Source organism: Notamacropus eugenii, chromosome 6 (genome assembly GCF_028372415.1).
Source record: "Notamacropus eugenii isolate mMacEug1 chromosome 6, mMacEug1.pri_v2, whole genome shotgun sequence".
In the NCBI taxonomy this organism is placed as follows: Eukaryota; Metazoa; Chordata; class Mammalia; order Diprotodontia; family Macropodidae; genus Notamacropus; species Notamacropus eugenii.
Genome location: NC_092877.1, coordinates 157,968,894 through 158,104,632, shown reverse-complemented (window position 1 = coordinate 158,104,632; position 135,739 = coordinate 157,968,894). Strand labels below are relative to the sequence as shown.

Sequence of the window (135,739 nt, the reverse complement as noted above, 5' to 3'; positions counted from 1 at the left end):
TAAAGGTGATAGATACTAAGCCATTACAAAGATGATTTAAGGCACTTGGTCTGGGTATATTAGCTTAATGGAAATATAGCAGAATTTAAAATGGTGATCTTTGACAATGTTGAAGGAGAAAGTGTAGGTTTACTTCTGAGTTTTTCTTTGAAAATAATACATAGCTTGTACATATCTCTGCATTAAGATACCAGATTTTCCAGCCAAAGGATAATCCTTTAATGTCAGACTTCACTTCTGGCAATAACCCATGTAGCAGCCTAATCATTATTAAGTAGAGATAGAAACTCTGTTTCCTATCCATTTTGTGCTCCATTACAGTAAAGTGCAATTGCATTTGGTATTGATGACTCCCTTGGCTTAAGTAAATGTGGATGCACAACTTGTTTTTTTGCCCAAATTGCTGAGAATGAAATGAAAAAAAATTGCATGCTTGTTCCTCCTACAGTGATCTCTCTGCAAACATTAGAATCACTTCTTCATTGCAGCCTTTACCATTTCACTTCCATTATATTTTTGGAGAAGGAAAACTGAGTGAGTTGATTGTAGCCATGGAAATTTTGTTGAAAGTAGATTTGTCAGTATCAGATTCAAAGAAAGGACAGTAGTTTTTATCCCTTGCCAAAGTTCTCACTGCCCATTAAAATGAGTAAAAGATAAGAAAGGCATATTTCATTTCACTGAGCTAGAAAAAATAATAAAATTTATTTGAAAGAATAGCAAAGGAGTTAATTTTTAAAATGTAAAGAAAGGAAGTCTAGCAGCATCAGATCTTCAAATGCATTATAATGTAATTTTCAAGACTATTGGGTACTGGCTAAGAAATAGAATAGTGGATCAGTGGACTAAATGATTATAGTAGCAAAAATCTAAGCTTTTGAGATAAGAATTGACTATTTGATAAAAATTTCTGGGAAAACTAAGAGGCAGTCTGGCAGAAACTAGTTATAGATCAAAATTTTACACCATTTATCAAGATAAAATTAAAATATATATATATATGTATATATATATATACTAGGGGGAAAAGGGAGATGTCATAAGTAAATTAGAAGAAAATATTGTCTATCATTTATGGAAAAGAGAAGATTTGTAAATAGACAAAAGATACAGAGTGTGTAGGGTATACAATGAGCATTTTTTATTAAAGAGCTTTTGTACAAATAAAACCGAGGCAGACAAAATTAGAAGGAAAACAGAAAATTGTGAAAGAATTTGTATAGACAGTTTCTCAGGTAAAGATCTCATATCTCAAATATATAATAGAGAACTGAATCAAAGTAACAAGAATATGAATTTATCAACTCCCCAACTGATAAATGACCAAAGAATATGAACAGGAAGTTTTTAGAAGAAAAACATCAAAGCTATATATAGTAATAAAAATGCTCTAAATTATTCCTGATTAGAGAAATTCAAATTAAAACAATTTTTAGGTACCATCTAATGCCTATCAGAGTAGCTAAAACAATAAAAGGGGAAAATGACAAATATTGGAGGTGATATGGAAAAATTGGGACACTAATACACTTTGGTGGGATTGCAAACTAATCCAACCTTTTTGGAGAACAATTTGGAATTATGATCAAAGAGTTATAAAATTGTGTCTAAAATTAGGGAGGGGCTGGAGGGGAGGGAAGTGAGCCAAGATGGCAGAGTAAAAGCAGGGACTTGCTAGAGTTTTGCCCTCCAAACTACCCAAATACCTGTAAAAAATACTCTAAAGAAATTCTGGAATTGCAGAACCCACGGAATGATGGAGTGAAGCAAATCTCCAGCCCAAGACAGCTTGGAAGGTTGATGACAAGTGTCTATCACACCAGTCTGGGAGCAACAGAGCACAGTCCAACATCTTCTGTGCCAGCACAGACGAGACCTGAGCAGGCCAAAGGGGGGACTGAATCACTGGCACCTGTGGTGGTTTCTAGAATTCATGATCTCAAAATGCCAAGAACAAATTGGGAGGTCAGTGGAATAAAACCTGTAGGACCTATGTGAAAGAGTAGTGTGGTCCAGCCCCAGGGTGATGAAGGGGCAAAGGAGCCTTCTGCAGCAGGGGCAGAAGCAGCTGCTGTTTCTGGAGCTCTAGACCCACAGATTGTGGGGGTATTGAGTGGACAATACACCCCCACCCCCACACTCTCTGGAAGCAGAGAACTACCTTGACAAAGAGCTCAAAAGTCAGATAAATGGCTGGGGAAATGAGTAAAAACTGGAAAAAGAATCAGACTGTAGAATCTTACATTAGTGACAAGAAAGACCAAAATATACAGACAGAAAAAAACAACAAAGTCAAAGCTCCTACATCCAAAGCCTCTAAGAAAAATATGAATTGGTCTTAGTCCCTGGAAGAGCTCAAAAAGGATTTTGAAAATCAAGTAAGAGAAGCAGAGGAAAATTTGGAAAGAGAAATTAGAGTGATTCAAGAAAACCATGAAAACTGAGCCAACTTCTTGCTACAGGGGACCCAAAAACATACTGAAGAAAAGAAAATGTTTACTCTTTGTCCCAGCAATGCCACTATTTAGTCTGTTTCCCAATGTGATCACGCTGACAAGATAAGAACCTAAAATATTTATAGCAGCTCCCTTTGTGGTGGCAAAGAACCAGAGAGTGAGGCGAGACCATCAGTTGGGGAATGGCTGAATAAGCTGTGGTGTATAATTGTTATGGAATATGACTGTATTGTAGGAAATGATGAATAGCTTGATTTTAGAAAAAACATGGAAAGACGTGTGAAATAAAGCAGAGTGAAAAGAGCAGAAATAAAAGAACATTGTGTACAGTAACAGCAGTATTATTCAAAGAGTAACTATGAATTAAAAAGCTATTCTGAGTATATGAAAATTCAAATAAACTACACAGCATGTATGAAGAAAAATGGTCTTTTCCTCCAGGGAAAGAGCTGCTTTTTGGAAATATGTATTATATGGTTCCACATGTATATGTATATCAAATGTTGACTTTCTCTATTGTGGGCCTGGGAGGGAGGGAAACAGCTGAGAACTCAAAAGTTAATAAAAAATGAATATTAAAAGGAAAGATATAATTCTATTGAAACACGGAAATATGTTGTGTGACAATATTGTATGACACATAATATAGGACAAAAACATTTTAGGTCATAATGTCTAAATGCTTAAATGATAGTCAATTAAAAAGTAACATTTTCTGGACATCAAAGTGCACTGAATCTATAATTCACTTGACAAAGTGAGAATGTACCTGAGGTAGCTAGTTCAAACCCTCATAGATAAGGGTACTAACAACCTATAATGAGATAATTTCTACAAACTTACAAAAACCATCTGTAAATGTGCTCAGAATTGCTAATAATCAAATAAATGTCAATTAAAATACCTCTAAGGTATCAGCTTGCACTTATAAACTGGCAAAGATATAATAAGATAGACAATATAATGTATGGGGGAATGTTGGAAAAGTATCCTAGTGCATAGTTTGGTACTGAGAATATAGTAGGCATTTAATGCTTGTTGGTTGATTGATGCCTTGTCCCAAATCCCCCTAAGAGTGCCTTAGATATACAATATTTGAAGAAGACATTTTCACAGGGTAAAATATTAATATTTTTAATGAAGTATGAACTTCAGTCATTTACTATGATCTTCATTTCTTTTTTTCTCTGCTGCTCTGGATTATTTGTGAAATTACTCAATGATGGATACTTACATGCATAGTGGTGGTGGGAACTTCTTCCAATTTATGTTGGTGGAGATATGAATAGGTACAACCATTTCAAAAAATATTTTAAAATTCTACAAGAAAATAGCATTTTTTCATATTTATCAGTCTCATTATTAAGTTTATTCCAGAAGGAGGCTATTGATATCAAGAAAATACCAACCTGCATGAAAATATTCATAGAAGACCTCTTTGTAATAGAAAAAGTTGGGAATAAGCCATATGGTCAGAAATGGAGAATTGGCTGAACAAATTGTACTATATCAATGCAATGAAACATTATCTAACCATAAGAAATAGCAGATATGAGAAATTCAATAAAATACGGGAAAACTTGTGTAAAAGGATGCAGAGAAGACAAAGTAGGAGTAAAAGAATAAGATAAATACTAGCTAGCTTTATAATTGAAAGCAACTTTATGCAGCAACAAAATTCAGATAAAGAAATTGGGCAGTGTTGGCATGAACTCTTAAGGTATATCATTAGTCTTTTTTTTTTAGCAAGTGGAAAACCACTCAAGTAGAGACTTCTATGCATTATCAGTCACAGACATACTTCTATGTGGTTTTTTCTTACTGGTTTGGGGATTATACATTAGGGGGATTCAGTTGTCAGTGTCAGTCGGTTTTTCATGATGTGCTGAAACAAAATTTATCAATTTTGATTTATCAATTTATCAATTTTGATTAAGTTCATCATCTTTCAAGTTCTAACACTAATTCTTTATCTCCCTGGTGCATTGGGAGAAATGAGCTTGTGCTGCACCCTCAGCAGGATGGGAAGTGACTGTCTAAGGTAATACAGGTAAGATGGTGAGTGGCAGAGTTGTGATCTGAACCCAGGAGTTCTGGCCCCACAGCTAAATGGTACAATAAAAAAAGTGCTGGACCTGGAGTCAGGAAGACTCATGTTCTTGAGTTCAAATCTGGCCTAAGACAGTTACCTGATATGCGACCCTTGGCAAGTCACTTAGCCCCATTTGCCTCAGTTTCCTTATCAATAAAATAAGCTGGAGAAGGGAAATGGCAAACCATTCTAGTATCTTTGCCAAGAAAACCCAACTTGGAGCCACAAAGAGTTGGAGACAACTGAAAATAACTAAACAACAACAATAATGATATGCTGAACTCCAAGAATAACAGATTTATAGTAGGAAGTGGCCTTTAGAAGACAGCCCTCCCACTTATTTTACAGATGAAGAAACTAAGGCCCAGAGAATAGAAGAGTATAGTAAACATTTAATGTTTGCTGATTGATTTATGTTTTGTCTCAGTTCCCCTTTTGAATGTCCTAGATGTATAATATTTGAATAAGACATTGTTACATGCTAATATAGTAAATAATTTCATTTTTATGAAATATGAACTTATACCATTTATTTATTATCATCTTGACCTTCTCTCTTGCTTTGATGCTTTGGATCAGGGGTAGGGAACTTGCAGCCTTGAGGTAATATATGCCCCTCTATGCTCTCAAGTGTGTAGCCCTTTGACTGAATCTAAACTTCACAGGACAAGTCCCTGATTTGTTTGGATTCATTCACAGGGCCACACTTGAGGATCTAGAGGGCCACATCTGGCTTTGAGGCGCAGGTTCCCCACCCTTGCTCTGGATTATTTGTAAAGCTGATCAGTGATGGATATTTACTTCTATAGGAATTTGGGAACTTCTTCCACTTTGCAGATAATACTTTGTCATTTAATGTCTTAGCAAGCTGCCTGAGTGCCAGAGAAGTTAAATGATGGATGAAACAGCTAACAGATTTCAGAGGCAAGCTTGGAATACATAGTCTTTTCACTCTGAGCCTGTGACTATCATTCCACTAAGTCAGGATGCTTAATAGGGCACATAAAGTTTGAAAGAAGGTGCTTTATTGTTGAGGAATTAAATTCTTACAAGAAAAGTGTTTCTTTTCCATTCAGTGGTGCAGTGCTAGGTCTGGAGTCAGGAAGACCCAGTTGAAATCCAACCTCAGACACCAACCAGCTATCTAACTCCAGGCAAGTACTTGACCTCTTTTTTTACTGGAAAACTTTTCATTGTGTGTGGAATGGGATATCTGGACACAGTTTAAGTGACTCCAATTTTCTTGGCAGCTTCTAAACCATCATATTCTGGAACCAGTAGAAAATAATCCCTCTTTCCTTCAGGCCAGAGCAGTGTGTTGACCTTGACCACATACATGTCACACATTTTCTATACTGCCTACTTGATATGATGTCATTGGATTGGCTTTCTGGTATCTGAATAAATGTTTTAGCTCTGTCTTCTATGTGGACAGTCTGTTGTATTTAGTGATTCAGAATTGCACCAGGGTATTCCCTGCCACTGTAAACACTGTGAATATTGCATTAGCTCTACAGCTCATCATTCCTTTCTTTAGTTTATTAATGAGTCTATTTCTCCATTTTAGGTAAGAGAATCAAAAACTCCCCTTCCTACTAGTCTTGGAATGGAGAATGGGGGATTGAGCAATTAATTTCTCTTCCTTAGGGTGCTTTTGAAAACAATGATAATTTATGTCTATAAACCACTTTTTTTTTCAATTTTTAATAATGTATTCTTCAGGGAATTAAGAAAGAGATACTTCCTAGACCTAGAGCAGGCTACCTTGCCTTTTTTTTGTATGTGTCATGGACTCTTTCTTTGGAAGTCTAGTGAAACCCATAAGTCTTTTCTCAGAGTAACATTTTTTAAATGTATTAAATAGATTGTGTAGGATCATAAAGAAACTAATTATATTGAAACATAATAATCTAATCATTAACAACCTTCCAGGTTATGATCCCTGTTCAAGGGTAGCATGAATTACTTAATACTTGAGCAGAAATTTTTGGCTAATTAATGGAATCTCCCATTCCTTTGACTTGTCATAGTTCTGGCCCTCTTATTCATGGGCTATACTCCTTCCCAGGCATCTATAAAGTGAAACAGAAAAAAATTAGCTAGCAGTATTTTTAGGAGGGAAAAGAGGTTTACTATCCAAAGGTTGGGGGGTTGGCAGTTGATTGGGCACTGGGAACTGGAATGAACTTTCTTGACAAAGCTAAGAAAGGATCTTGTTATGGCTATTTTTCCCACCTTGAAATGAAGGAGCAAAGAATATTGATGATAAGCTAAAGTCCATGAAAGGCAGAGATGAGCCAAGGTATTAAGGACACAGGAGTAGTCATTGTGAATAGTGAATTAGTCCTTAGTATACAGTAGCTGCTTTATAAATGCTTGTGGAGCTCCGGCATGGGGCTCCCAGATAAAATTCCAGGTTCTACAGGAAGCCTTTCCCAACCCCTCTTAATTCTTATGCCTTCCCTCTGTTAATTATTTCCAATTTATTCTGTGTATATCTTGTTTGTACATAGTTGTTTTTATATTTCCTCTCTATTAAATTGTGGGCTCCTTAAGAGCAAGAACTATGCTTTTCTTTGTACTCCCAGTGCTTAGTATAGTGTTTGGCACATAGCAGGTGCTTATAAATGTTTATTGACTAACACAGAGAAAGAAGGAATTGTGGGATGGGAACACAGAAACCAGCAAAAGAAGCAGAAAATCACAGAGGAAGATTTGGTTGTTCACTGAAGTCATGAGCCCCTGGACTATCTTCCTTGAACCCACAAAGAAACTGGGTCTACAACTCTACTTCTACCACGATAATTTAGAGGGGCTTGAGTTCTATACTGCTTGGACAGGATGGAGTTAAAAAATAACTCTAAAATTAAGAAATATGACTGGCACTATTTTTGTTATTCTAAAAGTTATTTCTGTGCTGATTAGATGCTGACTATTTCAATGCCATTTTTTGGATTGTTAACACTGTGAGCAATGAAAATCAAGGCCCCAGTTAGCTGCAGAAGTTATTGGTTTGGGAGTAGGTGGAGGCAAACAAGCCTCTATAAGCAAATATAACCAGAGCCCCAAAGTACATTTTTATGGGATTAGTGGAGATTAATTAATCAGTGCTCCACACCCTTGTATATGGTAAGAGGGGAGAGAAGAAAGATCCCATGTTGTCCGTCTCTCCAGGTTCTTCTGAGTTTTGTCTTTGAAAGAGAAGTTGGAAGATGCCAGCCTCTTTACAGGTCACTGAAAGAAGAGAAATGTTCTGGGAAGAAGCTGAAATGAGAGGGACTGGCAGTAGCTATCAAATCCTTATCCACAGCTTGCTGCATCAGATACATTGGGAAATTTTCCCTTGGTGACATCTGCAACTGTCTCTTGTTTTCAATGAGTCAACTTGCTTCCACAGGGAGCATTCACTCGATATACACATAAATATATATATTTGTTTTTTCTGATATATATTCTCATATGCATACTTTCTCAGATTTCCATTTTTCTATTGAATTGCATAGCGTATTTCCTTGCTATTTGTTATGTGTGATAAATGAATCAAGCCTTACATAAAGCTTGAGGTTCTCTTTCCCCATAAATTAATAATTATCAGAAGTTTGGCTTGAACTTTGAAGCTATATCCCCTGGAATAATACAGTTTAAATGACCAGATAGATACTAATCTTGACCATAACCCTCTCTTTCTGAGGAGAGCAGAGTGGCCAACATCTGACCCCAACCTCCTTTTCCTTTGGAAAAGCATAGGAGAAGAGATGCTGGAAATATCTGTTTGCCTGTTTGGGAGCAATACATGACACCCTTTGTTATATAAATTGCTATTAAGATTATCCATATTCTCAGAGGCAGCATGGCATAGTGGATAGAGAACTGTCCTTGGAGTTAGGAAGTTCGTTTTACATATGTTAGCTGTGTGACCCTGGGAAAGTTACTTAATCTCTCAGTGCCCTAGGCATTGCTACCACATGCCAGGCACTGTACTAAGTGCTGAGAATACAAAGAAAGGCAAAAGACAGTCCCTGCTTCAAGGAACTCAAAATCTAATGAAGGAAGCAACATGAAGATAACTACAAACAAGCTATATGAAGAACAAATTGGAAATCATCCACAGGAGGAAGGCATTGGAATTAAGGGGGAATGAGAAAAGTTTCCTGTAGAAGGTGGAATCTAAGTTGGAAGTAGAAGGAAGCCCGTGAAGCCAGGAAGTAGAGATCAAGATGGAGAATATTCTATGCATGGTGGATAGGTGGTGCAAATGTAAGGAATAAGAAGATGGAACATTTTATTTGAGGAACATCCAGGGGGCTAGTGTCACTGGATCAAGGAGAGCATGGCAGGGAGGATGTAGAGAAGACTGAAAAGTTGGAGGGGGGAGGACAGATTATACAGGATTTTAAATAGAAAATAATTTTTTTTTGTTTGGTGCTGGAGATGACAGAGAGCCATTGGAGTTTATTGAATAGAGTGGTGGCATAGTCAAATTTGTGCTTTAGGTAGATTATTTTGATAGGATGAATTGAAATGGGGAGAGACTTGTGGCACACAGAATGAACAGTAGGCTATCGTAACAGTCCATATGTGAGACAATAAGGGCTTATATCAAGATAACAGCAGTGTCAGAAGTGAGAAGAAACAAATTCAATTAGATTATATGAAGGTAAAATTGACAGACCTTGGCAACAGATTGAATATTGGAATGGAAGAGAGGGAAGAGTTAAGGATAACATCTAGATTGTAAGCCTGTGGGACTGTCTGGGAACATAGTGGTGCCCTAAACAGAAATATGGAAGTTTGGAAGAGGGGAGGTTTATGGAGGAAAGATGAGTTCAGTTTTAAACATGCTAAATTCAAGATATCTATAGGGCATTAATTTTGAAATGTCTAATAGACTATTGGTTAAGTGAGAAGGTTAGTGGAGAGGTTAAGACTAGATAAATAGATTTGAGAATCAACTGAATAGATGATAATTGAATCTATGTAAACTAATGAAATTATTAAGTGAAATGGTATAGAATGAGAAGAGGGCCCAGGATAGAGTCGTAGGATAGAGGGAGAGATCTGGATGATGACCCAGAAAGAGAGACTGAGGAGTAGTAAGAGATATGAGAACCAGGAGAAAGTCGTGTCATGAAAACCTAGAGAGAAGAGAATGACAAGGAGAAAATGGTGATTAACTGTGTCAAAGGCTACAGAGAGATCAAGTAGGATAAGGATTGAGAAAAGACTACTAGATTTGGCAATTAAGATATAGTATCTTTGGAGAAAGAAGCTTTGGTTAAATTATGAATTTGAAGCTACAAGGAATGATAAGAAGAATTTGAAAGTCCCTACTATAAGCACCCTTCTTAAGAATTTTAGCCACAAAAGACAGAAGACATATGGCACAATAGTTAGTGAAGATGGAGGGATCAAGTCAACATTTTCTTAAGATGGTTGAGATGTGAGCATGTAATACTTTAAATTGCAGAGAATGTTTCTAGATAGAGTTTCCTTACTGAAATTTCTTACACAAATGAAATCAAAGGTCTGGATATAAACAAAGAAGAACCAGGTCTTCATGATTCCAACCAGTCTCCTCAGGTACAAAGGCTCTTTAGGATTGCACCTGGTTTATTTTGTTGTTCTAGGGACCACATTTAAGGGAGGACATTTATAAACTGGACACAATTAATCATCCTTTCTCTTTGATGCTGTATTTTCTCTACATTTTCATCCCTACCTCTTGGATTACTCCTTAGTCTCCTTTGCTAGATCCCTATCCAAGTCTCTTCCCTTAAATCCAGTGTGCTCTCCTGGATCCTTTTCTCTCCATATATTATTTCACTTGGTGTTCAAATGAGCAACCTGAATGGGGAAGGGCCTTGAATTTATGCCATATGGGGATCATTTGAAGGAACTGAGTCTGTTTAACCTGAAGGAAAGAGAACTTGGGGGATTTATTAGCTATATGCAAGAATTTGAAAGGTTTTGTTTTATCCCAGAGAATAAAACCAGGAAGAGTGGGTGAAAATTGCAAAAAGAAAAATTCAGGCCTGATTAAGAATAATTTTCTTCTTATATCTATGTATATTCTACATTTTATGCATCTCATCCCCAGTTAACAGAAACCAATTTTTTTTTGCTACTATATAAAATGTTGCTACAAATATTTTTGTATTATGTAGATTATTATTTTTAATCTTTGACTTCTTTAGGGTATAGGTCCTAGTAATGGTACTGATGAGTCAAAGGTTATATGTAATGTAGTGATTTTTTTTTTTTGGTTATGGTTCCAAATTTCTTGGGACAATATATAGTAGACATTTCAAAATGAATGTCCTATAGACATTTAAAACTCAAAATGTCCCAAACTGAACTCATTAACTTTGTTCTCAAATCCTTCCCCCTTCCAAACATCCATAACATTATTGAGGGTACCACTGTCTTCTCATTCCTTCAAGTCTTGCAACCTAGCTATCATCTTTGACATCCAACTCCTTTTCATCCCCATTTCCAATTTCCTAAGGCCTGTCAATTTTGCCTTTAAAATAATAGTAAAATACAACAGTGCATTGTCATGTTTGTTCTATTATAGCCCCTCCAATAATTGCCATTTTCCTTTTTTTCTTTTTTGGTTTACCTTTGGCAATCTTACAGATGTGAGGTGGAATCTCAGAATTTTCTTTATTTGCATTTCCTCTTATTATTAGTGATTTGAAACATTCTTTCATATAGCTATTGATAGCTTACCTTTCTTCTTTTGGGAACTGCCTGATCAAGTTTTTTGACCAATTACTTATTGTGTCCAATTTACTTTCCTTAGGTGCTGGAGAACCAGGATCAGATCACCTTTGTTAAGCTATAAGAACAGATCATACTTGATTCCCCAACCCCACACCCCACATTCCATTTCTAGTGAAACTGACTTCTTAGTACCTGCTGAAAGTATGTATATTCTACCAGACTTATTTCTCAGAAAAGAGAGGGAATGCCATTTAGATTTTAGATTTCTTAATCTAGTTGAGCAAATCTACATAAAATATTAGCCATTGCCCAACAGTACATTCAAATATCTTTGTCCTAGCATAAGCTTAAAAACAATAGACACACTGCTTTTCTTGGATATAATCAATCATGGTGACTAGTTTACAATACTTACCATAGAATACTTTGACCTTTTATTGTTAGTTTCATTTCAAAGTAAAATTTGTATAAGGGGAATTTATATAAGAGGACCAAAAGGAATGTGACATTTTCCATTTTAGCAATGATCAGTTTCAGTTTAACCATGTGTGGTAGCTGTTAATGAAAACACATTTGAGGCTTTTAATTTGCCTTGGAGTTCTGTAGTAAATGTTTCCCAGAATTGGCCAAATGGAAAACCATAAGACCTTTCCTCTTCCCTTTTCTTGTTTCCTTTCTTCCCTTCCAGATCTGCCTTTTCAGATTCATAACAAAGATTTTGGAGCTGGGTGAAATTGAAATGCCTCCTTCATAAAGTCATCTTTGATTTCCACAGATGGAATTGATTATTTCTGTGAATTCCCTGAAGATTTTGTGACTCTCTTATGCACTTACCATATTCTGTTTCGTATTATAGTTATTAACACTTATGTAAATGACAGATATTTCACTTCTTCTAACATACCATAAACTACTTGAGGAAACGGACAACATTTGTCAGATTTACTTACTACCTATGCTATGATCCGTCTTTGATGACCACACTTATATAGCCATAATTCAGAAAGTAGTTGTGACAGATACTGAGCAACCACATATTTGCTTAAGTCCTATCTTAACATGACCCTACCTAGATAATAGCCTGAATGATGTTATAGTTCTTGCCAATATCATCCATCAACCTCATATGAGTCTTTTCAAGGGTAACTGTAAGACTAATATAAGTTATTAGAAAACACTTAAAAAGCACCAGTCTTCTAGGAACCCTGCAACTCCTTGGTAGTAAACTGAAGATTTAAACTGAATTAAACTAAACTTAAACCCTGCATCTCCTTGGTAGTAAACTGAAGATATCATGTTTTCCCCATATAATTAAAGAATAGAGGATTGTTTTATAATTTTAGAAAATTATCAATTCAGTGTTCTAACATTGCCCCCAAATCACGTGTACTCCTCAGTTATTTCTCATAACTTTTTAAATATCCTTACAGAGCAGATACCAAGCTTTGTTTTTAAAATTTCTCTTGAAACAGTTCAGAAGATCATTTACAGGGGTGGAGTCAACATGGCAAAGTAGAAAGATGCATATACTCTAGCACTTTCCCTACAGCCCACGAAATACCTATAAAAATGATTCTCAGCAAATTCTAGAGCTGCAGAAGCCACAGGACAACAAAGTGAAAGAGATTTCCAGCCAAAGATAACCCGGAAGACCAACAGGAAATGTCTATCCCATGGGATGCTGAGCAGAGCAGAGCCTGCCCTGGCCATGTGGCACAGGGAGGAACAGGACCAGAACAGGCCTCTGGGGCAGAATATCCAACAGGGAAGGTCCTAGATACCTCAATGCACAAGCTACAAAGAAAGCTTCAAAGGTCAGTGTGGGAGGGCATTCTCAGCTGGGTGAGAGGAGAGCAGGGTCCCCCAGCACTGACCCCAAGTGGTGGAAGAGGTGGTGGCAGCAGCAGCAGCAGTGGGCAACTGACAACTACAGTGGCTCCAGAAGCAGCATGGGTCCATTTTTCTAGCGGCTCAGCTTAAAGCCTCTGGGGGAATTGAACATGGGATCTGAACCTCAGCCTTGAGCATGGTCCTGGAAGGAGGAGAAGCACGAGGACCCTCCTCTTGACCAAGAATTCAGAAGTCAAGTAACTGGCTGGGAAAATACCCCAAAAAGGAAAAAAAATAAGACCATAGAAAGTTACTTTCTTGGTGAACAGGTATCTCCTTCCATCCTTTCAGATGAGGAAGAACAATACATACTGTCAGAGGAAGCTAAGGCTTCTGCCTCCAGTACCTCCAAAATGAATATGAAATAGGCTTAGGCCATAGAAGAGCTTGAAAACCAAGTCAGCGGCTTGCTAAAGGAGAATAGGCTAACTCAATTGGAAAAAGAGGTTTAAAAAGCCAATGAGGAGAAGAAGGCTTTAAAAAACAGAATTAACCAAATGGGAAAAGGGGTTCAAAAGCTCACTGAACAAAATAGTTCTTTAAAAATGAGAGTGGAGTTCAGGGAAGCTAATGACTATATAATAAACCAAGAAGTTACAAAACAAAACCAAAAAATTGAAAAAATAGAAGATAATTTGAAACATCTCTTTGTAAAAACAACTGACCTGGAAACTAGATCCACGAGAGACAATTTAAAAATTATGGGACTACCTGAAAGCCACGATAAAAAAAGAGCCTAGACATTATCTTTCATGAAATTATCAAGGAAAACTGCCCTGATATTCTAGAACCAGAGGGAAAAATAAATATTGAAAGAATCCACCAATCACCTCCTGAAAGAGACCTGAAGAGAGAAACTCCTAGGAATATTGTGACCAAATTTCAGAGTTCCCAGGTCAAGGAGAAAATATTGCCAGCAGCTAGAAAGAAACAATTCGAGTATTGTGGAAATGCAATCAGGGTAACACAAGATCTAGCAACTTCTACATTAAGGGATCATAGGGCTTTGAATATGATATTCCAGAAGTCAAGAGAACTAGGATTAAAATTAAGAATCACCTACCCAGCAAAACTGAGTATAATACTTTAGGGGAAAAATTGTCATTCAGATATAGAGGACTTTCAAGCATTCTTGATAAAAAGACCAGAACTGAATAGAAAAGTTGATTTTTCTATTCTAACACAAGAATCTAGAAAAGCATGAAAAGGTAAACAGGAAAGAGAAATCATAAAGGACTTTCTAAAGCTGAACTGTTTACATTCCTACAGGGAAAGATAATATTTGTAACTCTTGAGAATTTTCTCAGTATTTGGGTAGCTGGAGGGATTACACTCACACACACACATCACACACACACACACACACACACACACACACACATAGATAGACAGAGAATGCAGTTTTAGTTGAATCAGAAGAGATGATATCCATAAAAAAAAGAAAATGAAATTAAGGGGTGAGAGAGGAAAATATTGGGAGGAGAAAGGGAGAAATGGAATGGGGTAGACTATCACTCATAAAAGAAATAGAAAAATCTTTTTCAATGGAGGAGCAAAGGGAGGAGATGAGAGGGTAAAATTGATGCTTACTCTCTTCACATATGGTTTAAGGAGAGAATAATATGCTCACTAAATTTGGTATGAAATGGTATCTTACACCACAGGAAAGTAGGGGAGAAAGGGACAAGTGGGGTGAGGGGAATGATAGAAGGGAGGGCAAATGGGAGAAGGGAGTAACTAGAAGTAAACACTTTTGAGAAGTGACAAAGTCAAATGAGAGAATAGAAAAAAGGGGGAGACAGGGTAGGATGGAGGGCAATATAATTAGTGTTACACAACATGACTATTATGGAAGTCTTTTGCACAACAACACATATATAGTCTGTATTGAACTGTTTGCCTTCTCAGTGGGGATGGGTGGGGAGGGAGGGAGGGAGAGAAGTGGGAATTCAAAGTATTAGAAATGAATGTTGAGAATGTTATTGCATATAACTGGGAAATAAGAAATATGAGTAATGAGGCATAGAAATTTATCTTGCCCTACAAGAAAAGAAAGAAGATGGGGACGAGAGAAGGGTGGAGTGTGATAGAAGGGAGGGCACACTGCGGGAAGGGGTAATCAGAATGCAAGGTGTTATGGGGTGGGGAGAAGGAAGAGATGGGGAGAAATACTGGAACTCAAAATTTTGTGCAAATGAATATCAAAATCTAAAAATACCCTTCCCTGGCCATTAACTCCCAATATGCCCATCTCCTTCTATTGAATGTAAGCTCACTAAGTTCAGGGACTATTTTTGTTTTTATTTATTTTTTTCCCCAGTGTGTGGCACACAGTAAGGGGTTAATAAGTGGTTTTCAGTCAGCAAACAGTGTGTGCTCTGTACCAGGTGCTGTGTAAGTGCTAAGGATACAAAAGAAAGCAAAAAACAGTCCCTCCCTTCAAGTAGCTCACAAGGTAGTAAATGAAATAAGAAAACAAATATGTACAGGAAAAAATTTAAAAAAATTAATTAAAAGAGGAACACATTAGATTGAAGAAGAATTTGGAAAGGTATAAGATAGAAGATGGGATTTTAGTTGGAACTTGAAGTAAGTCAGGAAAATCAGTAGGAGGAGAAGAGGAATGGGAACATTCTAGGCATGGGAGATGGATAGCTAGAGAAAATGGCTAGAAACAAGAGATAAAGTGCCTTGTTTGAGGAACAGCAAGGAGACTAGTGGCACTTAATTGAAGGGTATGTGCCTAAGAGTAAGGTATGAGAAGATGAGAAAGATAGAGGTGAGCTAGGTTATGGAGTGCTTTGAATGCCAAATTAAAGCTTTTGTATTTGGTTCTGAAGGTGATAGGAAGCCATTGGAATTTATTGATGTGGTGGTGGGAGTGATAGCTGGACCTGTGCTTTATTAAAAATCATGTTAGTGATGAATGAAGAATGGATTGCAGTGGGGAGAGACTTAAGACAGATTGACCCAATGATAGACTATTATAGTATTCCACAGATGAGTTGATGAGGGTCTGCACCAGGGTGGTAATAATATCTGAAGAGAGGTGGGAGAGTATTTGAGAGATGCTGAAAAGGCAAAATCAACAGGTTTTGGCAACAGATTGGATATGGGGAGGTGAGAGATAGTGTGGAGTCAAGGATGACACCTAGCTTGTGAGCCTGAGGAATTAGGTGAAGTGTGGTGCCCTGAATAATAATTGAGAGGTTAGAAGGAGGAGGAAGAGTTTAGGGGAAAGATAAGACCTCATAAACTATAAGACCACTACCTGTCTAGTGAATAAATGTTCACTGAAAATAAATTCAACCCTCTGTTTATTAGTGTGCTTTCATTAGGATGAATTAATTTTGGACATGATGAATTAAGGTGTCTACTGGAAATCCAATTTGAGATGCCTGAAAAGCAGTTGGAGATGTAAGAATTGAGGTCAGGGCAGGATAAGCAGATTTGAGGATCATCAATATAGAGATGGTAATTAAACCCAGGGAAGCTGATGAGATCACCAAGTGAAAGGGTGTAAAGGGAGAAGAGAAGAAAGCCTAGGACAGAACCCAATGAGAAATTCATGGTTACACAGCATGACTTAGATGAGGATTGAGAAGGAATGAGCTGATATGTAACACCACTTGGAGTGGTATTCTGAAAATCTAGAGAGACAAGAGAATCAAGGAAAAGATAAGCAATATTGAAGGCCACAGAGAAGTTGAGGAGAATGAGGACTGAGAAAAAAAACCATTGAATTTGGCAATCAAGAGCTCACTGGTAACTTTGGAGAGAGTAGTTTTGGTGGAAAGATTAGGTCAGAAACTAGATTATAAGGGGTTAAGAACTGAGTAAGAGGAGACAAAATGGAGGCACCTATTGCAGACCAGCTTTTTCAAGGAGTTTGACCACAAAGGACAGAAGAGATATAATGCTATAGTTAACAGGGATAGAAGGATGTGTGAGGATTCTTTTTGTGGTGAGAACAGACAAAAACATGGTTATAGGCAGTAGTGAAGGAGCCCATTGACAGGGAGAGATGGAAAATAAGTGTGAGGATGACAGAGGTAGACATTTGTTGGTGAAGATGGGATGAAATGAGATCATGTTTGCTGCAGGAAAGGTACACTTTGACAAGGACCAGACCTTACTGACTCAATACCTTATTCACTATACCAGGTTGCCTACTAACTAATGCCAAGAGAAGAAAATAGAATTACCTAAGTTACATAGCAGGAGCCAGTGGACTGAGGTAGAGAAGTTTCTGGGTATTTCTTCTGTTGTCACTTAGTCAGTATATGGCCTGGGGACTGGGGACTGGGTATTGACTGAGGTTCCTGGAATTTTAGTCCTTGGCAAATGATAACCTTTGACACTGGCTTTTTTCCCCACCTAACAAAGTGAAGGATAGTGATCCCCTAAAAACTCTTCACTTCTCCTCTGTAGTGAAAGAAATAGGTTTTTGTAATCTAAATGACTGGCCTTAGATGTGTACAGCTTAATAATAATTAAGCTTTTAGAGCTATTTCTTTGTTCCATCTTTTGCCTTGTCCAATGTTTGGAAGATGAGCTCTTCTTAATCTTTCTAGATACTTGAAGAGGCAAAGCTCCATTTCCTTGGAAACTCCAAGTCTACCTCCTTAATTCCAAGTCAGTACTCTGCCTCCTCTTCTTTCTCTCCCACTTCCATTTCTTCAGTGTGCATTTAGATGTTCCATGTTAGGTGGTTTTTTTTAAAGTAGCTCCATAAAAATAATTCCCATTTATAATTACCAAATATTGCTTGACTGATACTACTTAATAAAGTTTTCCTCCCTTAGTTTGCATTTCACACCAAATGTAATACCAGTAGCTTTAGCTAAATAGAAGTTACAATTTATAGCATATGAATGTAATGCAATATTATTGTGAAGTAGGAAATAACAAACATGAAGCATTCAGAGAAGCAGGGGAAGGCTTGTTTGAAGCAATGTAGAATAAATTAAGTAGAACTCAAAACAATACAAGGTCTCCTGAATCAAACTGCTTTAAGGGTCAACTTGCATATAAAATGACTTACAGTGATGTTAATGAAAACTTTGATTAATTAGATGATCAATTTTGATTGCTGAAGACAGATGATGTAACATATTTTCTTCTTCTAGGTAGAGATGTGGGGGACTACTGATACAGAATGTTCCCAGAAGTACTCACTATGTTAATAGGTTTTGCCTCCTTTTTTTTTTCTTTTGTGTTATAAGGGAGGATTCTATAGACATCAATAAGAGCTTTATTTACATCTACATCTCTCTTTATATATGAATACATATATCTTTTGTGTGTTATACCTACTTTCACATTCACATATTACCTTTAGTAAGGGTTCTCTGATAAAGGAACAAGGCTCTCTCTATGTGTGAATTTCTTTTTATATATCAGTTCTTAGTAACCAAGAGAAAAAATATAAATGTGATCCAATGTGGAATCTATTTTTAAAAAAAAGGAGGTGCATTAACCAGTCTTAGTAACAAGAAAAACACACTAATACCACCATTTTATTTTTTTTAAAGAAATATCTAATTGATCCTTTTTCATATTTCAATTCCAATTATCTCTCCTTCCCCATAGGCTAATTAATCTGAGACATTATAAATTCAAGATTGAACTGCTTGGTCTGAGCTTTTGGGACAGAATTTCCACCAATAGCAGAAGCAGGAAGAAATGGTTATCTTCTTTGATAGGGTACTGCCTTGTGTAAGTTCTCTGGTATAAGAGAGTACTTCCTGGAAGGACAGAGGTTTCTCTTTTGGCTCTTGCTTTCTAGTACTGGGTTCATAGTGCCCAAGACTCCACTGAAGGTATGACTGTCAAAAGAGAGAGTCCTTATCTAGGACCAGGTTTCTGTCTAAAGAAAGGGCCTGTCAGAAATGTGGGGGGAAAAACCCCTTAATGACTTAGAATGCTATGAATAATATGTCATAACAATGTGAGCCAGTTAAGTACTCAATGTTTATTGACAAATAATAGGAAAGAGTGGGAGAGGGGGAAGGGAAGTAGGGGAGGAGAACTAATATACAAGTCAGACATTTACAAGATAGTCGAATAAAACTCACCTAAAGGCAGCACTGCATTGGGCTGGGAGAGTGGGTCATAGAGACATGAGTCCATTCAGGTGGGAAGGTTTAATCTTGTAGGAGCAGCATGCTCCTGGAGAGGGAAGATCTATTCCAACATAGGGGCAGCTAGATGGTGCAGTAGCTAGAGTGCTGGCCCTGTAGTCAGAAGTTCCTGAGTGCAAATGCTTACTAGGTGTGTGATCCTGGAGAAATTACTTAACCTCAATTTGCCTCAGTTTCCTCACCCATAAAATGGGGACCCCAGAGAAAAAATGCCAAACCATTAGAGTATCTTTCCCAATAAGACCCCATAAAATGGGGTCATGAAGAGTTTGACACGACTGAATGACAAAAACAACGACAAACTTCTGAGAGTAGGATGCTTAAACCCTGATCTTCATGGCTGTCTGAAACTGTCTGATTTGAAGGTCAAATTTCAGGGCACAGAGGGGATTTTGAGGTTCATGGATGAAGGGGGGAAAGACAAACTGGTAGTTGGCAAGCTATTATTTTGGGGCACACTGCTGTAATAACCTTAAAAATATTACTGTCAATATGTTTCCATGATCTAATGTTACAACAGTTGTTTCTATGCATAGATTCTATGAACTACAGCTTCCCTTAAGGGGAGACTGTCATGGTGATCTTAAGACCACTACTCTTATCTTACAACAGCCACAATTTCTTTCCCTTTTTTTTGAATTCAAGCCAGTCTAGATAACAGTGTATGCTGATGCACTTTCTCCCTTGTGTTTAAGAAGATTGTGGAGAAAATAGGGAATAATGACAAGAAATCCAGACAATAACACTTTGGAGAAGTGGGACCATTTTGTTCCTGATGCGTTAGATGGAACCTCCTTTGTGAATGATTATTTACATGATGAATGAAGCAGTTTATGCTATAGATTCTAAGGGTATAACACAAACACTAAAGGAAAATTGACTGAATTTTCTTTCTTTTGATTTGTGATTTTGAGACATCTTTTCAGAAAGATAAATGTACTTTATGAAATATTTCAATAAACATTTTGTCCTTAGACAGAGAAATCATACACACACACATACACACACACATATATGTATATATGTATGGTGTATATATGTATAGTGCACACGCACACACACACACACACATGTATATATGTATATGTTTACTCATAGAAAGAAGCCAGGTGGATGGTGTGAGTGGGATGGAAAATCATAAATATCACCTTGTTATATTAAAAATGACAACAAAGTCAAAATAACTTTGTTGGACAGAGTATTTTGCCAAAGCTTATATATTTTCTTTGGTCACATTAAGAAATGTGTGTCCCTTATTAAAGTTGATGGCTGATTATATTACCTGATATGTATTAAAAGTAATTTTGAATTTTGACCTTGATATTCTTCCAGATACATGAAGATTATGTATGAAGATACATGACAGGAATCAGGGCACCTAAATTGCATTAATGCATACATGAGGATAAATAAACAGAATTTTGCCTTGTTTCATCTGTATCTTCAGTGTTGACCATATGATATGATCTTTAGTAAATGTTTAATTGAAGAAATTCACTGACTTTTGGCTTATTGATTATATTTCTGGAAAAAAAATATCTATTATTATTTGAGCTTTTAGATGTGAATAGCCAAGGTTGATGTCTACCTTTTTTAAAGATATTCTCTTTGGACTATTGTAGACTTTCTTTATGAATGTTAAAGGTACATTTAGAGATTCAAACTTCAAAGACTGGAAGTTGCCAAATAATTAGCAATACATATTGGTAGAGGGAGTTTTCTCAGCCTGAGTTTCCAATACCAATAAAATCATCTGGAGAAAACAACCAAACAAAACCTTACAGAAAAGAAAATGGGGGCTATGAAATAAACAATAGTTTTTCTTTATAGTCAGATATGTGATTTAGGCTATAATGGATGATTAATAAGGGGGAAGAACTAAATTACCTCTAAGGTCTTTCTAGTTCAAAATCTATAATGCAAAAATATTCAAAAATATACATATTCAGCAACATTTTCCTGATAGGAATTTAGTGTATGTTCTTTGTAGTGCACTGTATTGGGTTTCCTGTCTGAAATCTATGGGGACAAAAAGTATAAGAAATTTGTTGTTGTTTTTCAGTCTTGTCCAACTCTTCATGAAACCATTTGGAGGATTACTGGCAAAGATACTGTAATGGTTTGCCATTTTCTTCTCCAGTTCATTTTATAGATGAGGAAACTAAGGAAACAGGGTTAAGTGACTTGCCCAGGGTCACACCATTAGTAAGTGTCAGAAGCCAGATTCAAATTTAATAAAATGAGTCTTCCTGCTTCTAGGTTCAGGTGCTCTATCCAGTTGCACTAAGTAGCTGCCCGGGATGCTTTGTGCCAGCTGTTAGTTTCTCTTTGGCATATTTATAATGAAAGTAGAAAGGATTTGACTGAATATTAAAACCTGAAAAAACAAATTTGATCTCAGAAAGATGAGTCTTCCTGATAACAGGGCCAGCATACTCTATCCACTGCATCACCTAGGCATCATAAGAAAACTTAATAAATCAGGTTCTCCTAGCTTTGGAATATCATGAAATCACCTAGAGCTCATATTCAAGGTAAGTTCATTTTTTTATCCTTAAGTGATTTAATGACCTATTAAAACCAAATCTCAGATATAATATGGTTTTTAAAAATTATAGGTCAAAGGGGTGGAGCCAAGATGGTGGAGTTGAAGGACAGACCTCCTCTGGCTCTCACCACATAGCCCATAAAATGCCTGTAAAAATGACTCTAAATGAATTCTAGAGCAGCAGGAGCCACAAAATGACAAAGTGAAACAGATTTCTAGCCTGGAAAGCTGACAGGAAAGGTCTATCACACCAGGCTCTGAGCGGAGCGCAGCCCAACCTGGGTCACACTGCATGGCATGGACAGGACTGAAGAAGGCTTCAGGGCATGGAATCATGGGTAGCAGCTGTGGTTCCCAGATGTCTCAACCCACAAATGCCAAAGACAGCTTCCAAGGTCAGTAAGAAAGCTCTTTCACCTTGGTGAGAGGTGAGCGTGATCTGGCTGCAGTTCCAACCCCTGCCCCAGGACAGCAGCAGCCACTGTGACTGCAGCAGCAATATCCACTTTTGGAGCCCTTGGCCTAAAGACCCTGGGGGAATTGAGCAGCTGACCTGATTCTCAGCCTTGAGTGGTGGTCCTGGGTAAAGTACTGTGGAAACACAATCAGGATAACATAGGATTTAGCAGCTTCTACACTAAGGGATAGAAAGGCTTAGAATATGATATTCCAGAGGTCAAAGGAGATAGGATTAAAACCAAGAATCACCTACCCAGCAAAACTGAGTATAATACTTCAGGGCAAAAAATATGAAATTTCAATGAAATAGAGGACTTCCAAGCATTCTTGTTGAAAATACCAGATCTGAATACAAAATTTGACTTTCAAATACAAGAATCAAGAGAAACATGAAAAGGTAAACAGGAAAGATAAGCCTTAAGGAATGCATTAAAGTTGTACTGTTTATATTCCTACATGGAAAGACATTATTTCTAACTCATGAGACCTTTTTCAGTATTAGGGTAGTCAGAGGGAATATATATGTAAGTGTGTATATGTATGTATGTATGTGCATATTATATGTGTGTAGGTATGTATATGTTCATGGGTGTATGTGTGTATGTATGTATATATGTGTGTATGTACATAGAGGGCACAGGGTGAGCTGAATGTGAAGGGAGCATACCTAAAAAAAAATAAAATTTACTGTTGAATGGAACGTACTGGGAGGAGGATAAAGGGAGAGGTGGAATGTAGTGAAACATCTCACATGAAAGAGGGAAGAAGGAGCTTTTAAAACGGAGGGGAAAAGGGGGGAGATTAAAGGAAATGAATGAGCCTTGCTTTCATGGGATTTGGCTTAAGGAGAATAAAACACACTCAATTTTATATGGAAATCTATTTTATCCTGCAGGAAGGCAGAGGGGAAGGGGATAGGAGAGGGAAGGTAATACAAGGGACAGCAAATTGGGGAAGAGGATAATCAGAAGCAAGCACTACTGTGGGAGGACAGGTCAGGTGAGACAATGGAATACATAAAGGGCAGAATAGGACAGGGGGAAATGTGGTTAGTCTTTTACAACATAAATATTATGGAAATGCTTTGTATTGTTATACATATATGACCTATATTGAATTGCTTGTTTTCTCAGTGGGGGTGGGTGGGGAGGGAGGGAGAGAATGTGGAACTCAAAGCCTTGGTAATGAATGTTAAAAATTGTTTTAGCATGCAACTGGAAATTAAGATATATGGATAATGGAATACAGAAATTTGTTTTGCCCTACAGGAAAATAGAAGGGAAGGGGGATGTAAGAAGGGAAGGTGGTGGAAGGGAGGACAGTAGGGAGGAAGAGGTGAATGGGGTGAGGGTGGGGAGAGATAGGGAGAAAATTTTGGATTCAAATTCTTGTTGAAGTTAATGTTGAGAACTGAAAAATAAATAAATTATATATTAAAAATAAAAATTAAAAAATAATGATAGGGCAAAAAGTCCCAAGTCTTTGTGACCCAAAGATTTTGGAGAAGCAGAATTATTGAAGTATATATCATGGTTGCTAAAATCCATCATTTTTTTTCTTCTTTTTAAAAATAAATTTTACTGAAATCATTTGTTTTTATATCACTTATATTTCCCAGTGCTTCTCCTTTCTTCCATATCCTATTTTTTCAATAATCTAACATTGGTTTCCCTCCCTCCCTTTCTCTTCCCACTGCCTGAAAGAGAAAAAAGAATCTCTGTATCACATAAGGAAAGTCAAGCAAAACAAATTCTCATAATGATCACATCTAAAAATACATTTTCTATTCTATATGTTAATGTACCATCTATCACTTATAACCAAAAATAAAATAGAGGGGGCAAAGTACTTCAGCAAAACCTTCACATTAAAAATGTCTGACATTATCTCTTCTGTTCTACTCTTGTAGTCTCCTATCTCTGTTAGCAAAAGAAGAAAGTATCATCTTACATCTCTTTTTCAAGGTTAAAATTGGTCATTATCATCTCATAACATTTAGTTTAAATTGCTACACTTTCAGTTACATTGTTGTAGTCATTGTGTATATTGTTCTACTGGTACTGCTGCTTCATCTTGCATCCATTCACCTGTCTTCCCATGCTTTTCTACGTTCATCATTTCTTATAGCTCATTAAAATTCTATTATGTTCATATACTACATCTTATTTACCCATTCCCATAAGCTTTGGGGATCCATGTACTTTGTTTGCAATTCTTGGCTACTACAAATATCTTGGTTTATATGAGAATTTTCTTTCCATCATTGATTCCTAGCAGTGTTATCTCTGGGGCAAATGGCGGGGATATTTTCGTGGTTGCCCTCCCTCATAATGTTAGCAACACTGTCTTTTTCTGTTGGTTTAAGGAACAATAACACTTCTTCCTTTGGAGATTGCTGACATTCTTACTACCACTAACCACTGAATTATTTAAGTCTATGAAGGTCTTTGCACTTTTAGAAGCCAGCCATTCAGTGGCAGCTTCATACTCTCTCTCTCTCTCTCTCTCTCTCTCTCTCTCTCTCTCTCTCTCTCTCTCTCTCTCCCTCTTTCTCTCCCTCTCTCTCTCCCTCTCTCTCTCCCTCTCTCTCTCCCTCTCTCTCTCCCTCTCTCTCTCCCTCTCTCTCTCTCCCAGGATAAAGTCAAAGATGCTAGATTATTGTTCAGTCAGTTTTCAGTCTCATCTGACTCTTTGTGACCCCATTTGGCATTTACTTGGCAAAGATACTGGGGTGATTGACTATTTCCTTCTCCAGCTCGTTTTACAGATGATTTGCCCAGGGTCACATAACTAATAAAGTGTCTGAGGACAGATTTAAATTCAGAATGATGAGACTTCCGGCCTCCAGGCCCAGGTGCTCTATCCAATTGCACCAAGTAGCTGCACAATATGCTAGGTGCCAGCTGATAATTTCTCCTTGGCATATCAATGATGAAAATGAAAGGATTTGACTAAATGGTAAAACCGAAAGAGGCAAGTTTCACTATAGAAGGAATTATTAATCAGGGGCCTGTGGCCTTTAGAAAAATATAGTTTGATAACTGTATTTAGGGGACAATAGCATTTGTATTAACTATATGTAGTCCTATGCATTTAATCACATATACTTTCAAACATTATTCTGATAAAAGGTCCATAGGCTTCATTAGGATTATGAAGGATATATAACCAAAACAAAAAATATTAAGAACCCCAGCATAGATGATGGAAATAAACCGTCTAGAAATAAAAACAAACAAAATTTGACAAAAGTAATTGGAAATGTAAGAAAGTTAGGAACTTGACTTCTTTGTTTCGCAATACTTTAGAAGAAATGTGCAAATTTAGTGATTTTGGAAAAGAAAAACAAAGAAGGAAAAAAGATCCACAAAATTAAAAAAAGATGGTGGTAGACAAACTTGCACTGTCCTCTAGTGGCCAAACTTGGGAATTTTGATAAAGCTCTATATAGCTACATATGCATAATAGACACATTCTTATATAATATAATAAAATAACAATAACTGAAAGGAGTCAGAACAAGTTGGACAGATCTGTCATCAAGTTCTATCCTATGTATGTACTGACTATGTAACCCTGGGCAAATCACTTAACTTTTCAATGCCCAGGGGGCAATTAAAACTTAGAATGACAGTGGGTTTCTTGTTCTACATTGGTGGAGGGAAGGCATCACTCTGAGTTCATAATACCTATAAAATCAGAGGTCTGGATTTAAAAAAATTGTTAAGTATTTTATATGGGATCATAGATCTACAGCTAAAAGGGACTCCAGTGCAACTCCATCATTTTATTTATTTCACAGGAGTTCAAATCCAGACATTTACTAGGTATGTGACTCTGAGAAAGTAACACAACCTCTGTTTGCCTCAGTTTCCTCATCTGTTAAATGGGGGTGATAGCACCTACTTCTCAGGGTTGTTGTGAAGATCAAATGAGATAATATTTGAAAAGTGCTTAGTATAGTGTCTGACACATAGTAGGTACTATGTAAATATTAGTTATTATTATCATAGTTGAGGAAAATAAGGTTTAGGGGATAAATTATTTGAGATGGTGTTCAAACCTGAGTCTTCTCAAATCTGGAAGCCTCACATTCTAGCCACTCTGCTGTTCAGTCCCTTCTACCACCTATTGGTGACCCCTATTCTTTGTAGATCCATCTTATTACTCTAATGGCTCAAGCATTAAGGTTGTAGTTAAATTGGTTATAAAATGCAATAGAATTAAGAAACCACAGCTACATGCATCATGAAATGAAACATTATGAACACTTCCCTGTTATGATTGTTGGAATTGTGTGGAGTGAAACAGGATGAGAAGTCAAGGATGCCACCAAATATGCCAGTCTGAATGATTGGAAGGAAAATGGAGTCCTTGATAATAAAGTTCACAAAAAGGATGAATTTTGGAGGTTAAGATAATAAATTTGTTCTGGACACATTGAGTTAAAGATGTTTCTGAGATATCTGGCTCTACAAGTCAAATAAGCAATTATTAATGCACGACTGTATTTCTGGAAAGATTCTAGGACTTAATATATAGATCTGGTAGTCATCTTCTTAGAGATGGTGGTTGAATCCATGGAAACTGATGAGGTCACCAAATGAAAGACTGTAGACAGAAAGGAAAAGAGGGCCCAGGACATAAGCTTGGGTTACATGTAAAAAACGAATGCCAAAGTGTGGCATAGTCATTTAAAAATGGTTTCAGAAGTACTAAATCTTACAATGGACAGGGGTTAGCTTTTTCTATATTGGAAAAATGATGAGAATCAAAGAAGGCTGGTGGTGGCTTGGGGTAAACAATATGATGACAGTAGATGACAAAAGCAAGGCAAAAGTTTGCAAATTTTATTTTGCTTCTCACTTCTCTTGCAAGGAGAAAAACATCTGCACTGCAAAAGCACAGAATAGAAGTTGAAAGTCAAGTTAAGTAGTAAGTCTCTTATTATGAAGGGAGCATCTAGCTTCCCTTGATGAAGTCAAGTCAATAGGTACTGAGGAGCTACATCCCAGGGTAATGAGAGAACTGGCAGTTTTAGGTTATGAGGCATGGTACAGGTGCTGTAGAATTGAAAGAAGGAAAATGTTTATCTAATTTTCAAGAGAGAGAAGAGAATCTCTAAAGCATAGGCAAGTGAGATTGACTTCAATTCCTGGATGAATTCTAGAATGTGAGTGGCTGGTTAGTGAACACTTAGAAAATGGTGATCACCGAGAGCTAGCATGACTTTCTCAAGAACAACTCATACAACTTAATCTCAATTCTTTTTTTGACCCAGGTATTAGACTATTGTAATGATCAAGGCAATGCTATGGATTTTCCTTATCTAAATTTTCAAGAAGTCTCTTATACTCTTTCCGTGGATAAGATGGACAGATGTGGCTAGACAATAGGACACATCAGTGGATTCTGAACAGGATAAGTGTCTGGACCTAAAAAGGAGTTATTGATGATATGGCAAGAAATTGGAAGAAGGTATGTAATGGACATCCCAGGAATCTTTGTGTGGCTTTGGACTGTTTTAACATTTTTATCAGTGACTTGGATGAGAGGATAGATGGCATCCTTATCAAATATGCAGATGACAACAAGTTAAGGATAGTTGACTGGCAGAGACAACATCTAGAAAGAATTAGAAATGCTTCAACATTGGGCAAATCTAATAAGACAAAATTTAATAGAAAACAAGGAGTGTTATATTTGGATTCTGAAAATCAGCTTCACAAGTAAGATAGAAACGATGTGGTTAAACAACAGTTCATTTGATGAATACTGGAGGTTTTATTGAATTGCCATGCCATTACGAGTCAATAGTATGTTATGACAGCCCAGAAGATTTATGTGAAATTGCATTATGAGAAATGAATTGTGTAAGATTAGGAAAGTGACAGTTCCCATTGAGCTCTGTGCAGGTGACACCTCACACAAAACATTGTATTCCATTATGGCTGTCATAGTTTTGGAAGAACATTGATAAACTAAAGAGTGTACAGAGAAGGGCAGACAGGATGATGAAAGTTTCCCCAAAAACAAGTGAAATAAAGATTAGGTATGTTTAACCAGAAAAAGAGGAATGTTAGGGAGAAGATGGGAAATGTGAAGGATTTGCAGGGCTGTCTTATGAAAGCCATCCCCAGAAGGCAGAACAGTGGGTGGAAGTAGATTTAATCATTCATCACAGTTTTTAAAATGTGTAATGGAATCACCTTGAGAGGTTCCTCCTCACTCGAGGTCTTCAACAAAGGCTGTGTAATTATGTTGAATACTTACTCAGACATTCCTGAAGTCTCTGAACTTCCTTCCTACGTTGAGATTCTGATCGTGTAAAATAGAACATGGGCCTCAAGTTACATTTTTTCTTTTTTTTAATTTTCTTTTTTTAAATTTATTTTAAGTTTTCAACATTCATTTCCACAAAATTTTGAGTTCCACATTTTCTCCCCATTTCTCCCCTCCCCCTACCCCACAACACCTTGCATTCTTATTACCCCTTCCATCAGTGTGCCCTCCATTCTAATACCCCTCCCTTCCCTTATCCCCATCTTCTCTCTTGTCCTGTAGGGCAAGATAAATTTCTATACCTCATTACCTGTATTTCTTATTTCCCAGCTGCATAAAAAAACAATTCTCAACATTTCTTCCTAAAACTTTGAGTTCCAACTTCTCTTCCTTCTTCCCTCTCCACCCATCCCCACTGAGAAGGCAAGCAATTCAATATAGGCTATATATGTGTAGTTTTGCAAATGACTTCCATAATAGTCAAATAGTGTAAGACTAACTATATTTCCCTCCATCCTATCCTGCCCCCCATTTCTTCTATTCTCTTTTTTGACTTTGTCCCTCCCCAAGAGTGTTTACTTCTAATTGTTCCCTCTTCCCATTTGCCCTTTCTTCCATCATCCCCCTACTCTGCTTATCCGCTTTTCCCCTACTTTCCTGTATTGTAAGATAGATTTTCATACCAAATTGAGTGTGCATGTTATTTCTTCCTTGAGCCAAATGTGATGAGAGTAAGCTTCACTTTTCCCTCTCACTTCCCTCTTTTTCCCCTCCATTGGAAAAGCTTTGTCTTGTCTCTTCTATGAGAGATAGCTTGCCCCATTCCATTTCTCTCTTTCTCCTCCCAATATATTCCTCTCTCACCCCTTAATTTTATTTTTTTAGATATTATCCCTTCTTATTCAAATCATCCTGTGTTCTTGTCTCTCTATCTCTGTCTGTCTGTCTGTCTGTCTCTCTCTCTCTCTCTCTGTGTATAATCCCTCCAACTAACCAGATACTGAGAAAAGTTTTAAGAGTTACAAATATTATCTTTCCACATAGGAATAGAAACACTTCAACTTTAGTAAGTCCCTTGTGATTTCTCTTTCCTGTTTACCTTTTTATACTTCTCTTGATTCTTGTCTTTGAAAGTCAGATTATTTTTTCAGGTCTGGTCTTTTCATCAACAATGCTTGAAAGTCTTCTATTTCATTAAATGACCATTTTTTTTCTCCTGAGGTATTATACTCAGTTTTGCTAGGTAGGTTATTCTTGGTTTTAATCCTAACTCCTTTGAGTGATGGAATACCATATTTCAAGCCCTTTGATCCCTTAATGTAGAAGCTGCTAGATCTTGTGTTATTCTGATTGTATTTCCACAATACTAGAATTGTTTTTTTAAAATTTATTTATTTAACTTTTAACATTCATTTTAACAAAATTTTGGGTTCCAAATTTTCTCCCCTTTTGTCTCCTCCCCCACCCCAAAACACCAAGCATTCTAATAGCTCCTATGACCAATCAGCTCTCTCTTCTATCATCCCTCTCTGCCCTTGTCTCCATCTTCTCTTTTGTCCTGTAGGGCCAGATAACTTTCTATACCCCTTTACCTGTATTTCTTATTTCCTAGTGGCAAGAATATTACTCGACAGTTGTTCCTAACACTTTGAGTTCCAACTTCTTTACCTCCCTCCCTCCCCACCCCTTCCCTTTGGAGGGCAAGCAATTCAATACAGGCCAAATCTGTGTAGTTTTGCAAATGACTTCCATAATAGTTGTGTTGTATAAGACTAACTATATTTCCCTCCATCCTCTCCTGTCCCTCATTACTTCTATTCTCTTTTGATCCTGTCCCTCCCCATGAGTGTTGACCTCAAATTGCTCCCTCCTCCCCATGTCCTCCCTTCCATCATCCCTCCCACCCTGCTTATCCCGTTATCCCCCACTTTCCTGTATTGTAAGATAGGTTTTCATACCAAAATGAGTGTGCATTTTATTCCTTCCTTTAGTGGAATGTGATGAGAGTAAGCTTCATGTTTTTCTCTCACCTGCTCTCTTTATCCCTCCACTAATAAGTCTTTTGCTTGCCTCTTTTATGAGAGATAATTTGCCCCATTCCATTTCTCCCTTTCTCCTCCCAATATATTTCTCTCTCACTGCTTGATTTCATTTTTTTAAGATATGATCCCATCCTCTTCAATTCACTCTGTGCACTCTGTCTCCATGTGTGTGTGTGTGTGTGTGCATGTGTGTGTGTGTAATCCCACCCAGTACCCAGATACTGAAAAGTTTCAAGAGTTACAAATATTGTCTTTCCATGTAGGAATGTAAACAGTTCAACTTTAGTAAGTCCCTTATGACTTCTCTTTGCAGTTCACCTTTTCATACTTCTCTTCATTCTTGTGTTTGCAAGTCAAATTTTCTTTTCAGCTCTAGTGTTTTCATCAAGAATGCTTGAAAATCTTCTATTTCATTGAAAGACCAATTTTTCCCCTGAAGTATTATACTCAGTTTTGCTGGGTAGGTGATTCTTGGTTTTAGTCCTAGTTCCTTTGACTTCTGGAATATCCTATTCCATGCCCTTTGATCCCTTAATGTAGAAGCTACTAGATCTTGTGTTATCCTGATTGTATTTCCACAATACTTGAATTGTTTCTTTCTAGCTGCTTGCAATATTTTCTCCTTGACTTGGGAACTCTGGAATTTGGCCACAATGTTCCTAGGAGTTTCTCTTTTTGGATCTCTTTCAGGCAGTGTTCTGTGGATTCCTTGAATATTTATTTTGCCCTCTGGTTCTAGAATCTCAGGGCAGTTTTCCTTGATAATTTCATGAAAGGTGATGTCTAGGCTCTTCTTTTGATCATGGCTTTCAGGTAGGCCTATAATTTTTAAATTGTCTCTCCTGATTCTATTTTCCAGGTCAGTTGTTTTTCCAATGAGATATTTCACATTATCTTCCATTTTTTCATTCTTTTGGTTTTGTTTTGTGATTTCTTGGTTTCTCATAAAGTCATTAGCCTCCATCTGTTCCATTCTAATTTTGAAAGAACTATTTTCTTCAGTGGGCTTTTGAATCTCCTTTTCCATTTGGCTAATTCTGCTTTTGAAAGCATTCTTCTCCTCATTGGCTTTTTGAACCTCTTTTGCCAATTGAGTTAGCCTATTTTTCAAGGTGTAATTTTCTTCAGCATTTTTTTGGGTCTCCTTTAGCAGGGTGCTGACCTGCTGTTCATGCTTTGACTGCATGTTTCTCATTTCTCTTCCCAGCTTTTCCTCCACCTCTCTAACTTGATTTTCAAAATCCTTTTTGAGCTCTTCCATGGCCTGAGCCCATTGAGTGGGCTGGGATATAGAAGCCTTGACTTCTGTGTCTTTGCCTGATGGTAAGCATTGCTCTTCCTCATCAGAAAGGAAGGGAGGAAATGCCTGTTCACCAAGATAATACCCTTCTATGGTCTTATTTCTTTTCCCTTTTCTGGGCATTTTCCCAGCCAGTGACTTGACTTCTGAATATTCTCTTCACACCCACTTTGCCTCTGGATCCTCCCAGCCAGCAGTTGGGGTCTGAGATTCAAATGCTGCTCCCAAGCCTCAGGGCTTTGGGCGGGGCCAGGGCTGCTATTCAGTGTGAGATTAAGTTCAGGTGCTCAGGTAGGGGCAGGGCCGCCTCACGGGCTCAGTTCCCTCAGGGGGTTTATGTGGAGACCTTCAACAGTGGATCCAGGCTCCTGCCTGCTTTGGGAGCCCTGGTGTGCTCCCATTTCCGCTTCTGCCTCCCGAGGGGGCCTGAGTTATGGGGGCACCCCACTCCCCTCTTGACCTGCCAAAGAGACCCTCTCACCGACCCCCATCACCTGTGGGTGGAGGGACCCACGTGGCCACTGGAGATCCCGTCCCCGAAGCCCGCTCGAATCTCCTCATCTCGGTGCCATGCCTGCGGCAGGGCTGTACTTGGCTCCCAGTCTGCGGTGCAAAGGACCTTTTGTGAGAGGTTTGCAGGTCCCTCTGGAACAGAAATCTCCTTTGCTCCAATGTTCTGTGGCCTCTGATCTTGCAGAATTCGCAGTGAGTTGCTATTTACAGATGTTCTATGGGTTGTGGGTTCGGAGCTATGTGTATGTGCGTCTTTCTACTCCGCTATCTTGGCTCCGCCCCCTAGAATTGTTTTTTTCCTAGCTCTTTGCAATATTTTCTGCTTGACCTGGGAACTCTGGTATTTGGCTATAATATTCCTAGGAGTTTCTCTTTTTGGATCTCTTTTAGGAGGTGATCAGTAGATTATATTTATTTTGCCCTCTGGTTCTAGAATATCAGGGCAGTTTTCCTTGATAATTTCATGAAAGATGATGTCTAGGCTCTTTTTTTGATCATGAATTTCAGGTAGTCCCATAATTTTTAAATTGTCTCTCCTGGATCTATTTTCCAGGTCAGTTTGTTTTTCCAATGAGATATTTCACATTATCTTCCATTTTTTCATTATTTTGATTTTGTTTTGTAATTTCTCGGTTTCTCGTAAAGTCATTAGCTTCCATCTGTTTCCATTGTAATTTTGAAAGAACTATTTTCTCAGTGAGTGTTTGAACTTTCTTTTCCATTTGGCTAATTCTGCTTTTTAAGACATTCTTCTCCTCATTAGCTTTTTGAACCTCTTTTGCCAATTGAGTTAGCCTATTTTTAAAGGTATTATTTTCTTCAGCATTTTTTTGGGTCTCCTTAAGCAAACTGTTGACTCAATTTTCATGATTTTCTTGCATTGCTTTCCTTTTTCTTCCCAATTTTTCCTCCACCTCTCTTGATTTTCAAAATCCTTTCTGAGCTCTTCCATGACCTGGGACCATTGCATATTTTTTTTGAAGGTTTTGATGCAGAAGCCTTGACTTTTATGTCTTTCCCTGATCGTAAGCATTGTTCTTCCTCCTCTGAAAGGATGGGAGAGAATACCTGTTCACCAAGAAAGTAACCTTCTAGTCTTATTTTTTCTCCCTTTTTTGGGCATTTTCCCAACCAGTTCCTTGACTTTTGGGTCCTTTGTCAAGAGTAGCATATACTCGGGGGACCTATAAGTTCTCAGTTCTTCCAAGGTGGCACAATCATTTGAGAGCAATTACTCCTCAGGGGCCTCCAGCCTCTCCACACCCCAGGATCATGGTCTGGGCTGATGTTCAGATCAGCTGTTCAGTTCCCCCAGGGTTTTTAAGCTGAGTGCTTCGACAATGGAACAATGGATGCTGGCTGTTGTGGGCTGTTGCCCACTGCAGCCACTGCCACTGCAGCCAGATGCTGCTGCCACCGCCTACCACTGACACTTGGGGTCAGGGCTAGGGGAGGACCCTACTGCATTCTTGCTCTGGTTGACAAAGCCCTCTCACTGACTTTTGGCTCTTGTGGTTCAGGGATCTGTGAACCACAGCTTTTGCCAGAGATTCTGTCCCTGAAGCCTGCTCTGGTCCTGCTCCTTCTGGCACTGCACAGTCCGGGCTGGGTTGGGCTCCACTCCCTATCTGGTGTAACAGACCTTTTCCATCAGCCTTCCAGGTCACTCTGGGCTGGGAATCTCCTCCACTCTGTTGTTCTGTGACTTCTGCTGTTCTGGAATTTGTTGAGTCTTTCTTTATAGGTATTTAATGGGCTGTGGGGGAAGAGTTAGAGTATGTGCATCTTTCTACTCCACCATCTTCCATTTTTTTTAACAAACAAGTATTTATTTTCTCTCCCCACTTCCTCCATCAAAAAAAGAAGAGAAAAGCAAAATCCTTGCCACAAATACACATAATCAAAAAAATCCATCCATTTAAAAGTAAGCATAAGAATAGGGGCTCCTGGAACTCTCAGATCATGTAATTCATAGCATCAAAATCATGATGATGTTGATGATATTTACTGTTTTCTTGGTACTGATGATATGGGAAGGCAATATGTTGCAATTCTAGATCATAATCTCTGCTTCATTTTCCTCGTCTGTAAAGTGAAGATGATAATAGTACCTACCTCCCTGTGTTGCACTGAGGATAAAATGAAATAATGACTGAAAATTGAAAATATGTCATGTGTGTATTTGATAAGAATTCCATCTATCCTCTTATCCAAATCACTGATAAAAATGTTAAAACAGTCCAAAAGTCACAGAGATATAATATCAGAGATAAACTCTGAACCCAAGTCCTCAAACTTCAGAGTTAGTGTTCTTTCCAGTGTGCTATGATGTCTGCAAGGTCACTTCAGCTCCTAGGGCAAACTCTCAATTATATATTCCCTCCCAATGATCCCAGAAAGAGAAGGGAATACAATCTAGCAAAGGGAACTTATCAGATCCTTGACATGAATCTGAATCGCATCCTTGACTTCCCTGAATCAGGTGTAAGAAACTGAGTCAAGCAAGGATTGTACAAGGTGCTAAGGAATATACAAAGAGTAGCTATAGCAAGGGAAGAAAGATATTTTCCCAGAATTTCACTGAGTCTTGGTGAAGACTTACCAGTTGGGAAAAAGTGATGAAATCATCGTAGAAACATGGATTAATTTAACTAAGTGGATGATGGATGCTTAACCATAAAGCCAGAAAATAATTTTAAAATATATATTTCTACCAGACATGTCACTTTGACCTGAAACGAGGACAAAGTGTTTTGGTCACATGTCTCAGCCAATGCTAAAAATGAGGAATATAGATTAGTCTTTCTCTGCTTTAAAGTATATACTTGACATGCATTGCATCTTCTTCATATTCTTTGAGCCTGCAGTTTAATGATTTTCTTTCAGTCAATTGTCTTCCTCAAATTGAAGACTTTTTTTTGGTTGTGGTTGCTCAGGGACTTTCCACTAGGGACTTCATCACAATGAAACAGAATTTTGGTACAGGTGTATAAGAGAGAATTTGAGCTATTTCAAAAAGCCTGCCTTTAAGTAATAAGGCAGCCTGAGGATACGGAGAAACATTCCACTATTACTCTGACCACAAACTTCAGGAAAATAGATGAAATATGCTTTCTTTAGTTCAAAAGCTGTAATTTTAGTGTTTCCTATCCTTCATGACCTAATTTGAACACCTCAGATTACCTCCCATGACGATTACCAAAGAGGATAGAAAAACACTGTTTAATTATTCATAGAATTGCCCATTAAAGATAAAGTGTAAAACCTCTCCCCAACTTTATTTTAGTGAAGATGAAGAAATAATATTGTTTGAGTTATATAACCTCTCTGGAACTCAGTTTCTTGATCTGTAAATAAGTAGCTTAGACTAGAAGAGATGATCTTTGTTGTAGATCCCTGATGCATCTTCTATCTTCTTACCCACAACAAGGTGCATATATTTTTAAAATTTAATTTAACATTTTTCAATTAAAAAGTATTTATTTTTCTTACTACCACCTTTCCCCAACTGAAAAAATAAAAAGGAAAAGAAAACACTTTAGCAAATGTACCCAGTCAAGTTATACAAATCTCTTCATTGGTCATGTCCAAAAAAAGTCTGAAGCTGTTGTGTATATCTCTTTAAAAAATCTTGTCCTTCTCTCTCTCTCTCTCTCTCTCTCTCTCTCTCTCTCTCTCTCTCTCTCTCTCTCTCTCTCTCTCTCTCCCTCTCTCTCTCTCTCTCCTCTTTTCTTTAGAAAATCATTTATTCCTAGGATGCATTCTATACTACTCACTGAAATGTATTTTACCAAAAAGAAGAAAAGTTTCCCCATGTGACCTGATTGACGTTTTCTTGCCCATACAGCTTCCTGGTCATGGAAGGGCATAAAAATCTCAGCCATGTGGAGCCTCTTGGACTTGATGGTTTTCTGAAGACCGCTTGAGTGACAACTGTCCTTCAGTATATCTTTCCCTGTTGATCAGATGAATTTCCATACAAAGGGAGAAAGTGGAAGGGACTTGTTCAGAGGAACTAAGTACCCATGAATTCTTATTGAGTATTCTTGTTTTCTAAGGGCTAATGAAACCTCCTTTTGTTTGCCTGTTAGATAGTGTATGAATGTGCCATTTCATTCCAAAATTGAACATGAATTAACAGAGTCCTGGCAGGTTTGCCTCTAATAAAAAGGGTCATATGTTTCCATCATGATGCTTAAGGAGTCCAGGACAAAAAAAAAAAAAGGGCTGTATCATTAGTGTGAATGCTCTGACAAAGTTCTATGCTGCTGGCTGATGACAGGGAGGTGATCCTGAATCCCTGAAAGGAACACCAACAGAGCCAACCCATCTGGAAAGGCTTTGAGCACAGCCTGGTGACAGATATTGCTTGAAGACCAGTCTAAGTAAAGTGAGGCTCATCACAAGAAAATTGTCTTCCAAGTGATTTTTTAAAAAATCTTCTTTTTCTTTTGCTATGCTAACATATGAAAACTGCCTACTAAATGATGAAAGGACTATGATGAATGAATGGAAAAAATATTAAGTGCTCACTGTTGAGGCTGGGGTGCTGTAACCCAAAATATCAACATGCTGAGTCCTGCTTGAATGAGTTCAACTCAAGCCTTCTTAAAACCAAAGGAAAACAAAGTTTATTAAAGAGTCACCATATTGGGTTGACTCTTAAGGAGCCTAAGCATTTGTAAGGCTTATATTCACAAGCAGGCCAGATAGAATCTCAGCTAGACAGAGTCTGAGCTGGATTGAATCTGAGCCCCTTCATGGAGGCAAGGTGGAACTTAAATACAGAAATGAATGTATGAGGGGTGGTCTGGTAGTCTAGAGTGGTGGGAGGAAGGGTTTAGGGAGGGTCTTGAGGAGAAGTCCAAAGAAGACCTCAATCTGACTGGGGTAACTGGTCAAGGGTTGGAAACAGCTGGAAGCAATCAGGAGATATCAGACAATGGAGGTTTGGGTGGGAAGCAGGTGGGCAATCCAGAGGTAATAGGCAATGGAAGGCCAGGCTAGGCCAAGGGTGACAGATTTGAATATGAAAGATTTGGTAAGACCTGGCTACAAATGTGAGTATGAAAGGCCAGTTTAAGTGGTAAGATTCAGGGGAAAACTGTCTGCAAATTTGGGTATTAAAGGCCAGGTGGGGAGATTCAAGGGGAGTTCAGGGAGGTTCACAGAGTCTGAACCTCATCACTTGCTATGTACAAATCACTGAGTTAGGTGTCAAGGAGCTCACATTCATCCACTGATGAAATCATGTATTCATTCATTCATTTATCAAATTTCATTAAATGTTTATTTTGTGAAAAGCAAGGTACTGGACATTGGGGATGACTGACTTTGCTCTCAGGAGGAAAATATATATACAAATAACTGTAAAATAGAGACAGTATGATGTAGTAGATATAATGCCAGTTTTGGAGCCAGGAAGATTTGGACTTGTGTGGACTCTAAAACATACTGACTGGGGGACCCTTATTTGGTAAAGGGTAAACCTTAGTAAAGGTAATAGGAAAGGTACAAAATGTAGCTAATACATGGAAAGAAGAATATTTTCCAACAATTTTACTGAAGTCTTGTGGGACCTACCAATTGGAAAAATGAAAGGGTCATTTCAGAAACATGGAGCAAGTTAATGTCAAGCAGATGATGGATGCTTAACTACAAAGCTGAAACATAATTTGAAAATATGTATTTTTGTCTATAAGATATGTCACCGACATAAAAGCAAAGTATTTTGGATGCATGCCACCTGACTTCTCAGATAGGCAAATCTCTGTGGCAGAGAAGTTGCTAACTTGCATTGATAGAAGGCATTTACTATGCCAAAGAAATAGCTGGTCTATCAGCTTTCCCTTATAAAGGTGTGTGAGATTGCTACAAAGAATAGATCTAGGCAAAGTAAGGAAAAAAATTGAAGATTGGCTTCCCCTAAGTAATGATGATGGTGCATGCTCAAGGAAGAATTCATAGAGGAAGAAAGGTTAGGCCTACAAGAGAAGAACTTGAGCAGAAAGTATTTCAGGGAGTAGTGTAGAATATGCCCTACAAATGGATGAATGGATGGTCATCTAAGGAAAAGAAACAGAGATAGAGGAGGACAGGATTTTTAAAAGATATGCATAATACCTTCACACACACATACACACACACATATACACACATGACAAAGGAATTTGCATGCCTGACCAGGTATATTTGCTGCAAAGGTTTACTTTATCTTTTTCTCTTTTTTAATTGGAGTGAGATAAAAGGTAGGAGGAAGAAAACCAAATATTTGTTAATTTTTTTACTTTTTAAAAAATATTTTATTATTTTCCAATTACATGTTAAAATAATCTTTTAAGATTTTGAGTTCCAAATTCTATCCTTTTATCTCTCCTCTTCTTCCATCCTAAGATGGTAAGCAATTTGATATAGGTTATATATGTGCAATCATGTAAAACATTTCTACATCAATCATTTTGTATAAGACTCAAACACAATGAAAGAAATAGAGAATGAGAGAGAGAGAGAGAGACAGACAGACAGACAGACAGACAGAAAGATAAATAAAAATAGCATTCTTCAGTGAGTATTCAGACAATATCATTTCTTTCTTTGCAGGAGGAAAACATGTTTCATCATGAATCCTTTGGGATTGTCTTAGATCATTGAATTGCTGAGAATATCTGTCATTCACAAATCTTCATCAAACAATATTGCTGTTATTGTGTACAACGTTCTCCTGGTTCTGCTCACTTCACTTTGCATCAATTCATGTAAACCTTTCCAGGTTTTTTTTTGTTTTTGAAATCATCCTGATTGTCATTTTTTTATAGAACAATAACATTCTATCACAGCATATACCACAGCTTGTTCAGCCATTTCCCAACTGGTGGACATTCTCTCAATTTCCAGTTCTTAGCTACCATAAAAAAAACATGCTACAAACAAATATTTGTTAATTGAAAACATTAAATTACATTTTAAAAATATACACATGGACACATATGCATATAGATATGTAACATAAAGACAGGAAATGGATTTGTTTATTGGTATAGCAAACTCTTCTTGTAGGAAGAAACTCTTTCAGTGTAGGTTGGCATCTTCTTTGCAACTTATAGCTGCCTCAGAAACTGGACATGGACAGTTTTTGTCAGAAGCGGGACCTGAGACCAGGCTTGCCTGTTTTTAGGCTAATTCTTTATCTGCTATACCAGACTGCCTCACAAGTCATACATATATGCACAGAGTAACAAAGGCAAACAAAAATCCTTCCCTCCACCAATCAACCTACTCTTTGATCAGTGTTTCCCAATCATAGACTCAATGGGTTAAATATAGACATATAGATTTATTTTGCCTGATATCTCTTTTCTTAAACCTAACCTAAAATGGATGAAAAAGTGAAATCTATTTCTGTGTACTGCTGCTTATAACTAGCTACTCAGAAGTGGAATTGACATCTATTTTTTAACAGGAGTTTTCAGACGGTTGGCAAGTGGAGTAGAATATAAAATTAGATGAGTTTAACAAAATGGTTACTTCTCAATGGGAAAAAAAGGATTTAAAGAGAGGTGTGTGCAGGATAACAGGATAACCCTGAACTTTAACTCTCTCTTGTTCTCCCTACCCACCCCTTATTCCTCCAACTCTAAGCAGTGTGGCTGATAGCAAAGAACTTTACCTTCTGAAACTAGGCCAAAACATCCTTTATGGAATGCTGATGTTATAGACTTGTGAGATGCCTATAGAACCAAAAGGAGACAGTCTTTATGAGCTGTGGTTCACTCTAGATCTGGGACTTCATTGAGGATTGAGAACCACCACTGTCATTATAGTGGCTCTGCAATGTATGATCTAAAGGAAGTTGCTTGGGGGCACCAAGGAGTTAAGTACTCACAGGTTCACACAGACAATGGATGTCAGAGATAGACCTTGAAACTAGGTATCTCTTTGATTCTGAGACTGAATCTCTAGTCTCTATCCTGCCCTACCTGGCCTCTGCAACCACTACCTAAGGCCAGAGCTATGGGAAGGCCCTTTTCCCTTCCTGGCCAGCTGAAAAAAACCCTGTCACTGACCTTTGGTGCCTGTGAGTTGAGGGATCTGTGAACTTGCTGCTCCTGCAACTGGAGATTCTGCCCCCAAAGGCTGTTCGCAGCTGGGCTGGGTTCCCATGGGCCTTTCAGGTCACCCTGGGCTGGAAATCTCCTCCACCCTGTTGTTCTCCACTTCTGCTGCTCCAAAATTTATTGAGAGTCCCTCTCTACAGGTATTTTATGGACTGTGTGGGGAGAGCCAGCATATGTGTGTCTTACTACTCTGCCATCTTGGCTCTGTCTCACCCCCCCTTACAGCATTTTCTCTCACCAGGTGACAACAGTGGAGTCAAACTAAGAGTGGAGTTATGTCAAGGGAGGGACCCAAGGAGAATGGCCAAGCCACTTTTGGCTATGGAGTCAATCAAAGAAGATTGCCATTCACTGAAAGGTTAATAGAATGAAACCAGTTTCTGAATGTCTATACATAATATGTCTCTCTATGGTACTGTTAAAAGAAATCTTCCTTCAGATTTCACCTTGATTAATAAGGTAACTCAAGAAGAGAAAACTAAAAGGATTTTATTCAGCAGTGAAGCAGTAAGCATTGGGTGAGCCAGCTGTGATTCAAACCACCCTGCTTTTTATAGACCTGAGTAAATAATTCTCAGATAAGAGAGAGCCAATCCTGATTCATTCACATTTCAGTGAGGAGATGGGGTTAATGTTATCTCAGCTCTTCCTTAATTATTTTGATTAGTACACTTTCAATGAGGATATATGGTAAGTTAGCATGCACATTTGCCATCTCAAGCAGGCTACCTGCCAGGTATGCATTATAAAAGAGATGAGATTGGAGATACCATTAGTGGACTACTCTCTTCTGCAGACTGGCTCCAGGTAGCTAGACTCAAACAAGGATAAAACATGGAGTCACTTTGGAATGACTCTGCATTACTGACTGATTTTATCCATTCCACATCATCAAGAATCTCTTAGAAATGGTCTTCCAGCCTCTTGCACTGGAGAAGAAGCATCAATAGTACTCTGTGCATCATTACAATTGTATTCATAACTATGTGCATGGTAAATCTTACACAACACAGACATTTTTGAAGTGAAGGGATAAGGAAAAAATTATAGGTGATCCTAGGGTTAATAAGAAGCATAGAGTCTATTGAGTAAGACACTGACATATTCAGACTTATGTGGTATATAACATTAAAAAAATCTTAGGCGACAGAGGTATTCACACTGGTGCACAAAACTCCCAAGTGCTACCTGAATCAGATGAAAAGTCATTAGGAAATGTTTAACAAAATAAAAATACAATACAACATAGATGATGTTAATTTGTGCTCTTCTGTCAACATGCTACTACCTTCAGATTTCTGTTTCTATTTGAGTTTGACATCACGGCATTGGTTGATACCTAAAACTGCCTGAGTTCTTCCTTGCAAAGTAGACCTAGAGCTGAGCAATCATTACTGTCTTACAAACTCAATAAAAATAGTATTATATTTAATGCCATCTGACTCCTATTCTTTTGGAGAAAGAGGGGAATCTACTAGAGAAGAGGGGCAGAGGAAGGGGGAACTGGGATCAAGGGTGCAGTTCAAGGGGTTGATCTTGGGAAGGAGAGCTGCTGTCCCTTTATTTAAAACCAGAATGAAGAGGAGATGATGGCAGAAGATATTGGGGTGATATGCTCTAAGGAAGAAGAAAGGACAGGAAGGTGTTCTTAATGCAAAAGCTCTTAATGTTTTCAGTGTAATATGAGGTAAATTTGGTGGCTAAGAGAAGGGTGGGGTAAGGGGATATACACAGTAGGAAGGTTGAGAAGATATGAAAAGGTTTGGAACCAACATTCAGGTGAATGGCATGGAGAACTGGTTATTGGAAGTATAGAAAGATTTCCTTGTTGACTTGATGGCCAGGTTGAGATTAGATAACATACATTTGTATTGGGACCGATCAGAACAATCTCATGGATTTCTCTAGCTCTGTTTAATAGTATATGCATAGGAGTGAAGGATGTAGATGGTGGGAAAAAATTTGGATAAAGCCAAAACACTGACTTGGGTGGATCCATTGCAAGTCCAGGGTGTGACAACCCAAAACAAGAATGCTATGGGCTTATCTAGGACCTGGGAGAATAGAAAATACCTATCTCCAGCCTTACTAAAGAGTTACTGTGTCATGCACATTAGATACAGTACCTTTTCCTCACCCAGGACTGGATTTAAACAGCATAATGATTTTCCTGAGCAGCATAATAAATGTTTTCCTTTACATGTTAGGGTCACAGACAGGGTAGATTTGGGGTTCAGGACCAGATAATCTGTTACTAATTTCAGTGATCTTTCTTTGCGCTATATCACACTGCTATATATAATAAGAAAATACTGATTTTAAATAAATCTCTGGTACAACCCAACAATCTTAATGCCCTCATGGAGTTCTGATAATGGGATTTAAGAAGGACAGCATGGTTTAATGGAAAGATCACTGGATTCCAGTTCTGAAGACCCAGCTTTGTATTCTGATGTACATTTGTGAGATGTGTAACTTCTCAGAACTTCAATTTCCTCATCTGAAAAATAAGAGCATTGGACTAGAGGACCTCTAAAACCTATCTCTAAAGCTATGCTTCTCTGATTAATTTCTGAATCAACAGGAGTAATGCATTAAAAGTCCAAGGTAGCTCTACATAGAAATGCAGAGCAAGGAATATAAGTTGAATCAAGAGAAAGTAAAATTGACTTTTTAAAAATTTGAACATTATTCATGCCTTGCTGAAGAATTTAATAGATCCTGTTAAAGTTCTAGATAGTTTTCTTTCTTTTACTTTGCCAACATTAAGAGCATGTAAATTCTGTGTTTTAGGACTCACTCATCTATTGAAGATCTATTTTTTAACAATTGCTTCATACTCAAAAAAAGTCTGATCAAAAGACCTTTGAAGCACAGAGATGTTTCAAAGACCAGTTTTTAAATGTTCCTATGGTAAGAATTAATATTTAACGAATTAAACTGGTTTCCTTGTAATGATAGCTCACATGTATGTATCACTCCAGAGTTTGCAAAGCACTCATTATGCACACATATGGCCCACTGAAAAACTGAGGCTCAATGAGGATAACATAGGTAAAAAGTGGTAGATACAGAATGGGCAAATGAATCTTATTACTATAAGTCCCCATGTTCTTTCTACTCTGTGGTATTGTTACCCATATGTGCATGTCTCATCATTAAAGAAATCTAAACTTAAATATATGACTAAACTGTTTAATAAACTTACTATTGATGAATTTACCTATGCTGTAGCCTAAAAGTAAAATTTGGTGAAAAAATATGTATGTGCATTGCAAATTTGTGAATTGTTTCTATGTCCTGTGGAATTCCAATCTGAATCATATTTTATTTGATGTTAATTTGGATTTCATTGAATCCTCTTCATTTCAAATGAGCAATAATTGAGTCACAGAGGAAAACAAAAAGATTATGGGAATTCTATGAAACCTTCCAACAAATAAGTATGTAATCAAAAATAAGAGTATTTTTAGAGATGTATTGCGTGTCAGGGTGTTGGCTCTGAGACAGATTAAATTAAGAAGAAACCTTTGAATCAAAACCAGGGTGAAATTGATTTGTTAATACTCATTCATCAAAGAAATAGAAAATGGGGATTCAAGGGGAGGTAGGACAAAGAGGAGCATATTAAATTTGAAATTCTAGTTATCAAACTAATGACATGTTGATTCTCCTCTGACAGAGAGGACTGAACCTGGAACCAGGTGTAGTCAGTTTGTGAGACTCATTTTTCCTTACCTAATTTCTCTGACTGTAGTCAGAGGAACTGGGGTTAAAATCAGTCTCTGACACCTATCACCTGTGTGATAGGTTTCTCATTTCTATAGTTAGAGTTGAACTGGATAACCTCTGAGGTCCCTTCCAAGTCTCAAGCTAAACTTGGGTGATCTTGGGGGATCTTATCTCCAATCCACAGTCACACCTTCTTTTCTAGTGTGGTTTTTCATTTTTTTTTTTATCTATGGATCATCCATAGAAAATCTCTATAATTTATTAGGTTTATCTTCATAATAATTTTTGGATATATTTTAGATTGAACAGACTATATGCCAAAACACATTCCTATTTTCCAACTTTAGATTTAAGTTTATTTATTTACTTTTAGTTTTCAACATTCATTTCCACAAAGTTTTGAGTTCCAAATTTTCTCCCCATCTCTCCCCTCCACAACTCCATAATGCCTTGCGTTCTGATTGCCCCTTCTCTCAATATGCCCTCCTTCTATCACACCCCTCCGTTCCCTCATCCCCATCTTCTCTCTTTTCTTGTAGGGTAAAATAGATTTCTATACCCCATTACCTGTATTTCTTATTTCCCAGTTGTATGCAAAAACGTTCTCAGCATCCATTCCTAATACTTTAAAATCCAACTTCTCTCCTTCCCTCCCTCCCTACCCATCCCCACTGAGAAGGCAAGCAGTTCAATATAGGCTATATGTGTGTAGTTTTGCAAAAGACTTCCATAGTAGTCATGTTGTGTAAGACTAACTATATTTCCCTCCATCCTATCCTGCTCCCCATTTATTCTATTCTCTCTTTTGACCTTGTCTCTCCCCATAAATGTTTACTTCTAATTACTCCCTTCTCCCATTTGCCTTCCCTTCTATCATCCCCCTCACCTTACTTGTTCCCTTCTCCCCTACTTTCTTGTAGTGTAATATAGATTTTCATACCAAATTGAGCGAGCATGTTATTCCCTCCTTTAGCCAAATGTGAAGAGATTAAGCTTCACTTTTTCCCTCTCACCACTTCCCTTTTCTCCTCCAATGTATAAGTTTATTCTTGCCTTTTTTATGAGTGATAATTTGCCACATTCCATTTCTCCCTTTCTCTTCCCAAAATATTCCTCTCTCACCCCTTAATTTTAATTTTTTTAGATATCATCCCTTCTTATTCAACTTACCCTGTGCTCTCTGTCTATATGTGCATATGTGTGCATATGTGTGTGTGTGTGTGTGTGTGTGTGTGTGTGTGTGTGTAATCCCTCCAACTACCCAAATGCTGAAAAACATCTCAAGAGTTACAAATATTATCTTTCCATGTAGGAATGTAAACAGTTCAACTTTAGAAAGTCCTTTGTGATTTCTCCTTCCTGTTTACCTTTTCATACTTCTCTTGATTCTTGTATTTAAAAGTCAGATTATCTTTTCAGGTCTGGTCTTTTCATCAAGAATGCTTGAAAGTCCTCTATGTCATTGAATGATCATTTTTTCCCCTGAAGTATTATACTCAGTGTTCCTGGGTAGGTGATTCTTGGTTTTAATCCTAGTTCCTTTGACTTCTGGGATATCATATTCCAAGCCCTTTGATCCTTTAATGTAGAAGCTGCCAGATCCTGTGTTATCCTGATTATATTTCCTTATTTTGATCCCGTGACTAGTTTCAATTCTACACTATCTTCTACCCTCAAATAGCTTTTAGACTGTCCTATCATCAGTCATGTGAAAAACCAATCCTTAATTACTCTCATCATCCACCTCCTCTACTCCTATGCATATGCTGTTGAACAGAACTGGAGAAATCCATGAAACTGTTTTGATTCGTCCCAATACAAGTTTAGATTATCTAACCTCAACTGGACCATCAAGTCAATAAGAAAATCCTTCTATACTTCCAGTAACTGATTCTCTATCCTATTCACCTATATGTCTATTCCAAACCTTTTCATATCTTCTCAGGCCTTCTACTGTATGTATATCCTTACTCCTACCCTCCTTCCCTACCCCAAATTCTTCTCATATTTCACTGAAAATACTAAGAACATTCACTGAGAGCTTCCTGTCCTTTCCTGTTCCTTAGAGCACATCACCCCAACATTTCCCCCCATTATTTCCTCTTCATTTTGGTTTTAAAGAAGCAGCACTTTTCCTTCCTAAGGCCAATCCATGTACATTCAAGCTTGATCCCACTCCTTTCCTGCCCCTTCTTGTCCAGTAGATTTCTTCCACAATCATTCCCACCCTCTTTCTCCAAGAGAATAGGAAATGAATCAGATGTTGCCAAATATAATACTTTTATTGAGTTTGTAAGACAGTAATGATTGCTCAGCTCTTGGTATACTCTGCAAGGAAGAACTTCAGCCAACTTTTGGCATCATCCAATACAATGATGTCAAACTCAAACAGAAACAGATCTCTGAAGGTAGCATACTGATGGAAGAAAACAAATTAAAATTATTTATGTTGCATTTTTATTTTGTTAAACATTTTCCAATGTCTCTTCATCTGGTTCACCTAGCCCTTGGGAGTTTTGTGGGCCAATGTTGACACCTCTGATACATAAGACTTTCTTAATGTTACATATAACATAAGTATGAATGCATCAATGTCCTACTCAGTAAACTCCAGGGGCTGCCTATTTACTCTAGGATCAAATACCATTTCATCCCAATCTCTACCTTTTAAAAATATTTTGTTTCAGATTTATAATATGCATAATTATGAATTCAGTTGTAATGATGAAATGACCTATGTACAAAGCACCTCTGATACTACTTTTCCAATGCAAGAGACTGGAAAATAGTTTCTAGGAGATTCTCAATGATGTGTAATGGAAGTACCATAGAGAGACTTCTATTGTATATAGTCATGTTTTATATATTGAAATGTTTGTATTGGTTATTTATAAGAAACTATCTTAAAAATGTAGGTTAAAAGGTTAGAATGGGATAAATATATTAAAAAATGTCAGAGAGGAATGCAATATCTATGGAGTGGTCATTTCTTTCTTTGGAGAATCAAGGAAGTCTTCCTAGATGAAGTAGCATCTGAGCTGGGTCCTGAAGCAAGAAGCATCAGGTGGTAACGAGGAGATCTGCTGTGTTCCCAGCTACTGGTCTCTTCCTCTGTAGCTACCTTTCATCTGCTCTCTGCGTGTATTGTATATATGTAGCTGTTTATGTATTGTTTTCCCCTTAGAATGTGAGCTCCTTGATGGTAGGGACTATGTTTTTACCTTTTTGTCTAACCCTTTGCACAGTACCTGGCAAATGGTAATTGCTTAACAAATACTCGTTAACTAACTGTAATGTTAATGAGATTTATGTTTATGAAATATCTCCCCTGCCCATTAATGGGCCTCAGATTAGGGGAGTCTTGTTTTGCAGGAAGGCCCACACTTTTTGTTAATTGCTAATGAGGCACTGAATCAGGAGAGTCCTGATGTCCTCTGGCTATAAAAAAGTGTATATACTCTGAGGAAAGGTTTTGCATTGGGGGCTTGGAAGAAGGTTCACCTGCCAGATGAGATTCTGGGTAACTGTGCTTCCCTCCCCCTTTGAAAACCCAGATGTTGGAGCTTGTCTCTCTGGTAACTATGTATATATGTATGTAGTGCTCAGACAGTTGGATCTGTCTGTTGATCTGTGATGTATGTATTGCTTATGATCAGATAGTTAGAAGCCCTGTCTGTTGGTCTTTTTTTCCTCTGCTTGCATTTTCTCTGTTGCAATGTAATTAAAGAAGTTTGTTGATCCCTCAAAAGTTGTTTTCCTTTTAGAAATGCAGATATAAGGACCTGTGCAGCAGGCCCTTCTGTGTATGCCAGGGTGCTTGCTGCTATACTAACTAAACCAATATGAAGCTAATCATTTTCTACTTTAAAATAAATAATGCATATTGCTAGAATGGAGGTTTTTAATCCAAGTTCTATGGACCTCAAAGGAAAGGGCATCCAGAGAGATTTAAAGGAATCCACAAAATTGGATGGGAAAAATTTATATCTTTATTTTCACTAACTCATAACTGAAATGTAAAATTTCCTTCAATAATGAATTAAAAAATCAAACATGCACATTATTCCAAGAAGGAGTGCGTAGGCTTTACCAAAATACAACAAGGGTTTATGATGCAATAGAATTATTTGTACCACTGATCATAGATCTATAATATATTTATATATTTATATTTATGTAGTATATATGTTATATATATGATTCATATTTATATAAAATATAAATATATATATTATATTTAGAACTGAAAGAATCTTAGAGGTCAAATAATCCAGTCTTTAGACATAAGGAAACAGAGACCGTTTTTATTCATGGTGTTTTCTCCTATGGAAGAACTTCATGTTCATGAAACCTTTCTGATGTAGTGATGCAGGTTGGTATCGGTCTTTCAGAGCTACACAAAGAATGATGCAGGCTTTGAGCAGAGCCAGAACCACCAGTGACAGCCACTGATCAGGATTTTTGGTTTTCCCTATTCTCTTCCTAAGGAAAACATCTCCTCCCTGCATCTTGGTTTGGTTAGCTAATTTTGAGTTATTATATTCCTACATTTGCTTTCTATTTATCTTGTCTGCTTCCCATAAATACTAAAAGTCTTTGTTTCAGACATTAGTTCACTCATTCATTACTCCCGGTTACAACTCCTTGTGGTGATCTGGTTCATTTTTTATTGTAAAGGCTTGATTTAGGTGTAATTTATAATTGGTCTTAGAATGTGTCCTGAATGCAGTTATACCAGATCTAGGAGCTCAGCATGAAGGGTTCGTGCCCTTTCTCCTGGCAAAAGTGGGCTGAACATCTCCTGTAAAGTATATTCATCCTATAAGAAAATCTGACATAGAAAAGGAAAAGGAAGTCAGTTGAGTAATCCAGGACTGCTGCCGTAATTATGGACCACAAGATGCAGAGTCTCATCTCATTTTGAAGAAATTGGCAAAGTGAATAGACTTCTAACAGCTAATATCATCATCATCATCATCATCATCATCATCATCTTCAATTAAGTACTTACTATGTGCCAGGGACTGTGATAAATGCTGGGTGTTCAAGTAAAGGTAAAATATGGTCCCTTCTCTAAAAGAGATAGGGGAGACAACATGTAAACTACCACATACATACAAGATTATACATACAAAATAACACATATGCATGTATATGTGTATCCACACACATACTTCTAAAAGGGAGGCTCCAGATGTTGGGGAAGGACCCTCTTAGGTCTTTAGCTCCTGCAGAAAAGATTTAAGTTGAGACCTGAAAGAAACCAGGATGCAGAGGTGAGAAAGTAGAGCATTCTAGGCATAGGGGACATATAGGGAAAGCACTTGAAGTTGCAAGATAGGGTATCATGTGAGAAGAATATTAATGTTGCTAGATCACAGATTGCATGAAGAAAGTAAAGAATTAAAAGATTGGAAAGGCTGAAAGAAATCTCATTATTAAAGACTTTAACCACCAAATAGAGGATTATGTAGCTTATGTTGGAAATAGTAGTCACTAGAGTTTACTGAGTAAGGGGACCTGACATGGACAGACCTGTACTTTAGGAAGAACACTTTGGCAGTTGAGTGAAGGCTAAAGTGAAGTGGGGAGGAATAGAGATAGGAAAACCAATCAGTAGGTTATTAAAATAGTTCAGACATGAAATGATGAGAGAGAACCTACATCAGGGTGGTGGTATGTATGAGTGAAGGGGAAGTGATATACAGAAGAAATGTTGTGAAAATAAAAATAACAACACATGGTGAAAGATGGAAAAATGTTTTTTTTCCATTTGGAGGAAAATCATATTTGATGTGATCAGGAGTCATTTTGTAGAATGGAATTTCATTTTATTTTTCAAAAGTATTTGCGTATTTTAGAAACATTAAAATATTTCTTTTGGCTATTTATTATGTCAACATTTTGATTATTATACTATTTCTAAAAATCATGCTTTCAAATTTTTTTTGATCAATCATCTACTTTGATTAATTAAATTCATTTTTTGAACAAAAATACTTCCTTTACTCATTTTTGCATTTCACAAAGAATTATATTAGAAAACCTTTTAAATCAAAACACTTGTCCACCTCCTCTAAACTATTAAATATATGAAGCACAAATATAGAACTTTATAGAGAAAGTGACATTGACTTCATATAGGATGGTGCTATTCATGAGTTTGTCAGGTGATATTTTCATTCTCTACCAGAGGAGAATTACAGAGGAGAGGAAGAAAAAAAAAAAGAAGTGAAATACATAGTTCTCATTCATATTCCCCCACCAGGTAATGAAGCTTCACACACACACAAATAAGGGATCATCTGCCATTTGAAGTATGAATGCCTCTCCCTTCCATTGGCATAGACTATTTCTAAAATGATATTCAAACCTTGATCTAGAAATGTAGAAAAGAATAATTTTAAATAATTAAAATCCATCTTAAAGTTATTTGTCCCATCATTCCTAAACTGCTCAAATTTTGTTGAAAGTTCAGTAATAACTCTTTGAAATCCCACAATATTTTAAAATAATTTCTGCTGCTAATTATGTAACAAAAAAGATTAAATTGGATTAATAGTCTAGTAGAAATTACTCTTTTTAAAAAAATAGAGTAATATAGCTATATAGGGCCACAAGTAGAGTTGCAATTATGTTGGCTTGATTGGGACATTGTGGTATGGAGTTGTTTGGTGACCACTGACATAGCTTGTGGTCCTTCTGCAGTGTAGAAACAACAGAGGGGGAGGAGCCAAGATAATGGAGTAGAAAGATTCACACACGCTAGCTCTGAACCCACAGCCCATAAAATATCTGTAAAAAAGAACTCCCAACAAATTCTGGAGCAGCAGAAGCCACAGAACAACGAAGCTGATGACATTTCTGTTCCAGAGAGACCTGAAAACCTGATGCAAAAGGTCCATCACGCCCTGGACCCAGAGCCGAGCCCAGCCCTGCCTTGGCCATGTGGCACTGAGAGGAGCAGATCCGAGCAGGCTTCAGGGACAGAATCTCCAGCAACTGCGTGTGTCCCTCCACCCACGGGCACCGGGGGTGAGTGAGAGAGTCTTTTTGGCTCACTGGGAGGGGAGCAGGGTGTCTCTATAACTCAGACCGCCTTGGGAGGCAGCAGCAGAGGCGGCAGCATGCAAGGGCTCTCCAAGCAGACCAGGGCTCCCCAAGGAGGCAGGAACTGGGATCCATTGCTGAAGGTCTCCGCATAAACCCCCTGAAGGAACTGAGCCCAGTGAGGCGGCCTTGTGCCCACCTGAACACCTGAACTTAATCTCACACTGAATAACAGCCCTGCCCCTGCCCAAAGCCCTGAGGCAGGGAAGCAGCATTTGAATCTCAGACCCCAAGCAATGGCTGGGCAGATCTGGAGGCAAAGTGGGCGTGAAGAGAATACTGAGAAGTCAAGTCACTGGCTGGGAAAATGCCCAAAGGGAAAAAAAAATAAGACTATAGAAGGTTTCTTTCTTGGTGAACAGATATCTCCTCCCATCCTTTCAAATGAGGAAGAACAATGCTTACCATCAGGGAAAGACATAAAAGTCAAGGCTTCTGTATCCCAAACATCCAAAATAAATATTCAATGGGCTCAGGCCATGGAAGAGCTCAAAAAAGCTTTTGAAAAATCAAGTTAGAGAGGTGGAGGAAAACCTGGGAAGAGAAATGAGAGAGATGCAAGAAAAGCATGAAAAGCAGGTCAACACCTTGCTAAAGGAGACCCAAAAAAATGCTGAAGGAAATAACACTTTGAAAAATAGGCTAACTCAATTGACAAAAGAGGTTCAAAAAGCTAATGAGGAGAAGAATGCTTTCAAAAGCAGAATTAGCCAAATGGAAAAGAGGTCCAAAAGCTCACTGAAGAAAATAGTTCTTTAAAAATTGGAATGGAACAGATGGAGGTTAATGACTTTAAGAGAAACCAAGAAATCACAAAACAAAACCAAAAGAATGAAAAAATGGAAGATAATGTGAAATATCTCATTGGATAAACAACTGACCTGGAAAATAGATCCAGGAGAGACAATTTAAAAATGATGGGACTACCTGAAAGCCATGATCAAAAAAAGAGCCTAGACATCATCTTTCATGAAATTATCAAGGAAAACTGCCCTGAGATTCTAGAACCAGAGGGCAAAATAAGTATTCAAGGAATCCACCAATCACCTCCTGAAAGAGATCCAAAAAGAGAAACTCCTAGGAACATTGTGGCCAAATTCCAGAGTTCCCTGGTCAAGGAGAAAATATTGCAAGCAGCTAGAAAGAAACAATTCAAGTATTGTGGAAATACAATCAGGATAACATAAGATCTAGCAGCTTCTACATTAATGGCGTGGAATAGGGTATTCCAGAAGTCAAAGGAACTAGGACTAAAACCAAGAATCACTTACCCAGAAAAACTGAGTATAATACTTCAGGGGAAAAATTGGTCTTTCAATGAAACTGGGGACTTTCAAGCATTCTTGATGAAAAGACCAGAGCTGAGAAGAAAATTTGACTTTCAAACACAAGAATGAAGAGAAGCATGAAAAGGTAAACAGCAAACAGAAGTCATAAGGGACTTACTAACGTTGAACTGTTTACATTCCTACATGGAAAGACAATATTTGTAACTCTTGAAACTTTTCAGTATCTGGGTAGTGGGTGGGATTACACACACACACACACACACACACACACACACAGAGTGCACAGAGTGAATTGAATAGGATGGGATCATATTTTTAAAAAAATGAAATTAAGGAGTAAGAGAGAAATATATTGGGAAGAGAAAGGGAGAAATGGAATGGGGCAAATTATCTCTCATAAAAGAGGCAAGCAAAAGACTTTTTAGTGGAGGGAAAAAGAGGGGAGGTGAGAGAAAAACATGAAGTTTACTCTCATCACATTCCACTAAAGGAAGGAATAAAATGCACACTCATTTTGGCATGAAAACCTATCTTACAACACAGGAAAGTGGGGGAGAAGGGGATAAGCAGGGTGGGGGGGATGATGGAAGGGAGGACATGGGGAGGAGGGAGCAATTTGAAGTCAACACTCTTGGTGAGGGACAGGATCCAAAGAGAGAATAGAAGCAATGGGGGGCAGGATAGGATGGAAAGGAAATATAGTCTTACACAACACGACTATTATGGAAGTCATTTGCAAAACTACACAGATTTGGCCTATATTGAATGGCTTGCCTTCCAAAGGGAATGGGTGGAGAGGGAAGGATGAAGAGAAGTTGGAACTCAAAGTTTTAGGAACAACTGTTGAGTACTGCTCTTGCTACTAGGCAATAAGAAATACAGGAAAAGGGGTATAGAAAGTTATTTGGCCCTACAGGACAAAAGAGAAGATGGGGACAAGGGCAGAGAGGGATGATAGAAGAGAGGGCAGATTGGTGATAGGGGCAATTAGAATGCTCTGCGTTTTGGGGTTGGGGGGAGGGGACAAATGTGGAGAAAATTTGGAACCCAAAATTTTGTTAAAATGAATGTTAAAAGTTAAATAAATAAATTAAAAAGAAAAAAAAAGAAATAACAGAGCTTAGTACCTCATTAACTACAGCAATTAGTGTAAATAGGAAGTTACCAGGTATGTCAGTCCAAGGATATGCTGAGGTCAACTTGGACTGTCTTATGAGAGTTGACTGTTAAATTTTTAATGTGAACAAATTTATACCTCAGAGACAGGCAAACACTACAAACCAGAGCTTGGTTTGTTGATTTTCTCATTGTTTAGACTTAAGAAAGTGATGCAGAAAATGTTAATAATGCATATGAACCCAAAAAAGTGAGTTGATTTTAAACACTTATTACTGATGTCATCCTGGGGTGAACTCCTTTCCCATTCTGTATGTGCAAATGAATGTACTTTTTGTACCACTTGCCCCATATGTTAAAATTTCCTAGTTATGTTTGGGTCAGGAGCAAGAGAACTTTTATACAGGTATGTTATAAGAGTTAAACTATACTGCTTAATGCCTGAATAAGAATCTGTTTTTAAGGCACAAAATACTGGTTTTGCAATTGCACAGTTAATTTGATCATTGTAGACAGGCAGCAGCTTAGCTTTCGAACCATTTTGAAAAGGCTTTGATCTATTTGCATCAGCAGCACATTCTCCATTCTTTGTCTGAGTGAGAAGGAGAAGGATGGTGATAGTACAACAGTCGAGGATAAGCAATATCAAAGATAAACAATGTGACTGTTTACAGAGTCTACAACAATGGGCCATTTATTGTATACCTGTCAAATAAGACAGCTCTGAATAATATCTAAATAAGAAGAGTTCACCTTGAAAAAGCTGACAGATAAAAGACATTTGACAAAAGATATTTTGGTCATTTTAATGGCATTCTAAGTTAAAACGCAGCCTTCACAGAAGATCATTAACATATTTAATGTAAACTGGCAAGTCTACAAAAGAATTCATTATCATGGTTCTAATTTACAGTAAGAAGAAGAGAATTTAAATTATTTGAATATAGATGTAAAATATTCCTATACAAACATAGCTTTCTTTTTACTATTTCACACTTGAATATGTGTTAAGACAATATGTACTCATCATATTTTTCTGCAGTAGAAAAATCAGTAAATTAAAATAGAAATCTTATGAAATCTGATTATTACATAAAGTGAACATTTTAAAAAACCTACTAGAATTTATATATTTCAATGACTATCTTTCCTTTAATCTGTATCATGCTGAGTGGCTGAATGATTTCAACGGTGCTTGAAATTTTTCAGACTACCTCTTTTAGAATTTTCTTAAGAGCCTACGGTATGTTCTTTTAAATATCTCCAGTGATGACAAATTCTCATCTTTTGAGGTTCTTGAATACTAGAAACATTCACTTGGAATTTTGTCTGGTGAATGAGGTAGATGATTAGGTTGGACAATATTCACTTTGATTAAAAATGAGTTGTGAGTATAATCTAATGGGACTGCTTTCTTGTATGAGTACATCAACTGGCTTTGAAGGCAATTTCAAAACAAGAGTTTCAAAAATGTTTTATGCAGTTGCAGCTTCATAAAAATAAATGTACAGACTGAAGTGGAATACTTTGAAGGACAATGCTCACTCAGAAGTATAAGTTTTGGTATTTCTGTTTTTATTGTTATATAACAGAGTTCAAACATTTAAAAATAATAAAATACATTCAGTTACTAACACTAATATTTTTTTCTAGAAAGCATCTGAACATCTTTGCAATCTATTTCCAAAACTGAATCCCAGAGTAACCTTTGACAAATTATTTAGTCTCTCTAATCTATTATTACCTCATTAAAAAAAAGAAAATAATGCACTCAGAAGTACTAAGCTGGGATAGTTCAAAATATAAACTCATTGACTATGGACACAGTTGGGGTTACACAGTATATAGAATCACATCATGATTCCTCACTGGAGAATTACCATAGAGATAATAATATTATCCCCTTCCCACAAAATGGAGATAAAGATAAAGAACTTGGATTTGGGCTATCATCTCTGGGAAAAATAAATGACTAAAAATCCTGAAAATAATCCAGAAAAGACGAACATCTTTTGGACACTCATTAAAGCCCTACAGATGTTCTTTCCATTTGGTGGACCAGATGACCTTTTCTTTGTTCATAAATATTTCACACAGACTGAGTTGCTTCCTTTCCATGTTCTTGAAACAAGTGAAAAAGCAGTCTTGCAATTACAGGCACAGAGAGCAGTTTATTTCTTCTTGCGTTATAAAAATTAACTTCTGTTTCTTCTTTAAAAATACCAGGTCTCTCTAGCAGTACCGCCAAATCAAGGGAGTTTTGATTAACTACTGCTGCCATCTGCTGGTGATTACTTTAAACTTTAGAAAAAGCAGTAGCTAAGGCTCCAGCCAATATGATGCAAAATGCAAGTATTATTAATAGATAATTTTTAATACCCTGTGTAGCAAAGAGATGAGAAGAAACATGTTGATACAAAGCCAACTCAAAAGAAAGATTTCCCTTTATACAACTCAACATTAAAAATCTGGGTCAAAGATTTTGATTCTCAAGCCATACCATCTGTTATGTGAATAAATTCTAAGTTACCCCTCTACTAGACTATAAAGTCCATGAACAAAGGGATTCTGACTTATCAAAGCCAGCGTTTGCCTTAGAAGTCAGCACAGAACTGTGTACACAGTAGCAACTTAGTGAGGTAATGTGATATAATATCAAGGGCACTGGTTTGGGAACCAAAGGCACTGAGTTCAAATCCTACCTCTGGCACTTATTACCATTATTATAATTACCAATTACCACTTATTGCCATAATTATAATTATATAAATTACACTCTCTGGGTCTTGGTTTCCTCATCTGTAATATGAAAGACTTGAACTACTTGGCCTTTGAGGTTCCTTTTAAATCTATAATCTTGTGAAATGCTTATTGAAACAATAGCTGGATTTAATCAACAATCCCTTATATGCAAAGACTGGGATTTTGGGAAGATACAAAATAATAAAGGAGATGGAACTTTTTCCTCTTGGAGCTTATTATACATTGGAGATAGGTGGGGAAAATGATGCCTAGAAAAATATGTAATACTATTCAATAAATATACTATACTATACTATATAAATATATTATAAAAATTCAAGAAAAAACATATATGGCATACAAAGTACTACACAAGTTTGGATTAAGAAAAGATCCTTCCTGATCAAAAGGGTCAGGGAAGGTTTCCTAGAAGAAAAGATAAATGAGCCAAGCCTTTAAGGATAGATAGGATTTCAAAAGGGAATGATGGGATGGATAGAGGAGATTATAGTACAAGGAATGATATGTACAAACCTAAAGATAAAACAAAGTGCAAGATAGATGGAAAACACTATGAGTTGATACAGTTTGTTTGGAGTGTAGAGAATGTAGTAGGAACTCTCATGACATAAATCTGGAAAGGGAGATCACTGCCACATCATAGAAATTTCCGAATGCAGGCAGAATGTTATAGTGGATTGACAAGCCACCACTGAGTCAGGAAGACCTGAGTTCAACTTCATCTCAGATACTTAGCAGCTGTGTGATCCTAGGTAAGACCTCAAATTGTGTGTGCCTCAGTTTCTTCTTCAGTGACTCTTAAAGTCCTTTCCAGCTCCAAAGCTATGATCTTCTGAACGCCAAGCTAATGTCTGAACATTATTTGATGGATAATGGGGAGCTGATAAAGAATTTTTTTTTTTTTATCAAAAAAGTAAAATATTGAACTCCATATAAGAAAAATAGATTTAGGAAGTAGGTACTAGGAGCAGAGCAGCTCACCTCAATCTACTTCCAAGAGATCCTAATGTCCCACAAATAGCTTTTTGGTAGCAAACTTCTACAGGCTATTCCAGTATTTTGCTGTTGACCACCTGTGCCACTGAGGGTGTTCGCTTTCTGAGCACTTGGTACTTCTCCCTACATAGACAAGGTAACATGGGGTTGGGGACATTGCCACCACCACTACTTTAGGACCTAAAAGTCACTTTCTCCTAAACAACTTAACTAAAACATTCTCTCCAAAAAAACAAATAGACCAATTTATATCTGGTTTAAAAGTTGTGAAATGTAAGATTAAAAGCAAACTTCTCAGAGAAAAAGCAGACATAACAAGCAGCAAAACCGTACTGAATAAATGAATTCATTTTCTGAGAACAAATGCCTACCATCAAATACACACGAAAACCTCGTCTGCTTTCTACTTCATGTGGTTTGATCATACATGGAAGCCTCTTTATCTTTTTCAATAGAGTGAAGAATTATCCAAATCTCCCACTTTTTGCTTTGGAGAACACTATTATTTATAGCTTGGAGCCTTAGGAACACTGAGACCGATAATTTCCGTGAAGCCCATAGCCATGACAAAGGCTAAGGTTTATGAGTAGTTTTTGTTTGCGTCTGGATCTGTGATTTTATAAGTATGGGAAGCTCCTGATGTGGATACTCTTCCCACTGAGGATGACCAATAACAAGTCTGTAACTTCTAACTTTTGAGAGTTGCCTGGGAGGCACGGAGAGGACATATGAAATTTTTTCTTGGCGGTACAAGTAGTCTGTGTCAGAGACAGGATTTGAACCCTGGACTTTCTGATGCCAAGGCAATGTTTTCTTCACTAAGTTACATCAGCTCTCACTAAATATGTTGCATTGACAATAACAAATCCCCTTGAAGCCCTGTTAGAAGTGGTGGTTTCACTCTTGTGTCTATGTAACTGTGCTTAACCTGATTGGCATGCAAGGTATTTGAAATATTTCTGACAGTCACCTCTCGAGAAGCTGGATTAGAATAGAGAGCTACGTGGGAACCATTAGCAGCTTTTTTTTTTTTTTAAATCAAATCAGAGACTTTTAAGGTTTTATGGGGGCCCTGAGAGATCTCTTTAGCATGTTCCTCAGCTTTCATGGAGACCTATTCTTTAATTTTCTATGAATAAGGATAGGGACCGGACTTGTGATTTCATTGGCATAGGGAACTCCCTGGTGAGGGAAGTCCCTTTCCTAATGCAAGTTAGTACATTCTCTGCAACTTAAACTCTTTAAGAGTTGACTAGAGCAGAACAGAAGTGTCAAAGGGGCAGCCTCGATTTGGAACCAGATTAAAATGCAATTGGGAAATATTTACCAAAATAAATAAAAATAGATAATATTACTATGTAATTTTCTAGGTCAATATGTAGCCCCAGGGATCTTTTTCTTATTTATTGGCTCCCTTTCTATTTGAGTTGGACATCACTGACCTGGTGCTTTGAAAAGTTTGCTGATTTGCCTAGTGTGTGTCATAGGGTAGGATTTGAACTTAAGTCTTCCAGACTTTGAGGCCAGCTATCTATGCACTGTATAATAATGTCTCCCAGTGACTCCATGAAAAGCTATCTTTGAAAAAAGAATTATAGGTAATCGATTTTGCTGTTTCCCAGTGCTCACTCAGAAATTCCAGCTGGAGTATGTATATATATATATATCAGAGTGGGTATCCTATTCTTGCTTTGGCATCACCCCACAAATGATTTCAATTTTTTAAGAACCTTAGGAGCTGAATTTCTGCACACTGAAGACCCATCATTAAGTCTATCTTTCAAGCAGTACCTGTTCTTAAGTGATATATTTGGGCCCAGGTGCAGATATTTTAATTTTCTTTCTTTTGCTACTCTAATAGTTACCAAATTAATTTTAAGTTGTCTATTTTGCATCCCTTACTCTTTGACTATACCTTTGTGGGCGTAGTTCTTAATATCTCACTTACCCATCCCTTCCTAAGGCTTTTAACACTTTCTCAAAGGCTATTAGATACCATACATACACTTTAATAGGAATCATTGTTTGCTGTGAGGTAGACAGATCCCTCTCCAAGAGCTTTGCAGCTGATTTGGGGCATGGAGTTACTTTGTAAGGTAAGTAATGCCAACTAAGAAAGAAGAACCATGTTCAAGAAAGTAGCCCAGGTCTGAAATCCTATTAATGTATTTCTGTGTACTTAAAAGAATTTGAATTGTCCTCCAAATAGCTTTCTTAATAATAGCTTCTTTTGTTTGCTTAAACCCAAGAATCTTGCCCATATTAGCAAAGCATGACTCATTAGCTCTACTCCTTCTCATTTAGCAGGAATGAAATGATTTCTTAAAAAGCCTTGAAGTGATTTTCATGTTGAGGGTCAGCCAGTTATACAAATTTACTTTACAGCTCCCAGGACAAAGAGATAACATCCATGCTTATTAAAACCAGGCACGACTTTCTATTACAGCATATTAAGGAGAAAAATATGATGGCTATTCCTTTTTGGTACAGTGTTTTTGTATTTATATAAACCTACTCTGAAATAGTGCACAAGGTTTTTGGAAAGGTTTTCCTTTTCCTTTTGATTAGAGATTGGGGTACATGGAGTTCCAAAATGGGCTCTATTTTCATTTCCAACATTGCTGACATGCTGTGGGCAAGGGGATATGCTGACCTAAGAAGGACCTGTGATTTTGGCAGTGAGGGAAGCTCCTTCTACCAACAAAATGGCAACCTGTCCATAAATTATGGTCTTAGAGAGAGCTGCCTGAGGCAAAGCAAGGCTGTGACTTCACCTGTGGTTACACAACCAGTGGCAGAGGTAGGATATGAAGACACCTTTCTGGCTCATTTCACCCATTCTGCCACATTGTTTTGTGGATAAAACAAAAAAAAAAATTGTGTTTGTACTATTCTATTATTTAGTAGAGGAATTCTACCCCTTTCCTCCTCCTATCCAGGGCTTCCAGGGATTAGTCACCTATTACTACGACTTTAGTTTACCTACAATATTACAAAATTTAACCCACAATATTGAGAAGGTTGCTCATGGGAGGCATAACCAATAAGGTACGTTACTTTACACTCAGTCATCAGCTTGCCTCATGGAATTTTCTTCTCTCGGGAGGCCAAAACACTCCTTTCCTGATCCTACCATAATATACAACACCCTTCTAAAGAATGTTTTCTTCCTTTTTTTAATATGTGGCATGTAGCCACTAAAAACACTTCAAAAGAATGGAAGCTCAAAAGTGATTTTTTTCACTTGAAAAACAGAAGATTTACAACCCCATTTACGGAGGGGTAGATTTTGAGCATATAATTTGGAATGTCATCTGCCCTGACCATTCACTGCTATATGTAAGCCTTTAGAAAGCAATATTAAATCATGCTCTAGCAATAATAAAATAGCTCACATTTATGTATGACTTACTATGTGTCGTGCACTTGCTAGGCACTTTACAATTCTTGTCTCATTTGATCCTTACAACATAGGGAGGTAGTTGCTGTTATTATCCCCATCTTACAAATGATGAAAATGAGGTTAAGTGACTTGCCTAAAGTCACACAGCTAGTAAGTCTCCAAGGTTAAATTTGAACTAGGGTCTTCCTGACTCTAGCCCTGGTGCTCCATCCATGATACTACCTAACTGCCCCATAATAGCGCCTCCCTTTCCTAGGGGTTAGTTTTTTCCTACTTACCTTTATTTCTTTAAATACAAAGATACCCCACATTGCAGCTATAAGTCCTGGGCCCTGAAAGAATGATAAATAAATATTGACATTATGTAATTTCCTTTTACAGTTTTCAATTTATTTATTTTTAGTTTTCTAAATTCACTTCCACAAGTTTTAAATTTTTTCCCCTCCCCCCTTGTATGTAATCTGATATAGACTCTACAACACATTCCTATTAAATGTATTTCCAAGTTAGTTATTTTGTGCAGAAGAAGTATAATGAATGGGAGAAACCATGAGAAAGAAAACAAAATAAAATAGCAACAAAAGTCTGCTACATTCCATATTCCAATTTCATAGTTCTTTCTCTGGTTGTGGATGGCATTTTCCATTATGAGTCATTTGGAACTGTTTTAGGTCCTTGCATTGCTGAGAGGTCTGTCAAAGGTAGTCATTGCACAATGTGACTGTTTCTGTGAATGACGTTCTTCAGTCTCTGCTCACTTCACTCAGCATCAGTCCATAGAAGTCTTTTCAGGATTTTCTGTAGTCCACCTGTTTGTCATTTCTTATAGCACAACATATTGCATTACATTCATATACCACAGGTTGTTGAGCCATTCCCCAGTTGATAGGCAATTTCCAGTTCTTTACCACCACAAAGAGATGCTATAAATAATTTTGTACATGTGGGTCCTTTTCCCATTTTTATGATCTCTTTGGGATAGAGCCCTAGAAGTGGTATTTCTGGGTCAAAGGGCATGCACATTTTTATAGCCCTTTGCACATAGTTCCAAACTGCTCTTCAGAATGGTTGGATCAGCTCACCTTTAGGTCATTTCATAAGGCTGGACTGATAGATACAGTGCCAATTGAAGTGATGAATTAAATAGTTGGCTAATTCAAATGAAAAAGAATTTCCCCTTCCAGAATTCAGATAATTGAAGGAAGTATCCATCCTTTTGTTTAAGTTATTACTGAGACAAGCGACCCATTTCTGCATTTTATTTTATACCATTTGCAGGTATGATTTTAGGGTGCTTGAACAGCTGCTGAAATTGATCTATGGCATTGCTTCAATTCAATTCAATAAATATTTTTTGGGCAGCTAGATGGCACAATGGATAGTGTGTTAGAGCTGATATCAGGAAAACTCATCTTCTTGGGTTTAAATCTGTCTTCTAGACATTGTGTGACCCTGAGCACTTACCACTGTTTGCCTCAGTCCACCATCTGCAAAATGAGCTAGAGAAGTAAACGACAAACCACTCCAGTATTTTGGTCAACAATAACAAAAATGTGCCAGGTGCTGTGCTAGGTGATGACAAGTGAGTGAGTTCAGCTAACTTAGAGATAGGTCCCAATATGCTAGGAGAGAAAACTAGAGGAGCAGAAAAAATGAAAATAGCAAGGAGAAAATGCAGTAAGACTACAGGACAAAACATGAAATGAGACAGAAAAGGGATGAGCCTGTGATATGAAAAATACCAGATAAAGGTAAAGGGAGGGACCGCACTTGTGATTTTTCTGGCTAATAAAGCATTCCCTGCTGAGGAAACTGCCATCTACCTTTGCAAGATCAGGTTGGCATCTTCTCTGCAGGTTACTGTACTAGAGAGTCAAGTGATATGGCCATATAAGACCATCAAGGTCTTCAAGAGGAAGCGTGATCTCATACCACTTGGAGCATCTTTGTACAAAGCTCTTGCCTGTTTGATCAGAAGCACTTCTGGGTTTGCCTTAATTCCATGCATTGGAGAAGTAGAAACTGTAGACCAAAGCCAAACAAAGATTGCCCCATAGAGTAGCTGGGGTGGGGGTATGATAAGCCAATGAATGTGAGTATCAGAGAAACTGCTCCTTGTATTGAAAAAAAAAATCAAGGTTCCCTTTGAGCTGAATGCTTAGTAAACCATGATGGCAGAAGGACAGGGGTCTTACTCAAATAGTACCTAGCTAGCTCTGTACTAAGTATGAGAAAACTGGAAGATTAGAAAGAATGTGAGCCTTGATGAGCTTTAAATGCCCAACAGAGGAGTTGATACTTGATTCTAGAGCACTGGAGTTTGCTGAGTAGAAGAATGGTGATATGTCATATCACTTATACCTTATATTCTTATCATATATCCCTTATATACTTAAGGTATACTTTGGCCTATACTTAAAGTATAGATGGAGGGTAGATTGGAGAAGAGGAGAAATTTGGGATAGGGAGACCTATTCAGTCAAAGGTGATGAGGACCTGAACTAGGGTGCTCAGTGTGCTTGGAGAGGAGGGGATATATACTCTAGGGTTGCTGTAGGGATAGAGATCACAAGATCTGACAAATGATTGCATATGAATGAGACTGAAGGGTTGCGGCTGTAAACCTGGGTAACTGGAAGGACAGTGGTGCCCTTGACAAGAATGAAAGTTTGGAAAAGGGGTAGCTTGGGGAAGGGAAGATAATGAATTCTGTTCTGGACATATTGAGTTCCAGTTACCTGTAGGAGGTGGCACCTTAGCTGCCCTTTGAAGGGAACTATGAATTCTAAGAGGCAGAAGTGAGAAAACCATTCCACGCATGGGGGATTACCTTATGCAATGGCACAGAGATGGGGCAGGGGCATGGGTTAGAACATTGTGCATTGAGAAACAGCAAGTGGGCTAGTTTGTCCAAAATGTAGAATATATGAAGGGGAAGAAATGTGAAAAAAGTCTTGAGAGGTAGGCTGGAACTAGACTCTGAAATGCTTTACATGCTAAACAAAGGAATTTGTATTTTATCCTAGAGGCAATAAAATCCCACTCTAGTTTATCGAGCTGGGAGTGCTATGGTCCAGGCTACACTTTAAGAAGATTATGTTGTTAGCTGTGTGGAGGATGGATTTGGAGATGAGAAAGACAGGAAACAGGGATTCTGTACCATAATTTAGGAGGAAGGTGATGAGGGCTTGAATTATAGTTTTACCACTTGTGAGAGAAGATAACATTATGGATCTGAGAGATGTTTTAGAGGGAGAATCAGGAAGACTTGTCCTTGAAGAGATACAGAATAAACAGACCTACTCAAATGAAATTAGATATATTCAGAGGAAGGCAAAGGCACTTTGTAAGCCTGATTAGGGTGATATTTACTAGAACTGTAAACCTGAATGACATCACCACAATTTATCTAAATATCCATTTGCAGCAAAAAATAAGACTGAATTATAAAATAAAAATTCAGGCAGAAAATGTATTTACTTACTGCAGTGATTATTGGAAAACTGATCACAGCACTTAGAGAGTGATTAGCTAGGAACCAGCAGCAACTAGCTATTGCCCAAAGTACTCCAGAAAAAAACCCTGAAATGTAATAAGACAACAGAAATTATTATACTCTACCCCTGCCCCCATATCTATTGCTTTATTTGCTGTCAGTACCATTGGATTGGTTTTTGAGCCAGAATTATAGTTCTTTGGGAATGCAAATGATCCTGTTTCCCTACCCCTTCACTAGCTGCCTGAGGGTATAATGTTCAGTTACTCTATATGGACATCAGTTAGAAGTGCTGGATTTAAGAGGAAGGAAAATTATTGGGCCATACCATGAGTATTATCAAGAAAGAAGGGATCTATTCAATTTCATAAGAAGCATGTTAAAGCCAAAGAAGGGTGGGACCATATTATTTATTTATTTGATCTGATTTATTTGATCTGCAGTTGGAACACCACCATTCCACTGATGGAGATCGCCAATTCATTGGAGACTTTGGGAAGTTGGGTTAAACTCAAAGGGGGAGGGGGCGCTAATCTGTATGTACTCAGGATCCCTGTAGGCTTCATATTAACTTGATTTTAAAAATATAATGCCATCTATGTTGTATAATATGTTTATATATATTTTTAAACATTTCCCAATTACATTTGAATGTGACTCACACTCAGGAATGTGTGGGCTTGCCACTTTTGACTTTGAAAAATCAGAGTCTTAGGGAATTGGCAGGGGGCACTGAAAGGTCTTATACCCATGTATGTCAGAGGCAAGACTAAAACTCAACTTTATCATAACATCAGTTGGTCTGCTATCCTATGGTGCTATGCTGCTTTTCAATCATGTTGTTCACATGCTAAAAACCTAATACTTACACTTCCTGGGTAAAAGGACTGAGGGATCCATGTTAACTGGGCAATATCCAAAAAGGTAAAGAGCTTTTGGTAAAATGAATAAAATACTCCCTTGGCATTTTTATCTCTATTTCTGTCCCCTATTCTTCTTATTGCTTCTTAAAATGAAGCAAGCATTGTGCAGAGAATATTGTGAGGATCTGGGTTCTAATCTTGACTCTGATACTTCTTGCCTGTGGGACTTTAAGTAAGCCACAACTTCTCTGGACCTCACTTTCTTCCTCTATAGCAGTCAGGGATTGGACTAAATCTGAAATAAATAATGCTGTTTTTCTAATAATATGACTCATAAAATCAACACTGTCATTATTCCATACTTTTATTCTCCTCTAATGCCTTTTGACATGTTCTAGATTTTATATTTTTAAAGGAAATTATGAAACAAAATTATGAAAGTAGCTTTCCTGCTATTCAACATATTCTTGATTTTTTTAAATGGACATTATTAAATAAATAAAAATGTAGAATTTTAGAACTAGAAAGGAACTCATAAAATAATATAGATATGTTTAACCTAGACTTTAGCAACAGGTTTGATAAAGTTACTCATGCTGTTCTTATTGACAAGATGGAGAATTGAGAAATTCAAGTTGGAAACCGTGTTAATCTATACAATGAGACTTGATTTTTAGCTAAGATCTGTTATGAATTATTAAACTGAAATTAAGCAAGTTTTTATTAGTAAGTTGTTAGAGATTAATTTCCCCACTCTTCTGAGTCTAAGTTCCCCTTTTCTGTATGAGACAAAGTTTTCTTTTTTGTATGTAAGATAATTTCTCATTTAGACTCATGAAAATTTAGAAAACACTCCACGATGCTCTCATAATCTATCAATGAGTTGCTTCATTAATCATAGACACCTGAGCCAATGAGAAAGTGAGCTTTAATTTAGTTACACAGAATTGTGAATTCCTATAGCCCTAATGTTACAAATTGACCTACTTCCCTATTCTTAATATATTTCTTCATTTTTGTAAATTCTATCAATATGAATCAATTATATCAATTAATACATGAATATATTGATCTAATGAATATACATTTTGATTGCTTCTATATTGAATATAAAAATGCACTCTGTAAACCCTTTGGCTACCAAGGAGCCTTGGATCACCCCCTTTTTTTGGTAATTGCTAACATAGCTAATAAATTGATCATGCTCAGAAATCTGTGCCTCAGTTTTTCTTTATCATAGATTTTTATCTTGATAGAGCAATGGGCTAGACATCTCTTTCCAAGTACAGTTAGATGGATTTGGAGCTGAGGGAATAATTGCACCTGGATATTAATTTGGAAGATGGCCTCTGGGGAAGCATCCTCCTTGAGGCATGGCCCTATGGTGTTTAATATTTTAAATCACTGACTTGGATAAAAATGCAGATGATTGTGCTTATTATTAAACTTACAGATAAAACAAAACTGAAAGGGATAGCTAAAAGAGTTGGGCTGAATAAAGATAGAATATTAGTATAAGTAGACAGTCATAACCAAGACAACGCGAGAAGAATGAGGAAGAGACTATAGAAAGAAAGCTTGAAGCAACTAGATAGCTATTTCAATCAGAGAAGATTTAGGAGAAACTTGTGTCTTCTTGAAGTCTCCTAACATGGAAAAGTGATTATATTATGCTGCCTGTGTCCCATAGTGCAGAATTAGTAGCAATGGATGGCTTGATACAGTGAAAAACTTCCTAAAATTAGGACTATCCAAAAGTAGAATGAGATTTCAATGGAAATAACATTAAAAGGGCTGGAAGTTTGCTTTGGGGATATATTGTAGTGGGGATTCTTATTCAGGTGTAGGGTAGTCTCTGAGGTTCCTTCTAGCTTAGAGTTTTGGAACTTCTATTTTTAATCAATTCTCTAAATACTCAAGGATGTGGTAAAGAAAAGTCCTTATCCCTATGAACCTCACTTATAAAAAAAAAAGGTAGTAATTCAGCTTTAATAATCATAAGAGTCTGGTAAAGAAGTATTCTGCCCCCAGTGCCATTACGGACTAGAATTGCCTGATAAACTTTATAAACAGAATTGTATTTTATATCATTGACTGTTAACTTTCAATGTTCCTGAGCATATTGTGTCAAATTTTACATAGTCAAAACATGAAAACAAGCTTATTTTCAAAGGAAAGCAGAATCTCAAGGGATGTTTTTGTTTGAAGCAAAAGGCATATAAACTAAAATTATTAGATAAAGCTTATACATACATACATATATATACATATATGCACAGAATTAAAACTTTGGGATTAAATATTCATACCTGGTAATATTGCTTGAGGATAAACTTTGGGATTATTTTTCATGATCATGCAGTATGCTAGGAAGTAGACAGTGCTTGTAACAAAGATACCACTGAAGTGTGCAAATACATAGTCCAAGTCTGAAAAATACAAATATTACATTTAAATAACTATTATATATTAACTGAATGTAAAACATGCTAAAAGTTCTGATAATATAGACCCAGGAGGAGATGGAGAGAGAGCCTGTGAAAGAGAGAAAGGAGTTAATTGTCTTATACTGGACTTTAACACCTTTTTTTTTTAAATACTAGAATATAGGCATGAATTTTTTCTCATTAATTATGCAATTGAACAAGTATAGACAATTATGAAGTTTTTTTTAATTTATACATTTAATTTTGAACACAAGTAACTTCACAACAAATAATATATCACAGAACTGTACAAAAAAATCACAAAAACAAATTATTAAGCAAAACTGCTGCAAATAGTGGCAACTGATAGTTTATGGAACTTTCCATTTTTGTAGCTTACAAGTTTTAATAGAAGGAAAGATGAGCGTTTGGTCATTATCTTTCAGTTTTGTGGCCCTTTAGTGTCACCGTCATTTACAATATTGTAGTAATTGTGTGTGCATTATTCTTTTGGTTGTATTTTTACTCCAAATATTTCTCTTACTTTCTTATAGTGCCAATGACATCCCATTACATTCACATATCACAGTTTGTTCATCTGCACTTTAATAACTAGATATATAATTTATTCATAGTTTTTTTGCTGTTAGACATACAGCTGCTATGAATATTTTATCTTTTTTTTCTTTTATTGAATTCTTTGAGGATATACACAAGTAAAATTATGATAAAGACCAAGAAGAAAAAGAAAAGATTTCATAATTTCATGATTAGTCCTTAGTCATGATTAGTCAGATTAATCATTCCATTTGATGTCTATGGTACCTGATGACAAATGACCACCAAATAACCCCTGGATACTTGTCAAAGGAATGTTTTAGATATTGGATTAGAAAATCAGTCTTCATTGCATGTTTTATTGTGTCCAAACGATAATATATGAGGACTGGTCAGATATGGTCAACTTTATAAGTTTGACCAAAGTACTGAAGAGAAAAAGGATATAACCCTGACTTTAGAGTGGAATCCAGGATATTGTCTGGAAGGTCATATAAATGGTTCAGCAAAGAAATCTTGCCCTTAGTAAAAGAAAACAAACATAAGATTTGAGGTTAACAAAGTACTTCACATAAATAATGCTTTTGATGCTTACCATAACCCTAAGAGGTAAGTTAAAATTTTATTATCACCACTACTTTGCAGATGCATTTATTCAGGCTCAGAGATGAGAAATGTCAAACTAGTGTCAGAGGCAGGATGGTAAAATGGACACTCCAATACCCTACCTTGCATTGTAGTTAAGAAAATGAAATTAAGTAAACCTGATTTTCATTATCTTACATGAGAATGAAGAGAGAAAACACATTTTGGGGGAAGAATTCAAGATGGTGGAATAAGAAGTAGCATAGGCTCAGCAGCCCCCTTATTATCTCGGAGAAAGATGCCTAATACTATAATAAGAAAAGCAACAAGAATAGGGAAAAATAAAGTAAATTACTGACTCTTATAGGAAAAATAACATACCACACAGACTTTACTAGGGTACTTCTCCTGGTACCCTAAAGTTTTTCTGGTACAGCCTAGAATGACTTGGAGCCAGTGCTTTTTGTCCGTCTGGCTGGGGTCCTGTTATATATCAGTTTTGGAATTAATCCCTTAGCAAGTGAACTGCCAGAGTAGGGGACAGAGAATTGACTGGACCTAAATTCCAAGGCACAGGAAAGGCATTTTAGGATGGAAGAGTCCAGGTGGTGAAGAATCTTGGGTTCAGAGGTCTCTTGGCATTTCCATATATCAGTGTCCTGACGAGAATGACCTCCCACCTCTTAGTAGGTAAGGGCCTGTGAACCTGAACCATCTCCAAGACAGAAAGAGAGGAAAACATATGCAGATAAAGTCAGAAGAGAGGAATTGATGAAAAGTAGAGAACCGGTCCTGAGTATCTTTGTAGCAATAATCCACTTGGTCAATCCGGCCTCCTTTAAGAGCCACACATCTTACCCAGTACCAGCGGAGAAAGGAAAAAAAAAAAAAAAACAGGCATAAGGGGGATGGGGTTGGATTCAACAGAGTAGGCCTATTTCAAAACTTATTATGAACATGAAAAAGATTAACCTGATAGAAAAACCACCAAAATGATAAAAACTGTCAAAGGAGCAAACAAATGAGGAAAAATCCTAATACAATAAACAATTACTTTGCAGCAAAGAAAATTGAGTCAGCAGTCTTTCATAAAGGTGTAAATACTAAAATGAATTATACATAACATCCAGAAATCATAGGGATTTTTAATCTAACATCCATGAACTTAAAAAAATAACTGTATTTCAACATAATTATAATCTTTTGTAATCTTATGACTTTACTAGATTGCTAAAGAAGTCCATGACATAAAAAAGTTAAAATCCCTTGCAATAAAGCAATTCTAAAAATCCCTAGAATAGTTTTGAAGAATTAAAGATAGGGACTGGATCTATGGTTTCATAAGTATGTACACCTTCCAGATGAGGAAACATCCTCTGTAGATTAGTTCCTTCTCTGCCTGGAGAAAGCTGCCTGGAAGCACCAAGAGGTTAAGTAACATGCCCAGGATCACACAACCAGGATGTGTAAGATTTGCCTGGTTTTTTGACATTGAAGCCAGCTTTGTCCACACTGAGCCATATTGCCTCAAAAAGAATTGAGAATGAATTAAAGAACTGAGGATAGAAACTATAGATCTCAAGGGAATATTGAATATCTTACCAGAAAGGAGAGAATTTAGAACAAGTAACAGAAATACTCTCCACAACAGTAGACTTTCTGAAAAATATTGCCAAACCGAAATCCAGAAATGTAGAGGCACAAGAAAAATCACTGAACAAAATGAAAAGACAGTAAGATTACATATAAGAGCTACACAGAACAAGAGTGCTGAAGGTTGAAGGAAAGTCTAAGAACCATAAGTCCTTCCCCCTGCAAAAAAGAAACACACAACAAAAAACTGAATGCTATATTTCAGTAAGTCATTCAAGAAAATTATTCAGATGAGGAAATTGAGACTAAAAAGGTTAAGTGACTAGCTCTGGTCATATTGTTTTTACCATTCTTAGCTTTTGAACACGATGAATGGCATGACAGGGTGATGTCATGACTTGGGAGTGAATTGGATTAAAGTGAAGCAGAGTTGCACAAAGTCATCAGACTCATTTTCTCTTCCAGAGTTATCGAATTCCAGTAGCAAAACAAAAGTAAGGATGACTAGTGATGATGCCATATGCAGTAGGTGACCTTGGAGTCTTTGATATTTGACCAAGTTCAAAGCACTTCACAGTGCCTGCTTAAGTTACCTTCATGTCCACAATGTTCTCATCTGGTCATTCCACCGGGGAAAGTCTTTGCATGCTTGGGGTAGACACTCCCTTAACTCACCAATGGCCTCTTAGTTACTTACAACATGGTTTAGCCTATCCACCAGATGGTTTTTACCAGGATATGGCTGCTGTGCATGTCACAGATGCTTGGAGACACAGGTGAGAGTTGGGTGAAAGAGGGACAACAGAGGTAGATGAACAGACCTACGAAAGGTTTGACAAGCCCTCTCACCAGAGCCCTCCCATCCCATATATCCCTCTGGTTGTGTAGATGGTAAGTAGTACAGACAGAATCAGAATCTAAGCCTCTCATGACTCCAAGTATTCAACTGAGTCATGGAGTCCTTTATTGCCTTCAAAGTAGTGACACCTGAGAGAGAGAGAGAGAGAGACTGAGCATCAACACCTGTGTTGTTTTATTTCCCTTTATGATTAGCTATTTTAGTTTATTATCATTGAGTGCAAAGCCCCAGTTAGTTCGTTCAAAAGGTAAAATAAAAGAATCCAGGTAATCTTACCATATTGACTAGATCCTGCATATATGCTGTCATTCCTTTTGCCATGGTCCTTGATATAAATTATTGGCACAAAACTGCATCCATAGAGTATTCCAGATACAACTGCCAGAACACAGCCTCTTGAAAAAAATTACTATTATGCAATGGCGTTTTTGAAATACACATATATTGAATAATAAGTTGGGTATGCTGCAGTATACAAGTCACAAGCAAATCAATACAAATTATATTCTCTATAGTAAATTCTATGACTGTCAATAGAGCAAAATCTTGCTTTGCCAAAGGTGCACCAAGATATTTAAAGATATAATTGTTATTCTTCTCCTATCATGAAGACCAGTCAGAGAAATGAAAGATTTTCAGAAAATTACAAAATTTCTTTGACGTTGAAGTATTCAAATATAGTTTTATTACCAAATTTTACAGTCAGACTCTTTGCTCTAAGTAATTCATAGAGGAGCTGGAGAAAATGCCTGTCCATTTAACTTGGAGCATTATGACTAGCAAGCAGTACCCATACAACTGACCAAAGAGGGATTGTCATGAAAGAATGACGTCTTAAGTGGTAGGAATAACTGGTGGAATAAAACTGCCTTTCTCCCTGTTTCATTGTATGGCTTTCTCTATCAGACCATCAATAAACCTCATCTATTCTGTGCTTACTGTGATTTTTCAGCCTCTTCTTTCCCATTTCATGATTTTGGCCCAACTATCTGAATTTATTGACATGATAAATTTTTTTTTGAGCCATGGAAACTCATTTAAATTTTTCTTATAAACTATGGTTAAGGCCTTACTATGTTCCACCAAGGTCTCTTAAAAAAGAGTAATTAATTGTCATTAATCATTGGAGTTAATAGGTCTTATTTTATAGGAACTGGGATACTTTGGACTACAAATCATACTTCATTGAGCTAGTCATTCACTGAGCTAAATCCTATGGTTAGTGTATAGATTAAAAATTGACCAAAGTTTGACTTGAAAGTGTCAAGATTAAAGGGTAATAGTTGTTGGAGTAGACAAAGCACTGAAACTGGAGTCAGGAAGGCCTGAGTTCAAATTTGGCCTCAGACACTTTTTAGCTGTGTGTTCCTGACAAATCACTTAATCTACATGCTTCAGTTTCCTCAGGTGAAAAACCAAGACAATAACAGCATTTACATTAGAGGATTGTTGTGAGGGGAAAAGTAATATACATATATATATATATATATATATATATATATATATACATATATGTATATATATACATATACACACACACACATATGTATATATATGTAAAGTGCTTTGCAAACCCTACAGTTTGGGGTTTCTTTTGTATTTCAAGACAACTTTATTAGGAGAACAGGGGTCATCTTCTTCTACTCTTCCCCCAAACCTTCCTAAGCACAGCATTAGAGCTATAAAAGCTTTAATGTAGAAAGCAACTAGGTGGTGCAGGGTATAGAGTGCAGGCCTTAGAATCTGGAAGGTCTGAATTAAAATCCTCAGACACTTAAGAGTTATATGTCCCTGGGCAAATCACATATTTTCTCAGTCTCATTTTACTCAATTGTAAAGTGAGAATAATATACTTTCCAAATTTCTTGTGAGGATCTCATGAGAAAATTTTTATAAAATGCTTAGCATAGTGTCTGGTATATAGTAGGCAATATGTGAATGCCATTATAGCTACTATTATTAATTATCATTATCTAGAGTATCCAGCTCCTCTTGACTTCAAATCATTTTGCTGCAGCATGTGGGCCCAAAACTTTAGATCCCAATCTGGCTTTGTCACCAACAAACTGTGCAACTTTGGACAATTCACTTAACTTTTGGGGTCCTGTTTCTTCATCTACAATATGAATGGGGTTGGACCGGATGAATGTTAAGGCCAATCCCACTGCTTAGATCTTATGATTTTTTTGAAGCTTTGGAGAGTTAGAAGATTTGATAGCATTTCAAGATCTCCAGGGACCATTTGGTTGAATCCACTGATTCCAGAACATAAAGAAAGATCATTTCAACCCTATTATTTTCTGGATGTAGAACTAAGGCTGAGAGAGGTTAGGTAACCTTGTTCAAAGTGAAACAGGGAATCAATGACAACAAAATTTGAAGCCTGGATCTTGGCTATCAAATTCAACACACTCCATTCACTCTGTTGCTCCATCTTAGATGCTCCTAAGTTAACTCTGAAGCATCATGTTCAAAGTATGACATAGTAATATGGTGAAGAAAGAAAATAATTCCTTACATTATTGTGTTTTGCAATTGAGAAAGCTTCTCAGTCCATAAATAATCCAGACCATTAGTAGGAGTACAACTGATGGCCTATCAAAAAAGAAAAGCAAAACAAAAAAATCAAAGAAAGAATTTTTGAAAGCCATCTGTTGAAATTCATGTTTGATAAGTCCTGGGGATGGGGGTACACAAGGGGCTAGTGGGAGGGGATGCAGAGGAAGCATGATATAGTGGAAATGAACCTCGGATCTGGAGTCAGAGGATGTGAGCTCACATCTGTTACCGCTTGTGTGACATTAGGCAAGTCAATTGATCTCTCTGTTCTCAGTTTCTTCATCTGAAAATGAGAATGTTAGGCTAGATTACCTTTGAGATTCCTTATTCTAACTCAGAAAACTTGAAACCTTAAAAATACTGCTTTACTTTTTAAAAAATCTTTCACACACATATGAAAATTCTAGTTCCATGACATATTCCAGTTGTGTGAATATAAGATCAAATATTAGAACTGAAAGGAACCTCAGGAGCAATTGAATCCAGTCCTTCATTTGACCTCAAAGCAACTAAAACTCAGGGTGGTTAAATAGCTTAGCTGCTATCCCTCCTCTTCCAGCTCAGTTTCTGACCCTCTCCAGACTTCTCCAACATGTTCCTCCAATCTTTTAAGCTCACATTTAAGCACTGTTTCCCCTCACCGTAATGTAAGTTCCATGAAGGCAGGGAATGTCTTTTTATTTTTTTGTAATTGTATTTAATGTTCCCATTGAGGCACAATATCTGGTACAAAGTAGGCATTTAATAAATGTTTGTTGATTGACTTGATTGCATGAATTATTCCTGATTTGTGGTCTTATTTCATTTTCTCATTGATCACATTATATCTGTGATGTGCTGTTGGTTTGAGAATGACTAACAGGCTTGGCAAATTCTTAGCTTAAATTTCTTTTAGTATAACAGTTTTAATTTGACTGTCAACTGTCAGCATCAATTAAACTTAGTTCTTTTATTTGTTCAATTCTAATAAGCACTACTTTTAGAAAACTAGGATCAAGGGGAAATTAACTACTCATGGAGAGGCATATGAATTCAGCATAAGCTAATTAAAAACAGATAAATCAGGGATAACTTAACATATTTGTTTGTTATGAATGAGTTTATATTTCTACTATTAACTCCAATTATCCATCTCTTTAAGACAAAGTCTCTTTAACTTTACTAGTTGGATAAATGGTAGGAAACTAATTTGAAAATCACTGTATAAGACATCCTCCTTGAAAAAAGAGCTACAAAACCTCACTGAAGAAAATAATTCCTTAAAAATTAAAACTTGGTAAGTGGAAGCTAATGACTCCAAGAAACAGCAAGAAACAATAAAACAAAGTCAAAAATGAAAAAAAGAAGAAAATGTGAAATATCTCATTGGATAAACAACTGATCTGGAAAATAGATCCAGGATAATTTAAAAATTATTAGTACTTGAAAGCCATGATCAAAAAAGAGCCTACTTGTTTCAAGAAATCATCAAGGAAAACGGCTCTAATTTCCTAGACCCAGAGGGTAAACTAGAAATGAAAAGAATTCACTGATCACTTCCTGAAAGAGATCCCAAAATGAAAACTCACAGAAATAGTATGGCCAAATTTTAGTGCTATCATGTCAAAGAGAAAATACTGCAAACAGAAAGAAAGAAACAATTCAAATATTATAGAGTTTTAGTCAGGACCACATAAAATTTCACATCTTCCACATTAAAGAAGTGGAAGGCTTGGACTATGATATTCAGAAGGCAATGGAGCTAGCACTACAACCAAGAATAGTCTTGTAAGCAAAACTGGTTATTTTCCTTTAAGGGAAAAATTGATATTAAATGAAGTAGAGAACTTGGAAGCATTCCTGATGAAAAGACCAGAGCTGAAAAGGAAATTTGACTTTTCAATACAAAACTTAAGAGAAATATAGAAAGGTAAATAAGAGAAATTATGAGACTAATAAAATTAAGCTGTTTATATTTCTATTTGGAAAGATGATATCTGTAACTTTTAAGAACTTGATCATTATTAGAGAAATTAGAAGTATGCATAGGCAGAAGACACAGGCATAATTTGACTATGATGGCACAAACCAACTAAACTAAACTAAACTAAACTAAACTAAACTAAACAAAACTAAACAAAACTAAACTAAACCAAAGAGTGAGAAAAAAGATATGTACTGAAATATCCCTTTGGAATGCATCCAGGTGTTGTTTGATGGTCATAAAATCAAAAGTAAGAAAACCATTGAACTAATTAACAATACTAGGGGATGGTTTTATTAAAAAATAAAATAAAGCATTAATTTGATTTTAAAAAGAATCAAATTATCAGTGTCAAAAATGAAAAAGGTGAATGAACCAGCAAAAAATTTGAAATTAAAGCAAAAATGAGGACATATTTTACCCAATTGTATGCCAATAAAATCTGATAATCTCAGTTAAATGGATGAATATTTACAAAAAAAATATAAATTGTCCAAATTAACAGAAGATGAATTAAAATACTTAAATAATGCTACTTACTTTAGAAAAAGAAATTGAAAAAGCTGTCAATGAGTTCTCCAAGGAAAAAAAATCTTTAGGACAAAATGGATTCACAAATGAATTTAAATGAACATTTAAAGAACAATCAATGTTAATATTATATAAAATATTTGAGCAAAATATAGGCAAAGATGGAATTTTACCAAATTCTTTTTATGATACAACTATAATTTTGACACCTAAACCAGGAAGAACAAAAACAGAGAAACAAAACTATAACCAATTTCCCTAAGAATATTAGCACCATAATTTTAAGTAGCATGATTGCAAGGAGATTACAGCAATGTATCACAAAGATCATACAATATTATTTGGTGGAACTTGTACCAGGAATGCAATGTTGATTCAATTTTAGGGGAGGAAAACAGTGCAATTGATGATATTAGTAATAAAAACAACAAAAAATCATATGATTATCATACCAAATGCAGAAGAAGCTTTTGACAGAACACAACACTCATTACTATTAAAACACTAAAAAATGGGAATAAATGAAACTTCAAATGATAAGTAGTATCTATCTAAAGTGAAGAGTAATGTAATGGGGATAAGCTAGAAGCCTTCCTAATAAGATCAGGGGTAAATCAAGGATGCCTATGATCACCTTTATTATTCAATATTGTACTAGCAATGATGGCTCTAGCAATAAGAGAAGAAAAAGACATTGAAGGAATTAGAATAGGCAATGACACACAAAAAAACCTATCACTCTGTAATTGACACAATGATATATTGGAGAATCCTAATCACCTAAAAAACAACTACTTTAAATAATTAATGACTTCAGCAAAATTGCAGTATATAAAATAAATTAATATAAATCATCAATATTTCTATATATTACTAACAAAGTCCAGTAGGAAGAAATAGAGGAATTCCATTTAAAATAATGCAAATAATATAAAATACTGAGGAGGCCTTACCTACCACGACAGATCCATGAATTACATAAACACAGTAATAGAACACTCCACACAAATAAAAACAGATCTGAATAATTGGAGGAATATTAAATTCTCATGAGGTGACTGAGGCAATATAAATAAAAATGATAATCCTACATAAATTAATTTACTTATTCAGAAAAATGTCATTCAAACTGTTTTATGGAGGTAGAAAAAGCAAAAACAAAGTTCATCTGGGAGAACAAAAGATCAAAAATGTCAAAAAAATCAGTGGAAAAACAAAATGAAGGAAGCTGATCTAGAACTACCAGATCTCAAACTATATTACAAAATAGTAGTCATCACAACAATCTGATACTGGCTAAGAAATAGAGTGATGGATCAGTGGAACAGGTTAGGTATACAATAAACATTAGTAAATGACCATAGTAATTACGTGTTCAGTCATTTTCAATTGTATCTGAATCTTCATCTGAGGTTTGCTTTGCAAAGATTCTGGAGTGTTTGTCATTTCCTTCTCCAGCTTCACTACTTCTTTCCTTTCTCTTTATTGCAGAAAATTTCAGATTCACCTAATTTCTGAGACTTTAGACCTCGATGCTAGAAGCTTCCAGTATAGAAAACTCTTTGGCAATCGCAAGTACCATATCAATGTTAGCTTTGCTGTTATAATCACCATCATTATATGTGTAAGGAGATCAAGTCTGGTAGAAAGAGAAAAATTTCTGTGAACCAAGATGGTGAAATAAGCAGTAAAGTGCCTTAACTCTCCCATATTTACCTCCAAACAACTGTAAACTAGTGCCCCCAAACAAATCCCAGAATAGCAAAACCAGCAAAAAGATGGTTCTTTTAGCCCAAGAAATTTGAAAGATCTGCAAGAAAGGTTGGTACTACTCAGGTAAAAGAGAAATGCACTCCAGGACAGGAAATATCCTAGCAAACCACCAGCAAGCTCCACCTCAGGAATTCAGAGGGATATTCTGAGTCCCACTATGGTGGAACAGGAAAATGCCAACACCAGCATCCTCCAAGTGCCTTAGCATAGCAAGGACAACTGGCAGACTCCAGTTCTGAGAACCACCACATGCTTCAGTGTAGTCCTGGGCAAACAGGCGTTCTCCAGTGGCCAGACCTCCATGAGCTTCAGTATAGCCTTAGGTAAACAGGTATCCTCTACCATGATGAGAAAGTAGGACAGACCTTTACGTGTCAGTGTAGCCCCAGGTAAACAAGCATCCTCCAGCAACCAGACCTCCATGAGTTTCAGCACAAGCAAAGCAAAAAGGCAACTTCCAGTGGCCAGACCTCCATGTGCTTCAATGTAGCCACAGGAAAACATAGAAACACCCCATTGGGCCTTAGCACACAGGAAATACCACCTCTAGGACCCCAGCTCAGCACCATATAAGATGTCAGAATCCTATCGCCTCAAGCAGCACCAACCAACCCCTCATACCCTGCAATACTCCAGCACAGCACCAAACATGAGGGTCCCCTGGGGGCCTCAGGGCAACATTAGTGAAACACCAAGTAAACAGTCAGGGTCTGCAACCCCTGGCAAAAGAAGCCTGAGATAGTGCCCCTTTCACCTCAGGAGCAGAGATCAAATTTAAAAGAAAGGAAAAATGCCAATATAAAAAGATGAGGAAACAAGAACAAGAACAACAAAGAACTGAAACATAGAAAGTTATTATAGTAACAGGGAAGACCAAAACACAAATTCAGAAGAGGGCAACAATGTCAAAACACATATTGGCAACCACAAAGAACAATGCGAAGAGATCTCAAGCCCAGAAAGAACTTATGGAAAAACAAGAAAAGGAGCTTAAAAATCATTTGTGAGGTAGAAGAAAAAATGGGAAAAGAAATGAATTATGAAAAAAGAGTCAACAGCTTGGAAAACAGCATAAAAAGTACAACTGAACAGAAAAAAAGATACAAAAATTCATTGAAGAAAATAATTCCTTAAAGACTACAATTTGCCAAATGGAAAAGAAAGTACAGAAAAATGACTGAGGAGAAGGACAGACATGCTCTAACTCTTCCCCCATAGTCCATAAAATACCTTTAAAATGACTGTAAACAAATTCTAGGGCAGAAGAAGCCACAAAACAACAGAGTGAAAGAGATTTTCCAGCCGAAGACAGCCTGGAAGGTCAACAGGAAAGTTATATTGCATTAGGCTCAGAGCTGAATGTAGCCCAGCCTAGGCCATGCAGGAAGGACAGGACAGGAGCAGGCTTCAGGGCACAGAATCATGGGTAGCAACTGTGGTTCCCATATTTCTCAGCCCACAAATGCCAAAGACAGCTTCAAAGGTCAGTAAGAAAATTCTTTCACCTTGGTGAGAGGGGAGGTCAGTTGGGCCCCAGTTCTGGTTCAGGGCTGCAGCAGCCACTGCAGCATCATCATCCACATTTCAAGTTCTCAGCCTAAAGACCATGGGGTAATCAAGCAATTGATTTGATTCTCAGTTCTGAGTGGCAGTCCTGGGATGAGGAAGAACACTGGCATGGTGGAGCTGGTGGTGACTGTGGAGAAGGAATCCTACTCGCAGATCATGGGCAGAAAAAAGTACTTGTGGTTGCTCACAGACCAGAGTGCAAGCCAGGAGAGGAGTAAACTCTCCCTTGATTGTGCCACCTTGAAGAAACTGAGAACTTACAGGTCCCTAGAGTACACCCTCCACTTGACAAAGGACTCAAAAGTCAAGTAACTGACTGAGAAAATGCCCCAAAAGGGGGAAAATAAGAGTATAGAAGGTTACTTTCTTGGTGAAAAGGTATTTTCTTCCATCCTTTCAGATGAGGAAGAACAAAGCATACCATCAGAGGAAGACATCAAAGTCAAGGCTTCTCCATCCAAAATGTCCAAAAACTATGCAATGGTCTCAGGCCATGGAAGAGCTCAAAAAGGATTTTGAAAACTAAGTAAGAGAGATGGAGAAAAATTGGGAAGAGAAATGAGAGTGATGCAAGAAAATCATAAAAAATGAGTCAACAGCTTGCCAAAGGAGACCCAAAAAATGCTCAAGAAAATAACACCTTTAAAAATAGACAAACTCGGGGTGGAGCCAAGATGGTGGAATAGAAAGACCCACATACGCCAGCTCCGAACCCACAGCCCATAAAATACCTGTAAAAAAGATTCTGGAGCAACAAGTTCTGGAGCAGCAGAAGCCACAGAACAACAGAGCTGATGAGATTTCTGTTCCAGAGAGACCTGATGCGAAAGGTCCGTTGCGCCCTGGACTGGGAGCTGAGCCCAGCCCTGCCATGGCCGCATGGCACCATGAGGAGCCAATCAGAGCAGGCTTCAGGGACAGAATCTCCAGCAGCCAAGCAGGTCCCTCCACCCACCGGCCCCAAAGGTTAGTGAGACAGTCTTCTTGGCTAGCCGAGAGGGGAGTGGGGTGCCCCCATAACTCAGGCCCCCTTGGGAGGCAGCAGTGGAGGCGGGAGCAGACAGGGGCTCCCCAAGAAGGCAAGAGCTGGGATCCATTGTTGAAGGTCTCCGCATAAACCCCTGAGGGAACTGAGCCCATGAGGCAGCCCTGCCCCCACCTGAGCACCTGAACTTAATCTCACAATGAATAGCAGCCCTGCCCCCGCCCCAAGCCCTGAGGCTGGGAAGCAGTATTTGAATCTCAGACCCCAAGCGCTGGCTGGGAGGACCTGGAGGTGAGGTGGGGGTGGAAAGAAAACTCAGAAGTCAAGTCACTGCCTGGGAAAATGCCCAGAAAAGGGAAAAAAAAATAAGACTATAGAAGGTTACTTTCTTGGTGAACAGGTATTTTCTCCTTCCTTTCTGATGAAGAAGAACAATGCTTACCATCAGGGAAAGACACAGAAGTCAAGGCTTCTGTATCCCAGCCCACCCAATGGGCTCAGGCCATGGAAGAGCTCAAAAAGGATTTTGAAAATCAAGTTAGAGAGGTGGAGGAAAAACTGGGAAGAGAAATGAGAGACATGCAAGTAAAGCATGAAAAGCAGGTAAACACCCTGCTAAAGGAGATCCAAAAAAATGCTGAAGAAAATAACACCTTGAAAAATAGGCTAACTCAATTGGCAAAAGAGGTTCAAAAAGCCAATGAGGAGAAGAATGCTTTCAAAAGCAGAATTAGCCAAATGGAAAAGGAGATTCAAAAGCCCACTGAAGAAAATAGTTCTTTCAAAAATAGAATGGAACTGATGAAGGCCAATGACTTTATGAGAAACCAAGAAATCACAAAACAAAACCAAAAGAATGAAAAAATGGAAGATAATGTGAAATATCTCATGGGAAAAACAACTGACCTGGAAAATAGATCCAAAAATTTAAAAATTATGGGCCTACCTGAAAGCCATGATCAAAAAAAGAGCCTAGATATCATCTTTCATGAAATTATCAAGGAAAACTGCCCTGAGATTCTAGAACCAGAGGGCAAAATAAATATTCAAGGAATCCACAAATCACCACCTGAAAGGGATCCAAAAAGAGAAACTCCTAGGAACATTGTGGTCAAATTCCAGAGTTCCCAGGTCAAGGAGAAAATATTGCAAGCAGCTAGAAAGAAACAATTCAAGTATTGTGGAAATACAATCAGGATAACACAAGATCTAGCAGCTTCTACATTAAGGGCATGGAATATGATATTCCAGAAGTCAAAGGAACTAGGACTAAAACCAAGAATCACCTACCCAGAAAAACTGAGTATAATACTTCAGGGGAAAAATTGGTCTTTCAATGAAATTGAGGACTTTCAAGCATTCTTGATGAAAAGACAAGAGGAATGAAGAGAAGCATGAAAAGGTAAACAGCAAAGAGAAGTCTCAAGGGACTTGCTGAAGTTGAACTGTTTACATTCCTACATGGAAAGACAATATTTGTAACTCTTGAAACTATTCAGTATCTGGGTACTGGGTGGGATTACACACACACACATGCACATGCACATGCACACACACACATAGAGACAGAGTGCACAGAGTGAATTGAAGAGGATGGGATCATATCTTAAAAAAATGAAATTAAGCAGTGAGAGAGAAATATATTGGGAAGAGAAAGGGAGAAATGGAATGGGGCAAATTATCTCTCATAAAAGAGGCAAGCAAAAGACTTTTTAGTGGAGGGAAAAAGAGGGGAGGTGAGAGAAAAACATGAAGTGTACTCTCATCACATTCCACTAAAGGAAGGAATAAAATGCACACTCATTTTGGTATGAAAACCTATCTTACAATACAGGAAAGTGGAGGATAAGGAGATAAGCAGGGTGAGGGGGAGGATGGAAAGGAGGGCATGGGGAGGAGGGACCAATTTGAAGTCAACACTCACGGGGAGGGACAGGATCCAAAGAGAGAATAGAAGTAATGGGGGACAGGATAGGATAGAGGGAAATATAGTTAGTCTTATACAACACGACTATTATGGAAGTCATTTGCAAAACTACACAGATTTGGCCTATATTGAATTGCTTGCCTTCCAAAGGGAAGGGGTAGGGAGGGAGGGAGGAAGAGAAGTTGGAACTCAAAGTTTTAGGAACAACTGTCAAGTACTGTTCTTGCCACTAGGAAATAAGAAATACAGGTAAAGGGGTATAGAAAGTTATTTGGCCTTATAGGACAAAAGAGAAGATGGAGACGAGGGCAGAGAGGGATGATAGAGGAGAAAGCAGATTGGTGATAAGGGTAATTAGAATGCTTGGTGTTTTGGGGTGGGGGGAAGGGACAAAAGGGGAGAAAATGTGGAACCCAAAATTTTGTGAAAATGAATGTTAAAAGTTAAATAAATAAATTAAAAAAAATAGACTAACTCGAATGGCAAAAGAAGTCCAAAAAGCCATTGACGAGAAGAATGTTTTAAAAAGCAGAATTGGTCAAATGGAAAAGGAGGTTCAAAAGCTCACTGAATAAAATAGCAGATGGAAGGTAATGACTCTATGAGAAACCAAGAAATTATAAAGCAAAATCAAAAGAATGAAGAAATAGAAGACAATGTGAAATATCACGTTGGAAAAACAATTGACCAGGAAAATATATCTAGGAGAGATAATTTAAAAATTATTGATCTATCTGAAAACCATGATAAAAAAAGAGCCTAAACATCATCTTCCAAGAAATTATCAAGGAAAACTGTCCTGATATCCCAGAAGAAGAGGGTAAAATAGAAAATGGAAAGAATTCACCAATCAACTCCTAAAAGAGACCCCAAAGGGAAAACTCCTAGGAACCAAGTTCCAGAGTTCCCAGGTCAAGGAGAAAATATTATAGGCCTCCAGAAAGAAACAATTCAAGTATTGTGGAAATACAATCAGGATAACACAAGATTTAGCAGCTTCTACATTAAGGGATCAAAGGGCTTAGAATATGATATTCCAGAGGTCAAAGGAGATAGGATTAAAACCAAGAATCACCTACCCAGAAAAACTGAGTATAACACTTCAGGGGAAAAAAAATGGAATTTCAATGAAATAGAGGAATTCCAAGCAGTCTTGTTGACAAGACCAGAGCTGAATAGAAAATTTGACTTTCAAATACAAGAATCAAGAGAAACATGAAAAGGTAAATAGGAAGGAGCAACCTTAAGGAACTCATTAAAGTTGAACTGTTTACATTCCTACAGGAAAAGATGTTATTTGTAACTCATGATACCTTTTTCAGTATTACGGTAGTTAGAGGGAATATACATATACACACACATACACACGTATGCATATATATGTATATATGTGTGTATATTCATATATATGTATGTGTGTTATATATGTGCATGTATATATGTAGTTGTGTATATATAGGTGGATGTGTGTATGTATGTATATATACACATGTGCATATATACATATAAGTATATACACATATATACATAGAGAGAGGGCACAGGTTTAGTTGAATATCAAGGGAGAATACTTAAAGTTAAAGTTTACTGTTGAGTGGAATGTATTAGGAGTAAGAGAAAGGGAGAGATAGAATGTAGCAAATCATCTCACAAAAAAGAGGCCAGGAAGAGCTTTTACAATGGAGGGGAAGAGGGGGGAGGCGAAAGGGAGTAAGTGAATCTTACTCTCATGGGATTTGGCTTCAGGAAGGAATAACACACTCCTAATTAGGTATGGAAATCTTTTTTGCCTTGTGGGAAGGCAGGGGGAAGGGGATAGGAGAGGCAAGGTAATAGAAGGAATAGCAAATTGTGGAATGGGATAATCAAAAGTAAACACTTCTGTGGGTTGAGGGAGAGAATGGAATAAATGGAGGGCAGGACAGAGGGAAATGTGGTTAGTCTTTTGCAATATAACTGTTATGAAAGTGTTTTTCATGACTGCACTTGTATGACCTGTATTGAATTGCTTACTTTCTGAATGAGGTTGGGTAGGGAGGGAGGAAGGGACAGAATATGGAACCCATAACTTTAAAAATGAATGTTTAAAATTGCTTTTACATGCAACTGGGGAAAAAAAAAAGATGTATAGGAAATGGGGTATAGAAATCTATTTTGCCCTACAGATAAATAGAGGGTAGAGGGATTGGAGAAGTGGGGTGGTGATAGAAGGGAGGATAGACTGGAGGAAGGGGTGGATAGGGTGGGCACTGTCCTGTGGTGGGGAGAAAATTTGGAATTCAAATTCCTGTGAAAGTAAATGTTGAAAACTGAAAAATAGACAAACTATATATATTAAAAAAATAAATGAAGTATCCTTTGACAATAACATATGCCAAACTCACGCGTTCAGTTAGTAATGGTGTGGCATCCAAGGAACTTGTTGAACACGGTATTTCACTTTTTACAAACAAAAATATGACAGCACTGTAAGGAAAACAAACATTTACATAGCATCTATTATACTATTACTATAATATTAACATATTATAATAGCATGGGTATATTTCATAGTCACTATGTCATTATATAGTCATTAAATATTGGAGAAAACATAATTAACTCCCAGATATTTCAAATAGTACTTATATGCCGATAAATATCAAATGTGCTCCTGGTCCCATCTTTTCTTTTGAACTCTAGTCTACTGTGGTGCCTCCTTGTTACTACCAACTCATCATGAACCAAACCAAACTGGTCATCTTTTACCTAATATGAGCTTTTCTTCCCAATTTAGTTAGTAACTTCCCAACAATAGTAAATAGTTCTATTATTCTCACTTCACATATGCTTTGACTTATCTGTCATATCTAGTCAATTCTATTGACATGTCTTTCATATCTGTTCCTTTCTCTCTAGTCTCCTTTGTACATGGGAGATTTGTTTTTCATTACCTTATGATGGATCATTTTAACAGCCATGAAAAGATATTAATACCTTGACCCCTACTAATTTCTAGTATAATGGGAAATATTAAGAAACACTATTTCTCTAGCCTAAAATCCTTTCTAGGTTTTTTTGCCTTAGGATGTGTATAAAAAATTGAGAATGAAAGCTAAGGACTCAGGAAGATGGATTCATGGCCATAACCAAATTTAGATCAAAAAAAGCATATAATCTAGTTGAGATTATTGTCTTTCCCATCCCCTAAACTGATTGGCTTCAAAGAAGTGTCCTCTTTCCTATTGAGACAAGATAAAGTTATGAATCACTTTGATTGCTTTAGGAAAATAGTTATTTTGTCAATCATTGTAGAAATATTGACTCCTAAAACTGTTTTGGAACATGTTTTAATTGTATCTTTGTTTAAGATCCTGTAAATGGTACCTCAGAATGTCTTGGTATGGAGAGATATATGAGGACACATAGATCAAGGGGAAATTTTATTACTTTCTCTAAACTAGTCAATTAATGAATCTCTATTAATTGTCTGCCTCCTATATTCCAGGCACTACTCTGATCCCTGGGGATACAAAGGAAAAAACCAGGATCTGTGCTCACAAACAGCTCAAACTCTTATATGGGAGAAAACATGCAAACAACTCTGTACAAAAAAGATGAATATAGAAAGAAATGAAGATAATTAATGGAGGGAAGGATCTAGTGTTGAGGGGATTTTGGAAAGGTATCTTGTAGAAGGTGAGATTTTAACTGGAACTTGAAGGAAGTCAGTGATACAGATGGAGACAATTCTTGGCAACACACAATGACAAATTATAGTCAGGAGATGAAGTATTCTAATTTTTTTCAGGGGAGAGCTAGATGGTACAGTAGATAGAAAACAATCCAGTCTTAGATTCTGATTATCTGTGTGAGCCTGGGGAAGTCACTTGTTTTTTTTTCTATAATTCAAGGATAGCAAGACCACCTCCATAGGTTGTTGTGAAGATAAAATCACATCTTTGTAAATTTGCTGACCTCAAAGCACTATATAAAAGCTAGCTTTTACCATTTTTGATTTCCAGTAATATCAAGGAGGCTATTGTCCCTGGACACTATGTAGAGGGGAATAAAGCATAAAAAGACTGGAAAAGTCAGAAGATGTCAGGTTAGGAAGACAGGATTTCATACTGGGCCCTGCAGTTAATAGGGAGTTTACTGACATGGCTAGACTTGTACTTTAACAAGGTTAACTTGATGGTTGAGTTAATACAAAATAGAAATGCTTGGATTTAGCATAGTACTAAATTCATGAAAGTTATATTTGGCAGGCTTGTGCTTAAGCTGAGAAGGATAGAATGAATATTTTTATTTTGAGAAGACACCTAGAAGAATTCATGACCCTACTCTCCTGACCCCTGTTTGTATATTATGGATATCTTGTCCTGAAATATTCAATGGTTTCTTTTTTCTACTGACCAAGGCTAATTCCTGAATAATTTATGAGATTGCTATAATCTGGCCAGAGCAACCCTATCATACTTTATTTCCTGCTATTCCCCAATATGCACACACATCTAATCAGAGTTTTCCTCAAAGTCCTGCATCCCCTTATGTTTGTTCTTTTTACCTACAACACATTTGTTCACCTTTTCTGTATTCCTCCCCCAACCTTTTCAGATTTTCTGAACTTGCTCAGTCCTTATAAGGTTTAGCTTAGTCCTACACATTCCCTGAATTTTGACGGCTATTCAAAGCAGGTAGGTGATGGCAGTAGATAGAGTACTACATGTTTGGAGTCAGGAACACAGGAGTTTAAATTATACTTCCATCACTAATGATCTGCGTGACCCTAGGCAAGTCATTAAACCTTTCTTGGCCTATGTTTCTTCAGCTATGAAATGGGAATAATAATAGCACCCAACTCTCAAGGTTATTGTAAGTCTCAGATGAGATAATACATGTAAAGTGCCAACCTTCAAACATTCAATAAATGAAAGCTATTACTGTTACTTCCACTTAGTTGGAATTCTTTTAAATGACTACAATGCTTCCAAAGTCTTTAAAATATAGGTCAGTACTTCAACCCAGCAGTGTTAAACTCAAACATGAACAGATCTCTGTGGGATAAATAATGACATTATCTATGTCTTATTGTATTCTTATTTATTTTGTTAAATATTTTCCAATTACATTTTAATCTGGGACACATGCCATGAGATTGACACCTCTGCTAGTTTTCCTCATCTCTGTCTCTTGGCTTCCTTCAAACCCCAGATAAAATTCATTTTCTATGAGAAGGCCTTCCTGATTCCTCTTAATATCTACTCCTCCCCTATGCTGATTATTTCCAAGTTCTCTTGTATACACATATCTTATTCATATGTAGTTGTTTCATGTTATCTTCCTCATTAGAATGTGAGATCCTTGATAGCATGTACTATCTTTTGCCTTTCTTTGTATCCTAGGACTCAACACAGTGCCTGACACATAGGAGACAATTAGTAAATGCTTATTGATTCATCTGTAAAATGGTGATACTAATGCTTGTGATACCTATATCACAGAGGTTATAAGAATTAGATGAAATAATACAGGCAAAGCACTTTGCAAACCCTAAAGCTCTAGGCAAATGTCAGTTACTGTTATCTCAGGGTTGGAAAGGCCATCTTGTCATGCATAAGTTATTTATACATTAGACTCAACCCCTTCCACTACATTCCTGACAACTGACCTTCTAGTCTCTAAGTGAATGAGAATTCACTCGACATAGCTCATTCCCCTTTTGGGTGGTTTCAATTGTACAAAGGCTTTCCTATACTGTAACTTTCTTCCATTGTTCTTTTCTAGCCCCTATATTCAGCTACATGGTACAAGATAATTCCCTTTGAAATCATGAAAACCTGGAACCTTAACATTGGAAGGGGTCTCAGAAGTCATACAGTTTCCTAAGGCAAAATAAATGGACTTGGTTTAGAGGGAACCTTCTAGGATGGGAATGCACTTCTGGGAGGTAATACCAGAATATTTTGTATTGCGCACAGAACTTCACTAAGGACAAGTGAGAGGTTTTTGCATTTAATTGCTGATATTATCCTCTACAAAGTTAATAGTACTTAGTCTGAAAATTTACTTGTTCTTCTGAAATAGTAAGCTCCAGTTCAGGTGTGGGTAGGATCATAAAGGGTTATGAATTAATCAAAAATTAATCTTGTGTAGATTTGCAAAATACATTATGCAAAGGGATTAGCTTGAGCCAGTAATGATTTTTTTTCCTCCTCCCAACTGACAAGCAGCAAATTTTAGTTCAAGGAATCAGCAAACTTTGGGGATAATAATCTGTTAAATTGGCATCCAGCTCTTTTCCACCATCTGTGAACTCAGCCGTTTCCAGTATATACAGTATTAGCAAAGGTGGGGAGCTATCAGCAATTGAAGCTGAGATGACAGTAGCTGAACCTAGTTCTCAAAGTCAGGACTTTAAAAACAGTGGTGATGTGGTCATGTCATTGAATAAAAAGCAAATTCAGAAGTGCAATTTATGTCATGAAAGCCAAAGGATTCTAAGCTTCAGGAATGGTAACTGAAGACAACCCAGTCAGCACCATTCAGGTAAACAGGGCTAGCCTGGTTCAAATTTCACAGATTAATTGCTTCTGGTTCTCATTCTTTCCTGGTGTAAGCGCTGTGTGGACTCAAAAGGAAAAAGAAGCATGACATGGACCAATCATAGTTCTGAGGAACACCCCCACAAACCACAATGATAACACAAAGACCCCCCAAGTTAAACACCTTTGAGGGACTCTCCACCTTCTTCCCCAAGCTCTATTTAGTCACACTAAACCCAGTGTTCTTAATCAAGAGTATGTGATTTAAAGATAAAAAATTAACTTCATTTCAAAGTAATTGGCTTTTTTGTCATCTTATTTTATGTATTTAAAAATGCTATTCTGAGAAAGGGTTCATAGGTTTCTCCAGACTGCTATTATACAAATGCATAACCACTATAAGTGATTTTTTTGGTGAATGCAGGAGGTAGAGATAATAAATATATGTTAATTGAAAAAATAAATTGAAAAATTTAAAAGTATTTAAAATTTATCCTGGACTGAAGAGACCAAGGATGGGAAATCTGCAGCCTCAAGGCCATATGCGGCCTCTTAGATTCTCAAGTGTGGCCCTTTGACTGAATCCAAAATTCACAGAACAAATCTCCTTAATAAAAGGATTTGCTCTGTAAAAATTGAACTCAATTAAAAGCCTGCACCCAAGGACCTAGAAGACCACATGTGGTCTTGAGGTCACAGGTTCCCCACCCTTGTGGATCTAGAAAAAAAAACACTTATCAGTCTTGCTTTAACTATTAATTCCTAAATATTGTCTGGCTCCTCTCTTTATAAAGCATCTACAGTAAAGACTCCTTCCTTGAAATTATTAAGGCAGTGACCAGATAAAGATGGGTCTAGGGTTCTTAAATGACCTGCCCGAAGTGATTAGAATTACCAAGGGAAATCCCTAAAGGAAGTATCTTCTTTCCTCTTTTCCTGAAGGGGCTTGAACAGTAGGTTGAGGTCTTTATATTCCTTTTGGTCAGCCAGCAACCTTGGCAGGAGAAGGCCATAAAGAGCCTACCTGGGATGGCTACTACAGAAAGATTCATATGACTATGATTCTTTATTCACGAAAATGAGTTTGGGGAATGGTCACTGTAGCACTGTGGAATCTAGGACTTCTAGAATTTAATGCTGGCATAATAAATAATACAGTCAGCCTTCACCTTTATAGATAAATAAATCCCTGAAGATCATACTGAATAGTGAGCCAAGAAAACTCACCTCCAGAGAGAGAACTGATGAACTCCAAATGCATATTGAAGAATATTTTCCTTAACTTTATTTTTTCTTGCTTATTTTTTCACATGGTTAATGTAGAAATATGTTTTGTATGACTTCATATGTATAATGAAAATCATATTTCTTGTCTTTTCAATGAATGAGGAACTGGAGGTAGAAAATCCAGAACTGAAAATTTAAATAGGTCATAGCTTCTGAGAGAAATTTGTAGTCATATCAAAGGAATTTAAATCCAACCTCTTCTCCTTTGACTGTGGAACTCTGGGACCAATGTATTGTCTAGTTATACTGTCTATCCCAGATAAATATACCTAGGCAAGGTTTATATAGACTGTCCATGTAATTGTAAGCCAAAATCTGGGCAATAGACCAGATATCTCCTTGGTTATTTCTCTCATGTGAATGGTCAGGCTAAACTTTTTAAATGTTTTTGGGCTTGCTGCCATTATCATAAAGTCATTGGTAAATAAGGAACAATTAAAGAACATCACCATTCAAGAGGAATCCCTCTTTAACTGGAATTTTGTATTAGATCTCCTCTATGATGGTGGTGAACACCTCTGACAAGCATACATGCTTCTCTTAATATTGCTGATAAGATGGTCATCAAAGTTATATCCTTTCTTATGTCTTTCAAAAACCCTATATAAATTTGATATGGAAGTAGGAGACACTATCTTGGAAGACAGCCTTTAAGATAGAATTTTGCTCTACTAATTCAAGTGCTTTCTCATAGTCAACAACAACAAGAAAGACCAGTGGGTCTTGCATTTCCAAAATCTTCCAGTCATTTGAGTGATGTAGTACCAATGAAATATTCACAGAGCCCATGGTAGCCACAAATATCATGGTGTCATTTTGTATCACGAAATACCACAGACTCTCCACATGGAAGACAGAACCAAAACATTTATTCACACAGCATAAAGCCAAATCCATCATAGCAACAAAAATCTATACACAGTAACACTGCAGAGAACAAGCCTTCCCCAAGCCTTCCCCTTGCTAGGCTTCCCACAGCTCCATTAAACAAATCACAAACAAGCCCTTTCACTCACACTCCAGCTGCCTGCATCCTTCTTAGCTCTGAGTGTTCTCAAGACTAACTTCCTCTCAGCTCTGCTCCAGCTCTGCCTCTTCCTGTTCCACCCATTCAGCAAACTTCTCCCACTACAGGCTCCATGTAACTCAGACTCATGTGACTCAGGCTTCCATGTATCCCAGGCAGGCCACATGGGCCTATTAATGAATATGAAAGATCTCCCCATTTAAATTACCATTACAAGTGGCAGTAAAGATATGGTCTACTGTGCTATGATATTTACAAAGAGCTTGCCCACTGTTCTATAATATCATTTACAAAAAGCCTACCAATAAGCTCAAAGGGAATGCCATCAATAATGTGAAATTATAAAGAACAAATTTGGCCTGTAGAAGTAATATAAGGAACATTCATTTTCCCCACTCCTTCCTAGAGGTTCATAGATGTGGAACATTATATTTAATATCCAACTTTTCAATGTGTTGATCAATTTTATTGATTTTGAAAAAAATCTTCTCATTCTTTATTTCCCTAAAAATGTCTTTGTTATAAAGAATGGAGGAGGGGTACAGGAGAAATCTAGGTAATGTTAAAAAAATCGATAAAAATCTATTTAAAAAGAATGTCCTATACATTATTCTCAAAAAAGTTTTATGCAAATGGTAAAGTAGGCATATGGGTCAGTAGTTGCTATTTTCTAGGCCACCTTGCTAATGTCTTTTCCCATTTAAATATACTCCTCTTATCATTAAAACACTATTTTCCTTTTTTTTGGTTATCCTAGAATTCCTATTCATCTATACTCTCTTAAAGTAAAAAAAAAAAAGCCCTGCCTTAGAAATCTGCCCTCAGTATATTTGGAAACATTTCAATTACAAACATTATTGAATATAGTAGATGGGAAAGAGGAAGAATAGGTTACATAGATGACCTAATTTATCTTTTAAAAATGTGACTAAGTAGGACATAGGAAAAATCTGTGATGTCAAGGTAATAGAAAAAAAAACATAGAAAAACAACTTATTAGAAGACTGATCAAATGAGTTCAACTGTTTCTACTCTGAACTTCCTTAAGTAACACACTAATTAATATTCCTCAAACTGTGTAACAATAATTTCACATTAACATAAACTTGGTTCATTCAGTTTGAGGCACAAAATTAAACTCCATAAATTGCTATGGAGACAGAGCTTTAGAAGGGTCTAGAATAAAGATTTTTAACATTTTTTTGTGTGTTGCTTGAACCTCTTTGGCAGTCTAGTGAAGCCTATGAAATGTTTTTAAATACATAAAATAAAATATATAAGATTACAGAGAAAACCAATTGCATTGAAATAGTTATTCAAAAATGTTTTTAAAGCACCTGTTCCCAGACTTCAGACTAAATACCTGACATAGGGGTTCTATGTTTTGGATACCTACACTTCAATGTAGAATGTTGAGAGATGTAATAGGGGAGTCTGGGGGCAACAAAATGAAATAATTGATTTTATGGCCCACTTCTTCTCATTCTCACACTAAGACTTCCAGTTAAGTTTCGCCAGTCCCCTGGTTTTACTCAGATGAACTACCCAGATAATAACGGGGAATCAATCAATGAGTATTTGTCCAGCTGCATGCTCTGCGCCAGATACTGAGAATATAATTGTAGAAGTTTTAAAGTGATTGCTTTTGCTAAAGTCCCAGGCCCTGGTTTTCTGCTGGTGTCCATCCCCAATTCCTCCCTTTAACTCATTCCAAAAATCCACTCTGTTGTCAACTCTGCTCTCCTGTATGTCTTCATCTCTTCGCATAATGGCTACCCTAATACAGATCCTCAGATGCTCATCATTTCATGCCTATACTAATGCCCATGCTTTCTGGTTTCCCTCCTTGCCTCAAGTCTTTACCTTTGATTCTGCCACCAATATGATTTTCCTAAAACAAAGATCTGATGTCATTATCCCACCTCTCTCCCTACTCAATAAATTCCCATAGCTAATATGGCGAGGATCAAACATAAAATACTTTGTGTGGTTTTGAAGACGTTTCATAACCTGGTTTCTTCCTACTTCTCCAGTCTTCTTATACTTGACTCTTCTCCACAGACTTTGCAATCCATCCCTGCTGGCCCACTTACTCACAAATAACACTTCATATTCCAACACGATTTTTTTACTGCCCATCTCCAACATTGCAATGGTTTTTTCCTACTGGTTTCCCAGACTTCCTTAGTAAACTCAAGTCCCACCTGTTGTAGGAGGCTATTCTCAATTCTCCTAGCTGCTGGTACCTTTCTGTCTGAGGTTACTCGTTGTCCATCTTGTATAAATCTTGACATAATTATTTGCATGTTGTTTTCACCATTAGAATGTAAGCTCCTTAAAGACAGGCACCATGGTGTTTTTCCCCCTTTGTATCCTTTTTGCTTAGTACAATGTTTAGCACATGGTAAGTGTTTAAGAAATGTTTGCTGCCTGTCTTGTACTATAATAGCTAGTTTGTAACTATGAACAAAGGGTTGTCTTGTAGAATCTAGAATCAGTTACCAATTGTAGGCATGAGTAGCACTGAGGATTCCAGGTTGTCTCTACCTACCACAGGGGCTGCAGGAGGACAGGAATAAGGACTCTTGTGCTTCTGGACCATCTCAATCCCTGTATGTGCCTCCTCTTGTTTCTTTGTTCATTTGCTACCATCAGAATCTTAATGTAAAGTACACCTGAGATATAGTTGGGTGAGTAAGAAACACCAGAAATCTCTGTACAAATCTTGTAAGAAGTGGGCTTCTTTTTTCTTTTAAAAAAAGGAGAAATTATGAGAGAACAACGCCTGAGAAAAATAAAAATATTCTGGGCACAAGTTCAAAGTATAAAAATATCAGGTGGGTGTGGATTTAAATTTTCATTAAATCAAGGGTGAGGCTGGCTTTATGGGTAGTGCAGATGACAGAAAGCTGAGTGTTTGAAAGATAGAAATGCTATTTAAATTATACAAAATTTCAAGAATTGTTTTAAGACTAAGGTTGCCAGAATCCATCCCCATAGAATTAATTTATAGTCATTTAAATTTGTATTCATTTATATTAATATATGCATATTCTACATACAGACATACATATATTCCCTTAGGTATTTGCATTTGGAACAATATCAGAGAAAGGTTTAAGGGGTCCTCATGCTCCAGTTTCAGATCTAAGGCATGCATGCTCAGAAGAGTACATAGGTAGACTTGGCGAGGATTATAGCTTGGTGTGTGAAGGACTAGGTAAATGGATAAGAAGTTCTAGGATTGGATAGGAGGAAAGGACTAGGATTAAGAGACAATGGGTAGTAGAAGAGAATGTGATAGGCACTGAATAGATTGCTCCATATCATTATTTGTAATAGTTCTTAAATCTTTCAAAGTTACTTGTCTTTACAATTTTGTTGTTATTGTATAAATTGTTCTCCTGGTTCTGCTTTCTTCATTCTATGTTAGTTTATATGACTCCTCATGTTTTACTGAGACTCTGTCTTTCTTGATTTATTATTGTACAGTAGTATTCCATTAGGAATTTGTATGCCATAGTTAATTCAGTCAGGTGATATGATTATGTCCATTTTGAAGAAGATGAATGAAAAGTTGAGGAGGTTAAGTGACTTTCCTGGGGTCACACATCTTGGAAATGCCTGAGGCAAGGTTTGAAATCAGGCTTTCTTGACTCCATATAAGAACTTGAACCTCTGCCCCTACCTATCTGCTTTGAAAACATTTGATGACCAAAAAGTAAAGGGAACAGAAATGATTGAGTACCTTATCACTGAAAGTCCAACTCCAATGTAATTTAGCAGGGGTCTTGATACGTCTTCAGGATCCATTCCAAACCATCCAAACCTGGAAAATCCAAAAGAAAGTAAACTAGCTGAATTAGGTCTTATTGAAAAGGTGAAAAGTTTTGAACATTTGTCTCTTTTTTTCTGTAAAGGATTTTGTTTCAAATGGAATCCTATGTGCTGCAAATGCTACAATGTAGAAAAAAGACTGGGATGGTGTTTTAAATGGAGTTTCAAAAATAAGCTAATATCAATTTCAGAAACAATTATAGATTTGAGTGATGTACACTATTAAAATCTGTTAAACTAAACCACATAAGTGATAATGTAATCATTCTGGTTATACAAGAGTATGACTGAAAATGCCTAATGTGAAAATAAAAACCACAAACTGAAGATTTTAATGCTTTTGAAAATAAGGTCAAGACTTTAAGACCATAGGGCCATGTAACACAAAATATTTCATATTCTTTAGTTAATATTTTCTCACTCATCATGCAGTACCACTTTTGAAATACATAATCTTTCCTTACCTGAACTCTAGCCATACTAAACTGTGGACGTCAATTTTAGTCTTTCATGATGTATTCATTTGTAGCCATGAGTTACAAAGGTAACCTACTAGGATACAGCCTATTGGAAATGTAGTTTCTGCTACCATCTTGACTTATAAGATCATCATATCTGTGCATAATTGGTATTTTTGTCACCATCTAGCATTAAATATCCCTGCACTTGATAAGCAAACACTTAAGTAAATAATTAAGTACTCTGTATATGAACCAGAGTTTATCTTAATGAATCATTGAAACATATGTAACAACTGTTTTCAATCAAGGTTAAGAGCTAAGTGATTAGGTTTGCTGATGAATTTTTTTCTTGCTAATTTGTGGAGTGAATGAAAAGAATCTAGTCACAGGTATTTAAATTTACATTTGTATAGCTCATTCTTCACTGTTTGAAAAGTAGGAAGCTGAAACTCAACTTTCAAGTTCTTGACTCCATACCTAAAAAAGAGATACCCTGACTGAAGTTTTTATTTGTCCTTCGTAATCATAAAATGTTAAAATAATGTTCATTTTTACTAAGTAAAAGTCTTATTACCTGTGTGTAGCCATAATCCCTGTTATATATAGGTTTTCTTTCTTAGTATCAACAATTTTCTAGATAGCCACTACATACAAAGAATTCATGATTTGACCAACAATAAAAATGAACCCGCAAACCAGTAAGGCACTTTATGCCAGGTTCTTACCATGAATTCCACAAATCAAGTCCCATAAAGATTTTGATTACTTTTTTGTTCAATTTCTTTTGGGGGAGGAAGCGAGGGGGTAGATAAATTTTGCCATGATCTTATTTTCATACATTTAAATAATTATTTATTAATGTAGAAGTGAAAAGTAAATTGCAAAGGAAGCTTTGCTAGCTAGATGATTAAGTACAGTACTTTAGATAATATCCTTCAAAAAGGATATTATATGACTATCCCTAAGTTTCAGAGTCAAAGCTACCTAGTATTGTGGTTACTTATTGACAACTTGGCTAAAGTTCTTAAAAATTCATTACTGCAAAAGCTATACCTAACAATCTTCCATAATGGTTTAAAAGAAAAGTACCACTTAAGTTGTATGACAGAAACAGATATGCAGATACACTGATATGCTAACACAACTGCAGTTTATCAAAATACATGTAAGATAAATTCTTATGTATTCAAGACTTAATTAATTAATTAATGTTTTGGCCAAGACATATTTATAAACGCAAGTTCACAGTGAAAAATAGTTGCAGGACTAATAATACTAGATAGCTATGATATGGTAGGTTCAAGTTAACCCCACCTGTCCAAAAATAACAAAAAAATTTAAATAAAGCCCCTAAAAATACTTAGCTAGTACAAACCTGTTGTGTTTGCCTAAATTTCAGTACTTACTATAATCATTGTTTTAATATTTAAAACCATATCTAAAGGATAAGGCATAGACATCTACTAATTGGCATATTTATTTCTCATTTAGTGAAAATGTCCTTATTTTATTTAAGTTGCAAAACAAATTTCAACTCTGCTTGCTATGCAAAAGGAAGGACTGAAATTATCTACTTTGCAATGAATTTTACAATTCTCCACACCCTCCCCTCACACACAACATTCTATATGAAATAAAGCTACTAACTGAACTACAGTTATTAAATACTGAAAAAGTTAGCAATTTATTACAATTTATTTTATTTAACAATCTAGGAAGTTCACAGCCACCAGCAATTCCAATGCAACTTTAGGTGCGATTGGGAATTCAGGAATCTCTGTAAAGCTCTTAGTATAGCAAACCTTGTAGGTAAAATACATGCATGCTTTTGATAGCACATGTGATGGAATTTCTCTAAAATTGGTCTCACTGGTTTCATTTTCAGCAAACTGAGCTGGGCCACTTGACATAGTTTTTAATGTTCCTGATTTTAAAGCATGCTACCTTTTTACAATCAATTCATGACCATTGGCAGAGATCAATTTCACATACATAGCATTTAGGCCCTCATACTCATGGTATATTTTCTCTACTCCATTATCTCCTTCTAAAATTATATTTTGTTTCTATAGGAATTTTAACAGAATACCTTCTTGTCAGTTCAGCAGCATCCGCAGCTTGGTCCCAACTCACCACCTCACCACTACAACCCCTGCTCCCTGCTTGTGGGCCCCAGTCAGCCACTACCCAACTTTTGTCTCTTACAACCAGAAAGATTCTATAATCAATTTGGTTGGTGGAGATGTCACAAAAAGAACTTAGTCATGAACCTCAGACAAAGGAATCAGTGGTGTGGTTAGATTCAAGAGGAAATCTCTCACAAATCTTGGACAGTGTTTGAAGTGGAATAAGGAATTTTGAAATGGATCTTGTGATAGTACAATTAAAAATCTCTTTCCTGTGAAACCACCTTGATTTTCTCACTTCACTTTGGCTTAGGTCCAAATCACAATAAACACTCCTTACTGCCAATAGTGATATTAGACTGTAAGATCCTTGTGAATAGAAAATATTTTGTTCGTTGTATTTATATCCCCCAATGTCTAGAAGTAGGGGCCACCTCACATTTCTGACTGATTGAGGATAGAAATTAAAAATGAATAATAGCCTGGTCTTCTAATTTATATGAATTTTGAATTGATCAAGGTGCGTCTATAGATAATAGACATCTGTTTACTAGACTTACGCTCATTTTACCTGTTTGAGAGGATTCTTTAAAGCTTACATTTTATTGGTATAGCCTTTGAGAACTCAGAGTCATTTCCATGACACTATTGGAAAATAGAGGAAGATTTCAGTGTAGAATTTATACCTGACCTCCTTACCCCAAGTGAGCCTCTGGTTTGATGAAGGAATTCTTCAGTAAAACATTAGAGGGAGATTTCAAAGGGGAAGTGGATCCCACCTCCTGCCTCAACTAAGACTTTGATCTCATGAAGCAATACTGACAGATCCTTTTCAATGGGTTGACCAAATTTTAAATAAATTGCCATATTAGTGAACTTTTTTCAAAAATTATAATGAAAATTTAATTTAAAAATGTTTTTCTCTTGAAGTTTATTAAATTACTCTTTGCATCTCATATTTGACATTTGTTCTGGTACCATGTAGAGTCATTAACCTGGTTATATATAGGTCTCACACACATACACACACATACACACACACACACACACATATATATATATATACATGTGTATATATGGATGTATTAAAAAGTTTTCTATATAAGTAGATATAAATATATACATGGGCACTCACATATACATATACATATATGTACATAGGATTGTAGGGATGTGTGTATATGTATATGAATGTATACACACATATGCACATATATACATATTCCTACATACATAAATACATGCATATTATACCTTCCTCTGCCAAAGTCCTATTGTCACACCTCACTGTGGTACAGAAGTGTCCCTGGGTGCTTTGAGAAAAAACCAGTGAAGTACATTCTCTGACAAGCTTGCAACATGTGATGTTTTTGAGGATAGATGTAGTAATGGATGATGTGCCTACAGTCACTGGATAGCACCTACAGTGATAAAATCACAGAATTGTAGAAATAGTGGTGTTTGAAGGAGTATGCATTTGTTTTATTTAATGAGACCTGTAATTTCATTAGTATGTGGAAATCCTGATAATAAAAATCCCTTGAATCATACAGAACTGAAATTTGTCTAAAATTTTAAAAATTTTTTGGTGGGGGAAGACTGATTGATTGGTTGATTTTCCCAAAGTATGGAAATGTTAAATTCAAAACTAACAGTATAGGTTGGCTAGATGCTGTGAAGATGTTTAGTTCTCCATCTCCTACCTTCTCTCATTCTGTTCCTTCTCCCTCTGGAAGCACCAATTCATGGATTGGGGGAGGGAGGGGATGACCAGTAATGGGGTAGAAAGACCCAGTTAGGGGACAGGCTGCAACTGAAACTCTTAAAAGGCTTGCCTTGGTGCACTGAGAACACCAAGCTGGAGCTGGAGCAGACCTTGGAGGTGACCTAGTCTAATCTCTGTTTATAGTTGGTGAAACTAAGGCCTGGGGAAATGGAATGATTTGTCTAAGAACTGAGACATGAACCCAGGCCATGTGACTTCAGAATTAGTACTCTTTCCACTTGCTCAGGGTTATGAGTATAGTATTATTTCAAAGTAATTGGTTTCCTTTGTAATCCAGTGTATTTTATGTATGCATTTAAAAATGTTATTCAGAGTAAAGGTTAGTCTAGGCTTCACTAAACTGTGAAAGGAGACCAGGACAAAAAATTATTATCTTTTGGTTTTGTATTACCTCCTCTTTTGAATATATTAAAACTTACATATAAGTTTTCAGGAATGCAAAGCATTCCACAGACATTTTTTTTTTGATTCTTCTTCTACTCAGTGGGCTTAATACCTATAACAAAAAAATTTTAAAGAGGAGGGAGAGAAATGATTAAGCACAACTAACCAACATGTCAATTGGGCCCACTGAGCCAGTTGAGTCATTTGACCCTCACCTGCAAATCGTCTCTCACCTTCACAAAGAAGGGAGGGAGGTGCGCTTTCAAAGAATGTCCCATAAACTTTTATATTCCTAGTGCCTAATATGGCAACTTGCACAGAGGAGGAGGTGTATGAGAGTTGGTTGCTGATGACAATTCTGTCTGAATTGAGTTACCTTGAGCTTGCCCAGCCTGTTAGGGAGTTAAATGATCCCCAGATTAAAAGTCCAAGGCCTAAACCAATTGTTTTGACAATCGGGACCACAGTGATGTTACCTGCAAGACAAAAATCACAGGGCAAAAGTCTTTCCTCTCATAAAAAGTACAGAAAATACATTTAGAAGTAAAACTAAAATTTAAGCTCAACAGCAACAGAATACCTACATTACACCTAGTATTTTGGTACATTTCCACCCTATTTATTAGTAACAGTATATTTTTCTTATATACATTTTTAAAGTTGTAAAGTCAAAAAGCAAAACTGCCAATGCAAGATATTTTGTAGGAAAGTGTTGGGTAAAACTATCCACTAAGTTGCAGAAATAATTTTCAACCTTGGGTGCCTTTGTTCAGGCATATGCTATTTTTGGAAAGCACTGCTGATGCTGAAAATGGTTGTGATTCTATGCTGGCTATGCTGTTACATCGAAGTAAAGTGGACTGTAGGACCATATCTGCATCAGAAAAATGTCTCTAACCCTGGACATATCCCTCAACCTTCCAGAAGGTCATGTAATTCTCTGAGAAGATAAGTTATAAAAGGGTCATAATCTGAGGTTTCTGTAGATAGGAGTTTCCACAGATAATTACTATTAATGTCTAGCAGACTGACATGGATTTATATCTGGAAGGGACCTTAGAGGTCTTAGAGGCCATCCACTTCAACCCCTTCATAGAACAGATGAGGAAACTGAGGCCCTTTACCTTGAGGTAAGCTATTAGACAAAAGACTAACCCATGGGAAAATCTATATCAAAAATCATACTCAGGTGGATAAAGTTCTTCTTTTTGTCCCTCTTTTTTCCTATATTTCTCCCTATCAAAGCCTGTTCTGAGAAAGAATGTGATGAATTTCCATTACTAGATAGAAGGGTTAAAGACCTAGGTTTTAATCCTGACGTAGGGCATGACATTTAATCTTTTTACTTTTAGTTTTCTCATTTGTAAAATGAGGGGATTGATTTGTAGGAACCCTTAGAGTAAGGGATCTTAATCTGCGGTCCATGAACTTTTAAAAAAATGACATTTAAAGTATTTCAATATAATTCGTTTCCTTGGTAATCTTATATATTTTATTTTGTTCATTTAAAAACATTTACAGGGGAGCCTAGGCTTTACTAGACTGCCACAATAAGGATCCATGATTCAAACAAGGTCAATAACTCATTCCTTAGAGTGTCAACATGCTCTTCCTCATAAAGAATTCCATTCCATTCCATTCAATTCCATTCCATTCCACTCCATTCCATTCCTTTCAATTCTGCAAGTGTTTATTGTTGACTATATGTCAGGCACATAAAGGCAAAAATGAAGCTGTCCCTAGCCTCAGGAAACATACGTTCTTTTGGGAGCAGAGAGCAACATTTATACAGAAACATGTACAAACATTCCATTTGTGGATAACATTAGGCAGAGAAGGAGAAAGAGGCCTCACAACTCAGACCAAGAAAAGCCTCCTGTTGAAGGCAGAATCTGAGATGTATTTTCAAGAGTTGTCACTACCAGTTTTATTTCTCTCTTGATGAAGAGCAAAGATACTGTTTATCCAGGTCAAATAAATGAAGCCATAATTGGGGAATTCCATGCGTCAGCAAACTGATTAGGGAAGCTATTTAGCTGGGATAGATGAGGGAACTTGCCACAAATTATACCATGTGTACAGTTGGATAGAGCAGAAGACTTTGGCTTAAATTTTGATTCTGACACTGTCACCCTTCAGCCGAACAAGTTGCCTAATTTTTGGAGTCTATCTCTTCATCTGTAAAGTGGAAAACAACAATGACCATACAGCTTCCAGGTATTGTCAGGAAAGGCCTCTGGAAACCTTAAAGTGTTAGGTAAACATGTGGCTATGACTGTTCTCCCTAGTCCTAACTGGGGCTGATCCTGTGAGTGGCAAGGCTAGACATTTCTACTGCTTATTCTCTTTAGACTTAAAAAATTCAGGTGCTCACAGAAAAGGGCAAGGGAACAAGCATTAATTAAACTACCTACAATGTGTGAGGCACTGTGCTAAACATTTTACAAGTATTTTTCATTTGATCCTGTGAGTATGGTTAGTGAGGTAGGGATGGGATGCTTTTAATTCTGTCACCTGCTGATGCCTGCTCTGAGAGGAAGCTTTCTCACAATGGGGAGACTAGCTTTACAAAGTGTATCTCAGGTGTAAGACTGAAGGACTGAGTGAGAGAGGTGACATTTTGAATAGTAATTTTCTTCTCCTATTTCCAGACAATTCTTCAGATCTGGAATGTTCTTTCACTTGTTTTTGCCTTTTGGAATCTCTTGCTCCTTCCTAGGCTTAATTCACTTTCCATCTGGGGAAACTGAACAGTGCACTGGATGGATAGAGCACCTGGACTGCAGACAGAAGATGTTAAAGTTCAAATTTGGCCTCAGGCACCTAATAGCTGTGTGACCCTAGGTGGGTCACTTTAACCTCTGGTTGCCTCAGCTTCCTCATCTGCAAAGTGGGGATGATAATAGCACCGACCTCCTAGGGTTGTTGTGAAAATCAAATTAAATATTATTTGTAAAGTGCCTGACACATAGTAAACACTATAGAAATGCTAGCTATCACTATTACTGTCTCCTATTTCAGGCTCTTCCTGATTGTTGGAGCTATCACAACTCTGCCTATTTGTATTATTCCAACGATAGAATGAAAGTTTTTTTGTGGGCAGGAATGATGATAACAATGATGATAGCTCACACTTATACACAGCTTTAAAGTTTGCAAACCACTTTACAAATATTATCTTATTCTTGTGACAACTCTGGGTGATAGGTGGTATTATTACCCTCATTTTTCAGATGAGGAAACTGAGGAAGACAGAGGGAATGACTTGCCCAAGGTCACAGAGCTAGTATCTGCATTCAAATTTGAACTCAGGTCCACCTGGCTCCAGGTCCAGCACTTTGTCCATGGTGCCACCAAGTTGCTGCTAGTCTTTATAGATGCAGCACCTAGAGTAGTATCTAGGAGGTAACAAAAATAAATGCTAATTGAATCGAATTGGAGAACATTTTGGTGGAATTCATCTTTGAAGCATTGGCCAGGGGGCTTTGCTTCAGTTCAGGGACTGAAAATTATAATCATGGGCAGAATGCTACAAAACATCTTTCCATTTTGAGTAATGGTGCTCCTAGATGCATATTCATCAGAAAGAGATTGCTAAAATGTCGTTGAACTACTGAACTAATGATTCCTTACTATGGAGAAAAAAACTCCTGGCAAATGTGATTGTTATAGAAGTAGGTTTTTAAATAAACTGCTTTGGAACTGCCGTCCCCAATTGTTAACTGTGCAAATGCTTTATTATCAATGTAATGATGCGCTCCTTGTAAAAAGGAACAATGAGAGTACTTGAAAATACATCATAAATGCATTTGTAAGCAAATGAATCTGATGGTTTGGGGAAATTTGATGTTCTGTTTTTAAAATAGCATAAAGTTTTGTGGATCGTGAATTTTTTATGGATTTATACTATAAAACATCTTCAACCAAAAGCCTAGAATTGACTATGAGAGGATGGAATTCCTGCCTTGAATGTAGAGTGGAAAGTAATCTGAGAGGTCATCTTTATTTGGCAGATGAAGCAAACGTGGCCCAGAGAGAGTGACTTGCCTAAAGATACACAGGTAGTAAATAAATAGCAGGGCCAAGATTTTAATCCAAGTCCTTTGGTTCTAAATCATTGCCTCCTTGATAGTGTAGTAAATAAGGCATTGGTCCTGGTGTCAGGAAGACCTTGAGTTCAAATTTCATCAATGACATTAGCTCTGTGACCCAGGGCAAATCACTTTTCTGGACCTGATTTTCCTTGTCTACAAATGTGGGGTCTGTATTCAATGGTTACTTCTAGTTCTAATTATATGATCCTACTTTGATGGGTCTATGATCTCACTGATGTGAGTACTTCTGCCTTCACTAGGAAGGATTGTACCTATTCACAGCTTTTTCCAACTCTTTTCCAAATCCTAAGTGAATAATTGTGGCAGTACTCAACATATTGGGGGCCTCCTTAACATTATGTGGGTACCAATGGAGTTTATTTACTACCTATCCCTTTATCTTGTTATGACCAATGTCCTTCCTATTTGAGGGATATAACTCTTAGTTAACATCCTTTATTCTATGTCATTCTGTTATATGTCCTAACCTATTGATACCTTCATGTGCCTCTCTACTTCCTTTTGCTATATATAAGTATATGACAGAAAAATCAGGAATGTGTATTGTGATGTTCACTACTAATTACTGAGTAATTTTTAATTTCACCTAATGAGGATTCACAGTCAGGAAAAGATTTAAGGCAATGTGTTAAGCACAATCATTGCTGGAACACAAAGGAAACTAAAGAGATCCTAAAGAAAAGGTAGAGGCACAGTGTTATAAAGGGGAAAGGGCAGAATAACTGGAGTCAGAGGACTTGGTTCAAATCCTGATTTGTCACATTATGCCTGTTATACCATAAGTGAGTCTTTTAACTTCTGGGTCCTCATTTTCCTCCTGATGGGATTGGAGTTGGCTTCTAAGATCTCTTCCAATTCTAAATCTCTGAGCCTACATTTATAAAGGTCATATAAATATAACATTAAAATGTAAACATGCATAGTTTTTAAGTAATAAAAGATCTTCTATACATTACCTGTGGCCCAAACACAACCCCCAAGCATTGCAAGAGGCCAGAACTTGGGACAATGGAGTAATAGATTGACCACTAAGGAAACTATCCATATGGCAGCACAGAGAATCCACTGAAGAAACATTCCTGACAACAGAGCAATAATTTATCAATGGTTTATACCTCAATTTACTAGGTTTATGCTTAGTGATATTTATGGGGACACTTGTTCCACTATTATATTCTCTTTCTTCACTGATTATGCAAAGCAAGCTGGATTTCTTCCCACCAATAACTAGAAGTTAGTGAGTGATTTCACACTTTTATCTTGGTACTATGTTGGCTAACCTAACGTACTGAAGAAAACTGACATAGAACTAATGTCATACAACAGCTTTCTAAAGCCCATGATTTTTGTGATTCTTACTAATTGCCCTAGTAATGAAATAAATAAAAAACTCTATGTGCATAATAAAATAAAAAAGGAGGCATACAAAGTTAAATTATTTTAAATTCCTCTGGGCTGTGACATTACAAAAAGTTGAGAGTTAGCTTTCTGTAAATGAAAACACACTTTCTAAGTTCTAAGCAACATTTCAGTGATGTAGAGGTAGGTAGGTGAATGCATCTCTGACGGTTTTCCTTTAGGTCTTTGGATTTCAACCATTATTGACTAGAAATATAAAAGTCAAACTTAAAAAGGGGTCAAGAAAATCTATAATCAAAAGGTTCACTCAAAAGAGAGAAGCTAGAATTGTAAACAAGTAAATTCTAATGCAAGTATTTGCCCAGCCGAGAAGAAAGAAGAAAAGGAATGATGTGGAAATTGACTGGAAAACCACCTCAATGATAGTGGATGATGGTAGGCTGTTGTATGAATTGTCCATAATTATTAGGAATCTGTTCATACCATAGAAGTAAGTATCAATCTGTTAATGTGCTAGAAAAAGGTAATAAAGTTGACGATGAAAGAGACAGAACCATGGAACAATAAAGAGAGATAGCAGTTTGCCCCTAATCTAGCAGAAAGAATGGTCAGTAGGAGGCATCGAGAATTAAGGATGCTAGTCTTACTGAAATATGAAGAGAAATAGAAAACTGTATCAGATTATCGCCTGTGGAAGGAACAGAAATAGCTCAGTCCCAAACTATGTGCTTATTGGGTACAAATTGAATTCTCTGTTATATTAGGTGAAAAGGTTGGAAGAATAGTTATTTCCTTGCCATCTTATCAGGGAAAATGAAGTCATTTTCCCTGGTAGCATCAAAGAAATATTCCAGGCTTGGAAACAAAGAACAGAAGGGGTACCATAAGACTTGAAAAGTCATATGCTTTGATCTTCAAAAATGTTAAGAGAATGAAATCTATCAACTCCAAACCTGTGACTTAGACTTGAATTTCTGGAAACATTTTAAAAAATGTTATCAATATTTTTTAAACCAGACTTGTAATTTCATCAGTGTAGGGAGCAAGTCTTGGTGATGAATTTTTACTTCTGAATGCAAGTAGGCACCTAATCTGAAACTTACAGTTTTAATGAGTGCCCTTCATCACTGAGAGAACAAACGTCTTGCCCAGGATCACACAGTCAGTGTGTGTCAGAGTAAAAGCTTGATGCCAAGTCTAATTCTAAAGCCAGTTCCTTTCCCCTGTGACTATAGCCTCTGGAGTATATTATTAAATAGATGGTTAGTAAATCTCTAGAAAAACTACCAGAATCATTTAAATAAGAAGAGGTGATATCAGACTAACCTCATTTAAAAAAATAGCAATGTTAGATTGACACATCAGAAAAATGCAGCAAAATATACATAGATTTTAGAAAAGGCTTTGATAGGAATATCTTATGCTCATCTTTTGGAGAAGATGGAGAAAGGCAAGCTGAATAGTTATCAGTGATTCTATATCAAATTGAAAATGTTTTAGCAAACTGTCACTAGCTTTCTAGAGACAGTTAGAACACAGCAGCTACAGGACTGGGCCTGGAGTCATGAAGATCTGAATTCAAATTCAACTCAGACACTTAGTAGCTGTGTGACCCTAGGAAAGTCATAACTTTAATTTCCTCAACTATAAAATGGGTATAATAATAGCAACTACTTAGCAATGTTGTTTTGAGGATCAAATGAAAGAATGTTTGTAAAAAAGCACTTAGCACCATGCCTGGCACAGAGGAGGTGCTATATAAATGCGCATTCTCTTCCCTCTCTGGTAGAGTATGCCAAGGGTCTGAGCTTGCTTCAGTGTTATTTAACATATTTAACAATGACGTGTCTAAAGTCAAACATAACATCCTTATCCAATCTGCAGAAGATACAGTCAAAACCAATCGCTGATACACTGTATGATAAGAGCCATACAGAGCTTGACCAGTCAAAACACTGGATTGGCTTTTATGAAATGAAACTTAATAGGGATATGTGTTACATCTTATATTTGATATCAAGAAGGTTTAATGCTTATAAGAAAGACAGGATTAGATAGTAGTTTGTCTGAAAAAAGAATGGGGGTGGTTTAACAGGGACTTGTCAGCTCAATATGAGTCAATAGAGAGATGTGGTGGCTAAAAAAAGCTAAGTCAATATTAGCTTGCATTAAAAGGGGCAGAGTTTCAGGAATGAGGATGCAGCAATTGTGTGACACTCACCCGGGCAGATTGTATGTGGAACATTGTGCTCAAGTCTGTGTACCATATCTTAGGAAGCACATTGCTAAGTTGCAGAATGTCCAGAGGAGATTGACCAGGATGGAGAAGTCCCTTGAGCCCACTTCATAGGAGGGAGGATGGAAGGAAGTAGGGGTTGTTAGACTAGAGAAGATTCAAGGGAAACATGATGGAAATCTTTAAGTATTTGAAAGGATGTCATATAAAAGAATTAGCAGATTTCTTCTGCTTGATCCCTGAGGGCAGAACTAGAAACCATGAAGGGGAAGTTGCAGAGGCAAATTCACACTTGATGTCAGGAAAAGATTTCTTAATAATTATAGCTGTCTAAAAATGGAATGAGCTGTCTTGAAAGGTAGCAGGTTTCCTGTGATTGAGTATCTTTGAGCAAAGGCTAGCTAACTTTATTTGTTGGAAATGTTTTAGTGGGGATTCTTTTTTGGGGATGGGTTAGGAAAACAACTACTGAGGTTGCTTCCCCTGTGAAATTCTGTAAAAAAAGACTTGGAGGAAAAAAGAGAGAATCTACAATTCTCTTGAATTTGAAGGGTGGGAAAAAGCAATACTAAACGGTATTAACACAATGTCCTATGGTTTAGACATTGTTTAAGCTTTAGTAGCTTTAGTAGCCACCCTATATGTTGTTCTCATATGACCCAAATAACACCTCTGTGAGGTAGCTATTAAAAGTACTATTATTCCTCCTCATACTTTTTTTTTATACAAATGGAATAACTGAGGCCCAGAGAGATAAATTCACTTGTCCATCACACAGCTTCTAAGTGTCACAGAGGGAATCTGAACCCAGGTCTTTCCTGAATTCAAATCAGTCCATCATTTGTTCCACTACACAATGCTATTTCTCTAAAAATGAGACAGAGGAGGAGGAAGAAGGATTTTTGCTGTACACTGGGAGCTACGTATTAATATCTGGTTCTCTCCATCCTCCCTTCCCATCCATGGTTGATCTTGATGTCTTGAGAAATAAGCAGCCTTTATATTCACAAAATGAAAAGGAAGAACCACAGAGGCTACCAGAAATGAGATCATGTATTACTAGTCAGAGAGAGGAGACATATTTGCCTTGGGAGTCCTGCTTAGTGATGCTTAGTCAGCCATATGTTGACCTTGCATGGCTAACACCAGAAGTTAGGATGTCCTCATACCACAGTCATCTGGCACATCATAAATTGTCTTCTGAGACTTGTACAAACTTTCTGAACAATACCCTCCTCTGATGACTCAAGTGGGAATAAATTATATCAATACTGGGATCTAGAAAGATTCTCCAGAGGTAATAAAGCCCTAGATAGGAAACTTAAGGATTTGGGGACACAGATGGCATTTTTACTGTTACTTTAGGTTGGTGGTAGGGAATTAAAAGAAGAAAGCATAATATTGAAAGTAAAATATTCACTAAGAAGATGGGCTCAGTGAATGATATTTGGTTTAAGATCCATGGCTCAAGATAGAGATACTGAAGATTCTTGGCCAGTATAGGAGTATATTTAATGAGAACTAGGGAAGAATGTATGTGCCTAGTGATTTTGTGACCTGATCAAGGGCACTTTAAACCTAAGCAGAAGGGAGCAGGAGAACACCACCTAGCTATAACTGTGAAATCAGATACTGTTAAAAACAGCAGGCATGATAGGAAGAATAAGAGAGGTATTGAGGAATCAAAGACACTTGATCATGGGGCTAAAGAGATACATGAATACACAATCTACAAACAGCTTTCCATCCCATTCTGTTAAATCCTGCATTAAAAAAATAACTTCAAAAGTCCAGGTATTTTTAAAGAGGGTTAGTAGGAAATGGATGCTGTGAAGTTCAAAGTGAGACAACTTTTTTGGCTAAAGGAATGATTTCAAAGGTGATTCAGAAGCATAACATAAGAAGGTGAATTCCAGCTCAGGAATTTTGCAAGAGACAATAGCTGAAAGAGGCAGACATGATACTGTGGTCTAAGATGTGTATACCCAGAGGTGTTGAGAACAGGTTAAAAAAAGAACTAACAGTCTTAACCTATACGGTCTCATTGGTAATTCCAGTAGCATTTCTCTGTTAATTATTTCCTATTTATCCTATATATAGCTTACTTTTTATATGTTTATTTACATGTTGTTTCTGCCATTAGATTGTAAGCTTCTTGAGGGTAGGGACTATTTTTTACCTCTTTTTGTTTCCCTTGTGCTCAGCAAAGTGCCTGGCACTTAGGAAATGCTTAGTAAATTTTTATTGATTGATAATTGATAGTAGTTGTTTTCCTAACCCATTCCCCAAAAAGAATACCCACCACAACATTTCCAACAAATAAATTTTATTAATTGATCATTGATTGGTCTTGAGATTTATCTAAAATTGGATTCCATTGGGATACAGCAGTGAAAGGTTATACTTTGTTTGAAGTAAGGGTTGAATATGAGGGAAATGAAATAGCAAGGTACATCAAATACATACATACATATATATATATATTTGTGTGTATATATCTGTGTGGAAATCTACCTAAAGTAAAGTAGAAAGGATTTGAGTGAGCAACATAGAAGGAAAATCCAAAAGATTTCATGGTCAGAATATTCTGGCACCAATACATAGTAGCTGTGAGATCATGAGGAAGTTACTTAAATTCTCTGAGATTATTTCCTTATCCTATAAAACCTCAAAGTAGGTGACCCACAATATAGGTGATTATGAGGATAATAATAATCCAAGCTGATATTCATATAGTGCTTTAGTCATACAAAATAATTTGAATATTTTATCTCATTTGATCCTCAGAAATCTGTGAACTTAGTCATTACAAGAATTATTATCTCCCATTTTAACAATATAAGCTTCCTTACATAATGCTTTATATTTCATCTTCAATGCTTCTGTGAATCTCTGCTCTTAAACACAGGAGTACTTCCTTCAGCTAGAGGATGAACTGGATAGAGTGCTGGGCTTGGAATCAGGAAGAGTATTCCTGGGTTCAAATCTGACCTCAGACACTTACTAGCCATGTGACCCTGGGCAAGTCACTTAACTCTGTTTGCCTCAGTTTCCTTATCTGTAAAAGGAAAGGTAAACCACTCCAATATCTTTGTCAAGAAAACCCTAGCTGGGGTCAGAGAGAGAGACATGACTGAAATCACAATAACAGTACTGTTTTCAATTTGTAGAGACCATAACTCGTCTGTGCCTTTCTTATCCGATGTAATTCTCATCTGTGCTTTCAATATCCTCCACAGGATATACCTAATATGCTGGGAACATTTGTCAGGGTCTTTTAACATTCTACGAGTACCAGAGCATCACCTGAGAAATTAGTTTGCCATCTCTTGTTCTCCATGTGTAACTAGATGACTTACTTTTCCAATCATACAATGTCCTTAATGATAACTGATAGTTCTTGGAGCATAAATCATTGCCGGCAATATGTAGCATTCAACTTATGTCTTTTTCTATATGGCACCCTTTAAATCTTCCAATTGTCTTGCTACTAATTTCATCTTTCAGAATCTGAGAAAAAATTGACTGCCAAAGCAGACAGGATGATATTCCTGGAGCTGAGATAAGGAAGAAAGTGTCAAGGATAGTGGGATTTGTACCCTAGATTTTAGGGAAGTAGAGCTCAAAGGGTTCAGAAAAAATAAAGGAAGAATCCTATGATCTGATAGCTTTTTTTTAAAAAAGGAAGTTGGCCTTGGTTTTGGGGACTCACAAGAATGAAATGTTTAAATTATAGTTGTAGTTGATTCCTGTAAGGGCAGCGCTGAAGCACTAATCAGTCAGATCTGATTGTTACATTTTCGATGTGAGAATTTATACTTTGGACATGGGCAAACACTACAAATCAGGGCTTGATTCACTATTTTGTTGAATTCTAGAGTTGAGAAAGTTATGTAGAAAATATGAATGATGCAGATTAAAAAGAAATCCAATAATTTATATTCACCTATTCCTTAGCCAGTTGTTAAATATTTACAAGGCCAACACTGATTCTAGTGAAGAAGAAAAAAGGGATGTATAAAAAGAGACCAATGTGATTACAAAGAGAGCCCAAAGAGGATGAGCTTACATTTTTAAGGACATATGTGATATAGTAGGCAAGAACCAAGAGAATATTATATACAGTAACAGCAACATTGTTTTCAGAATAACTTTGAGTGAATAAAATGTTGTGACTCTTATAACTACCTAAATTAACCATAAAGAACACATGAAGAAAGATGCTACTTACATCCAGAGAAAGAACTAACGAATAGAAGAAGCATGTGCAGAAGAATTTTACATATATCTCTGTGTGTGTGTGTGTGTGTGTGTGTGTGTGTGGGAAGAAAAAAGGAAAAACGAGAAATTTACATGATATTTGTTGTATAGCAAAGAATAGCAAGTCGTGCATAGTAGATTCGCAGTTTCATGTGCAATCATCTTTTTATTGCACTATGTTATGGAAATGCTTGTTTTATTCCATAAATTAAAAATAAAAGAATAACAGAATGAATACAAAAGAACAATATGATTTTATAAGAAAGAAAGAAAGCAATCAAGAAAGCTAAGGCCAGATTTGAACTGATTATTATGATACATACTGAGAAAATAATAAAAACTTTTTTTTAAAGCTGTGAATCATGAAAAAACCAAGAAGGAGCCAATCTGCTGCCTGTATTGAGTAGAAAGATGATGATTGAATATGAAGAGGAGTTCGGGCTACTGAACTCAAATTCTCCACTTTTTTTTCAAATAATGAGCAAGAGCTTCAAACTGAAAATGACAGAATAAGTAAGGAGACAGTAAGAGAGCATCTAACTATCCTCCATGAGTTCAAGTCATCATCAGCTCTCCCAGTGGAATTAACTCCTGGCATACTGAATTGCTTAACTGTAGGTGAACTTTGAAAATTAGTTGTGAATACTCAGGAGTGATTCAGGGGCCCCAGAAACAGAAAAAAAATGTTAACTCAATTTTTTTTAAAGAGCAAAAAAGGCAGCTAAATAAATTTCTGGAAAAATACTAGAAACTATTGTTGAAGGGATAGTTTAAAAAGACAAAAGAGACTAACAGAGATAACATATGGAGACATCAAAAATAAAGCATGCCTAGGTAACCGCAACTTTTTTTTTGAAAGGGTTACTAGACTGTTTAACTGAAGATCCCATAGGCCTAGTCTATCTGCATTTTGGTAAGGCATCAGGCAGTCTCATATCATTGTCAATACATTAGATAATAATGTTGTTAGGAACTGTTTGGAATATTGAACCTCCAATGTCCACTAATTAACTGTTGGCCTTGATAGAAGGTCCTAGTGATATTGGGTGAAACTCTGTCCTTGACTTTGTTCTGTTCAATCTTTTTTTTTTTTTAATCTGTTACCTGGATGAAGACATGAAGATGTAAGGGAGATGAAGATATGAACGTAAAGCTGTTATGCTGATTAAATTTGTATATAACAGAACAGTGGAAAGGATACCTTATGTTGTTGGGTACCAAAAAATCAAAATACAAAAAGATCTTAACAGTCTGATGAGATGAGGGGAATCTAGTCAAACGAAACAGTAAGAATACATCTAAGATTTTGGTATTTGGATTTTGAAAAATTAACTGAAAAAGTCTAGAATTGGGGATAGGGGATATTGTAGCTAGAAACCAGCTAAGGCGAACAAGACCAAGAGGTTTTAGTGGTTTGAAAGCTCAAAATGAGTTCACAGTATGGTAAGCAGCTAATAAAACTAATATGATTTTAGGTGCATTGGTAGAAATATCTAGAATGAGGGCTGTGATAATTTTTTTTTTGCCCTGGTAAGCCCACATCTGGAATTTTACGTTTAATTCTAGGTGCTAGAGTTTAGGAAGGATACTGAGAATCCAAAGCAAGGAGATCAGAATTGCAAGAAAACATTAAAAACGTGCCACATGAAGATTACTTGAAAGAACAAAATAGAAAGTTTTAGATCTGTCATTTTACAAATATGTCTTCTATTAAGAATAATCAGAATGCACCTGGTCAAGGGTGTGTGTGTGTGTGTGTGTGTGTGTGTGTGTGTGTGTGTGTGTGTGTGTGTGAATTACCATCGCCAGTATCAAATTTTTTAACTGGAACAAAGTTGGATCCGAATAAGACAACAGCTACAGCCGAAGAGATGAAGCCAGTAGTTACATCTGTTCCATTGTTGTGTTCCATGGTGGGGCTGCTGCCTGGAAGCCAGCTGAAGATATTGAGACTTGATGTAGTTTCAGCCTGGTATTATTTCTCTTCTGAAACAAGGGAAAATGAAGAAATGAAAGTTTTGAGAATAAGTGTCAGATGATCTTGAACGTGACTGAAGGAAATTTAGTGCTTTATATTTTCCAGTCATGTATCCAGACTCTAGAAGTAAATGGGAGAGGTTCAGAAGCCAAGTCAGAATTAAATCCAGTGGTTCTCCCTGATATCTGAGATTGGGTTTGCTTCTATGGGATTTTGGAATATTGTCCAATGATGGAAACTTAGGAAACAACAATTCATGTGAGTATCCAAACAGATTATATTATTATTATGCTTTATAATTTCTATAATTTCTTAATTTTCCTAAAGATTAAGGAAGGAAACAAATATATATTATGTGCTAAGCACTATGTTGAGTGCTCTATTATTTATTTAAATTACTTATTTAATTATTGTTATTATATCATTTGATCCTAGCAATCACCCTGGGAGGTAGTTGGTGGCATTATACTCACTTTTGCAGATGAGAAAATTGAGTCAGATAGCAGTTAAGTAACTTGCTTGGGGTCATACATCTAGTTTGAACTCAAGTTTTAGCTATTCTTGTTTCATTTTATAGATATGGAAGTTTAAAGTCAGAGAGATTACCCAATTTCTTTAACTCATACTCATATAACATGAACTTACAGTTCTTCACCATCTATGTTGTCTTTCCCTGGTCACTAACTCTCTTATATGTTTTTTCTTTTTAGTCTGGATCTGTGATTTTATTATTGTGGGCATTTTCTGTTTTTTCTCCACTGATACAATTTAGAAACTCATTTTCACTTTATAGTCTTAGAATATTGCTGGAATGGGGGGAAGAGGGAGAGGGAGAAGGAGAATGATTTACACAAATCCTAAATCCTGCAAGCCCCTCAAACTCAACCTGTTTGAAACTGAAATCAAAATCTTCTTCCCTAAACTTGTCACCACCTGGTAGCAGTGTGACTGGAGACAAGCAGACAGATGCAAGAAATGTTATGGATTTACAGTAGATAGGACTTGGTAACAACTTGGATAAAGGAAGAGACAAGGGAGTGGGTAGATCCAAGCACAATTCCATGGTTATGAACCTAGTCAGGCAGTTCATAAGATGGGGGTACTCTCAATAGACATAGTGATGTTTAGAGGAAGGATAGATTTAGAAAAGGAGAATGGGAGCTCTGTTTTGAACATTTTAAGGTTGAGTTGTTTGGGAGGACCAAGTCTTGAGATATTTAGAAGTAAGTTTTCGATGCTGGACTGGAATTCAGGAAAACAATTAGGGTCAGCATAAATTGATTTAGAAGTTATCTGCTTAGAGCAGATGAGATTATTAAAGGAGAGAGTATAGAGAAAGGGCCCAGGACAAAGTCATAGGGGAAATTCTGCTTATAGAAGATATTTGAAGATCCAGCAGATAATACTAGAAAGGTGTCTATTTTTTCTTTTCTCTTTATTTTTTTCTACTTTTTATTTATTTTCTTATTTATTATTTTCTTTTCTATTAAAGGGGCCATCCCCCTCATTACTTTTTTAAAGAGGCCTATTTGCTGAATGGGCATTACCTCACTTTAAGTGAGTACCTGAAAAGGGCTTAGCCTAAAAGGCCAAGGTCTCCCATTGCATTCTTGGCCATCTCCAGTCATCCTTATGATTATCTGGTTCCCTGGATCCAGAACGCTCAGGAGGAAAAAGTGAGGCTGGTGACCTTGCATAACCCTCCCTCACTCAAAACAAAGTCAAATGCAAGCCACATCACCATTTCTCTGATGTCATGGTACTCTTCAAAAAGAAAGAATGAACACAACTGGAAAGGAACAGCAAAGATAAATAGGTGGAGAATGAGGAAACATCAGTATCATGGAAGTGCTAGGTAGAGGAATATCCAAAAAAAGAAAATGGTTACGAGTAAACCTATAGCAAAAGTTCAAAGTTCAAAGAAGGCTCAGAAAAATGTTATCCAAATGAGTTCTTGGTAACTTTCAAAAGAGAGAAGTTTTAGTAAAGTGGGAATTCAAAAGTTGCATAGCAAGTAACTGAAATGAAGGGAGTAGTGATGAAGAAATCATTCTTAATGACAAGTCATTCTAGGAGTTTAATAGTGAAAGGGAGATGGGAGTTAGGGCAATGGCTTAAGAAAATGGGAGCTTCAGGTGAAAGTTTTTAAGGATGGAGACCTGAGTATGTTTGAGGGCTCTAGAGGTAGAGATTGTAAATAAGAGTAGTTGTTTAGGGGAACATGATTAAGAAACAAGAGGAATAAAATAATTATTACTGGTTAATGGTGAGGCCCAGATGAGATAAGAAATCGTGAATGGGAACATGTTTTGTCTTAATAAAAAAGAACCCCTCCCCAAACAAAAAAAACACCAGATCAGACATAATAGATCTATACGTTCAAGAAATTGAATATTTAAACACTCCACAGATTTTGCCTTTAGATCTGGGAAAAGTTTTGGCCTTAAAAATCACTTCTATATCTATATCTATATATCATTGCTTGTGTTTCTTTCAGATTTTCCCAGACTCAGTGGGGGAGATTCCTGGCAGAAACTTGTGGCAAGAGTTTGGAAGTTATAGGAATATCTGGAAATCAGAGCTTTGACACGATCTTGGGACTTGTCATGATACATGACAAGCTATTTCTACTTTTCTGCTTTTAAGGCACACATTTTGCCTCTTTTCTTATTCTATTACATTTTTTAAAAAACAAAAGCCCAATAAGAAATGAAGAGAATATGTCATGGATGATAGAGAGATGGTTTTGGAGTCAGGAAGACTTGGTTTTAAGTCCTGCTCTGGCACACATTTGCTGTGTGACCCTGGAAGAGCCAATTAACCTCTCTTATCTATCTTGGACAGCTTTCTAACAGTTAAAATTCCAGAGCAATTGCCCAAATCCATTGGTAGAGGGAATTTTCTTAACCAGAATTCCCTACACTCATGAAATCAGAGGTCTGCTCTGCAATCCCTCCTCTCCCACAAAAAAAAAAAAAATAAATAAAGGAAAGAAAGAAAAAGAAAAGACCTAAAGTGAGAAATCATTTGGTTAAAGTGCAAATTCAAAGACTTTCTATAAGTATAATATTACTGGTAGGGTGGTAAATAATAATTCAAAATAACTCTCAGCATTCACCTCTGTATTAGAGAAACTGATTTAAAGTGTGGAATAGAGATCCTGGGCTCAATTCTGACTGTTTTAGTGCCCATTAGCCAAGGTAAAGTATCACATTTTTGTGGGAATTAGTGTCTGAGGATATTTTGAAGACTATCACACAACAGTTCAGGGACATTACAAAAATGATTATGATACAAACAAATTTCTGTATGAAACATCACTAGCACATCAAGTGAGGTACATTGACAATGGAGAAATTTTTACTCTCTAAAGGAAAGCTAACAGTTTTCTTTGATCATGGGGGGGAAACACCTTTGCAAATTGAAGTCAATTGTGATTTTTTTTTAAAGCTTCATGTAGGAGATTATTTTTTGCAGAAAAATTAAAAAAAAACATATTTTAGGGTTATTGTTAATAATGCAATGTTAAGTTACAAGAAACAAATTTTGTCATTATTTTGAAATAGATTCATTGATAACTACCTCCATATTGTGAAGTATAACAAAGTACTTTGAAAATTCTGTAACGTTATATAAATATCTTCCACTAAAATTATTACTATATGAAAGATCAGTCCCATAAATTATCATCATTCAACTAGTTTCTTTCATTTTCCTGAATTCAATTAAATAACATACTTGTATTAGGTGCAGAGCCCTAACAATAACCCCCACAAACAAACAAACAACCCAGTCCCATCCCTCCAATAGTTTACATTCCACTGAATAATTCATTTGTTGACTTTCATCACCAGTGAATGAGTTCTCAGTCTCTTTTCAAAACATGAAATTTGGATGTAGAGTTAGAGGGGAATATCTGAAATCATTTAGTCCAACCCGTCTTTACAGACTTAGAAACTGGCAGAGGTAAGAGCCAGCCCAGGTCACCTGTGGGCAGAGAAAATCAGAGCCAGGATCTCCACCAAGGGCCAGCAGTCTCCAGATGCAGCAAGTGTTCTGCACCCCCTCCCATCCAGTGCTGGCTTACTTTTACTGACCTAACTACTGAGCCAGTGCTGCAGGATAATGAATTTGGGCTACTCTATCCACTTTTGGTTCTTGTTTCAGCTGATTTCCTTAATCTCTTCTAAAGATTCACTCACTGTTAGTGATACAGCTTCTTTGTCAGTGCTTGGCTTGTTTTTCCTATCTCTCCTTCTCCCCCAAACCCAGACATTCTTCTGCCATGTAGTCACCCCTTCTATTCCCCTGGATAGTTTCCCCTTCTGATTAACTACGGTACTTACAGCACAGCTTTCTCTCTCTCTCTCTCTCTGTCTTTCTCTGTCTTTCTCTCCCCCTAGGGCAGTTTCCTCTGATTCCTTCCTGCCTACACACTAACACTGCCTAGTAGCTCCACTTTCTCCTCTCACGTGATCATTCTCTTTTCTGACCTTTGTCCTTGTCTTTCATTTCTAGCCTAGGATTTCTGACCTTCCCTTTTCTTCCTGCAAGTGCCCTTATTTAGTGAATCGAAGGCTAAACTTCTCTCACTGACTAGGTGCTAGTTAAGACCAGGGGTCTAACTTTCTCTTCTTCCCTGAGGGTGAAGTGCTATTACTGTATGCTTCAGTATTTGTCTCATGATTGGAGCTGATCAGGAATCAGGCTGTTGCTCCATGCCCAGCGTGGGTGGGAGAGAGAGGCTCCTCCAGTTATATCTGCAAACCTTGTGGGCTTGAGGTCTTGTTCCAAAGATGAGATAGTGCACAACTTTCCAACCTTATACCCTCTCCTATGCTTATACTGTTGGGCATAAACTGTAGTTCCTATGAACAAGCACAACCCTGTGCAGTCACAGGGCTGTAGGAGATATCTAAACTAGGCCTTTCTTCTTCCCTATTACACCCTTTTCTGTACTACCCTCTTCTGTTGTTAGATTCTTGTGTGTCACTCAACAGACCTTTCTTATGACATCACAGTTCATTATCCTGCAGTGACTAAGTCTTTCTTTATAGACCATGGACCAGATCATGCACTGACTGTTAAGACAGAGCAGCTGTGCAGACAATGAGTATCAGTCAAGATCACAAGTAAACAAGCATTTATTAATCACTTATTTTGTGCCAGGGCCTGTCCCAAGTACAGGAATACAAAGGAAAGTGAAAACAAGGTCCCTGTTCTCAAGGAACTCACTGAATTCTACTAGAGGAAATAACTGGCAAACGCTGATGTACATACAAGATACAGATATATCTAGATATGTATCTGCATCTTGTATGTACTTCATGGTATATACACAGACATGTATATATATACATATACAAATATATATACACATGTGTGTCTCTATGTGTATATGTATATACATAGTGTGCGTGTATATATATGTGTATATATATACACACATATATATATACCCATGTACAGTATATATATATATATATATACACACATATATATATATATACACACATACCCCACATATATGTATGCACCATAGATAGGTACATAGATAGATAAATAGATAATAATCTCAGAGGGAAGGCAGTAACAGTGTGTGAGTGTGTGTGGGGGTAGAGTCAGAAGATAAGAAAGCATATATAATTGTCAGAATCATTTCTATTCTGTAACAATGCCTGTGTTCACAAACTGTCATCTGAAATAAGCCAGGAGAAGTTGTGTTTCATTTAAATAGCTAGAAAGATCAAGGGAAAGACTTCTGATATGAAATGGAAAGGGTCAGCAATGTGAGAGGGAAGGAAATGTTAGAGTAAACTGAACTTCCCTGTAACCTTCTGTTGCCCTGTCCCACCCTCTTTAGACCTGGATCATATGGCCAAAATTTTAGGAAGTCAACAAGCATTAGCCTCCAACAACAACCAAAGGGGCAGCTAGGTTGCAGTGGATAGAGCACCGCTGCAGGAGACAGGAGGACCTGAGTTCAAATCTCACCTCAGATACTTGACACTCACTGGCTGTGTGACCTTTGGCAAGTCACTTAGCCCCAACTGCATCATCCTGAGTCATCTCCAGTCATCCTGATGAATATCTGGTCACTGGATTCAGATGGTTCTGGAGGAGAAGTGAGGCTGGTGACCTGCACAGCCCTCCATTGCTCAAAACAAAGCCGAGTGCAAGTCATGTCATTATTTCTCTGATGGCATGGTCTTCTTTGGCAACGAAGGACGAACACACACAACAACCAAAGAACCTTGTTTCTCAAGCAACGAAACTCACCTCCTACTTTAGAGAGAAAATCTAAGGCCATCCTTTCTGACAGCCCTTATTTTCCTTCATGCCACTCTAGATCTTCCCCCCTTCTCTACACTTTTATTCTCAGAGAATAACTTTAGTATTAATAAAGTTGGTGATATTATTGATAAGAGCCTGCAGAAAGTAAACTTATATCCCAATATTTTATTTGATTACAAAAAATAGTTATTTTATTCACTTAGATAAGAATTCCCAGAACATAGACAACAAAAGATTAACAGCAGGGTTAGACCTTCAACAGAGCCTTTGTTGCCCAGATTCCATTGGGGGAAAAATGAGATGAAAATAAAAACAACAGCAACCAGCATCAACAGAGCATTTTCAGGTTTGCAAAGATCTTATCATCTCACATGATTCTCACAATAACCCTGTGAAGCAGGTAAATGTTTTTATTATTTTCAACATCTCCATCTTCTAGAGGAGGAAATTTAGGTTAGATTGAGACAAGCTCAACCTCATTCTCTCAGTTGGGTCATTGATTCTCACCATGTCCTTCCAGAGTTGGCCTAACTAATTCTTCTCTCCCATTCTTCTTCCATCCTTCCCTAATGACTGGCTCCTTTCCTGCAGCTGACCTGTGCTGAGGTCTTCCTATCCTTAAAAATCCTGCCAGCCTCTTGAACTCTTGTCCTAAGTCAGTTTCTGCTCTTTCATTACTGAACTCCTGGAGAAAAGTCCTCTATACACCCAGCCTTTCCTTTCTCATCATCCTCTCACTCCTAAATCCTTTGCAGTCTGTATTCCATTTCTACCACTACTGAATTTGCTTTTTCAAAGGTTACCCATGATTTCCTAATTGCTAAACCCATCAGCTGTTTCTCTTTGAATATTCTGTGGCATTTGTTTTTGTTGATCACTTCATACTTTTCTATAGACTTAGTTCTCCTACCCCTTACCTCCTTACCTATGACACTGCTCTCTCCTGGTTCTTGTCCTTTCTGTCTGAATTCTTTCTCAGTCTCCTCACATTTCCCAAGGCAGAAAAGAGACTAGAGTACAGGCCAAGAAAGGCGAAGACACCTCTCCTTTGATCATACCACCTTGGAAGAACTAAAAATTTACAGGCCCCTAGAAGTATCTCTGAAAACAACTGCATAAAATCCCTGAAGCTTGGTACAATACACCATCCACACTGAAAACAAAGAGTTAAGAAGTCAAGTAAGTGGCTGGGAAAATGAGCAGACAGGGGGAATAATTTAGACTATAGAATCTTATTTTGGTGACAAAGATCAACACGTACAACCAGCAGAAGACAACAAAGTTAAACTTCCTACTTTAAAAGCCTCCAAGAAAAATATGAATTGATCTCAGGCCATAGATTTTGGAAATTAGGTAAGAGAAGTAGAGGAAAAATTGGGAAGAGAAACATGAGTGATGCAAGAAAATCATGAAAAATGAGTTAATAGCTTGCTAGAGGAGACCTCTCCCTCAAAAATATCAACTTAAAAATAGACTAACTCAAATGGAAAAAGAGGTCTAAAAGCCAAAGAGGAGAAGAATCCCTTAAAAAGCAGAACTGGCCAAATGGAAAAGGAAGTCTAAAAGTTAACTAAAGGAAGTAATTCCTTAAAAATTAAAATGGAGGAACTGGAACCTAATGACTATAAGAAATCAAGAAATTACAAAACAGAACCAAAAAATGAAAAAAAAAATAGAGGACAAAGTGAAATATCCAATTGGAAAAAACAACTGGCCTGGAAAATAGATTCAGGAGAGACAATTTTAAAATTATTATGCTACCTGAAAGCCATGATTAAAAAAAAAAAGAGCCTGGACATCATCTTTCAAGAAATTATCAGGGAAAACTGCCCTGATATTCTAGAACTAGAAGGTAAAATAGAAACGGAAAGAATCCACCAAATACCTCCTGAAAGAGATCCCAAGAGGAAAACTCCTAGGAATATTGTAGCCAAATTTCAGAATTTCCAGGTCAAGGAGGAAACACTGCAAGCAGCCAGAAAGAGACAATTTGAGTATTGTGGAAATACAATCAAGATAACACAGAATTTAGCAGGTTCTACATTAAGGGATCTGGGGACTTGGAATAGCTCATTCCATAGGTCAAAGGAGCTAGGATTAAAACCAAGAATCACCTACCCAGCAAAAACTGAGTATAATCCTTCAGGAAGAAATGGAATTTCAATGAAATAGATGACTTTCAACCATTTTTGCTGTAAAGACCAGAGTTGAAGAGAAAATTTGACTTTCAAATGCAAGACTCAACAGAAGCATGAACAAGGTAAACAAGAAAGAGGAATCATAAGGATAAATTTCAGCTGTTTACACTCCTATATGGAAATATGTTGTTTGTAACTTACGAGATTTTTTTTCAGTATTAAGGTAGTTGGAGGGAATATATGTATACACACACACACACACACACACAGATGGATATAGATACATAGATATACAGATATATAGATATAGATATAGACACTGGGTGTATTGAATACGAAGGGATGATATCAAAAAATAAAATGAAAGCATGAGAGAGGAATATATTGAGAAAAGGAGAAAAGGAGAGGTAGAATGGGGTAAATTATCTCACACAAAAGAGACAAGAAAAAGCTTTTACATTGCAGGGGAAAGTGGGGAGATGAGAGGGAATGAGTGAACCTTACTCTCATAGGATTCAGCTTAAGGAGCAAATAACATACATTCTCAGATAGGCTTTGAAGTCTATGTTACCCTACAGGAAAGTAGGAGGGGAAGGGGATAAGGGAGGGATGATAAAAGAGAGGGCGGAATGGGGGAGAGTAGTCATAAGCAAACACTTTTGAGGAGCCACAGTGTTAAAAGATAGAATAAATGGGAAAGAGGATAGGATAGAAGGAAATATAGTCTTTTACAACATGAGTACCATGGAAACTATTTGCATAACTACACAGGCATAACCTATTACTTACTTTCTCAATGAGGATGGATGGGGAGGGAAGAAGGAACAGAATTTGGAATTCATATTTTTAAAAATGAATGTTAAAAATTGTTTTCACATTTAACTGGGAAATAAAATATATGGACAATGGTGGATAGAAATCTATCTTGCCCTATAGGAAAACAGAAGGGAAGAGGATAAAAGAAGGGAGGAGGGTAATAGAAGGGAGGGCAGACTGGTGGAATCAAAATGCATGTTGTCTTGGGGTGAATGGAAAGGAGAGATGGTAAGGACATTTCGAATTCAAAATCTTGTGGAAGTGAGTGTTGAAAACTAAAAATAAATTAACAGTGATGATGATGATGATGATGATGATGATGATGATGATGATGATGATGATGATGATAAAAGAAATATATGAGGCCTTACATAACCCTTTCCTCTAATGGGCTATTTAAATGGTAATTTTAAGTCTGTGTCACTCTCCTGCTCAGAAACTTTCAGAGTTCCATTCCCTTTAGGATAAAATATAAATTACCTAGTCTGCAATTTAAGATCCACCTCAATCTTTTCTACTGTCTGTTTAATTTCTCACATTCCTGTACTTTAGCTTTTTTCCAACTAGAGAACTGCTGCAAACTCCTCATGCCACAACCCATCTCTGAATTCCATTGGCTGTCCACATGCCTAGAATGCACTCATTCATTCTCATCTTTCAGACTTCTTGGCTCAGTTTGAATACTTATCTCTTTTGAATAGTTTTCAATGATTTTCCTTGGCTGCTAAAGTTCTTTCCTTCCTCCAGTATCCCTGGAGCACGTTGTCAGATTTGTCACCCTAGTAGAACATAAGCTTTCTTGAGCCAAGAACCGTTTGGATTTTCTTTGTATCTCTTGACTTTGACACATACTTGCCAAGTGACCCTAACAAATCCCTTGAATTCTAAATGTTTTAGACAACTTTCTGAGAATGAGTTCCATCTAAGATGCTGACCAGCATTGGGAGCTGGAATTCCCTTACCTGGGAGTTCTCTATTTCAGTGAAATCTAAGTTCCAGCCCTTTCCTGCTGCTATCCTTTGTATGCCCAGTTCCTAGCATAGTGTTTTGCACTTAATATATGCTTGCTAAATGTTGCATTTAATTGAACTCAATATATTTTGGTAGAGTAGATAGCAGAGTCACCCAGTTTTTTTCCTTTCTGCATCCATTACTAATTTGCTTTGTCACCTCAAATTTTTGTGTGATTTAGCAGAAAAAGGCATTGGATTTTTAGTAAAAAAATATTTTTGAGTTCTATTTTACTAGTGGTATAATCTTGAGCAAAAAAAAAAAAATAACCTTCCCAAAAAGTCATTTTTCTCATCTGTGAAATGGGAATAATAATAGCCTACTGTACCTGTCCATAAAGTGTTTTGTAGCCATGTAGTACTATGTGAGTTTCTTTTATAATTTTTTAGCAAGACCAGCTAGTATACTCTTTAGAAGGTATTAAAGTTTACTTTTCTTGACACTATTGGTCCACTAACACTTTTACACATTTAAGTGACTAGCCAATAAATTAAATGTGAATTCCTAAATAGAATTATTTTACATTTGATATCAAGCTGCTCAAAATTAATTTATGGCACCATATTATTATGTACTTAATAAAACCTCTTTTAGCTCATGTAAGCCTCTCTTGAGCCATTTCATTTAAGTAGACTGGATGGACACCACCAATCAATTTTACCATTCTCAGATTTCAGTCTCTCCCTTCTCAACTTTATCTTCCCTCCTTAAATTTCTCCTTCCCCTCTCAGCTGAGAACTTTGCCTCATATTTCACTGAAAAAAACTGAAGTCTTTCACTCTTCTTATCCTCTCCTCCTCATCTTACATCATTTAGATACCTTCTGCCACTCTCCTCTTTATTCCTGTCTTGACTGAAGAAGCAGCCCTTTTTCCTTCTCTAAGCAAACTCTTCTACCTGTACAAGTGATCTTATCCCCTCCCATCTTCAGCATCCATTCTTTCCCACTAATCTTCTACAACTTGCCTATTGGCTCTGACCGTATTGTCTACAAAGATGTCCACATTCCCTCATTCTCAAAGACCCTCACTTGATCTCACTATCTTCTTTAGTGATCATCTCATATTTCTCCCCCCTTTTGCAACTAAATTCCTTCAGAAAGTCATCTACAATAGCTGTTCATGTTCTTAGTCTCTCAATTCTTTACAATCTAGCTTATAACCTCATCATTCAACCAAAACTATTTTTTCCAAAGTTACAAATAGTCTTTAAATTGCCAGATCTAATGACATTTTTTCTAAATCCTCATCCTTCTCTACTTCACTATAGTCTTTTACCCTGTCAATGATTCTCACATTTCTCTAGATTTTTGTGACACTATTCTTTTCTGATTCTCCTCTTGTTGGAATGTTCCTGCTCTGTCTCCTTTTCTGGACCTTCATCTATGTCATGCCTGTTAGCTGTAGGGATTCCCAAAGGCTGTGTTCTTGGTCCTTTTCTCATCTCCTTTCATGTTATTTCACTTGCTGAACTCAATAACTCCAATAATATCAATTATCATCTCTACATAGATTACTTTCAGCTCCACTTCACTAGCCTAAGCTTTCTTCTGATCTCTAGTCTTCTGTCTCCAACTGCCTATTAGGATATCTAATATTAGGAGATATTCCTAATCGTCTTAAATTCAAAATGTCCCAAACTGAACTTGCTTTCTTTTTCCCCAAACCTTTCCTTTCTCCTAATTTCTCCATTACTGTTGAGGGTACCAACATCCTCCTAGTCAGCCCTGGCTCATACCCTAGATGTCATCCCCAATTCCTCCCCTCCTCCTCTCCTGTCCATATAATCAGACACAAATCTTTGGATCTTTTTTAACCTTTGAAAGAACCCATATACTCCCCTGTCTCTCCTCTGAGATTGTAACTATCCTAAGTACAGGCCATCATTACCCCATGTCCTAAGCACTGCAGTCACTGGATGTCTCTCTGCCTCATCTCTCTCCATTCTAATCTCTCCTCCAATCCGCTATCAAACCAATCAAGTCTGACCATATCACTTCCCCTATTCAATAAACTCCCATGACTGCCTATGGCCTCCAGGAACAAATATAAATTCCTGTTTGGCTTTTAAATCCCGCTATAACATTTTCCCTTCTTCCTTTTCCATTCTTCTTTTTTCTTACTGTCTTCTAAGTACCTTGTTGTCTAGTGACACTGATATCCTTACAGTTCCTTACATACAACACCCTGTCTTTTAATTCTGAGTGGACATTTTCACTGGCTATCCAACATGTTCAGAATGCTGTCCTTCCTCATTTCCTATTTTCCTTGCTTTCCAGTAAGTCTTACTAAAGTTTCATCTTTTATAAGAAGCTCTTCCCAGTCATCCTTAATCTTTTGCTTTCTCTTTGAGAGTACCTCCTTGTCCCAATCAGAAAAGACTATTAAAATATTAAAGAAACCTGAAAATATATACATTGTTCCACGTCTTTGAACTTCCCATCTCCTAGAAGCTGTGAAAGGTACTATCTTCTCATATCTCTTAGTATTTTACATTTTTTTTTCATTTGTTTTGTGGTTGTCCTTTTCATTTACATTGTTGTTGTATATATTATTTTCTTGGCTATGCTTACTTCACTTTGTGTAATCTTATGTCTTTCAATGTTTTTCCTATATTGATTATATTTGTCATTTCTTATAGGACCCAAATATTCCATTACATTAATGTGCCATGAATTGTTTAGGTATTCTCCAACTGAGGGGAGCTTCTTTGTTTCCACGTTGTCATGATTACTGTCCACATGAAACACTTTTGTAACCTTTACTCCTTAAAAAAGCTGTATTTAATTAAGTATAATAAATATTTTATTCTGAACCAAAGGGAGTTTCACGAATTCTTCTGCTTTCAATGATCCCAAGCTATTACCTCCCCAAACCCAAATTCCCCCAGTGAAGCTTTATAGATGAGAATCATGTTGTGCCAAAATCTCTGAAGAATCAAAATGACTCAATGGGTGAGAGATGCACACTAGACTTAAGCATCTTGTGTCTTGCAATGATTTACATATAAAATGCAAGCTAAAAGATTTCATGCAATTAATCAGTCGACAAACACTTATTAAATGCCTGTTATGTGCCATAGCCTGGGGAATGAAAAAGTCCCTACTTATTAATGCCTTACATTCTAATTGAGGAAATAAGTCTATATATAAGTATATACAAAATGAATATAAAAGGAATAAATACAAACTACAGTAATTAAATGCAAGCCAGTTTCAGAGGGAGGACACTAGCAATAGCTGCAAGGGATCAAGAAAGTTTTCATGGATGAGATGATGTTTGGGCTTGAAGGAAGAAAACAGTTCTATGGGGGAGGGAGCAGATGCTGGTGGTGGTTAAGGAAGGAATGTATCCCAGAAATGGGGGAGAGTCTGGGCAAAGATTTGGGGCTGGGAGACCAAATGTTGTATGTGAGGAACAGAGAAAAAGCTGGTTTGATTGGAAAAAAAAAAGATGAACTAGTGATGTAATGAGATAAGATAGTAGGTGGGCTGTCCAGGTGCTTTGCAAATCTCATAGCCTTATAGAAATATGAGCTATTGTTGTTACTGTTCTTTTGTCCTGGGAATGAATTATTTCCAAATGATTGTGTGTCACAAACCAGAGAAGGTAAGGGAATCAGGATACTTGGTTTCCAATCTCAGTTCTTTTAAAATAGTAGGAGTCAAGAGATGTGTTTTCTAATTCCAACTCTACAATTAATTTGCTATATAACATTGGCCAAATTACTTTAAATCTCTGGGCTTCAGTTTCTTAATCTGTAAAATGAAGAAATTGGAATAACTGATCTCCAAGATACCATCCAGTTATTTAATTCTGTGATACTGCCCTGTGATAGGTTTATGTCATCATACCTGGCATAAGTATGATGAGAAAAAACTTCTTTTCTTGCCAACTATATGGCAGCTGCTAGGAAAAGAGAGGAGAAAGAAGATGAAAGAGTTGGAGAGGATGGGAAAGGAGGAAGGGAAAGGGAGAAAAGAGGTGACAATTTACATGATGAGAAAAGAGGAAAGGAGAGGAAAGGAGAAGAGGGAAAAGATAGAAGAGATGGAGAGAGTAAAGGAGAGATGAGGAAAAGGAAGATGGGAGGAGATGGGAAGGAGGAAAGAAAAGGGAAGGAAGAGAGGAGAGAAGGGGAGGGATAGAAAAGGTTAGGAGGAAAGGAAGGATGGGAACAGAAAGGAGATAAGGGAAATAGGAGAAGAGATGGAGAGAGGAAAAGAGAGAGGAAAGGGCAACCAGTAGTTAAAATTATGTATTTTGGACTAAGGATATGTCAGAGAGCAGAGACTCCCCCTCTCTGAGGAGAGCAGAGTGCCAGCCACTGGTGCCAATCTTCTGATTTCTCTTCTGACAAGAATCAAAGTCTCCACTGGATAAGGATGGAGAGACATGATGCTAGAGAGATATATATATCTCCCCACAAGCCACACTGAGACAGTCTTGCTATAGGTAAAATGGTCTAGCTGGCTCTGGAGATCCCTTTCATCTAGAGAAAAGTCTTTGAGGTCATCTCCTCACAGCTATTCTAACTTTCCATACTTTCTTCATACATCATTTTTCCCCCTCAAGCTCATTTTTTAACTATGTTCTCTAAAAGCACTTCCAGTTCCTCTATATTACTGCTGCCTTGCCCTTCCACCTGTAAACCCTGAGCTGGACTCAGCATCGTGTATTAACATTTTAAAATACTTTATTCAGTCAGCATAATCTTCCCTAGCCAGCACTGTCTCTACAGTTTGAGCCTTGTCAACCTTCAGAAGTCTCAGTGCTGTCTGGACTTGCCCTTGATTCCACACATATGTTTTAGGGAATAGGTTTTGTCCCACCTGGCACTTTAGGAAATGTTGCTGTTCTTATATCATTGTGTCTTATTATGTGTCCCAAATAAATCATCTCTCCATCCCCATAAAATAAAATCTTCCTCGTGACTTGGCATTTTTGTCAATTTAAGTAGTAAAACATTTTCTAAGGTCTGCTCACGGCATGATTTCCAGATGATGGCTGTGATCCATCCGCTCAGACAAGCTGTCAAATCCATAGTTCATCAAGCCAATCTGTCAAGGCTTGTAATGACTTATAGTTTGTCTAGGTAATGAATCTTGAGACCCATAAAGCTCAGGTAGGAGGTAATGTATTAGACCTTCTCATCACATTGCATTCATGTTGAGATAGTAACAGAGAGGCGCTGAATGCTATTTCCATGGCAACAACTTCCCAGCTACACTTCACTTGAGAAGTACAGAGAGACAACTGAACTGCTGATGGCAATCCTAAAAATACCAGTGATGTGTTAAATCAAGTGAACACCCAAGACAGTTATAGGCAAAAGTGTAACTGTGAATTGAAAAATAAGTTATCAAGATGCTATCATCATACTTGGTATTCCGTTTGAAGAGAAATGGGTTGGTAGGCACTTTAAGTACATTCTCCATAAGAATCATCCATTGAACAAAGCACCTAAAATCACCTCCTCAGAAAATGGTGCCTGGACCATAACAGGCCATTCTAGGCAGAAGTCCTTTGCATTTCTCTAAGGCTCTTTTTAAATGAGTCATAGAATTATAAGACATCAGGAAAGAGGGACAATGAGAATATTGGAGCATTGTCACTTGTAAACTAGATAAGCATGCCATGTGGGTCGTTATTTAGCACATGGATACCCAGACTGCTATGTGGCTACAACCCCTGGCTCATCAGCTGAGATACTACTCTTCCTGGAGAGAGTTAACTGAGGACCTGAGAGGTTCAGTAACATTTAGTCAGTACTTGTCAGGGTCAGGACACGAATCATAGTCTTCCTGAATCTAAGAAAGGACCCCCTACCCACTATCCTGCTTCTCCTAAATGAATCAAAAAACGATCATATAATTAAAAGAATTTGGAGGCCTTTATGACATTTTAATAGTATATTAGTAAATATGATGCCCTGAGTTACACTTATTCAGCTTGCAAACAAAAATCATGGAAGATATGTCTGACGACTTAGAATAAAGCACTGAATGGGTGATAGTAGAGTATTCCCTTTATCTACCACGTGACCATGGTTTTCGTCATTTGATCTTCAATCCCTACTCTCTGCCCATCCCTTATCTATCCTTCACAACTTTCAGAGTTACTCAGGGTGCTTTTTTACTCAGGAACAAAGAAGGAGTTGAAGAGTGAAAACTTCAGAAGGAAAAGGGGAGACCTAGATGAGAACTAGCTAGCACACAGTTCTAGTTTCTGATTAGAGGATCTGGGTGCAAATACTACCTCTGTTCCTTACTATGTGACTGTGGGGGAGTCATTTAACTTCTCTAGGCCTCACTTTCTTCATCTATAAAATAAAAGGGGGGAATTAGATTAGCTGGCTTCTGAGGTCTCTTCTAGCCCCTAGATTTCTGATTCTCTGGTACTAGAATCTCTGCCCACAAAAGTAAATGTGAGGCTAAGGCCAGAAGAAGGCTTAGGAATGCCCTTCATGGAGGATACAAGAGACCCTTGATGTCATCATCATGGTGATTTATGGTGTTTTTGACCTGCTAGGTACCATACTATAAGGTTAATGGCTTCCCTAGGGAATTATTCAACTGATGGAGAGGAAAGAATCATGTTTCAATTCAGAGGCCTAGGATCACATGCTGACCCTTCCATTTGCTTCCTATTTGACCTTGGGGAAGTTAATCAGTCTACCTGGACCTCAATTTTTTTCATTTCTAAGATGAGAGGGTTGGATTACTTGACACTTGAAGCAGAACATCATTGGAATGCAGCAAAAATTCTCCATTAATAACTCTGCCAATTAATGTTGGGAAACACGTTTGATAAAATAAATTGAGTCTTTAGATATATCTTCCATGCCTTTTGTTTACAAGCTGGATAAATATGACTCAGAACTTCTTATTTCCCAATTTATTATTAAAATGTCATAAATCTTTCAAAACTCTTTATTATGTGATTACTATTTAGTTCAATTAGGAGAAGCAATAAAGCATAGTGGATAGGAAGTCTTTCTTCAACTCAGAATATCTTACTTCAAATCCTGTCCTGACACATACTAACTAAATGTCACCAAACATCTCCCAAGTGAACTCCTTGTCAAAGGGTATCTCAGTGGGTCAGCCAGAGGTTATAGAAATGTCCAGAGTAGCAGTCTATGTATCGATGACCTGCATAAAGGACAAAATGGCACGCTTATCTGGTTTATTGATGATAATTCTGATAAGGATGGCTAACATATTGGTTGACAGAATCATAATACAGAAATGCATTGACAGATCAGAACACTATGATAAAAATAAGGAAACATTGTTACAGTGATAAATACAATCTTGCATTTGGGTTAAAAAATCAAGTACTTTAGAATAAAGGAAAAAACCGTGACTAAAGAGTAGCATGTCTGAGAAAGATTGGGGGGTCTTGGGAACTGTAATCTTAGCACTGTGGAACAAAGAGAAAGCAAGTGAGATCTTAGAGACACATGATGATGCATTAAAAGACATATGGTACTCAAGACTAGGGAGGTAATAGTTCTGATGTACTTTACCCTCATTATCACTACATCTGGAATATTTCACTCAATTATAGGCACTGTCCTTAGGAAGGAGATTGCTAAGTCATAAGTCTATAAGTCCATATGCAACATGGATAGTGAAGGACCTTGAGCTCATGCCTGTTGAAAGCAACTGGAGACATTTATTTCTGAAGGAGTCCTAGCAGTTACAACTTAAAGTATTTGAATGGATGTCCATTAAATGCATGGAAGATTAGACTTCTTCTATTTGGTATCAAAGGTCCAAGGAGATAGAAGATGTAAAGAGACAGTGTTAGGCACCTCAGAAAGCTATCCTAAGTCCAGTTATTAGGATGGTGCAAATAACTGACCCAGCACAAGTGCAAATATATATGCATATATCCACATATATGAAAATTACACATATTACATATTAGTATACATATATGTATATACACATGCATGTATATTATCTATCTGTCTGTCTATTTATTGTATTTAGCTGATGAGGATACAGTTGTTGCCAAATGCAAAACATGATACAAAATAGGACAAAATAACAGCTGTGGGCAGTAGATGGACTCCCTCGACTCTTTCCACATCTCCATAGTGAGACCAGAAGTCATTATCAGGCTGTGAAAAATGAAGGTCTTGCCTGGTCAGAGGAACCACGACCTTTCTCGCTATGACTGAGTTTATTCTCAAGTGTTAGGTGCTGTGCCAACTTGGAAATTGTTTGGGCAATAGTTGTGGGCTTTATGACCTTGCTTTTCTGAATCTTTCCCCACCCTGCTCCCGCTGTTTTATAATCTTGTTTACCTGCACCCACTTGGTTCAATTCTTACTATACCCACTACATATTTCAGTTGAAATTTCAGCAAGATCTGGTCAAAGACTATGGAAGTGGCCAGTTGAGTCTTGAATTATAGAGGAAATTTTTCCTAATAAATAGAACTATCCCTAAATCCATTAAACTGTCTCGGGAAATAATGGCTGCCTCATCATTAAAGGTGTTCATTCAAAGATTTGATGGCCACATGTTGAGGATTTATTCTGATATAGATCAGAGGTAGGGAACCTGTGTCCCTGAGGCCAAACTGGATTCAGTCAAAGGGTAGTGCTTGCAAACCTAAAAGGTCACATGTGGCCTTGAGGTCACACAGGTTCCTACCCCTGGACTAAATGGTCACAGAGGTTCCTTTTTATTGGAGTCAACAATCCTAGCCTTTCCCAAATTATAGATTATTATTGTTTTTGTTGTTGCTATTGCTAATAGTAGTGCCATAAAAATAAATTGGATAGTGAGATAAGCTTCATGGGACAGTGGAACGAACCTTGGAGTCTCATAAAACAATTGTATTTTTTGGCCCTGGTTTAGTCTCTGGGGCAAACCTCCTGACCTCTCTAATGAGTTTCTGAATTAATAAAATGTGAGAATTTGGACCATATGATCTACATACTGCCTTTTGGTTCTAAGCTTGGTTATTAGTTCATAATTATTGATTGATTTTTGTTGTATAAACCTGACTTTATTTTGAGGCAATAGATAGCATGTTGGATACAGACGACCTGTCTGGCTTTAACCTTCATTTCCATCAGACTCATTTTCTTCCTTTATAAATTGAAGAGTCTGAGCTAGATGTTTTCCAAGGTCCCTTCCAGCTTTAACTTCTATGGTCCTAAATTATGATATAAAAAAGCTAAATAATAAGTCCATTCTTAGATGAAACAGAGCATTGAATTAAGAACTTGATTTAGTAGATGAGTAGAAATCAGAAACACAATGTTAATAGAAAGAAAGCTATTTGCTTAGTAGTTAGGAATTTTAAAATTAATGGAAAGAGAAAAAGACCCATTAAATTTTATTTATTTGTGAACTTGAACCTTCTACTCTTTTTAGAAAATTCATGAAATTAATCAAATATATCTGGGAGATTCTAGAACAGGCCTGTACAACATATAGCCCGCAGCTCACTTGTGGCCCTGCAAAGGATTTTGGATAGCTTACAAAAATGTAGAGAATGTAAAAGAAAGCAAAGATCAAACAAATGTTTTGTCTATGTCCCGCTTAACCTGCCTCCCACTAATCACTACTGTGCTGGTCATGTAACTTGAGGACTGGGTTATGCATTCTCTCTTATTTGTCACATGACCCGCAGCAATCAACCAGTCTGTCTTTAGTCTGAGAGAAGCAAGAGTCTTATCTCTTCACTGTTCTTGGTCATTACTAAATGGAAACAGTAAGAAAATCTGAAAAATGCTTTAAAACCTGTACTACTTAGCAATTTTTTAAACATTGTATTTCATGATAAATAAAAACCTTAATAGATGTAATTAATTGATATTATTGGAACTTCTCTACCTTAAATTTGGTTTATTTGAAAAATAGTTTAATCATTAATTATACTTTTGCTTGGAAAGTGAGCTGTTAAAAACCTATCAACAGCCTGAAGAAGTTTAGCCTATTTTATTTTTGGTCCATACCTACTGCCAAGTTGTGCAGATCTTTTTTAGAATCATAAATCGTCTTTCATTTTTTTTCTCCTTCTCTGTCACTCCCACTTCGAAAAACACAAAGGCTTTGTAACAAATATCTCCAAGTAAAATAAATTCCTGCCTTGGACAGGTCCAAAACTATATGTCTCATGCTGATCCCTGGGCTCATCACCTTTCTCTTAGAAGGTATATAGCATGTTTCATCATTCCTCATCTGGAATCTTTGTTGATCATTGTATTGATCAGAGTTCTTAGGTTTTTCAAAGGTGTTTGTCATTGCAATGCTGTAATTGCATAAATTTCTTTTAAGGTTCTACTCACTTTACTTTGTTTTGGTTCATGCAAGTCTTCTCAAATTTCTCTGAATGCATTCTTTTCATTATTTCACATAATACAATAGTATTTGATTACATCTATAAGCCACGATTTGTTCAGCCATTCCCTAATTGAAAAGTATCATTATGTTTCTAGTTCTTTATTATCACAAAAAGATCTGTCATAAATAGGTTTTTCCATAGATATTTTTCCCTCTTTCTTGGTTTCCTTTGGGGTATGCACAGTTTGGATATAGTCACAAACTGTTTTTCAAAATGGTTAGTCCCATTCATAGATCCACTAACCGTGTATCTCTGTGCCTGAGGAAATGATTCTTATTCTTATAAATTTCAATTAGTTCCTTATATAATGAAATTTTTATCAAAGAAACTTGTTGAAAAGATGTTTTTTCTAGTTACCTGGAATATATATATATATACATATATATATATATATATATTTGTGTGTGTGTGTGTATGTGTACACACATACACATATATATGTGTGTGGGAGTGTGTGTATGATTTTATAAGGATATGTATGGGATTTAACACAATATGAAATTTATAAAGTTACACAATTGTATCTAATAGGTAAATATTAACTATATGTGTGCATATGTGTGTATTATAACATAAGGTAGAGGAAAATAGGAGCTAATGAAAATTCTAGGCAAAATATGAATTAATATATTTGTATGTATATGGGTTTTTGTGGGTGTGTTACTGTGGACCTGTTTTTGGGGGCACTACCTTCCAGTCAGCCTGACAACTTCTTTGTCGTCCTCAGCTTCTCACTCTCTCTCATCCTGGGTTAGCCAGATGGCCAGATTTTGTTATCACTTTCATGACATCTCTCATATCTGTCATTACTCATTACGCTAGTTCTTTGACTCTTACAGTAGCCTCCTAATGGGTCTCCTGGCTTCCAGTCTCTTTCCTTTTTAGTTTTCCTCCCTACAGCTGCCAAAGTGATTTTCCTAAAGCAACGTGCTTACCATAATACTTCTCTAATCAATAGACTCCAGTGACTCACATGTAGACTTCCTTGTTTGGACCTGAAACAATTAAAAACATAATAATGCAGCATTTATATATCACTTTAACATTTGCAAAGCACTGTATAGAGGTT

General features: G+C 36.9%; 1 protein-coding gene and 1 pseudogene across 1 annotated transcript; both read right to left on the bottom strand.

Annotated features, from left to right (window-relative positions):
* Positions 1 to 55,519: 55,519 nt before the first annotated feature.
* TMEM144 (transmembrane protein 144) lies at positions 55,520 to 114,046 on the bottom strand. The gene is made up of 11 exons (XM_072621360.1): positions 113,864 to 114,046; positions 105,165 to 105,287; positions 100,470 to 100,569; positions 95,248 to 95,328; positions 85,043 to 85,124; positions 73,870 to 73,946; positions 71,628 to 71,746; positions 67,640 to 67,759; positions 64,456 to 64,553; positions 61,250 to 61,303; positions 55,520 to 56,189 (listed from the first exon to the last, which is right to left on the bottom strand). Exons 1-11 carry the CDS (start codon positions 113,973 to 113,975, stop codon positions 56,106 to 56,108), a joined length of 1,050 nt encoding a protein of 349 aa, XP_072477461.1. The 5' UTR covers positions 113,976 to 114,046; the 3' UTR covers positions 55,520 to 56,105.
* On the bottom strand, positions 97,501 to 97,791 carry LOC140510739 (elongin-C pseudogene; annotated as a pseudogene).
* Positions 114,047 to 135,739: the final 21,693 nt, after the last annotated feature.

What these genes read in the sequence shown, in the direction of transcription:
- TMEM144 (XM_072621360.1), bottom strand. Translation starts at nt 113,975, where the DNA reads ATGGAACACAACAATGGAACAGATGTAACTACTGGCTTCATCTCTTCG. An exon ending in ACAGGCTGGGCAAGCTCAAG is followed by an intron (nt 95,329 to 100,469) that starts GTAACTCAATTC and finishes TGGATTTTCCAG; the next exon opens with GTTTGGATGGTTTGGAATGG. An exon ending in GTTGGACTTTCAGTGATAAG is followed by an intron (nt 85,125 to 95,247) that starts GTACTCAATCAT and finishes TTTTCCTTACAG; the next exon opens with TGCTGTCATATTTTTGTTTG.